Raw genomic sequence first — 144179 nt, 5'->3', positions numbered from 1 at the left:
TGTAAATCAACTATAATTTAAAAATTTTTAAATTAAAGGCAACAACAAAGAGAACAGCCTAGTTTTCAGGTTAATCTGGGTATTATTTTCAGGACACTTTGGAGAGAGTCTTTGCATGCTCTGTTGGGAGCTTGTCTCTGCCAGTGTTTATTTCTTGTACTGATGCAATTCAGAGGTGATTAGTGAAAAAGATGCTGAAAGGGAATAACGAGTAGACAGGTGTCATATTCTTTGCACTCTCATTCAGAGCCTACACAGCCAATCCCTTGGTGGCAAATTCGGCACTATGTGGGTGGCTGCCTGACTTCAAATGCTCAGCTGCTCAGGCTCCCCGGGCACTGACAGACTGCCTCCCCAGTTCAGAGCCCCCAGATGATGAGGCTCTGACCCTTTAAACAAAAAGCCTGAGAGCCATATGGTGACTCTGAAAAGTGCTATCTGAAGATACAAGAACTTTATGAAGAACATTTGCATGCCATCTCAGCACACGGGGTTGATTCGGTCTATTGCTTTTGTTGGGAGAATCCGCCTTCCAGTCTGTATCTTTTAATAGAAATATAGCTGCGGACTAATAGAAGTTTATAGCTAGGAGGATCTTATAAACCATCTAGCCCAAACATCTCAGATGACTAACAAGATAACATGTGGGAAACACTTTGTAAACTGAAAAATTCTTTCTAGAAGGAATGTATTTTATTTTGGAGATGGGGAAACCAATGACAAGGAAATTAATGACTTATCTGCTATAACTTAGGATGATCGATAATGGCCTAATTAATTTCAGCATTTTCCTACAAAGTTTTAGCTGCGAAGTTCATTTAAAGTTTAAAGTTAGATCATGGGTTCTGTGACTTCTATTTGAATGTATATTTTGGATGAGGAATTCAGGACTTTTTGGTGCAGATAGTCTATCTTACAAGTAATACATGAAACTTCAAACAAAGAAGTTGCCAACCACAGCCTGAAGGCTTCTGTAAAGATGACCTCACAATCTAACCTAATGGAAGGAAGTGCAAGTGAGGAGTGAATATTATCTCCTTTTCACTGGACAGAAGAAACCCTACATCAAGTTGTGTTCCTTGGGGAGAAACAGAAGTGATATAAACTGTCGTGTGTGATTTTTTGTTTTGTATCACTTGCTACAGACATTTTATTTTTATTTTATTTTATAGTTGTACAATGTTGTGTGTGATTTTAACACCAGAAGCTTCCCCATGCCTTTGTGTAGGGGTGTCCACAATTCACAAAACATAAAGGCATAGGAGGCTGCCCAGAGGGGGACCTCCAGATTTCCGAGTCTGTCTCCGAGGATCCCTAAACTAACAGAGGCACGGTGGTACCGAGAAGCAAGTTCCAGCTCCTGTTTGCACACAGCATCGCACAGAGGGCACAGGAGAGAGACAGAACTGCCAGCCAGGCTCAGACCCGGTTGATCTCAGTCCAGGCACTGGATGCCACGGTGGCCTGGAAGCCAGGTGCTTTTACCTCTACACGTTGAGTCCATCAGCGACGCTCTCAGGTTTGAAGAAGTGGGGGTGAAACAACAGTTCATTTACTTCTGGATGCTCCCCAGCATCCAACTTTCACATTCCCAGGAAGCAGCTCGAGGAGGTCTGGCTAACAGGGGCATTTGCTGGCATCACAGTCACTGCTGAGATCTCTGCTGAGCCCATCATCCTGTTCCTCCTCCTCTTGTATGACCTGAATGCCCCCCAGCCCTCTGCAAGGACCCCAGGATTCCCTGGTCCAAGCGTGCTCCAGTTCCTCCATTAAAACCCTCTCCCATCTCTGCCACAGTACCTCTCAGGGGCTCAGAATATGTTAAAGAAGAATCCGGGTACTGATGCATGAAAAGAGGAGTTGAGAAATTCAGGGAGGAAAAAGGAAGTGTAGCAGAGTTGCTTCACTTATAGTAAAGCATTTAATCTATTTTCAGCTTTGAGAAATAGATTAAATGCCTTATTACAATTTGGCTCTTTTTTTTTTTTTTTTTGGCTTCTCCACAGTTTTATCCTTGGGTACCAGCCATGTGGGAAAAAATGGGTATGAATTTGGAGTGATTTTCAAGTTATTAACAAAATGTGACATGTAAGATGATCTTTAACAGTGAGATTGAAATACAAGGCACTCTGGTGACTCCCCAAGCCCAGAAGATGCCTGATGTCCACTCTTTTGGATTTCAGTACTCAGCTACTCAGCCCCTTTGCATTTTTCTTTATTTATTTATTGGCTGCGCCCACTGCATGTGGAAGTTCCCTGGCCAGGGATTGAACCCAGGCCACAGCAGCCACTCAAGCCACTGCAGTGACAGCACTGGATCCTTAACCCGATACACAGCGCTCAGCCCCTTTGATTTATTTTCTTTTACAAAGTGGTGATGCTGGGGACGGGGATGTATAAGATCACTTACTCAGGAGCCCTGTCAAAGCTACTGACGACAAGTGTCAGCACACGGACCACCCCCACCTTCCTGGTGAGACCCTGCCTCCTCTTCGCAGCCCAAACTCTAGCAACCCCAGGCATCCAGGGGCAGAACTGGAACTGGCTTTATTTCTCAACTCCACCTGCAAGATGGGGGGTGGAGGGGTGAGATGGGGGGTGCAGATTTCCACCCACCCTGACTCCCAAGATTCTCTTCCATTTCCATCACTGAGGGAGAAGAATGTGTTTAATTCTTCCAATATATTAGGAAATTTAAAACAGCTATCTACTTTTATAGCTTAGACTTTGTCCTGATTTACCTTCTAAGCTAATAAGGATGAAAACTGGTTGTAATACTGAGCACAAACATGACTAGAGAGAGACTATCTCAGCGTGGTGCTTAGGATAAACATACATTCACGTACTGTTTATTATACTTCAAAAAATTTTTTTTAAAGTTTAGTTCAGGGAAAATTTTTCTAGCTGTATTTAGAGAGTGACCTGAGATGTGGGAAAGTTGTCTATTGCTTATGTTATTTTTTTCACCCACTTTTGAATTCTTTGAGGCTACATTTCCCCTGAGTTAAGCAGAGATTGCCACCCACCTTGGCTCTTCCTGCCTCGGCCCTGACAGAACCTCTTTGTTGTTTTATCTAATCAGATTCAGAGGCCCTGCTATGGTTGGCTCACTTGGATTTTTCAAGGAGGTTATATTTCTTATTTCCCAGGCTTCAGAAGAACTAAAAATAACTGGGTGAAAATCTGAAAGGCAAAGCTGTCCTATCTGCCAGCATTAGAAGGAGATAGGATCAGGCTTCACCAGAAAAGAGCATATCTCTGTCCTTCTGTGATGATTAAAGCAAACTTGTGACATACCAGTTTGGTAGCTGAACTTCTGGTTTGTTTGATGCTCATATTGAATAGACTTATATTTTTCTTATTTGCCCATTAATAATAGCCATGTGAACACCTAAGTTTCCGTGTAAAATGAAACTGCCTTTAAGTCATGTATGGCCTTCATCTTTCTATATCTAATATTTTAAACACAAATAATACAAACATTATCGAGATTGAAGTATAGAATGATATAGGAAGAATGTAAAGGATGAAAAAGGCTAAGAGAAGGAATTTCTTGATATCAAGACTGTATTACACTGCAAGCACAAGAGGTTTTGCTGAATAAATGCCTTCTTCAAAGCATCTTGTAATGCTATGCAATTGAGTCTAGTACTGAGACCTCTGCAGGTAGGAATACTCAGGGGTTGGAAAATTCATTTGCAAATTTCTGTCACCCTGTAAATTCTGTATACATTATATTATTTCATGACAGGAAAAGAAAATTAGTAAATAAATTTAAAATAGTACAAATAGGTACAGGTTTACAATGGAATATTACTCAGCCATAAAAAAGAATGAAATAATGCCATTTGCAGTGACATGAATGGACCCAGAAATTATCATACTAAGTGAAGTTAGGCAGTGAAAGACAAACTTCATATAATATCACTTACATATGGTATCTTAAAGGATACAAATGAACTTATTTGCAGCATAGAAATGGACTCACAGACTTGGAAAAACTTATGGTTACCAAAAGGCACAGGTCGGGGAGGGGAGGGATGGACTCGAGGTTGGGATTGACATATATACACTGAGGTATATGGAACAATTGGTCAACAGGGACCTGCTTTATAGCACAGAGAACTCTGCCCAATATTCTGTGATAATCTATGTGGGAAAATAATCTGAAAGAGAATGGATGGGTGTACATGTATAACTGAATCACTTTGTTGTACAGCAGACATTATCACAACATTGTAAATCAACTATACTTCAATAAAACTTTAAAAAATGAAAAAAAAAAAAAAAAACCAGCACCAATAGAAGGTGTTCTATCTGAATGGCCACTGTCACCCATTGTCTACATCTAGCCACTTTCCACACTGTCGTCTCATGCTGATTCTCTTATTCTTCGGTGTCAAATCTCATCCAGAAACCTGAATAGTGTGTGGCCCTAAGACTCATTAGGAAGGATTTGCTAATCAAGAAAAAGCAGTCCTCTTTTCATGAGGTTTTACTGGCAGAAACATCCACCTCTGTGTTTTCAAAAGACGGATTATGCCCATGAAATATGGGTGAGGGAACATCTGTCATACATGAAAGATAAAATATATCTGGCTTTGCCTTTTCATGTGTTATTTTTTAGGGTCATAAAAAATTAAGAGACTAAGTCAGGGGAAAAAGTTCAAAAAAGGAGTTTGTACCATTAACTTTGCTAGGGCGTAAGAGGAGGTATAGAATTTCAGTTCTGAACTTACAAATATGTGAAACTAGAGATTATGAAAATAAATATTTAGCCATATTCCTAGTTGTCTTTTTTGTAAAGGTTAACAGTTTCATACTGAATGAAAAGCAAACCAACAGTGGTGAATTAAGAACTCTGTTCAGAAGGCTTCCTTTGTCATGTTCACAGCGATAATCCTGCCTTACAAAACTAAGCAAGAAAAAAAGTTAGACTCTCCAAGATAACACTGAAAAGTGACATTGTTTTTGGAGAGCATTTACATGCAATGTGGATAAATCGTTCCTCTTAAGTAGAACGCGTGACTATATAGAACATTTAAATGTAAATTAGTTCAGTCATGAGATTTGCCAAATTGTTCATATATCTGAGCTAAGCCACAATTGATGAGTCAGAATAATAAAACTGACTTAAGTGGGGGCTAGGGCAGTGATGAGTAGGACCATGAGCATATGAGAACAGGAAGGGGATCATTCCCAGTGTCTTTTGAGTTTTCCCTACTGGGTCACAAAAATAGTTGGCAGACAGTTTGGGTTCACTGTGTGGTTTTTTGCAAAATTTTTTTCTACTTCTATTTTTAAGCTCTGTTCACGGCAAGAATATCTCTCCCCTATTCACAGCTCTTCTTTGGAGCTTCTCAGTCACTGGTGCTCACAGAGCATTTGTTGAATAAACGAATAAAGGAATGAATGTGTGAACAGCCTGGGTAGAGGCGGTCTCAGTCTGGATGATAGATTTAAAAGGGGAAATGTGAGAAAAAAACACAAGCTTTTGTGTTAGGATGGGTGATGACACTGTCCTTTCCCTCTCACGCTAAAGTAATTTTCCAATCTAAAACTTTGCAGACAAAAAAAATAGAACAGTTAAGCCATTATCTGTGAATTGGAAGCCTTTTGTTACTAGTATTCCATGTAAAGTTTTGTTGAAGAGGAAGAGAAGATGAGTGGATTTACAGAAGCCAGAAATCTCTAAGAAACTCTGTCCAGTATAAAGTGACCAAAAGACGAGAACATGGTACAAAAAGGCCACAAGCAGTCGACAAAATACTATTTTACAAAAATGAAAATGGTCAATATCTGCATTATTTTGCCTTATACAGTAGCTGTGGTGCTTATTTTCAGCCCCAAAACTTGTTTTGCTGCAAAATGCTTTTTAAACCGTAACAGTTCGTTCCAACTCTGTAAGGTGTTGGGAGGCAATAGACACAAAAATTTTGCCCAGTACTTCCTTGTGTCCAGCCCTGCTCACAGATTGTTACGGGAATATCTTGACCATATTTGTGCATTTCAAGTCACTTCAAAATGGGATCTTGCACACACAAAGATTTTAAAAATACTTTCTCTCCATAATGATTAGACACAGCTTCCCATACATATTAAATGACTTCACATACTCCACATCTCTCACCTCTGTGTATAAGCACCCGTCTCTTCTATAATGCATAGGTGCACACATATAGAAGAAGTTGATTTTGAATGAAAGAGTCAAAGAGAACAAAGTGGAATCCCACTTCAATGGGCATATGATAAGTACGTCCATGTTAAATATCTAGGAAAATAGATTAGATCCATTTCTCTTAATTATTTGCCAAGCACCTACCAGAACCAAGTGTATGACCAGCACTATCTTTATTTTAACAGTCATGGGAAGTTACTATTATTGTTATTCCCAAGGAGGCTCCAGGAGATGAAGTAACTTAAAACCCAAGCCATGCAACACTAGATGGAATAAATAAGATATTGGCCTTGTTCAAGTGACAAAGCCATTGTTCTTTCCAAAACAGTCCGGTGGTGTATAAGCTGTTTCATGTGCAGCAGGGCATTTTTGTCTGGATGTTGATGGTTTAGATACCCTCACCCCTCCCTATCATGCATTCATACATATGCATATGCACACAAGCACACCTTGACAGACACATCTCTTTGACTTCATTTATTTGCCTTCATTTTTTTATCAGGGTGAGAGGCAATAAAAGAAGTGATAGAGGTATGAAAGAAGTATGATATCTCTTCCCATCTGGACTAGTAGATTTATTTAAAAGGCATTCACTCTAGGCAGATGGAACTGTTCAAATGTGCTTTGAGCTGTGGAGAAAGGTATTTCAGAGCAGGGGAGAAAAGGTTCTTATGCTTACCTGTGTTGGCACCCAACACTGTTCTGGGACTCAGGTTAGGGAGCTTTGAGACAGTGCCCTTCGTGTGGACATTGGTGTTTTCCTGGCAGCAGCGGCAGCATGCAGCTCCCCCCATGTCACACTGCAAGCATCTACCAGAGGCAACAGGAGCCAGGGCAGCAAAAGAGAAACAGGAATTGGGGGACACTTTGCAGGGAGGCTGTGGATCTATGCTTACAGACCCACATATGTATTCATACAGCTGTCTGTTACACCTGAGCCTTAGGATTCTGAGGAGGTGCCTCAAGGGCCATCCTGGGAACTGAGGAGGAGACCCGTCGGGTGGGCCTCCTGGCCTCTATGCCTATTTCATCCAGAGCCCACTTTCCAATGTTTTATAAATTGGGGTTCCATGCAATATGTCACTTGGAAAAAATATTCTGCTGCTTTAAAAATGAAAGTTACAGGAATTCCCATTGTGGCTCAGTGATAAGGAATCTAACTAGTATCCTTGAGGATGCAGGTTTGATCCTCGGCCTCACTTCAGTGGGCTAAGAATTGGGTATTGTTGTGAGCTGTGGTGTAGGCTACAGACAAGGTTTGGATCCGGTGTTGCTACGGCTGTGGCATAGGCTGGCAGCTACAGCTCTGATTCAACGCCTAGCCTGGAACTTCCATGTGCTGCACATGTGGCCCTAAAAAGCAATAAATAAATTTTAAAAAAATGTAACTTACAAATCTAAACAATAGTACCTCTCTTTTTTCCAAATAAAATTGTTTGATTACCCTTCCACAATTATACAATAGAATGACAAGCAAAGAACACAAGAAGGTTTTTTTGTTTGTTTGTTTGTCTTTTGTCTTTTTTAGGGCCACACCCACGGCATATGGAGGTTCCCAGGCTAGGGGTCCAGTAGGAGCTATAGCTGCCAGCCTACGCCAGAGCCACAGCAACGTCAGATCCAAGCCACATCTGTGACCTACACCACAGCTCACAGCAACGAGGGATCCTTAACCCACTGAGTGAGGCCAGGGATCCAACCCGCAACCTCATGGTTCCTAGTCAGATTTGTTTCCACTGTGCCATGACAGGAACTCCTACAAGAAGTTTTAAATTAGCTTTGAGAGTAGTTGCTGATGATACTCCTGAGGATATTTTATTTAGCCAGCTATTTACTTATCTATAAACCTCAAAGATGCTTCATCTACTCTGAACACCTACAAATCTTCCATATTTTTCCATCCCTCACTTCTCAAATTCAGTTGTGCATATATACCTGCCCTTAAATTAAATCATTCAATGTATCCAAACTTCATACGTAGCCAATGGCCCCAGTACCCATGCATCCATCCATTCATCTAAGATAGAAGCCTCAAAGCCATCATCAGCTTCTCCCTCTACCCCACTCCATGAATCAGCAAACCAATATGTATAGCTTCTGGAAAAATCTCTCAGTTCTACTTTCCCTCTCCCTTCTTCACTACCCCTTTCTTTTAAAGCCCTTATTATTTCTCACTTGATCATCATAAAAGTCTTCTACCTGGACTCTTTATCTCCATCCTCCCTACCCACCTCAACATAGACAACAGAACAATCTTTTTAACCCACAAATATGATCATCATCCCACTATTTTAAAGTCTTCAGGGTGAACAAAATATTTAGCATGGCATATGTGATCCTTCACACTCGACTTTAACTTTCCCAACTGAAACCTAAATGGGGTCATTTTGTTGCAAGAATTATGGCAAATAAAACAGGAAAGTAATTTAGGACAGGATATATTGAGTAGCTCACAAAAGTTTTCGAAGGGTTGAAGAATCAGATTCAGAAAAGACAAGAGAAGTTAAGCAGACTACACAACCAAGAGATTTGAAATTGCCATTCCTGGCACTACACAACAATGGTCCTGTGCTCTGAACCACCACTGCAGCTCTCTCTGGACACGGTCTCTCTGGAATACTTGGTGTGCCATTGGCCCCACAGCCACTTCCTCTGAGAACTGCAACATCACTGATGCTGTTGACACTGGGAGGGTTCTCCACTCAATGTGTTTTTCTGCTTCCCTTGCTCCATCCAACTGGCAGAGCCTAAGTTAGAGAGCCATTCCTTGTCCAAAAAGGGGAAGGTGGTAAGGGATGTAAAAATAAGAGGCAGACTTTTCAGCTTCCTAGGGAGAAGCTGGTCATAAAAAGTGGAGTTCGATGCTAGATGCCAGAAAATCGACAGAAGTACAATCAATCTATGCTTCAGCTATTTCAGCTGTGCAACATTCTCCAAAGGAGACATGTTCCCTTTTCATCTTTAAAAATGCTGTTCTCAATGTTTGAGAAGATAGTTCCCTGTTTTCTAATAAGGGAGCACCCATCTACTCTGATCCTCTGTGAAGCACTGGCTGGTGCCTTCAGGCAGATTTGGTGCTTTTTTGCCTGTGGTCATCACACTTTATTGGAGTACTTCTCACAGGGTGTTGTAATTATAATATCATTTCACATCCCATCTTAACAGTGAGTTCCTCTTGGCAGGGAATATGTCTTTATCTCTGTGCTCTCAAGGCCAGGCATTGTTCCTGGGACAAAATATATTCTCAGTAAAGTTTGTTGAATAATTTTTGTGGCTCCCCCAGGAAGAATGTGTTGGCGTCTATGGATAATCTCTAAAAGACGCTGGCCTCTACTACCAACAAGAGAGGCACCATCTTCCTCTTGCCCATGAACTGACGGTTCCCAGAACTTTACAAAACAATTACAAGCTGGAAGGCACTCCTGACAGGAACATTGTCCGTCAGCTTCATAATCAGCACCTCTCAACTCCACTCTCAGTTCTAACATTCATTATGTTGTGGTTTTTGGCATGAAACTAAGATTGCATCTGTACCAAAGCTTATGTTCAGTTGTTTTATTGCCTAAACCAGTTATAAGTTGGGTAGTATAGCAACTGTGAAGAGTTTTCCATTATTTTATAGAGGAAGGTTAAAGCAATTTCAAAAGTAATCAAATTCTGTTGGGTAATACTCATACATACCACAATTTATATTGTCTTCCCTGTGTTATGAAGACAGTAAAGAACTGATTGTCTCTACCTAGGGTTCAGATTGCAAATGAGATAAAATTCTTTAAACTCTTCAATGTTGCAGAGTGTGTCAGTATAACAATATAGAATTTGATAAATGTCAGCATATACTATAGCTATTAAACTTCTAAAGACAATTTCATACTAAGTAGTGCATTTTTTGGAGTTCCTGTTTTGGAACCAGACATAGTGTCTGTGAGGATGCAAGTTTGATTCCTAGCCCCACTCAGTGGGCAAAGGATCTGGAGTTGCTGCAAGCTGTGTCATAAGTCACAGATGCAGCTTGGATCTGGGGTTGCTGTGACTGTGGTGTAGGCTGGCAGCTGCAGCTCTGATTCAACCCCTGGACTAGGAGCTTCCAAGTGCTGCAGGTGCAACCCTAAAAAGAAAAAAAGAAAAAAAAAAAAAGGGAGTTCCTGTCGTGGCGCAGTGGTTAAAGAATCTGACTGGGAACCATGAGGTTGCGGGTTTGATCTCTGGCCTTGCTCAGTTGGTTAAGGATCCGGCATTGCCATGAGCTGTGGTGTAGGTCGCAGATGTGACTCGGATCCCAGGTTGCTGTGGCTCTGGCGTAGGCTGGCGGCTACAGCTCTGATTGGACCCCTAGCCCAGGAACCTCCGTGTGGGAAGGCCCAAGACAACGCAAAAAGACAAAAAAAAAAAAAAAAAAAAAAAAATTTAAACTTTTTGATCAAGAACATAAATAGAAGAGAACATATTCTTTATACAATTAATATTATCTGAAAAGTAACAAAAGCATTTGTGAATAATGTTCACTTATTTTAGAGATGAGATATTCTACTTGATATTCACTTAGATATTGGCCTAAGAGTAACATTAATCCTCAGCAAACACCACTGTCAGTCAACAGCTGGATGCCTCTTGGAGGCACAGAGGACTATTGATCTTCAGGCATCTGAGAGATAGTGGTCAAAAAACATGGTAATGGAGTTCCCACAGTGGCACAGTGGGTTGAAGGATCTGGTGTTGCTGCAGCTGCAGTGTAGGTTGCAGTTGTGGCTCAGATTCCATCCCTGGCCTGAGAACTTCATGTGTCACATGAGCTGCCATTAAAGAAACCCTCAAAACATGGTAATTATTCTATCAACATGCACCAAGCTTGTTAAAAGGAAATCAAACTGAAATAGCTAACTGGAAGAAGAAATGATACTATAGTTGAAAAAGGAAAATAGTGTAAGGAATAAGTATACATGAACTCAGGTGCAAATGTAATTATTCTCTTGTTGCAAGACTCAGTGAGATGTGGTTTTTACACATATAAACTTATTTTTTCATTTCACAGTGTATGGCTTTTATCAGTGTGCCCAGGAAGCTGTGGCACTCCAGCAATCCTCAGACATTTGTTTTGAAAAAATTTCTTTTTTTATATATGATTTTATTTTTTTGTATCCTAAGTCCTTTTATTTTTTTTAATTACTCAATGAATTCTATTACATTTATAGTCGTAAAACGATCCTCACAACCCAATTTTATAGCATTTCCATCCCAATCCCCCAGCACATTCCCCCTCCACCCCCAGTCTGTCTCATTTGGACCCATTTGGAACCATAAGTTTTTCAAAGTCTGTGAGTCAGTATCTATTCTGCAAAGAAGTTCATTGTGCCCTTTTTTTAGATTCCACATGTAAGGGATAGTATATGATATTGGTGCCTCACTGTCTGACTAACTTCACTTAGCATGATTTCTAGTTCTATCCATATTACTGCAAATACCATTATTTCTTTCCTTTAAATGGCTGAGTAATATTCCATTGTGTATATGTACCACATCTTCTTTATCCACTCCTCTGTCAATGGACATTTAGGTTGCTTCCTTGTCTTGGCTATTTTATATAGTGCTGCAATGAACATTGGAGTACATGTATCTTTCAAGTCATGGTTTTCTCTGGATAGATGCGCAGGAGTGGGATTGCTGGATCAAATGGTAGTTCTATTTTTAGTCTTCCGAGGAATCTCCATACTGTTTTCCACAATGGTTGCACCACTTACAGTCCCACCAACAGTGTACTAGGGTTCCCTTTTTTCCACACCCTCTCCAGCATTTATTGTTTGTAGACTTTTTGATGATGGCCATTCTGACTGATGTAAGGTGGTGCCTCATAGTAGTTTTGATTTGCATTTCTCTAATAATCAGTGATGTTGAACATCTTTTCATGTGTTTTGGGGCCATCTGTATGTCTTCTTTGGAGAACTGTCTGTTTAGATCTTCTGCCCATTTTTTGATGGGGTTGTTTGTGTTTCGATAAAATTTCTTGACCTAGGTTTTTGAGAACCTTTTCATTCCGCATAGTCTAACTTAGGTTCTATCAAAATATGTTGGGCCAGTGTAGGTGTGAGCAGTATTTTATGAAACTATTAATGTGTATTGTTTGCCCCTCCTTATTTATGTCTCTAAATTAGAATCTTTAGAAGAATTAAAATATTAGGGAATTTTCTTCACCCTGGGCCCACCGCCTTTAGTTCAGTTCTCTAAGAAATTGAATAATAATCAAATAGCCTTAAAAGGAAATGTTTAGATTCACCATGACCTAGATAAAGAAATAGCAATGGAAGGAGGAAGTTTTATTATGTTTCAACCCACATATCCACCATTCCTAGTTTAGTATTTATTTATTTTATAATTAGATCATTATTACTTTGGACCACTTCCACAATGTGGAGATCCTTATTACAAATATTTAATAACTTTATCTTCCTTTAAACTATAAATATCCTTAAAAGTTTACTGATTATTCAGTCTCCTGTGGATTTTTTTAAAATATAAATCTCTCACATTAGGAACTGCCTGTGGAAGAGCCATAAACATATGAAATGCAACCATATTTGCAATAACTTCTCAGAAAATAAAAGCTCCCATTGCTTTTTCTAATTATAAATGTAGTTTTAAATAGAAATTAAACAGAGAGCTTTAATTTTGTCTCTGATAATTTATTTCCTTCCCCCAACATCTCAATTAAAACGTTTAAAAAATGTTAGCAAGAGTAGTGCATACTTGCATGTTTCATATTTTACTTTGTACTTTTTCTTTTTTCAAATTTAAAAAAAGAATGCACTTTCAGTGCAGATAAGTAGAAAAATATAATAAAGTATCAAGAAAATTTATCAAATATGGCCCCCAGCTCAGATAATTTTCATGTTTGACCCATGAAGTTTTTTTGGCTGCACCCATGGCATGTGGAAGTTCCTGGGCCAAGAAGTGAACCTGTACCACAGCACTGAGATCTATGCCTTTTTTTGTCTGAGATTGTATGTATATTAGCAAAATTCAAATTATAAATTATAAATTTAATATTTGAAATGCAATCATATTTTGAGGTTTCAGTCCTTAAAAAATAGAGAACTTTTCAAAATTAAAAACAAAAACAAAAACAGAAACAGAAACAAAAGTAGCCTCTTGCTCTTGAAGAGTTGCCAGGGATGAAAATGTGAAGCAAATTCAGCTTAGCGATATATCCTGGTTGTTTTATCCAGACTTTAAAAGACTGTTGATCTGAGCCAAAAATATGCAATTCTTTTCTAATGTCAGATGCTATCTTCTCAGTAGGTTGCCCCTAGTTGGTTTTCATTCCATTGCCTGCCATCTTCTGCCAGCCCTGCCTCCCTACCTCTGTGATGCACTGGGCAGTGGTTCTGCTGTCTAAGGCTGCAAGTTCTTAGACTATCCAGCTTTATCCTTCATGACAGTAGACATCTTGGCCGTTTGTCTGCCATATTCCTGGGTGTTTGGGTTCAAATAAAGTATATTTGTGATGGTGACATTTCCAAGTTGTATACAAGGTCTACCTCCACAGTTAAAATCTTAGCTGGCATGCTCATGAGATGCCTTCTCCCTAATCAGCCTTTTCTGAGATTTACACAAAAAGTATGTTTTGGTTAATATGTGACTTTATTTCTTCTTTACTTTTTGCAGTGTCCGTGCTAACATATTTTTAAAGAAAAAAACCTCAATTTCAAGTAAGATTAACTCAAATGTATGCCTTTTAAAATAGTATCTGGAAATATAGAGGTTGTAATCCCATGAGTTTTATTCTTTTTTCAAGAAAAATAAAGCATTAATGCCTCTCTTCCTAGTGGGGAAAAAAGATGGGGAGCATAAATCCTGCATCTTTACCTATGTATTAGAAAATAGCTTTTCAGACTAGGTGAACAGCCTAAATGTGTTTACTTTTATAAGAGTAAGGAAATAAAACTGCTGAAGAAAGTTGCTTTAACTGGTCGCCTTAGTTTATAAGAAAACTGTGGTCGAAATAGCAAGGCTTCTTCAGATTTCCCCCGACATTAGGGTGGGTACCTTATCCCAAAGGTTGTCATCAATGGCCATCCTCATTCTAAGGATGCTGAGCAACCCTATTATGGCCAGTAAACAATTAGTCAAGATTTCTATTTATCCCTTTTAAAGGTTTTCAGAATTAAGACACAAAATGAAATAATTTTCCCATTGATTCAATATTTATCCAGATTAAAAGAAGCAACTTATTCATCCATTTACTAGACCCTGGGAGGGTGGAGAACATGTGGGTTGACTCTGCACAACTGCTGACCTGATAGAAAAGATCGTACAGTTCCCAGGTCCCTCATTGTGCTACCTCCTAGACTTTCAGTTTTCATTGCTACCTCTGATATTAGAGAAAATAATAGTGGGTCACACATTTATACTGTAATTGTAATTATCCCTACCTAGAAATAATGTGTTTGCCCATGCTCAGGCCAAAGGACAGTTTCTCTACCTAATACTCAGGCGTGGGCTAGAAGGTGGGAGGGGGCAGCATTACCCCCATACATATGACAATCATTTTAGAAATGTTTTAAGTTATAACTAAACCATCGTATAATGAAATGTAACCAAGAGACAATAAAGAGAAAAAAATGCAACAACTAGCTCTTGAACACCTACTTGGGCAAAAACGTGGCTATGATCCAAGAATGGACAACACAACACCCACCCTCAAAGAATGTATGACCTGGTAGGAGAAAGAGCAGGTACTCAATATAAGTAAATAAGTATTTTAAAACATAAAGAAGATAACTTCTCTACTAGAAATATAAGCAAAGAGGAAGTTTTGTTTCAAACTTGAGGTATCAGAAGGTCACTGAAGGCTTGGGTGTGAGCATGAAACAAAGCTGAATTGGATGTTCTTTTGACCCTTATGTAGCTTTCCCAAAATTTAATGAATTCCTTTAATAAGGCAATGGTATTATAGAACTGATGGTACTCTCAATATCCTCGGTTCTCAAATGTGGAATAAGGCAGATGGTAGAGTATTTAGGATTTTCCTTCCTTTGGTTTTCACTATGAGAACCAGTTCATTGCTCATTGAAACCTCCTGCAGGGGGGCAAGCAAGGTAAGAGATGGAGATGAAATTCATTTTGGAACTTGTTAGAAGCATTGGTGAAAGGTTTGGTAGAATTGTAGAAATGGTCTCTTTATACTTTCTTTTTCTCTCGAAGAAACCTTGTTTTCCTTCAATGAGATTTATATGGTGACTAGAAAGTGGTACGTGTGCTTTGACTTTCTGGATAAAGGAGTTCTTCAAAGAAGGACTTCAAGAAAAAAAAATCAAAAATTTCTCCCATTTCATATCAAATAGTAATTTATACTTTCACCTTAAGATTGATTACAGAACCCAAACACACAAATAAACTATCTCTCAACTAACAGAATACATCAATATTCATACAAGTAGCAGAATCTATTTTCATGTTAAAATTGATGGACCCTAAATTTAATAATTCGGCAAGTGTTAACAGCAAAAAAAAAAAAAAACCCAAACGAAAATTTTTGAAAACCCAAGAATGACTTTAGAATAGTTATTAGCATCAAGAAAAGGGCATGAATTAAAATAAATTCTGTGGTTAAAATTTTTAAAGCTCCAGATTCTAACTGGCCTTGGCTGACCACCCCACATCCATGTTCATTGTATGTAAAGAGAAAAATTTCAGATAAAAGCTGGCTGCACATATAAGCAATGTGGAGGCTTCCAGAACTATAAAACCACTGGAAGATCTGAGATTAAACCCAGTAAGATAGAACTGATTCCAAAAAGAGGACAGAAGTGAGGGAAAGAACAATTGCATGGACAATAGCGAAGGCTAAGTTTTGGCTGTTTAAAAAAACAGTCCACAAAAACGAATTCCTCGGTCAGTAACAGGCTTATGTTTTTATTACTTTTTAAAGTTTTTTGATAGTTGTGATGCCCCTGGGGCTTCAAGAGACAAATGAAAAATCTAGTGTCTTTTTATATCCTAGATTGGAAAGACAGAACAAATACAAATGGTGATAATAACGGGTATCCAGTCATTGTTTACCATGTACACCATTTGACGGTTTCACAAAACACAACACAACAGCTAACATGCAGTGAACATTATGATGTCCAGTCACTGACGCAAAGTTTTACATGTTCTAACTCATGTATTCCTCCTAACACTATGGTATATAGATCCTACTGTTGAACTTTTTGGATCCATGAAGAATTTGGGATGGATGGTGTCACATTTTAATCTAAATTTCTTGTGTAAGTCAAATATAATTTTTCTCCACTAGGATTTTGATTGTGCACCATCAACTCATGTGCCACAGTATTTTTTTTAAATAGTGATAAAATACACATAATAAAATTGAACATATTAACCATTTTAAGTGTACAGTTCAGTAGCGTTAAGTACATGTACATTGTACGATTTTCAGAACTCTTTTCAAATCTTGCAAAACGGAAATCTCATACTCGTTAAATAATCCACAAACTCACCATTCTACTTTCTGTCTCTGAATTTGTTTACACTAGATACCTTAGAGAAGTGGATTTATACAGTATTTGTCTGTCTGTGACTTCCTTATTTCATGTTTCATAGCATTTGCAAAAACATGTAAACCTATGATAATGCAAAAATATTAACAATCATTTTATAAGGAGGTTTTTATAATTATTATTAATCCCTCAAAAGGGCAATGACAATGGATGACTTGTGTGTTTTTATAACCCAAATGAAAATTATTTAACATTGTTTTTTTGCATTTCAAATTATTTACCTAGAGCAAGAAAGGTTTTAAATCAACACATGCTACCTATGACAGACAAAATACATAGACAGTAGATATTTAAAATAAAATGTATTGACAATAAGATATTTGATACATTGTGCATTGTCAGTTTCCCAGATTAAAGTTTGAGATACACTTAACTGTGCTTTCTGAAGTAGATGCTATGTGCAATAAGAAATGTATTCCTAAACAATTCCATTTTAATTTTATTTATTTACTTTTTCTTTCAATAAGCGGGATATTTTTGTCAGTTATAAACTCCAAAAACCCAGATGAGATTAAATATATATTCTCAGGACAGGAATCATCAACAGTCTGTATTTTAAATTTCATTCTTAAGCTAAAAATTGGGAGCACCAAAGGCAAATAAGAGCCTCATGTTTTTATGATCTATTGGATAATTTTATCATTAAAAATTATTTTTCTTCCTTTACAAATGACCTTAGGTAGATTGCGGTTTTTCCCTCTGTTAAAAGCCTCCTAAGAGTGTTGCAGTTCAGATTTAAACTTTTTTCTGACAAAGCTCAAATTTTTTGTTCAACATTGTTCTTTCATGACCTCTGATGGTGAAAATGTAAACTGACATTATAAATACAACAGAAATAATACCAGAAATTCCATTTACCTTGTTATTGAAGATCCTTTCTCTTCTTTTCATATTTACTTACTTTGAGAATGTAATGGTATCAATTATTCAACAACGTAGAAGAAATGTTGGACAATTTCATACTACTTCAAAGCATAATAAAGCCCTCTTACAGTCTATAAATTCCCAAATGTATGTGTGCATTTTACATAAAAGAAAGAACATTTTAATGATATAACAACTTACTACCATGACTCCTAGCTCTCAAAAGGAAGTTGAATAAAGTTTAGATAAATTGAAACAATTATTTTAATTTACAAAGCCATCACTCTTCCTAAATCTCCATACATATTATTAAGACAGCATAATTGCGTATTAATTCCTGAATTATTTGGATTTATTTATTACTTCAGCTTAATAAGATTACTGTCTCAACCTGAGCTCCTCCTGAACAGGCTTCCCCCACAGGTCATTTATCTCGGAATATGGCCCCAGAGATCATAAATAATGAGCAGGAGAGTAAAAACAGGAAAGGAAAAGCTGAAATAAGGATGCATTATCAAAATGACTAAAGCCAACCTGTGCTGGAACCTATAGGCCTTCTAAGAAGCCTCAATGAAATCCATGAAATAAAAAAAGTATTTTTCTATGAGCTTCCATCCCCCATGAATTTAGTGACCCTTGCACTTTGACTACCACATAACCACTTGTAGATTGCACATGTGTGGCAGTTCAATGGGCATTCCACACCTGCACCTCTTGTTGGAAAATGTCCAGGGAAGGAAGTGAGAAGCTCACACCTTGGCCAGAGATGAAGCACTCTCCAGTTGCACCTGTGGGAATCTGGTCAAAGTCTATGAGAACTGGCCATAGAAACAGTGTCTTCAGTAGAAGGTGGGGCCAAGAGGACTTTAAGTGATGCCCAAAGTGGTCACAGATGGATGGACTAGAACCTTTGCACAACTCAGATCCACTCTTACTCTCCATTGACTCCAGTCTGTCACTGAGTCTCCTGCAAGGGGCTGGCCAGACACAATTTTTGCAAAAGCATTTGTGGAACTAGCTACAGCCCTGCTGCCACAGCTGGTCCCAAAACCTTGGTAATAGTCATCATCTCTCTTCTCCACTACAGATTCTAAATTTCTCTCACACTTCACCAGCATCTCAGTTGATCTAAGGTTGCTTGCCTGATAGAATGACCCAGACCTTCTTCCTGTAGGTTTGGTTTGCTTTGCCCTCATCAGGGCATAGTTGCTGTAACTGCTGATTCACTACATCACCTGGCACAAAACACCAAACATTAGTCAAGCTCATGGATAGTCCTCCCTGTGTCCATCATATGGCAGTGCTCCAGGCTCTTTATGTTAATAAGGGCAGGTTAATCTTGCAAATATTAATTCCCTTTTGCTTGATGACCCAGGAATGAGGAGCCCAAATTGATTAGGTAATAGTCAAATTCTGTGGAACTCTTTTACTTAGTGCTCTGGTAGTCCTGATGAATGGCCATAAAGGCCCTTTGGGAAGGATAGGGAGAAAGTTTATTACTATTCTTATGGCATTACAGAGTTCCTCCTTAAGGGCACTTACCCTCCCTTTGAGTCCATGGTAGCTGGATCTGTTGAAATTCATTAAATCCAGAAATGGGGTGATGGATCTGGATTTTCCATTGTAATAGCCAATATTAGTATTCTGCTCACTAGATCTCTCCCCCCACCCCATTTTGTTCACACACATGCGTGCACGCATACACACACACACACACACACACACACACACACATCGAGTAATCAAATCACCCAATCAGCTGTCCATTTATCTCATCCCTCAAAATACGATGATTTATCAGCTCTTGGCACAGATTCCTGCAGGTCAGGACAACCTGATTGCTCCTACAGCCTTCCATTGCCAAAACTCACCCTCTGTCCACCAGTGCCGAATAGAAACATGAAGACAGAATTTTGGATGAAGGTGAATAAAACAGCTTTTATTGCTTTGCCGGGCAAGGGAGGCCACAGCAAGCTAATGCCTCAAAAACTGTGCCCTCCCTTGGAGAAGAATGTTGGGAGTTTTATAGTTTAAAAGCAGAAAAACAAGATTTCAGATAAAAATCAGGATCAGGGCAAACATGCACTATTCTTTTGGTGGGGGGATCTTAGTCATTAAAGCTGGCATCAGGAGATCTCAGCGTGGTCCTTGTGGTGGTCCTCTGGGTTATACCATCTTGACTTTTTCCACAATAACAATCTTACTAAAATGTCATATTGATCAGAGATTCGAACAAACTGGAAAAGTTTCTGAAAAACATCAGGCATAATCTTTAACTCACAGGCAATTTTGCTCAGGGTGCATAATCTTTAGCTCACAGGTGATTATGTTTAGGGTGCAATCAAACGAAGGAGAAACATAAGGAAAGGGCTCCAAGCTATTAATTTTAAACTCTGCATTCCCACCCTTCCCCAATCAGCAACTGTCTGAACTTGCCCTTCCAAATTTAGGGAAGGCCTTGAGGCTGAATGAGGCCCATTTCCTAAAAATAAGAAATGGGGGACACATAAAGGCTTTTGTGCCCAGGAGCCCTATAGGGACGTCCTTGGTTTCACTTCTGCCCATTTCAGTTATTATTACCATCTTACCTTTGATAGTTTTGTATTGTTATATGGGCACCGCCACTGAGAAATCTCGTAATTCCAATGATACTAGGGAGACAAGTTCTATGGCGAACAGACATCACCAAGTTTTTTTTACAGATGCTGACATCTCCCTCACCAATGAGTTCCTTATTGCCTTACTGAAGGGAATATCCTATGAGTTCTCATGGGGAGCAAAGTCAGGTGCTAGCTTCTAGATATCACATAAAAAATCAAATCTAACATTCCCATATCTGTGAGCCTTCTGACATCTTCCTTAATACTATGCCAAAGCAATTTCGGCATCTCATTTTCCTACTGGCCATTACGACATACAGACTTCCAGGAAACATCCCATCAGCAGATTAGGACAAACTCAGATTGTTCTCACTAGCATTTTGAGCCCCAAGGCATGAGTGAATGTTCCTATGTCAATAAATTCTTCCTTATGCAGCCTAATTTTATCCTCCCTACCAGTTCAACTCTTTCCCAATGCACTCCTACAGGTGTTCCCCTCATTCCTTTTAGTGTATATACCGTGGGACCTGAACTTTACGTAAACCATTTCCTCCCGGATCAGGGATTGTTCTTCTCTCCCCCAGTGTCTGAGACCTGATCTGAGCCACTGGCATGAAGATGATGATTGGTGGTGGGGTTTGGATCCTGAAGAGGACAAGTGTTATCTTGTGAGTTGCCTTCCTCATATGAGGGTCTCTAATTCTTTTCAGGCTCTCAGGCAATAGGAGGATGCTCTCCTTTAGCAAGGAGAACAGGACAGCTTCTGCCAGTGTAGGGAGTTCAGGGAAACTTGGGAGTTTAATATTCCCAGATTCATTGACCCAAATATCCATATTCCCAGTTTAAGGATTTCAGTTTTCAACCAGGGCCCTAACTCAGGACACCCAAAAAGGCAATGCCTTCAGTCTCCTTTGCACCTATGCTGCAAGAAATGATGTTCTCCTCAAATGCTGGTAGAGGCCCTTGACATTTGCAATGTGCCTTGAGTTGTTTTGGGCTGACTGGAGCCAGCCATTTTCTTTATTGCAAAAAAATAAAATCCAGCCATCTCCATATCCTTACAATTACCACTGCTACCATATCATTCAAGTATAACAGTAAATACATGAGTCAGCCCTTCACTTTCCACCTGTACCTCTGTCCGATCAACCTCATATGAGAATTGCAGTAGCTATTTGCCACTGGTAACACCACCCCATTTTCCATGACCAGTGGGTCATCATTGCCATGTGATTATTCCATTACTAAGTTCCTAAATCCCATCCTAGCACTCTGTTGTCCAGGGCTAATCTTGATCTAGTATCTTTCCTAATGTTTCCTTGAAGCAGAACATGAGATAGAGCTCTGCATGACCATAATTTATTCAGGAATGGGCTGCCAAGTAGCAGGAGAGATGAATGAGAAGAATGACATAGAAAAGGATGGAAATCTAATACAAAAATGTGCCCTCAAGTTGGTCACTGGACCCCAGAGGATGTTCTGATTAGTCTTATGAAATGAGTATCAATACTGTTCAGGAGCCAAGACATGGAAACAACCCAAATGTCCATCGACAGATGATTGGATTCGGAAGATGTGGTATATATACACAATGGAATACTACTCAGCCATAAAAAAGAATGACATAATGCCATTTGCAGCAACATGGATGGAGCTAGAAAATCTCATCCTGAGTGAAATGAGCCAGAAAGACAAAGACAAATACCATATGATATCACTTATAACTGGAATCTAATATCCAGCACAAATGAACGTCTCCTCAGAAAAGAAAATCATGGACTTGGAGAAGAGACTTGTGGCTGCCTGATAGGAGAGGGAGGGAGTGGGAGGGATCGGGAGCTTGGGCTTATCAGACACAACTTAGAATAGATTTACAAGGAGATCCTGCTGAATAGCATTGAGAACTTTGTCTAGATACTCATGTTGCAACAGAAGAAAGGGTGGGGGGGAAAATGTAATTGTAATGTATACATGTAATTGTAAATTACATAAAATGTAATTGTAATGTATAACCTGACCCCCTTGCTGTACAGTGGGAAAATAAAAAAAATAAATAAATAAAATAAATATCTAAAAAAAAAAAAATACTGTTCAGGGTCAATAGGGTGAATCATTTGTTCATCAGCTCCAACCCCCACTGATAAAGGATGGGTCTGTGAGATTATGTTCCCCACACTGGACTGTCAATCTGCAAGTATTGAGCACTGAATAGTTTCCCTCAAGGATCAGAGAACCCCATGGATCGGAAAGCAAGAGGTTCACACTGGAGGCTCCAGTTAGACACAGAGTTGAGTTGCACATGTGTATGGCTAATCAAAGCCTGAGTGGAAACAGTTCCCAGCAGCTGTGGCTAGAGTATAAAGTGAGGCCAAGAAGATTTGAGGCTAATGCATATTTGTGAATTAATGTAAAAGAGGCCTAATTTGTAAGAAGTTTCCTAGTAGGGATGGGTGGGAAAGCAACCCAGTGAACTATAGAGTTGGAATTTATCATTATCCCATACCTACACCAAACAAAGGTAAAACATTTTGAAATTTACTCATATACATTACCTATATGTCACTGAACGAGAGCTAAAAAATACAGAGAGAGATTGAGGGCTGAGAGAAGTGGTTGTGATTTAGCAGCCTATATTCTCACCATTTGATATAGCATATGTAAATCAGCTTTCCATGAGCCATGTGGAGAGTCCAGAAAGTAGCTGGGCTTGAGCCAATTTCTAATATTCTCCCAAAGAAGTGTCCTGGGTAAGGACACTCCAGCAGTAAGAAATGGTTCAACAGGGGGTGTGAGGCATAGGTTGCTTATGATGGAAGCTTCAGAAAGGAGTGATAGAAAAATTGAGCCAGAACTGGATTCTCTCCCTTAGGGGGTCCTCTGAAGAATCCACACTTTCATTCCACAAGCATAAACATCTGGATATCTGACCCAAGGAGGGCAATGGAACCAGACTTCTGGCTACCTAGCTAGCCAGAAAGCAGACACAACCAATAAGAAAAAGACTGTGACCTCACCCAAAGAAGAAAAGAGACATCTTCCCTTCACCCCATCCCTCTATCCCTCTAGACCTTAAGAGGGAGAAATTTTGTATAAAAAGTGGATCAGTCCCCCCTTCATTTCAAGCCTTTCCAAATACAAAAATACTGTGAATTACTTATGAAAGTTCAGTTTGAAACTGTTTTGACAAGATTTAATAATTAGAAATTGCTAAAAAGTTATAGAAGCTAAAATTTGTCTAAGATGATAAGAAAGGAAAACAGAAGTATTATAGTGGGGAGGGGCCCTCCCAGAACAAAGGGAAGGCAACATACAACACCCCGTCTATGCCTGCATGTGCAACTCTGTGGCAGTAGGACATAATCACTATCCATGTGCACAAGTGCAACTATGTAACACGAACTCTCTCATCAGAATTTACAGAATGTATGTTACCATATAAGGGGGACAAAGGCACCAAAGTGCAGCAGGAAACCTAAAGGGGGTATATAAAGCAATGCCCACTGCATTTGGGGCTCAGCTTTTGGATATAAATCCACTGAGCCAGTGCTGGCACAAATAAATGCTACTTCCTGGTAAAATGCCTCCGTGTCCCATCTCTCTGTATGTAAGTCTTGTAACAGTATTCAACACAGCATTGTTAAAAGGAGTGATCATTAAAAATAAAACAACTTCATGTTTATACTCCAAAGAGTTTAGGTGTCTCAGAATACTGGCTGTAGTCCAGCCTGTTGGGTGATTTTCTTGAGTTATGGTCAAAGGCTCCTGGGTGTTTTATTAGGTAGACATGCTCCAAGGACATCAGAGCAAAGCAATTGAAAATATAACTGACCCTTGAAGAACAGTGAGGCATTGGAGGTGCCCAGCTCCCCTCCCCAAGCCAAAACTCCTCGTGTAAATTTCAAGCTCTCTGTCCAAAATTCTACATCTGTGAATTTAACCAAGCTCAAATCCTTTGCTACTGTAGCAGGAACTTATTGGAAAAAAAAAAATCGATTTTTCATTCTGTGTTGTTCACAGGTCAACTATACTGGCAAATGATTTGTAAGATTGAGAGAATGGAAGTTGGATAAGCAAGTGAAAACAAGAATTCTGAAAACCACTGTTAGGCAAGTTACTTAACTTCTGTGCCTCAATTTTCTCATCTGTAAAATGGGGATAACACGGAGACAGACGCTTGTGCTTCTTTTCACATGGCTTCCTTCTCACTGAAAAGGGCCTGTCTCCTCTTTATCAACTCTTGCTGTCTTTTACTCTTCCTTTAAGTGATTTTGTAGGAGAAAATGTCCCAATAAAAATGTAGAAAGGAGAGACCCCGGCCATGATGACTAAGCAAAGTCTAGCCAACTGCCCCAACCACCCCTCCCCCACGTATCTGCTTCTGTAAATTTGTTTCCGCATCTACTACCTTGCCTGACGTCACTCTGGTCCAACTAGCCAAGCTTGGACCTGGAAAAAGTAGCCCATAAAAGCCTTGTGAAACCCTTCTTCCGGGCTCAGACTCGAGATCGATAGCCACGTAATAAACCTGAGTTCTCCACTATCTGAGTGCTCACTTGGTTTCTCGCCGGGTAAAAGAGCTGATCCACTGCAGCCACAGAGCTTCTGGAGCTAGTACGCTACAGCCACACGGCTGTCACCAGAGCTGATACGCTGCAGCGCAGGTCTGCTGGGTAGCTGCCGTAACATTTCAGGTTTCAGTTTACCCTTCATCTCCTCTAGGAAGCTTTTTCCATCTTCCCGGGGATTGAGGTGTTTTACAATACTCTACTTCTCCTACAAGAGCTGTGGTCATACAAAATCGCAACTGTCCAATCACTTGTCTGCTACATTAGACCAAAGACTCTTTCAGGGCAGGGATTATCTTAATCCACTTAGCACATATTAGAAACAAAAATATAAATTGAACTGAATTGCCTTGTAGATTGTAAGGATTAAATGAAATGCATGTGCAGTTCCTATCAACTTCAATGCTCAGTAAATACTAGCTTTAAAAATCTCTATTATTATTCAAATCTTCATCACAGGGTACAGCTCCTGACGTGTACACAATTGTATCTCTATAAACACTTGCTGAATGAAAGGTTCAGGCTGGACATGATGAGGTCCTTAACTATGTCTGCCAGCAGCAATGCTTTTGAGAAATAAAATATTGCCTGCCATATCAGTAAACAAAAAGACGTCAAGGTCTTGTCGAGTGCAGCTACCTCCAAGGGTGAGCTGGGGAGCCCTGAGGGAACTCAGGAAAGAAACAAAGAATACCTGCCATCTAGCAGCCATCAGACTGCAGCCACTCCCAAGGGTGAGCCCTGAGGAAACTCAGGCTGTGAAAACACAGGATATTGGCCCAAGATAGCTGTGGTGCATATCAAAGGAATGATTTCAGTGAACCCAGAACTTACATCTTCGCATACATAGAAAAATGCTAAATTCCTTAAGATAGCTGTTTTCTGTTATTAGCAGTAATCTTTTGTTCCTACTATCTGCCCTTTATTGCAAAACTCTTATAAATCCCAGCTCCTCACCTCACCTCCTTGTGAAACCAAGCATGGCCCTGTGGGGCTCCTGGGCACAAAAGCCTTTCTGTGTCCTCTATTTCTTATTTTTAGGAAATGGGTCTCATTCAGCCTCCAGGCCCTTCCCTGAGTCCCAAGAAGTTCAAACAGTTGCTAATCAGGGAAGGGAGGGGATGAAAAGACAATGGAGGAACTCTCAAGCAACTATACTGCAAACTTGGGGCAGGGTCCTGGTTCCCCCTCAAAGAACACACCTAAGATGTAGGCATCTTGTACACCTGAAAGAAAAGTTTATATTCCTCATGCTCCTTTAGGTAATGAACAGCTTAAAACTGAAGTTTGGAGCCCTTTCCTTGTGCTTCTCCCTCACTTGATTAGGCACCCTGAATACAGTCACCTCTGAGCTAAGATTCTAGCATCTGATGTTTTTCAGGAACTTCTCTAGTTTGTTCTAGTTGCTCATCAGTATAACCCTTTTCATGAGCATTGCTATTCTAGAGAAAATCAAGATGCTATAACCTAGAAGACCACCACCAGGATCATTCTGAGCTCTCCTGACACTAGCTTTGACGATTCCCTCAAAGAAACAAGAATGCATCTTTGCCCAACCCTGATTCTTCCCTGAAATTTTGTTTCTCTCTGTTTAGACTATTAAACGGCCGCAACTGTTCTTCAAGGGAGGGCACAATCTTTAAGGCATTAGCCTGCTATGGCCTCCTTTGCCTGGCAAAGCAATAAAAGCTTTTTTTTTTGTCCTCCTTCACCCCAATCTCTGTCTCCCCCTGCTTTTATTAGGCACCAATGGACAGTGGCTGAGTTTCCCCAACACTTGGAGCAGTTTTCCCAGGGTTACTTGAGATGCTGCCTCCTGGGATTAAGTCCTCAGTTTTGTCCACCAAATAAAACGAAACTCTCAACTTTCAGGTGTACATATTTTTTTTAGTCAATACTTTCAGCTGCTATCCATTTTACTTTAAATATCCTAAATGGGGTCCTGTCAAACTCTAACGGATGTTGTGTTTTTATTTTTATTTTTTCAGAGGAAGAAATAGCAAAAATAAAAAATTCAAGAAAGTAATTGTAAGAGGCCACTATAGAATGGAGGTGGAGGTGGGGGTTGGAGGGGTAGTGGGAAACGACAGAAATGCTCCAATATGGGTTAGGGCTTGGGGGTTTGTGGGCTTAAGGTGTTTCTGTGTATTTTCCAAGTCTTGTCCACTAGATGGTGGAACAGAGTCCCTAGGCTGACAACAGAGTTCTTCCGCAAAGCTTAGAGTGTCCCAACGCCCACACAGAGCTTTGCACGCAAAGGAAATCACTCAATAAGTTAAATTTTTTCTAGGCTTTCGCTTGGAGAGCAGAAAGCTGAAACTACAGGAGAGGGGAAGATTAGGAAGAGGGGAAGAGAAGTGATGAGAAATGCGGAACTACAAGGACCAAGGGAGTTAAACTACATTTCCCAGGAAGCTACGGGTGGGTCAGCCACACTCATCACGCCTGTTCCGGCTCTCGTGACCCCGTCGTGCATCCACTAACCAAGGAGCGCAGAGAGGGCCCAGGAGTCTCTAGCGCTGCAGCAGCGACGACTCCTAACCCGCCAGATTATTCGGCCGAGCCACGGCCACTCCAACCTGCGCTGGCCCAGAGGAAAACACACTAACAGCTCTCAGTTGGCGCCGCAAGCCACGTGACACGTTTGGGTCATGTGACCCTGAAACCTGGCGGCTGAAGTCTGTTACCCCGGCAACTGCTGGGCCCCGGTCGACCTCCGGAAAAGCGCGGAATTCAGAGGCGAAGGTAGGTGAGGCGTGAATGCTACCTTCCAGCTCGGCTGAGTAGGGCCAAGACTGTGCTCAGACCTGCTTCTCAGGGTTTTAGTTTCGGGTCACTCCCCTTCTCCGCCCTGGCTCCCTTGCAGGTGCGTCTTTGTCTTCCCGCTGACTCTGGAACCCGCGCTTCCCGGGGCCGGGGCCGGGGCCCCTTTGGGTGGGATCCGCCTTTAACCCAGAATCTGGGGCCAAGACCTTAACCAGCTCCACTCTGAACTGAACAGAAATGCAAATTAGAGGGAGGGGCTGTTATTGTGCAGGTTGGGCAAAGTATTGTCCAGGTCTACGTAGACCGCCTCTGCCAAAGGAAGCCGAATTTTAGCTGCCTCTAGGAGTTACAACCCAGAAGCTGGCGCAGATCCGAAGTTTGAGTCTTTAGGGAGACGGGGGAGTTAGCGTTGCAAGTCACCGTTTCATAGTTTAATTGACTTTCCCTTCCTCAAAATAACATAACTTGTTTTAATTTGAATACTCCTTTAGCTTTGTTTTATGTGGAGTCAATCTACCTTTTTTTGGGGGGGGGGGCCGCACCTGCGGCATATGTAAGTTCCCTGCCAGGAATGGAATCTCAGCTGCAGCTGGGGCAACTTCGGATCCTTAACTCACTGTGCTGGGGGCGGGAGGGGTAAGGTGGGGGCGGGAGGGGTAAGTGGGGGAGGGGCGCGGTGGGTGGGTAATGGAACCCACTCCTCAGCAGCCACCCTTACCCTTACCCGCTGCAGAGACAAAACTGGATCTTTACCTCCCTGTGCCACAGCGGAACTCTAGGTAGATTCGAAATCTTAATAAGTCAATCCAGAAATATGTATCTGGAAACGTCCCCATATAAGCAAACAGTCTGTTTTACAACTTTTAGTATGAATTGATAGCTAGCTGAATGGTAAGGCAGCACAAACTCTGTCCTGGGCTTTGCAAAAGAGAAGCAGGTCTTTGGGACTTGTTAATTTACACTTTTTAACAGACACACTAATGTGCAAAGATTTAATGTTTTGGAGGCTATTCTAACAATTGGTTGTTAAGAATGAAAATGTAGGTTTGAATCCTAAGTACAAGGCAAACTGTGAAAGCTGATTTTCCACGTCGTTTTATTAATGAACTGGAAATCACTGTACAGCTTCTTAATCAATATCTGTGTATATATGCTAGAGAAATGTCTGAAGTTCAAGTCTGGCTGTTTTTATGATGTGATATGGATTTTCTTAAAGGATATTTATGATCTCTTGCCATTTAGTGTTTCCAACATTGTACATACTTTGGAATGTTTACTTTGGGAAGTGAAAATTATTGATAATGGCCCACTCTTCCAAAGAAGAGCTAGATGAAGAGTTTGAACAGTTCATGAAAGAGGTAAGTGTAAATTTTTTAAAGTTGTTTTTCGGATTTGTCATAAGAAACTTGTTCTTCAGTGCTTTCACCTCTAAGACACAATCAGTCTATCACCAAGCTCTGTCATCTCTCTCCAGAATGTATTTATCATCCCTCTAGTTCTCTCCCTGCTCACTGCCACCCTCCTAGTCTAGGGCACCATCATGTAACGTAGGCTCCTGCAGCAGTTCCCAAGCATAGTCCCAGCATTCTTTTGCCACACTGCAGTGAGCATGGTCTGTCGCAAAATCAGACTCTGTTCCTCTTCAATGTAGAACACTCTGTTGGCCTCCGATCACATAAAGAATAGAATCCAAATTCCTTACTGTGGTTTACAAAGCCCCCGGTGATTTTGCTCATGTCCACCTCCCTAATTTTATACCACTCTTCCGCCTTATGCATGAAGTAGTGGCATTTTTTTCTCCTGCAGATATGCAAAGCTCATTTCATATTAAGAGCTTTGTTCTACCTGTTCTCTTCTTAAAAATTACTATCCGTGGAGTTCCCGCTGAGGCACAGTGGACTAAGAACCTGGCTGCAGCAGCTGGGGTCACTGGAGAGGTGCAGGTTCAATCCCTGTCCCAGCACAGTAGGTTAAAAAGGGTCCAGCATTACCACAACTACAGCATAGGTCTTAGCTGCAGCTCACATTCAATTCCTGGCCCCAGGGAACTTCCATATGCCTCATGTTCAGCCATTTAAAATAAAAAAAAAAAAAAAATTACTACCTGAGAGGTTTTTTTTCCTGCTGATCCAGTAAAAAAGTAACCATCAAGTCCCTTCTTAGTATAACATGTACTTAAATCTCCGTGTAGCTCTTAGAACCATTCATTATTTTACTTGTTAAGCTCTATTATCTACGGCCCATTATAAGAACGAACGTCTGTGACATGACAGTTGTACTTTTTAATTGTTGTCGATATACAGTGTAATATTAGTTTCAGGTGTACATCATAGTGATTCTACATTTTTATAGATTATACTCCATTTAAAGTTATAATAAAATGCTGGCTATATTCCCTGTGCTGTACAATATATCCTTGTAGCCTTTTTCTGCTTTGTTATATTCATTCGTTTTATTTTTTGGATTCCACATACCTGTTATATTAATGTTAGTCATTCTCTATCTGACTTAATTTCACTAAGCGCAATACCCTCCAGGTCCATCCATGTTGCAAATGGCAAAGTTTCATTCTTTTTATGGTTAGGTAATATTTCATCATGTGTGTGTTTATGTGTGAGTGTGCCCTATCTTCTTTATCCATTCATCTGTTGATGGACCTTTGGGTGGCTTCTATACCTTAACTGTTGTAAATAATGCTGCTTTGAACATTGGGGTGTATGTATCTTTTCAAATTAGTGTTTTTGTTTTCTTAGGATGTTTCCCAGAAGTGGAATTGATGGATCATGTAATAGTTCTGTTTTTAGTTGGTTTTTGTTTGTTTGTTAGTTTTTTGAGGAACCTCCATACTGTTTTTCATTACTGCTCCATCAGTTTACATTCCCACTATAAGTGTACAAGTGTTCCCTTTTCTCCAAATCCTCGCTAGCATTTGTTACTTATAGCTATGTTGACAGAAGTGAGGTGATATCTCTGAGGTTTTGATTTGCATTTCCCTGATGATTAGCAGTATTGAGCATCTCTTCATGGCCATTTTTCTTTGGAAAAATGTCTTTTCAGGTCTTTCCATTTTTTAATCAGTTTGGGTTTTTGAGGGGGAGGTTGATACTGGGTTGTATCACCTGTTTCTGTATTTGGGTATTAATCCTTTGTCGGTCAGGTAATTTGCAAATATTTTCTCCCGTTTCCATAGATTATCTTTTCATTTTGTTGATAGTTACCTTCACTGGGCAAAAGCTTTTAAGTTTGATTAGGTCTCATTTGTTTATTTTTCCTTTTGTTTCCTTTATCTTAGGAGATAGATGCAAAAAATATTGCTCCAGTTTACATTAGTGTTCTGCCTATGTTTTCTTCTAGGAGTTGTATGGTTTCAGGTCTTACATTTAGGTCTTTAATCCATTTTGAGTTTATTTTTGTATGTGGTATGAGAAAAATGTTCTAATTTCATTTTTTTAAAGACTAATTTTTTTTTATTTTATTTTTATTTTTGGCCACGCCTGCAGCATGTGGAAATTCTGGAATCAGGGATCGAACCTAAGCCACAGCAATGACGATGCCAGATCCTTAATCCACTGAGCCACCAGGGAACTCCCCAATTTTATTCTAATACATATAGCTGTCCAGTTTTCCTTGCACCACTTATTGAAGAGATTGTCTTTTCTCCATTGTATATTCTTGCTTCCTTTGTTGTGGACTAACTGACCATAAGTGCATGGGTTTATTTCTGGGCTTTCTTTTGTTCTGTGGATGTGTGAGTCAATACCATGCTGGGTCAATACCACACTGTTGTAATTGTTGTAGCTTTCCAGTATAGTCTGAAATCAGGGAGCCTAATATGTTCAGTTTTGCTCTTTTTTCTCAAGATTGCTTTGGCTATTCAGGGTCTTTTGTGGTTTTGTAAAACTTTTAGGATTATTTCATCTAGTTCTGTGAAAAAATGTCATGGATATTTTGATAGAGATTGCATTAAATCTGTAGATTGTTTTGGATAGTGTGGGTATTTTAGCAGTATTAATTCTTCCAATCAGTGAACATAGGGTGTGTTTTCATCATATTGTCTTCAGTTTCCTTCATCAATGTTTTATAGTTTTCAGGCTATAAGTCTTCATCTCCTTGGTTAAGTTTATTCCTAGGTATTTTATTCTTATGCAGTTTTATTTTCTTTCTTTTTTCTTTCTTTTTTTTTTTTTTTGCTTTTTAGGGCTCCACCCACAGCATATGGAAGGTTTCCAGGCTAGGGGTTGAATCAGAGCTGCAGCTGCCACCCTACACCACAGCCACAGCCACACGGGATCCAAGCCACGTGTGCCACCTACACCACAGCTCTTGGCAATGCCAGATCCTTAATCTGCTGAGCGAGGCCAGGGATCAAACCTGCATCCTCATGGATCCTAGTCAGGTTCGTTAACCACTGAGCCATGAAGGGAACTCCCTCTTGTGCAGTTTTAAACAGGATTGTTTTCTTTATCTTTCTTATAGTTCATTATTAGTTTATAGAAAAGCAACAGATTTTTCTGTATTAATCTTGCATCCTGCAACTTTACTTAATCCATTGATTAATTTTAAGAGTTTTTTGGTGAAAACTATAGGGGTATTTTAATGTAGTATCATGTCACATGCAAATACTGACAGTTTTACTTCTCTTTCAATTTGGATGCCTTTTATTTCTTGTCTGATTGCAGTGGCTAGGACTTCCAGTATCATGTGAAATAGAAGTGGTGAGAGTGGGCATTCTTATCTCATTCCTGATTTTAGAGGAAAAGCTTTTAGCTTTTCATCAGTGAGTATGATATTAACTGTGGGTTTGTAGTAAGTAGCTTTTACTATGTTGAGATAAGAGTTGGGGTGCCAATTTTGATGAGAGTTTTTATCGTGAATGGAGGTTGAATTTTGTCAAATGCTTTTTCTGCATCTATTGAGATGATCATGTGGTTTGTTAATGTGGTTTATCACATTGAATGACTTGAAAATATTGAACCATCCTTGTATCCCTGGGGTAAATTCCATTTGATTATGGTGTATGATCCTTTTTATATATTGTTGAATTAAGTTTGACAGTATTTTGTTGATTTTTGCATCTATATTCATCAGAGATACTGGCCTGCAATTTTCTTTTTTTGTAATGTTTTTGTCTGGTTTGAATTTGGTTGGAATGAATTTGGGCATGTTCCCTCCTCTTCAGTTTCTGGATAGTTTGAGAAGAATTGGTATTAGCTCTGGCAAAGTTCCCTAGTGAAGCTGTCCTGTCCTGGGATTCTGTCTGCTTGGAATTTTTGGTTACTAATTAAGGTACACTACTACTGAAGGTCTGTTCAAATTGTCTGTTTCTTCCTGATTCACTCTTGGAAGATTGTATACTTCTAGAAATTTATCCATTTCTTAGGTTGTCCAGTTTGTTGGCATATAACTCGTATTCTCTTATGATTTTGTTTCATTGTTCTCTTTCATTTCCTATTTTGTTTATTTGGGTTCTCTTTTTCTGGATGAGTTTGGCTAGAGGCTTATCAATTTTATTTGTCTTCAAAAAACCAGCTCTTGGTTTCATTGATATTTTCCATTGTTTTTGGGGGTGTTCTCTATTTATTTCCTCTGTGATATTTATTACTGCCTTCCTTCTATTGACTTTGGCCTTTGTTCTTTTTATTTCTTCAGGTGGTGGATTAGGTTGTTTGAGATTTTTCTTGTTTTTTTGAGGTAGGGCTGTATCTCTGTAAATTTACCTCTTAGAATTGTTTTTCCTCTAGCCTGTAATTTTGGAAAGTTAAGTTTTCATTTTTGTTTGTCTTGAGATATTTTTTGTTTTCCTCTCTGATTTCTTCTTTGACCCATTTTTTTTGGGGGGGGTTGGTTTTTTTGGACCCATTGGTTTTTTAGTAGCATATTATTTAGTCTCCACATATTTTTGTTTCCCACTTTTTTCCTGCAATTGATTTTTGGTTTTATACTGTTGTGATCAGAAGAAAAAAAAATGCTTGATATAATTTTTGTCCTCTTAAATTTGTGAGACTTGTTATATGGCCTCACATGTGATCTATCCTGGAGAATGTTCCATTTGCACTTAAAAAGAATGTGTATTCTGTTGTTTTTGGATGGGATATGGGATAAGTTGTAGATATCTATTAAGTCCAGTTGGTCTAGTTTGTCATCTAAGGCCACTATTTCCTATTAATATATTTTGTGATTAAAGTATAGTTGATTTACAGTGTAGTACCAATTTCTGCTGTATAGCAAAGTGATTCAGTCATACATATATATATTTTCCCTGTGCTATGCAGTAGGTCATTGCTGCCTATACATTCTAAATTTAATAGTTTATATCTACTAACACCCAACTCCCTGTCCATCACATACCTTCCCCGACTTGACAACCCCAGGTCTATTCTCTATGTCTATGAGTCTGTTTCTGTTTTATAGATGGGTTCATTGTGCTATATTTTAGATTCCATATATAAATGATATCATATGGTATTTGTCTTTTTCCTTCTGATTTAATTCAGTTAGTATGATAATCTCTAGTTGCATCCATGTTGTTGCAAATAGCATTATTTCATTTTTTATGGCTGAGCAGTGTTCCATTGTGTATATACCATCTTAACCTGCTCATCTTTCAGTGGACGTTTAGGTTGTTTTCATGTCTTGGCTATTGTGAATAGTGTTTCTATGAACATAGGGGTGTGCATATATCTTTTTGAATTATGCTTTTCTCTGGATATATGCCCAGAAGTGGGATTGCTGGATCATATGCTAATTTTGTTTTTAGTTTTCAGAGGAGCCTCCATACTGTTTTCCATAGTGATTGCACAAATTTACATTCCCACCAACAGTGTAGGAGAGTTCCCTTTTCTCCACACCCTCTCCAGCATTTGTTATTTATAGACTTATTAATGATGGTAAGAGCACTCTTTCCTTATTGACTTTCTGTATGGATGATCTGTCCATTGATTTAAGTGGGGTGTTAATTTCCCTGTTATTATTGTATTATTGTCAATTTCTCCATTTGTGTGTGTAAATATTTGCTTTATATATTTAGGTGCTCCTATATTAGGTGCATATATTTTAAGAAATATCCTCTTCTTGTTTTGATTCCTTTATCATTATATAATGCTCTATTTGTCTTCTATTGTAGACTTTATTTTAAAGTCTATTTTGTCTCACATCGTTACTGCTACCCCAACTTTCTTGTTTCCATTTGCATGGAATAACTTCTTTCAACCTCTCACTTTCAATCTGTGTATGTCTTTATCTCTGAAGTGAGTCTCTTGTAAGGAGCATATAAATGGGTCTTGGTTTTTTTGTCTAATTAGCCACTCTGCCTTTTGATTGAAGCAATTCTTTTTTTTGCCACACCCACAGCATGGAAAAGTTCCCAAGCCAGGGACTGAACCTATACCACAGCAGTTACAGTGCTCCTAAGTAACTCCTTTTTGTTTTTTCCCTTGTGATTTGATGCTTTTTCTTTTTTCTTTCTTTCTTTTTTTTTTTTAGGGCTGCACCTGCAGTATATGGAGGTTCCCAGGCTATGGGTCATATCGGAGCTACAGCTTTCAACTTATGCCACAGCAATGCCAGATCTGAGCCACATCTTCAGCCTATACCACAGCTCATGGCAACACTGGATCCCAGGCCAGAGATTGAACCCACATCCTCTTGGAAACTAATTAGATTCATTTCTGCTGTGCCACAATAGGAACTCCAGGTGCATTTTTTTTTAAGTATGTTTGTCTTCCTTTCTGTCTGGTTTTTCTGTAGACTTTTGATTTGTGGTTACCATGGGGTTCATATATGTATACCTATAATTACATCTACTTGTTTTACACTGGTAGTCATTTAAGTTCAAACACATTCTAAAAGATCTATGTTTTTTCCCCTCCTCGTCAACATTTTGTGTTTTTGTGTTATGTCATCCATACATCTTCATGTTTACTCCTTCACTGTTTATTGTAATTATAGTTAATTTTATGGGGTTTTTTTGTCTTTCAGTCTTAGTACTAGCTTATTTAAATGGTTGCTCCACAGTCTTTGCTATATATTTGCCTTTCCTTGTGGATTTTTTTCCTTTCCTACAGATTCTTCCTGTTGTAGCTTTTTCCACTAAGAAGACCCTTTAACGCTTTTAGAATCAGTTTTAGTATTGATGAAATCTTTTAGTCTTTGCTTGTCTGAAAAGTTCTTCATCTTTCCTTCAATTCTGAATGATAATCTTGCTGGATAGAGTATCCTAGGTTGTAGCTTTTTCCCTTTTCAGCACTTTAATTGTATCTTGCCACTTCCTCTAGTCTGTAGAGTTTCTACAGAAAAATCAGCTGATAACCTTATGGGGGTTTCCTTAAATGTTATACTTTCTTTTGCTCTTGCTGCTTTTAGAATTCTCTAACTTTTACCATTTTAATTATGATATGTCCTCATATGGGTCTGTTTGGGTTCATTTTGTTTGGGACTCTTCGTGCCCTCCCATACCTTGGTATCTGTTTATTTCAGGTTTGGGTAGTTTTCAGCCATAAATTCATCAAATACATTTTTGACCTCCCCTTTCTCTGAATGTTGCTGTACTTGACATTGTCTCAGAAATCCCTCAACCTTTTTTTAAAAATTTGTTTTTCTTTTTCCTGTCTGATTGGGTGATTTTCATTATTCTATCTTCCAGATCATTTATATGTTCTTTTGTAGCACCTAGTCTCTGTTAATTCCTTCTAGCTTTTCTTTTTCTTTTCTTTTTTTTTAATGGCTGTACTTGTGGCATATTGAAGTTCCTAGGCCAGGAATTCAGTCCAAGTCACAGCTGCAACCTATGCTGGATCCTTTAATCCACTGTGCCACAGCAGGAACTCCCCTTCTATTGTATTTTTTATTTCAGTTATTGTATTCGTCAGTTCTGACTGGTTCTTTTTTTTTTTTTTTTTGTATTTTCTAGTTTATTGTTAAAATTCTCAGTGTATTCATCTGTTCTTTTTTTCTAATTTAGTTGGTATTCTTATTACTAATGCTTTGAACTCTTTATCTGGTAAATTATTTTCCTCTATTTCATTAGTTTTTTTTTTTCTTGGTCTTTCATTTGAACATTTGAGAACATTCCTATCTTAATTTGTTTAGCTTTCTCTAGCTCTATTAAATTAGGCGATACAGTTACCTGTGCCCATTTTGAAGGAGTGGCCCTTTGTGAGAGTGTCCCTGTTCAGTCTGGGTGTCCAGTGGCTTTGATGGGAGAGCTGGATCCCATTTGGGCAGGAGTCCTGTCTTTCCCTAGGGTGTACTAGCAGCTATCACCCCCGTGGGAGGTGGGGCTGGTGATGGATGGGTGACGCCATAGCCATTTGTGATCCAGTACTTATCTGCTCAGTGGTCAACATCCTATTGGAGGCAGGGTTCAGGTCCCAAGTTGCTGGAGCAGAAGCCCTAAGAGTCAGGTCCCAGCTGGTTCTTTTCCCTCTATTGTGAGCTTTCGCCTCTCCCAGAATTGGCACCTTTGCCCCAGAGGGGAGCAGTGCTGGAGTAGGAAGGGCCAGAGTAGGTTCCTAGTGTGGCCCAGGGCATGCATTGGGTGGTCCTAGCATTGGTCAGAGGTCCAGACTGCTCCCTATATGTTGCCCCTGTGACTGCCAGTATCTGCTCTTGCCCTGTTCAGGGGCTGTGCTGGGTCTGAGACAGCTCCACCCCCCTACTGCGCCACAATTTCCTCAGCCACAGCAGCCTTCCCCTTGGGTGGAGCTGTGTTGGAGAGGGCTGAAGTGGGGCTTTGGCTTGGGCTGGACCAGTCACGGAAACCAGCCAGGATCCCAGGCAGTTCAGTCTCTTTCCTTTACCTTGTTGGGGAGTAAGCAAGCATGTACACACTCTTCACAAGCAGAGTCCTGCTGTTGGCCAGTGCAGTTTTCTAGCCAGCTAAAGAGACTCATCTTCCCAGTGTCAGACTACAGAACTGGGGCTCCTGATAGGTGTTTCAAACCACCCACTCCTCGGGGTGGATCTTCAAGTCTTAATCCCCCTCCTTTTCTGTTTCTCCTCTGTCAGGCACAAGACCTGACCTCATTGTTTTTCTTCCCTCCCTACCCAATTCCATGTGGATCTCTCCTACCACTTTGATCATATAAGAGCTTTTCTGCCAGACTTCAGTTTGTTTTCAATGAGAATTGCTGCACGTGTAGGTGATTTTTTTGATGTGCTCATGGGGGGAGGTACCTCCATGACCATCTTGATCTTCCTCTGGCTGTGCATTTATTGCTATAGCTGTGGTACCTAATAGGTGCCTAATAAATATTTGCTGATAGAATAAATTAGAGGATCACACCACATCCTGTTATTTCTATAAATGGAGAGGCCTTGTAGAACATTTAGGAGAGTTGCATTTTAAACTATGATACTAAATTCTTGTTCGTTAAGGGAATTTGATTCATGGTGTAGGAGGAAGAACCTCAGTTTCATTGTCTAGCAGGAAAAATAATGCCTACTTTTTAGGATTGTTGTAAGAATTAGAAAAAGCATCTACCAGCTACAGGACGTAATAGACACTCAGAATATGAGTCTTACTTCCCATCGGAAAACATTTTGAAAATCAAATCTATAGGAAGTATGTTCATTTCAAAAGATAAAAAGCAGTACAGGCCAATTGTTTTTCTTCTCATTTATCACCTTTCTAGAAATCTCCACTTCTTTCTGTCTCTATTTTCTCATATTCAACCCCCTCTCATATAAGCTCTTATCTCATGATAGAGCTTTGAGTAAGGCGGTATCTCATTTTTAACAATGAAAAGTACTAGAGTTGTGATGATATCTTGATCATTTTGATAATCTCTTCCACCAGTTTGTTCAAAGATAAGATTTACATATCTTTATTTTTAAGGAGGTTGGTGGGACCAGCTTTTCTTTTTAATAGCTTTATTGAAATATCACATACCATACCATCCATTTAAAGTGCAATCCAGTTGTTTTTAGTATATTCACAGAATAATGCAGCCATCACCACAGGCACTTACAGGACATTTTCATCACCCCAGAGAGAAACCCTGTACCCATCAGTTACTCCCTTCCCCAGCCTTAGGCATCAGTAATTTCCTTTCTGTCTCTAATGATATGCTATTATAGGCACTTCACAGAAATGGAATCATATAATATGTGACATGTTCCATTTACCATAACGTTTTAAAGGCTTATCCATTTTGTGGGATCTCTCAGTACATCATTCCTTTTTTATAGCTGAATAGTATTCCATTGTGTGGATTTACCACATTTTGTTCACCTGCTTATCAGTTGATGTACATTTGAGTTCTTTCCATTTTTGGCAGTTATGAATAATGCTGCTGTGACAATCATGTACAGGTTTTTTTGTGGTTGTGTGTTTTCATTTCTCTTGTGAATATACCTAAGAGTGGAAATGCTAGGTCATATAGTAGCTCTTTGTTTAACCATAAGAGGAACTACCAGACAGTGAAATCAGAGACTGATTGGAAGATGATGCAAATAAAATTCAGATGAAGTGAAGAATATTCTTTCTTCCTTCCTCCTCTCTTCCTGCCTGGTGGTTAGGGAAGATAGTGAGTTCTCTTTGAACATTTAAAATGACATTTTTACAATCACTGAGGTAGAGTCGTTTGGTTGGCAGGTGGAAGCATGTGTGTAGTCATCTCGGAAGTTTGAAAAGTCACACAGCTCACAGTGTCCTAGTTGAGGGACTACATAGGGTATTCAAAAGTGGACAGCTTTAGTCTGAGGAACCAGAGTTTGAATAAGGATAAAAAGGACCAAGGACAGAGTCTTGGGGAGGTCTCATGTCAAAGGGAAAAGGGGGGAGAGATGGAAGAGCAAAGGGGCCAAGAGCTATTAGAATTGGTTAGAGAAGGTCACAGCAACAAAATGTGGCTTGGGGGAAATGGTGCTATGGAATCAAAAGGAGAGGGTTTCGGGAAGTGAAAGTTGGTCACCATGTCAAATACGATGGTGTGATCAGAGAGATGACTGACAGTGGACCTTTAATTGTGGCGGTCAAGAGGCCTTTGGTGCCTGGAAGAGAGCTATTTTGGATGGGAACCAGATTTTATTTTATTTTTATGTATTTATTTCTATTATAGTTGATTTACAGTGTGGTGTCAATTTCTGCTCTATAGCATAGTGACCCATTCATATATATCCATTCTTTTTCTCATACACTATCTTCCATCATGTACTACCCCAAGAGATTTGATATATCCCCTATGATGTAAGGTAGGACCTCACTGCTTATTCATTCTAAATGTAGTAGTTCGCATCTACTAACACCAAACTCCCCATCCATCCCACTTCCTCCCCCAACCCTCCAACAACCACAAGTGTGCTCTCCATGTCCATGATCTGTTCCTGTTTTGTGGATAGAATCGTTTGTACCATATTTTAGATTCTACATATAAGTGATATCATATGGAATTTGTCTTTCTCTTTCTGTCTTTCTTAGTATGAGAATCTCTAATTGCATCCATGTTGCTGCAAATGGCATTATTTTGTTCTTTTTATGGCTGAATAGTATTCTATTTTGTTTATCTACCACATCTTCTTAATCCATTCAATTGTCAATAAACATTTAGGTGGTCGTTTCCATGTCTTGGCTATTTTGAATTAGTGCTGCATTGAACGTAGGGGTGCGATGTATCTTTTTGAACGAAAGTTTTGTCCAAATATATATGCCCAGGAGTGGGATTGATGGGTCATATGGTAGTTGCTTTTTTTTTTTTTTTTTTTTTTTTTTTTTTTGGTCTTTTTAGGACTGGGGTTGAATCAGAGCTGTAGCTGTTGGCCTACGTTGCAGCCAGAGCAAGGCCAGATCAGAGCTGCGTCTCTGACCTGCACCACAGCTCACAGCAACACCAGATCCTTAACCCACTGAGGGAGGCCAGGGATCAAACTTTTGTCCTCATGGATACTAGTCACATTCGTTTCTGCTGAGCCACAATGGGAACTCCTGATCATATGGTAGTTCTATGTTTGGTTTTCTGAGGAACCCCCTTACTATTTTTCATTAGCAGTTGTACCAAGTTACATTCTCACCAACAGTAAAGGAGGGTTCCCTTTTCTCTACACCCTCTCAAGCATTTGTTTTTTGTTGACTTGTTAATGATGGCCACTCTGACCTGTGTGAGGTGGTACCTCATTGTAGTTTTGATTTGCATTTCTCTAGTAATTAGATGTTGAGCATTTTTTTCATGTGCCTACTGGCCAAACATATGTCTTATTTGGAGAAATGTCTCTTTAGGTCTTCTGCCCATTTTTCAACTGGGTTGTTTGTTTTGTTGTTGTTGAGTTGTATTAGCTATTTGTATACTTTGGAGATTAGGCCCTTATCAGTTGTATCATTTGCAAAGATTTTCTCCCATTCTATGAGTTGCCTTTTCATTTTTTTAATGATTTCCTTTGCTGTGCAAAAGCTTTTGAGTTTAATTAGGTCCCATTGGTTTTTGTTTTTATTTTCATTATTCTAGGAGGTGGATCAAACAGGATATTGCTGTGATTTATGAAAAACAGTGTTCTGCCTATTTTCTTCCAGGGGTTTTACGGTATCTGGTCTTACATTTGGGTCTTTAATCCGTTTTGATCCATTAGGTCTTTAATCCATTTTATTTTTGTATATGGTGTTGGAAAATGTTCTGATTTCATTCTTTTTTTTTTTTTTTTTTTCTGGCTTTTTTTTTGGTGGGGGGTGGTTTAGGACTACACCCATGACCTATGGAGGTTCCTAGGCTAGGAGTCAAATTGGAGCTGTAGCCACAACCACAGCAGTGTGGGATCTGAGCCATGTCTGTGACCTACACCACAGCTCACGGCAATGCCGGAACCTTAACCCACTGATTGAGGCCAGGGATTGAACCCATAAGCTCGTGGTTACTAGTCAGGTTCGTTTCTGCTGCGCCACAAGGGGAACTCCTAATTTCATTCTTTCACATGAACCTGTGCATTTTTCCCAGCACCACTTATTGAAGAGACTGTCTTCCCTCCACTGTACATTCTTGCCTCCTTTGTCATAGATTAGTTGACCATAGGTGCTTGGGTTTATTTCTGGGCTTTCAGTCCTGTTCCATTGAGCTGTCGTTCTGATTTTATGCCAGTACCATACTGTTTTGATGACTAGCTTTGTGGTATAGTCTGAAGTCAGGGAGCCTGATTCCTCCAGTTCCTTTTTTCTTTTTCAATATTGCTTTGGCTACTGGGGGTCTTTTGTGTTTCCATACAAATTTTAAAATATTTTGTTCCAGTTCTTTGAAGAATGTCATTGGTGATTTGATAAGGGTTGCTTTGAATCTGTAGATTTCCTTTGGTAGTATAGTCATTTTGACAATATTGATTCTTCCAATCCAAGAGCATGGTAGAACTTGGCATTTGTTTATGTCATATTGGATTTCTTTCATCAGTGTCTTGTAGTTTTCAGAGTACAGGTCTTTTGTCTCTTTGGGTAGGTTTATTCCTAGGTATTTTATTCTTTTTGATAAAAGAATGAAATGATGGTAAATGGGATGGTTTCTCTCATTTCTCTTTCAGATCTTTCGCTGTTAGTATATAGAACTGCAATAGATTCCTGTTTGTTAATTTTATATCCTGCAGCTTTACAGAATTCATTGGTGAGCTCTAACAGTTTCCTGGTAGTATGTTAGGATTTTCTAGGTATAGTATCATGTCATCTGCAAATAGTGATAGCTTTACTTCTTCTTTTCCAATTTGGATTCCTTTTATTTTTCTTCTCTGATTGCCATGGCTAGGACTTCCAAAACTATGTTGATTAACAGTGTTGAAAGTGAACATCCTTGTCTTGTTCCTGATCTTAGTGGAAATGCTTCCAGTTTTTCACCATTGAGAATGATGTTAGCTGTGGGTTTGTCATATATGGCTTTTATTATGTTGAGGTAGTTTCCCTCCATGCCCACTTTCTGGAGAGTTTTTATCAGAAATGGGTGTTAAATTTTGTCAGAAGTTTTTTCTGTATCTCTTGAGATGATCACATGGTTTTTATTTTTTAGTTTGTTGAAACAGTGTATGATGCTGACTTGCGGATATTGAAGAAACTTGCATCCCTGGAATGAATCCCATTTGATCATTCTTTCTTTTATGTTACCCAGTTGTGTAAAGTTTTTCTTGCTCTATCAGAATCCTAAGGTCTTTTTTCAGCATTCATCAAATTTTCTGTGTGAAAAATTCTACATGTAGATGGATTTTCAGTGTATTTGTGCGAGTAGGTGAGAAGTGAGTCTCACATCTTACTCCTCTGCCATCTTCTTGCTGCCCCTGGAACCAGATTTTAAAGGGTTGAGCAGGAGTTCCCGTCATGGCTCAGTGGTTAATGAATCCGACTAGTAACCATGAGGTGCGGGTTCAATCCCTGGCCTTGCTCAGTGGGTTAAGTTTCCGGCGTTGCCCTGAGTTGTGGTGTAGGTTGCAGACGCGACTCGGATCCTGCATTGCTGTGGCTCTGGCGTAGGCCGGTGGCTACAGCTCTGATTCGACCCCTATTCTGGGAACCTCCATATGCCACGGGAGCAGCCCGAGAGAGCAAAAAAAAAAGTTGGTTGAGCAGTGAACTTGAGAAGTTGTAGAGTATATGTATATTATACATATACAAATATATATATACACACATATATATGTTAAGTATAAATATATGTATTTACATATTTATATATATATAAAGTGATGGGTAGAATGAAAGGTGTTTATTTTGTTTGTTTTGCTTTGTTGTGGTTTATGTTTGTTTATTTAAAAGTAGAGTTGACTTGAGTGTTTATTCTTTCATTCTGTGACTGTGCCAGGTGCTGTGCTGGGCCCTGGGGATGCAGCAATGAGCTGGTTTATAACCTGGGGCAAGGAGGGTGAGAGAGGAGGGGGGTGAGGATGCAGGGTGACTGGGGGATAACCAAGGAAGTGAGAACCCGGCAAGGTGGGAGTGAGCCCTCTGCAGGTTTCTCCTTGGAGTGGAGGAAAGAATTTCTTTTCTGAGAGGAAAGTAATGTCTTAACAGGCAAGTTTAGTGGTGGGGTGAGGGGATGAAGGGTGGTTTTTGGCCGAAAGTCTTCATTTTCTCAGTAAAGAGAAAGGCCAAATTGTTGGCTGAGAGTAAGGGAGGTAAGTTGGAGGTTAGAGTGGGGATTTAGGATTCTAGTAACATTTGGACCTGAAGAGTAGAAGAGGACAAATAAGTTTGTTAAAGTTTGTTAATCACTGTGATAAATGGTAATTTCTCTGGTAAACTTCTGACACTCAGTTCTTCCCAATCGTAGAATTTTATGTTCTTCTGGAGTGATACTAGGTGATTTTGTTCAATAATTGTTTATTCTTGATCAAGCTTTCTTTATTTCTTTGTTGTTATTGATGTTTTTCTCCTTGGTTAGTCTTCTTGTTTAATTCTATCTATAAAATCAATCAATGTTCAGAGATTTCTTTTTTTAGGGCCACACCCATGGCATATGGAAGTTCCTAGGCTAGGGGTCAAATTAGAGCTGCAGCTGCCAGCCTACACCACAGCCACAGCAACACAGGATCTGAGCCACATCTATGACCTACACCACAGCTCACGGCAATGCCAGATCCTTAACCTACTGAGCAAGGCCAGGGATTGAACCCACATCCTCAGGGATGCTAGTCAGGTTCATTACTGAGCCACAGTGGGAACCCCCAGAGATATATTCTTGATGTTTATCTTATTTTGGCTACATATGTCTTGAAATATGAATTTATATGTTATTGCTGAGAATATTTCTGTGCTAGCGGAACTGTGAAAGAACTAAGGGAAACATTTTTAGTGATAAATCTGGGATTCTTAAATTTAAAATTCAGTAGCTTATATCTGATTCAGCTTTCAGATGATTCTTTTGAAAATTCAAACAAAACGCCTAGAAAACCTAAAGAAGTGCAGAAGAAAGATACAGTGCCATGGTGGATAACTGAAGATGAATTTGATGATGGTGGTAAATATTGCTGATTTTTAATTTTTAAATTATTTGACCACAAGGGGGCAGTTGAGATTTAATTCTGAATTTTTTCTTACTCTACTATAAGGAAAGTAATACTAACAGTGTGAACTTTTGAGGTTTGAATTGATTTTCATTTTACTTAACCATATTTTATATTTCTTATATAATTGAGAATCTGTGGTTCTACATTTATCAGATTGCTTTACTTTGTGATAACATTAACTCAAATTACGATGGTGAATAATTCAGATGTATTTACATATTATCATGTTTAATGGTACACTGATTTAAGGTGATTTACTAAAATATTCTCACAAAAATATTAATATCTTTGCATTGGAAAGGTTTTAACAAGTCTAGAGATTTTGGTATCCCTTTCTGTTAAATAACAGTAGAAAAAAAATAATGTTTTGTCTTAATGATAACTCATTATCAATCCTGTCTAGCACATGTGTATACCTTTCCCAGAACTATTCCTGGTCACGTCTTTACAAATGGGAAATTGCTCTCTTGAACATTTTCTTTAGTTTACCTACTATAATATGAACATTACTATATCAGTAAGAGGACCCCCAGACTATCTCTATTAAGTACCTGTATTTGCCCTATTTGTGGATCAGTAAGCACCATGTAATGAACTGATTTCTATCTCTTCTTTTTACTTGTACTCCCTGACCCTCAACAGTAAATAATAAATATTTAACAAGCAAATGTTATAGTAAATTTGATAGTCACTTCTTTGTTTTTCTTAACACTGTACAATAAGTAGTTGTCTAATTGAAAACCTGTTTTTTTCGTAAATCCATAAACCACGCACAGTGCCAAAGTTTGCATAGGAAGAATTCCTTTTTAGAATCTTTCCCCCTATTGTGCTTGAAAACAATGTTATATGACTAAGTGCTATTGAAATAGTTGCCAAAGATTTAAGACTTAATTAGCGTTAAAATATCTTTCCTAGAAAGTAATGAATGAGAGGTGGAATATGCAAACTCACCCTAAAGGAAAAGGGGATAGGTTCCAAACCAACACTTACATAATATAACCTGACTAAAGATACTAAAATATTTTTAAAAGAATGTATCAATCAGAGTGGATTTGATTAGTAAAAGATGCAAATGATACTTAAGAAGGAAACTTTGACAATGTCCATTAAAACACAAGGGAGAAGTTTTTCTGCCCAGGGGTATAACCTAGTCCCTGGTTCAATCACAGGCATTATTGAGATCATGTTATGTTCTGAGTACTAAGCACTGGTATGCAAAGATAAAATATGATTTCTGCCATTGAAGTGTAGATGCTTCTAAGGGAGAATTGAACACCCATTTTTGAGGAGAGAAGTGCATTCCCAATCTGAGATGCCATTAAACATCAACATGGAGCTATTTCACATTTCTTTCAGTTGCCATAAGGATAAAATATTCTGCCTGAAAGGTGAAACGATCTAATTTTCTTACTGGTTATTCTTGTCTTTATAAATAACTAAGTCTGATCTTGGTTTCTGTTGTATTAGTCAGAAGGTTAGGGGCTGTGACTCAGAGCCCTGGCCCAGCTTCAGAACTGGGGTTAGACCCTGGGCAGACGCCATGTTGGCACCCCGACCTTGGGTGGTGTTTTCACGTGAGGTACCTGCAGAAATGTCTCCTGGTTTTCTCCAGCTGTGTGGAAGTTATGAGCTCCATTAAGACCATTATTCACACAGAGCTGTAAGATAATTTGGACTAATTAGAGAATCGAAGTTAGAATTTATAACTTCTTAATAAGGCTTCCTTCTAAGCAAATTGTTATTTTTCTAATCTTTATATCTCACAATGTAGTTATTTACTTTTTGCATATATCGGTTTTTTAAAACATACTGTTAGAGTTAAAGAGAGTTTGATACTGTTTAACTTTTCCAGTGTTTTCTAGTGTTTTTAGAATGAAGAACAAAATCTTAACCCCTGACCTGTGAAGATGAGTGTGGTCTGACCATTGACTCCTGCCCTGGATTATTTCCTCCCAGACCACCCTCCCTCTCTAGCCCCAGTCACTGGGTTTTTTGCGTCTTCAAAAAGAACATGGTGGTTCAATCCCTGGCCTCACTGAGTGGGTTAAGGATCTGGTGTTGCCATGAGCTGTGGTGTAGGTCACAGACACAGCTCAGATAGGTGTTACTGTGGTGTAGGCTGACGGCTGCAGCTCTGATTCGACCCCTTGTCTGGGAACCACGGGTTCCGGACATGAATGAATGAATGAATGAATGAATGGATCCGGACATGGACATGAACCAGGGGTTCCGGACATGAATGAATGAATGAATGAATGGATCCGGACATGGACATGAACCACGGGTTCCGGACATGAATGAATGAATGAATGAATGGATCCAGACATGGACATGAACCACGGTTCCGGACATGAATGAATGAATGAATGAATGAACGAACGAACGAACGAACGAACGAACATGGCCTATCTCTGCCTTGGACCTTCTTGTTCCCCAGCCTGGGGTTGTCTCCCTTCTTTCCTTCACATAAAGCAGAAGATACTCTTTAAAGTAGCATCGATATACAATATTAAATAATTAAATACTTGTGCTTCAAAATAATTTTTAAAAATCTTGTCTCATTATGCATATTTTTGAAATATTCCATTTAATAAAGTGCACTGCTATCAAATAGAATTGTAATTTTGCTTTTGTACATTTTTGGTCTGATGGATTTTTATTTAATAGACCAGATTTATTTTGTGTCTACTGTCTACTGGTATACTAGTATAAAACTATAACTAGTATAAACTAGTATAACAGTAGTACTATATTGGTGCAGTGGTCAAAACACTTGTTTTTAAATATCCATGTTATACCCATTAAATATCTATAAATATCCAACTATATTAAATCTCCTCCCTAGGACTGCTGGGAACAAATGTAAGCTATTTGAAAACAAAGAAGACCCCTCAGCCTGTTATGGAAATTGAAGAGGAGTCTGCTGAAAGGATTCAGTTTCTTAAAAGCAGTGGAACCTCTGTCCTAAGTATTGACAGCTTAGAAGCCAATGGTAAGAAATGTGAGGGGTATGATTGGACAGTTTATTATTCTTGTAATCAGAATTTGTAGAAATATTAATTCATAACTATCTTGGAGCCTCCTTTCCTGAAGTATGTAAACAGATTTAGTATCTTGGAGGAGCCTTATATCCTTCTGTATTATTATGAATATAAAGCTATATTTGGTGAGTAAAACAAAATATGTAAAGTAAAATATGTTTTAAATTTTTTTAAGTTTTATATAATGCCAATAAATACATCATTGACATGAATTTTGCCAACATTTTTTATGTTAATAGACTATTTGTGCTTTCCATTTAGAGATGGTTTCAGAGCTCAATCATAGTGTTCTTGGATTGGGATTGGACACATTAGAAGAACAAGAGGAAAAAGAGCAGTTTTTTGCCAGGCTTGAGAAAGGCTTAACATCTTCCATTGATTATTCAAGATTAAATAAGGAATTGGATTCCAGTGACTCCATACATTTTAAAGCTTTACATAGGTAATGTAAATATAATATAAACTAATCATTAAATGACTTTTGTGTCTTTATTTTTGAAAGGCTGGTATATGCATGGGCTTAAATGGGTAAATATTATACTGGCAAAAGTTAAACCTTATCTTTAATTCTGTTTCCTGTTAATTATTTTGGTCAGGGGTGGGTGTGTGTGTGTGTAGAATGAGCATATGTGTATGGCCTTTGCGATATGTATTTGATTCTCCAGATATCTGAAATTGCACATAAGAGATGCTTTTGAGACTAATAACACATTCAAATAGACATAACTAGGAAGATAATTTATTAAGCGACTGTCTACAGATAACAAATTAGAGAAGCCAAGTAGCTATCATAAACTCAGGGAAAATAGAAGCAGAAAGGGAAGGAGGAACCAAGGAGCCAAGACAGATTTGGTTCCTGCCCTACTGTTGTGTTTGTTTGACCCTCATGATTACCAGGAAACCTCATTTATGCTGGAAATCCTGTGACTTGAGCTGGTGCTCTGTAAATGCAGTAGACCTTTGGCATTCTCAAGGCTTTTGTGAAACCTGATGTCTTTAATTGCTTCAGTTTCAGTTTTATATCTAGGTTTTAAAATTATGAATGGAAGTCAGATTACAATGTTAAGATTGTAAGAACACCAAACTGTAATTAAATTAAGGGTCGGGAGAATGCTAGCCTCTGCTCATTAGAGTGTCTGATCTCCTCAAGATGCCGAGTTTCTTAGAGAGAGTGGACAGAGCGGTGACTGTCGTGGACAGTGTGTGGTGTGAGATTTGCACCCTACTTGCAAGCTAACGGTGTGTCAGCCTGCCAGATTTATGGATGCTGACAATAGACAAGATTCCAAGAAACAAAAGGACTCATTTCTCATCATAAAAGCAGAACTCGAGTGTCATGTTTATTTGCCTCGGGTTCCCCAGGGCAACCCAGAGGGTCCATGATGGCTGACTGCCCATGTAGTGGGTTGCTTTACAGAAGATGATCACTGAGCTTGGGGAATCCATTGCTTGTACAAGTGGAAACAAGCTGGCTTTGGGGGCAGAAGCATTACCTCATACTCAGGGATTGCTCATATCACTGCAGACAACCCTAAGAAACGGCTGAGGAAGGAGAGGTCTGGGCCATGGGTTCTCTGCCTTGCCAGCAAGAACACACAAGGACACTCAGGGCCCAGGGTGAATGCCTGTCCTAACAGTGACAACACAGATTAAACATACCCAGGCTTGTTTGACACAGTTTTTGCCTCTTTGGAATACTTCTTAACTTTTTCTTTTAATAGTCTTAACTAATCTTTCCACTCTAGAACAGACTGGTCAGAGTGCAACATAGTACAGAATATGCAACATTAGGTGTTTGCTGTTGTTACGGTTTCTTGGATCTGCTAATAATCTCACTGGAGACAAGAGTAGGTAGACTGAAAAAGGTAGGACTGACTCCTTGGTTTGAAAGAAGGCAGTGTATCAGTTAGTATACCCAATATCAATAAAACTAGCTCAGGCTCTGTTGCCACCTTGCTGAGTGTTTACTGGTTTAAGGCTGTCCTTCAGCTTCCATTTCAGGGTGAAATTTCTTATCAGCATATAAATGCTGACTGGCAGCTTTTCTGCCCTCCCCTAGACTTTACTGGTTCTCAGAGCTTGTGGTCAGTTCCTATCTTTAGCATAGAAAGAGTCTCTGGATGCTGTGACATATAATTGCACACATTTATGTATAAAATTATGTATATTTGTATTAAAAGTTAAGAAATACAGCATTTTCCCCTTTGTATTACTTTGGCAGCTACTATTAGTGTTAGGCTTTGAAGATACTTTATTTTCAAAACATTTCCCTCATAGCTTCCAAATTTTTAACTTTTGCTAGAACAGGAGAACTTGAGAAGAAATATGTAATGTTAGAGATTTTTAAAAAATATACACAAAAATTGCATGGAAATGTATGATTAACATGGTAAATCCTTTTCTAGTAATCAAGCTCTCATGGAACTAACCGAAGATATGCATGGGAGTGAAACAAAACATGAAGAATTAGCAGGTAATGTCACTGGTTTTAAAATTTACACTATTTGAAAAGATAATATGAGCTTTTAATAATAACATTGATATGAGAAAAATAATTAAAACAAAAATCATATTATCTTGGAAAGAGCTTGAACAGGTAGAGTGAGTTGCCTACATTAGAATTTGAGCTGCTAAGAAATGGTTGTAAGTGCAGTACTGCCTCATTTTTTTAGAAGTGGGTGGTTAACCCACTGGGATGACAGAAAAAGGACTTTTATGCTAGGGCAGGGGTATCTATGAAGCCAAGAGAAATACTTCTAAAGCATGGTGAGAGAGGTGTATCTTTTTCTATCTTTTGACTTTTAATGTGTCTTTTTATATTTAAAATGGTTTTTCTTATGGGTAGAATATAGCTGGGTTTTGCTACTTTATCCAATCTGACAATCTCTGACCTTTAAATGAAATGTTTTTACCCTTTGCAAAAATGTATTCAGTGATATGGTTATTTACTGTTTTGAATTTTTTTTTTTTTTTTTGAGTCTTTCCAACTCTCTCTCTTCTTTTTTTAATGGCCAAATCCCTGGAACGTGGAAGTTCCCAGATCAGGGACTGAAGGATTGAATCCAAGCCACGGCTGTGACAAGCCAAATCCTTTAACCCACTGTGCTGGGCCAAGTATTGAACCTGTGCCTCCACAGCAACCTGAGCCACTGCAGTTGGATTCTTAACCCACTGCACCACAGTCAGGAACTCCCCATCTTTTTTGTTATTGCTTTGTCCTGCATTTTATTGGTTTCATCATTTATAGGTTCCATCATATCCCTTCTTTTGGCTTGTTGTATCTCTGCATCCCTGGAAAAGGCAGACAAAAAAACGAAATGAAAAAAAAATTTTTTTGGTCTTTTTTTTTTTTTTTGCCTTTTCTAGGGCTGCTCCTGCGGCATATGGAGGTTCTCCGGCTAGGGATCTAATCGGAGCTGTAGCCACCGGCCTACACCACAGCCACAGCAACGTGGGATCCAAGCCTTGTCTGAGACCTACACCACAGCTCAAGGCAACACCAGATCCTTAACCCACTGAGCAAGGCCAGGGATCAAACCCACAACCTCATGGTTCCTAGTCGGATTTGTTAACCACTGCGCCACGACGGGAACTCCAGAAATGAAATTTTTTTTAATTAAGGTTATGATTAACATATAGAACATTATATTAGTTTCAGGTGTACAACATGATTCAATATCTGTATACATTGTGAAATGATCCCATGTTGTCTATTTAATATGTCACTTTACATAATTACCCCCCAATTTTTTTCTCATAATGAGAGCTTTTAATGGTTCTATTCTCTTAGCAACTTTCAAATAGTTGCTATCTAGTACTATTTTGAATTTCTATCAAATATTTTTCTTCAGCATGAAGAAGCTTCTTATAGTACAGACCTAGGAAGAATAAATTCTCTCAGCTTTCATTTGTCTGAAAATACATTTTTCTTGTTTTTGAAGAACAGTTTTGCTTATATCATTCAAAAGTATATCAAAATTCTAGGTAGTTTTTTTCCTTTGAGCGCTTTAATGATTTCATTCTTTTGTCCTCTGACATCATTTCTCATGAGAAGTCAATGGTAATTCCTATTATTGTGAATTTGTATATATTGTGTCTTTTTTCCCCTCTTGTTTTCAAAATTTTCTCTCTAGGCAATTTGATTAGGCTGTATCTTGGTGTGCTTTTCTTGCATTTGTCCTGTTTGGAGCTGGTGGAGCATCAATTGATTTATGAACATCAACATCGAAAAATGTTTTTATCATTAATTCTTCAAATATCATTTTTGCCACCCTTGCTTTCTGATTCTAATTACAGATGTGTCAGCAGGTCAGATTTTGTCCCACAGGTCACTCAGACTATTTCATTTTTTAAAGCTTTTTTTCCCTCTCTGCTTCAGTTCTGTTGCTGTGTCTTCAAGTTCACTGATCCTTTTTCTTTTCTTCAATCTTTTAATTCATTGAATGATTTCTTTTTTTTCTTTTACTCTAGAAGTTTCTTTTGGATCTCTTGTCTGTCTCTTCAAGTATGTTTCCTTGTATTCTTTGTTTTCAAGTCCTCAACACTGAGTGTATTTTGCCAATCCCAGTATTTGTTTATTTCTGGGTCTCTTTCTCTTAACTGCTTCTTCTCCTAGTTGTGGTTACTTCTTTCTCCTGGTAATTCTAGTAATTTTTTTTTGGGGGGGGGTCTTTTTGCCTTTCCAGGGCTGCTCCTGCAGCATATGAAGGTTCCCAGGCTAGGGGTCTGATCAGAGCTGTAGCTGCCAGCCTACAGCCAGAGCCAGAGCAACTGGGAATCTGAGCCGCGTCTGTGACCTACACCACAGCTCACGGCAACGCCAGATCCTTAACCACTGAGCAAGGCCAGGGATCGAACCTGACACCTCATAGTTCCTAGTCGGATTCGTTAACCATTGAGCCACGACGGGAACTCCTCTAGTAATTTTTTAATTGAGTGTTTAATATATTGTAGGTTTTTACATTGTTCAGTGTCTTAGTTTTCTTCTTTTGAAAAGTGCTGAGCTTTGTTCTGACAGGAGTCGATTCCCTCAAGGCTTTTGTTCTGCTTTGTTAAGGGACATCTAGAGTAGCCTTACTTACTCTAGTAGAGTTTGACACCACTACTGAGCACAAAGAACCCTTTTGAGATTTTCACTGAACTCCCCTACTGAACAATGAGGATTTTTTTCCACTCAAGCGAGGTTAGAGCTTCAGAGTCTCCTTACCCTGTGCTAACTTTGGGAATTGTCCAGCCGTCAGCTTCCCAGTCATTCTTTGCCCAAGCCACATATAAATGACTTCGTATTCAGGAAGGAAGGACTCCAGGGGGCCCCATGCAGATTACTAGTGCTCTGTTTCTTCATAGGCACCTCCTCTCTTTATCACTGCCCTGCAGCTTCGAGTCACCTCATCTTTTCTGTCCTCCTATCTCTGTCTCCTTAGCACAGTGAGACCATCGTGATCTCACCCTCCCCACTCAGCACTCCAGGATGTACGTACATACCTTCTAGTAAGTGGAGGGCTCAGCTCACTTGTTTGTCTTTTCTTAGGAGTCATATTTTGTGCCGCCAGTTGTCCAGTGTCTGGAAAGAGTTGTTTCATACATCTTGTCCATTTGTCTCATTATTTACAAAGTCCTTAAAATCCAAGATGGTAGAGAAAAAGCCCTCCTAGAGTCCATCATTTAAATTAAAATTTGCGCCATATTTTCCAACAGAAAATAAAAAATGTATCTAAGGAGTTCCCGTTGTAGCACAGTGGTTAATGAATCCAACTAGGAACCATGAGGTTGTGGGTTCGACTGGCCTTGCTCAGTGGGTTAAGGATCTGGCGTTGCTGTGAGCTGTGGTGTAGGTTGCAAATACGGCTTGGATCCCGCCTTGCTGTGGCTCTGGCGTAGGTCAGTGGCTACAGCTCCGATTAGACCCTATGTATTTTTTAGATTTTTACATTGAGTGTTGTTAACTTATTTTCTATTTATGCAAATAATATTTTCAAAGTTACAAGGTAGTGGAATATAATAATAAAAATATGTAACATTGAATATGTAACATCTTCCTGCCAAAAAGATGAGAAAAATAAAAATTAATACTTTCATTGTTTTCCAAACTGTGAGATGAGCTGGATATTGTTATCTCTGATATTTCTCATTTGAAAATCACCTTCTCAATTGGGTTTTATTTTTTTCATTTTTGTATAAATAATTTCCCTTGGTGTTTCTTTCCAAAATCTCTGATATGCTATTTTCCTTCCTTCTGTTTCTTGTCTGTCTCATTTTTCTCTGTGTCTACCAATGTTATTTCTCAATGAAATGAAGAAGAAAAAAAAAAACTGTTATCATCCTCACTTGATGGATGGGAAGATGAGGCATTGTGGGTTTGTGACCTGCTGATGGGTCTACAGCTCAAAGTAGTAGAACCAGGGATTGAATCCAAGTCTTCTGGGTCCTGGTCATGCTCTAAGCACTATGCTGCACTCCCTTGAACTGTGTTTATACTGCTGCTTTGCAGTGACACAAATACTACATCCCCTTGTATTGACTTCAGATAGTTCCCCAGTCCCAGGTAGTCGTCTAAGTTCATTGTTACACCCTCCTGTATCTCCTGCCTCCTTGTTTACCATCTTTACTTAAGCAAGACTAATCACTGAAGTGTTTAAAATTCAGTGAGTCCCACTCAACTATTAGAATCTAAATCATCTGATATTGGTCGTAGCACCTAGGATTTGTCTAATACCAAGTAATTTCTTGGTAACTGTTTTGTGAATTTTATTAAGTCTGCTGATACTTAGAAAATCCTCGGCAGTCGTCTTTCTCATATGAAAGAGAAACAAAGGCGAGCTTTTCAGCTTCAGAATATAGATGTTGATGTAGTTAACCACCTAACCTAGCATATCTACCTAAGTCACAATACCTGGGCTTTTCTACCCTTGTGTTCCTTATGAACTAAAATGGAGATGTTTCTGTACGTAGATCTCACTAGAAGCATTTCTGTTTGACTTACTCGTTTTTCATACTTCAGTTGTTAATGATACTCAAGTTGTCTGCTCCATTCTAAGAGAAGAGTGAAGAACAGCCATTCCAGAAGCAAACTCTCTCATACCTCGTGCAGTCTGTCTCCCACCAGGCCATGCATCCTGTCTCTGAATCTGATCTAATCTTTTAAATGCAAATAAGATTTTGAATGATCATTTCCACTCTGAAAAGGCCATTACTACTCTGCAGCCCATGAATCTCAGGCAGTCCTTTAATTTAAGGACCATAAATAACAAATTAAACATTGATAAAGAGATTCAGGCCCCATAGTCCTTGCCTGCTTTCGCCAAGTGTAATCTGATGGCCTCAAGTTAACATGGACATGCCTTTCCCTTCTGCATCCAAGCCATTGAGATATAATTTGGGACTTTAGCTGAAGAGTGGAGGCTGTAGAAGGCTAGTATTTACCTGAGGGAGGGATCAGAGATAGACCTTTCATAAATACTACCTAAAGATCACAGTAGAGATAACCATAAAAACCAGAATAAATCAACTTAAATAAGCAGAGTGTCAGGGTTTCATAAAAGTGCAATTTGAGATTTCCATCCTAAAAAAAATAAGTAAAATAATAAAAGTTTGTATTAAAGATATAAAGCCTTTGGAACAGCTCTAGAAAGATTTAGTTGGTTAATATTACAAAATATTAAAAATATAAAACACATAACTATTTGAAAGTACAAAAAAAAACCCCTAAGTCTTATGAATTAAATTCTTATTAAATCTTTGCCCCAAATAGTATGTTCTTTTTCTTCCTTTTTTCTTTTGTCTTTTTGTTATTTCTTGGGCCACTCCTGTGGCATGTGGAGATTCCCAGGCTAGGGGTCAAATCGGGGCTGTAGCCACCGGCCTACGCCAGAGCCACAGCAACGCAGGATCCGAGCCACGTCTGCAACCTGTACCACAGCTCAGGGCAACGCCGGATCGTCAACCCACTGAGCAAGGGCAGGGACCCAACCCGCAACCTCATGGTTCCTAGTCAGATTCGTTAACCACTGCGCCACAACAGGAACTCCCAAATAGTATGTTCTTAAAGGTGTCTTTATGTTAACATTTAAATAAATTGTTCTTATGCAGATTTCTTTTGGAAATACAGTCTTTTCCTGGAATTTGACTTTTCACAGTATGATCCATGTATTCTTAAAACTGTTTTCTTCAGAAAATTACAGTGACGATTTTGAAGATGAAGAGGATGTTGATGCACCTTTGACCCCTAAGGAAGAGACTTATTCCAAAGAAAATCCCAAATCAGAAAAAATATGTGTACCCAAGCAGGTATATATCAATTGATGTTTGACCATTTGGAAACTTCTTTCATCACCTTAGCTGACTGTTGCTGTATAAAGAGCATGAGATACAGATTTCTTTATAGTCTTGCTCATTGTTGTAAACTTTTAGATCTCTTAATACTGAGACATTTTCTTAACCCAGGATGTCAATTTAAATCTTATTAAAATACATGGCATTGGATGATTTTTTTGAAAGATTTCTTTTGGGAAGTTCCCTTAAGCTTTAGAAAACTTCATTAAAATCTCTAATTTTTAAACAAGTATATTAAATTATGCTTCTCTTTGGTAGGTCTTGTTCCTGTGATGTGCAATACATACCCCAGCTCAGTATTTAGGATAATAGTGACGTGGCTATCTGAAACTTATTGGACTGAGATTGTCGATTAGTCAGTGTTGTTGGACTCCAGTTCTGTCATTTCTCAATTCTTCCCAAGAACTGGCTACCAAGATTGGCTAAGGGTACTGTTCCATATTGCCTCCCAGAAGAGCTTACCCTTGAAGCTACCTAATAGGAACCAATAGGACAGTTACTGTGTGTTATGTTGGTCTTGATCTGGATACAGTTTGTTTTGGGACCATGTGTTAGAACTAGATGTTTTGAACATATATGAAACCATAGACTCTAAATAAAAGCAAGAATCACTTTCTGAGTATTAAGAAATACTCTTAATTTTTAAAATTTATTTTGTCCTAGGTTGTCTTATGTCAGTCAGTTGTGGGAGAAAAGAATATGACCTTAGAAATACATGAAGATTAATATGATCTGATGATTCTGTTTAGAAACTTGATGGTATCAATCCGAGGTATCAATCTGGAATATGGCAATTACAATGTTTTGTGTTATAATAATTTCCGTTAGAAAATTAAGTAGGTCAGTAGAAGGCACAGTAGTTTGGTAAATTAAGAAAATATAACCTGTTTAAAATGTGCCCACCTAAGTGTGGAAGCCTAGGAGAGAGCTGACTGTTAAGGGTCAAAACAGGAAGGATGTAAAGCTCTGCTGTTATTGGTCCTGCCCTCTGCCTATCTAGGTAGCGAATATAGGTGACACAATTAGAAAACTTACTCCAAGGGAACCTATAATTTTGAAAAATTTCAACTATCTTGCCATTTGATGCCTGCCTTTTTGAAGATTTTGTCTCAAAATGTAGATGAAACAATGGGTACAAGTTATATTTGATCATTGATTTTGAGCAGTAGGGAAAAATGGTGACATTATAATAGCAAGAGTTGCACGTGAATTAGCCACACGTCTTGCAGTTCAAAAAATAAGAGAATTTCTGAGCAAGGTCGATGAACACATGTCATCTGGGTACTTTAAACAAGGCTTATAAAGGCCTGAATTAATTGCTGGTAATCACCAAGGTTCTGAAGAGACTTCTAGAAGTTCTCTCACAGCTCCATTCTCTAGTCTAGTGAGAGTGATGAAAGAAACCTAGAAAGCACATTTCTTGATCTTCGAAGTAAAGCACTGGCTTTCATTTTTTTTTTTTTTTAAAGCCGCACCTGCGGCATATGAAAGTTCTCAGGCTAGGGGGTCAAAGCAGAGCTGCAACTGCCAGCCTTTACCAGCCACAGCAACACAGGATCCAAGCCATCTCTGCAAGCTACACCATAGCTCACAGCAGCTTGGGATCCTTAACCCACTGAGCAAGGCCAGGGATCAAACCTTCATCCTCGTGAACACTAGTCAGATTTGTTTCTGCTGCACCACAACGGGAACTCCCCCAATTTTTTTATTATTTGCATTGCAGTTATTTCATATAACTTTGGTTTCAAATCATATAGTTTATTTTTTTTAATTTAGGAAGAAGAGAAGACTGGCATGCTGGCTAATGGTAAGTATTATATATGTTCATAAATTTTCATTGGTAAAAAATTGATCTGTTCAGAACTATATCTTAATTACAAATAAATTACTATCGCTTTGTTTTCAAATATTTACTGATGAATTAAGTTTACAGAATTTTTTTCAGTAGTATGTTCCTTATGCCTACCTTAAATTTTTCTTGTATTTAAGAATATTTCATTTTTTAAAAGCCCAGGACCAGATGCCTTTATAGGTAAATTCTACAAAATATTCAAAGATGAATTGATATCAGTCCTCATTAAACATTTCCAAAAAATAGGGAATTCTTCTAAACTCATTTTACAAGGCCAACATCACCCTGATACCAAAACCAGACAAATACTCCTCAAGGGAAGAAAACTACAGAAAAGCAATTCTATTAATTGCTTAGCAATACTGTTTATTTCAAAAAGAATGAACTACTTAGAAATAAATTTCATCAGAGGTAAATTACATTTAAAAAACTCCTAAAACATTGATGAAAGAAATTGAAGAACATGCAAATAAACGGAAGACTTTTTGTGCTCATGGATTCAAGAATTAATACCTTTAAAATATCTGTACTACCCAAGATGATCTATAGATTCATTGCAATCTCTACCAAATCCCAATAGCATTTTTCACAGCAATCTTAAAATCTGTATAGAACCGCAAAAGACCTCACATAGCCAAAGCAAGCTTGAGAAAGAGCAAAGCATGGAAGGATCACACCCCCTGATTTCAAATGATTACAGAGCTGTAGTAACCAAAACTGTGTAGCACTGGCATGAAACAGACATATAAAACCATGAAACAACATAGCCCAGAAATAAATCCATGAGTCTGTGGTCACCTGATCTTCAATAAGGGCACTAAAAATACACAGCAAGGAAAGGTATTCATTTGCTTCTATACATCATGTTCAGAAAACCAGGCATCCACATGCGGAAGAAGGAAATTGGACTCTTATCTCACACTACATACAAAACTCAATGCAGAGACTTAAATATACTACCAGAAACTGCAAAACTACTAGAAGAAAGCATAAGAAAAAAGCTTCTTGATGTTGCACTGGGCAATGATGTTTTGATGTGACCCCAAGAGCACAGGCAACAAAAGCAGAAATAGACAAATGCAATTGCAGCAAACTCAGAAAGCTTCTGCATAGCAAAGGGAAAAACAGAGTGGAAGGGCAGCTATAAAGTGGGAGGAAATATTTGTTAATTTGTATCTGGTTTACTATTAATTTACATTAATATTCTATATAATGTAATACTCAAAATATATGAGAAACTCATGCAACTCAATAACAAACAAAAAATTAAAAGTGAACAAAGAACCAAATAGACATTTCTCAAAAGACGACATACAAGTGGGCAAACAGGTATGTGAAAAGATGCTTAATTTCACTAATCATCAGGGAAATTCAGATCAAAACTACAATATCACCTCACACCTGTTAGAATGACTGTTATTCGAAAAAGGAAAGATGGTAAGATTTGGCGAGGATATGGAGAAAAGGAAACTCTTGTACCCTGTTGGTAGGGATATAAGTTGGTGCAGCCACTATGGAAAACAGTATGGAAGGTCCTGAAAAAAATTAAAAGTGAAACTGCCTTATTATTCAGAATCCTACTTCTGGATATATGTCTCTCCAAGAGAGATCTGTACTCCCATGTTTATTGCAACATTTTTCACAATAGCCAAGATACAAATATAACCTAAATGTCTATCAATATTTGAAAGGATAAAGAAAAATGTAGTATATATAATATTACACATGAGCATGCATATACAATGTATTATTTTGCTTTAAAAAAAGAAGGAAGTCCTGTTGTTTGTGACATGGATGAATGCAGAGAGCATTATGTTGAGTGAAATAAGCCAGGCAGAGAAAGACAAATGCTACATGATCTTGCTTATGTGCCAGACGCCTAGAAACACAGTAGAATGATGGTTACCAAGGGCTGGGTTGGGGGACATGGGAGGATGTTGGTTAGGGGGTACCAAGTTTTAATGATGCAAGGTAAGTTATGGAGCTCTAATGCACAGCGAGTTGATTATAGTTAATAGTTTTGTATACTTAAAACTTGCTGAGAGTGGAGATCTTAAGTGTTTTCACCACATACACAAAAAAGGGTAAATGGCTATGTTAATTAGCTTGATTGTGATGATTTTTTTTTCACAGTGTATATACATTTGTCAAATCAACAGGTTGTACTTCTTAAATATGTACAATTTTTAATTGGCAAATATACCTCAAAAAACTGGGAAAAAAAGAATGTTTCTTTTTTGCTCTTTTTCTCAGGCCCTTTGCCTGCCACATATAAATATACATTAGATCTGTATATATGTATAAATATGTATTGATATAAGCCTACTCTAGTATATAAGAAAATCAAGCTTTAGATATATGATTATATATTTATATACAAGTATTTATCTTTGTTTTTATATAGATTGCATATGATTTAAATATTTTATTAATAGAACCATACCAACCTCTCTATATTCCTAATGATTTTTCTTTTATGTTATTTCAGTGGTGCTGCTTGATTCATTGGAATCTGTTACAGAGGTCAACTTTGATGAACAGAACAGGGCAACAACCAAGCCAGAGGTCCTCCCAGATATGAATGATAATGAAATGACAGGAACAGGTAAAAGTGAAAAACTGGCTATTCTCTAAGTGTGTAATATTATATGACTAATTGACCTCATTTTTAGAGAAATATATGTATATGTATAATATATGTATCAATATGTAATATATAATATACTATATTAACAATAAAATTTTACATTTTTTAAATTGAAGTATAGTTGATAATGTTATGTTACTTTCAGATTACAACAAAGTGATTCAGTATGTGTGTGTGTGTATCATTTGCAGGTTCTTTTCCACTCTAGGTTATTACAAGATATTGAGGAGTTCCCATTGTGGTACAGCGGAAGTGAATCTGATCAGGAACCATGAGGTTGCAGGTTCGATCCCTGGTCTTGCTTAGTGGGTTAAGGGTCCCTGTTGCTGTGAGCTGTGGTGTAGGTTGCCGTCACGGCTCGGATCTGGTGTTGCTGTGGCTCTGGCGTGGGCCAGCAGCTGTAGCTCCAATTCCACCCCTAGCCTGGGAATCTCCATATGCCGTGGGTACGGCCCTAAAAAGCAAAAAAAAAAAAAAGAAGATATTGAATATACTTCCTTGTGCTATATAGTAGGTCTGTTTTTACCTATTTTATATGTAGTAGTGTATATCTGTTAATCTTAGACTCCTAATTCTTTCTACCCCCTTTTCCCTTTGGTAACTAAAGTTTATTTTGCATGTTTGTGAGTCTATTTTGTAAATAAGTTCATTTTAATCATTTGTTTGTATTCTGTATATAAGTGATGTCTTTGACTTAGTTTACTTATTACGGCAATATCTAGGTCCTTCCATGTTGTTGCAAATGGCATTATTTTATTCTTTTTATGGCTGAGTAACATTCGATTCTGTGTATGTACCACATTTTGTTTTCTTTTCTTTCCTTTCTTTTTTTTTTTTGTCTTTTTGACATTTCTTGGGCCACTCCCGCGCCATATGGAGGTTCCCAGGCTAGGGGTCTAATCAGAGCTGCAGCCACCAGCCCACGCCAGAGCCACAGCAATGCAGGATCCGAGCCGCGTCTGCAACCTACACCACAGCTCACGGCAATGCCGAATCATTAACCCACTGAGCTAGGGCAGGGACCGAACCCGCAACCTCATGGTTCCTAGTCGGATTTGTTAACCACTGCGCCACGACGGGAACTCCTCTTTCCTTTTTTTTAAAATACCACATCTTTATCCATTCCTCTGCTGATGGACACTTAGGTTGCTGAGTGTCTTGGCTATTGTTAAGTAGTGCTGCTATGAACATTAGGGTGCATTAGAGTTTTCATCTTTTTTGAATATATGCCCAGAAGCAGAATTGCTGGATCATATGGTAACTTTATTTTGAGTTTTTTGAGGAACCTCCATACTGTTCTCCATAATGGCTATACCAGTTTACATTCTCACCAGCAGTGTAGGAGGGTTCCTTTTTCTCCACACCTTCTCTAGCATTTATTTTTTGTAGACTTTTTGGTGATGGCCATTCTGACTTGGGCAAGGTAATACCTCATTGTAGTTCTGATTTGCATTTTTCTAATAATTAGCGATGTTGAGCATCTTTTCATGTGTCTATTGGCCATCTGTATGTCGTCTTTAGAGAAATGTCTGTTTAGATCTTATGCCCATTTTTTGGTTGGGTTGTTTGTTTGATATGGAGCTATTTGTGCTGTTTGTATATTTTGGAAATTAAGATCTTGTTGGTTGCATCATCTGCAAATGTTTTCTCCCATTTCATACACTGTCTATTCTTTTTGTTTATGGTTTCCTTTGTTGTGCCAAAGATTATGAATTTAATTACGTCCCATTTGTTTACTTTTGCTTTTATTTCCATTAACTCTAGAAGATGGATCCAAGAAAATTTTGTTGCAATTTATGTCAGAGAGTGTGCTGCCTATGTTTTCCTCTAGTAGGTTTTTGGGGGTTTTTTGCCCCCACCCCTCCATGGCATATGGAAGTTCCAGGGCCAGGGCTTAAATATGAGCCAGAGCTGTGACCTACACCATAGCTGCAGCTGTGGCAATGTCAGATCCTTAACCCACTGTGCCAGGCCAGGGATTGAACCAGCACCTCCACAGAGACAAGCCAGATCATTAATCCACTGCTCTACAGTGGGATCTCTGGGAGTTTTATAGTATCCAGTCTTACATTTAAGTCTTTAATCCATCTTGAGTTTATTTCTGTAAATGGTGTTAGAGAATGTTCTGATTTCATTCTTTGACATGTGGTTGTCCAGTTTTCCCAGTACCATTTATTGAAAAGATGGTCTTTTCTCCATTGTATATCTTGCCTCCTTTGTCAAAGACTAACTAACCACATCTGTTTGGGTTTATTTCTGGGTTCTCTATTCAGTTCCACTGATCCATATGTTTGTTTTTGTGCCAGTACCACACTGTTTTGATTACTGTAGCTTTATAGTATTGTCTGAAGTCTTGAGAGGGTTAGTCCTCCAGCTTTGTTCTTTTTCCTAGAATTGCTTTGGCAATTCTGGGTCTTTTGTGCTTCAGTATAAATTTTAGGATCATTTGTTCTACTTCTGTGAAAAATAGCATGGGTAATTTGATAGAGGGTCACATTAAATCTGTAGATTGCTTTGGGTAGTATGTCATTTTAAGAGTATCAGTTTTTCTAATGCAAGAGCGTGGGATATCTTTCCATTTCTTTGAATCATCTTCAGTGTCCTTTATCAATGTTTTATAGTTCTCAGTGTACAAGTACTTTATGTCCTTGGTCAGGTTTATTCCTAGGTTTGGGGCAGGGGTTGCTTTTTCCTACACAGAGGGAATTATGGAAAAGCACAGGACTAAAATCTTAATTCTCCTACACAGCAAATTTAACTAAATACTCTGGGTGTGGGCACACAGAATATTAGTTAATATTCATCTACAGTGCTATATTTTATATCAGCAACATTAATTCTTTATTAATAAGTATTTTATTTACTTATTTATTTTGCTTTTTAGGGCCTCACCCATGGCATATGGAAGTTTCCAGGCTAGGGATCGATTTGGAGCTGTAGCTACCAGCCTACACCATAGCCACAGCAACGTGCGATCTGAGCCGCATCTGCAGCCTGCGCCGCAGCTCATGGCAGTACTGGATCCTTAACCTACTGATCGGGGCCAAGGATCAAACCCACTTTTTTTTTTTATTTCCTTTTACTTTTTATTAAAGTATAATATACTTGTAAAAAATTCATGTGTCATCATAGTGCAGCATGATAAATTTTTAACAGCACATCTAATAACCAGATCAAAAAACAAAACATGATCAAAACCACAGTCCACTCAGATCTCTTATTTCTTGTCACTTCCATTGCAATAGTACTGCTATCTTGTTTCATCCACTTCCATTTTAAAATGTAAACATAAAAGGTAAAAATTTCAGTAGGGGTGACCACTGTGGTGCAATGGGTTAAGAATCCAACTGTAGCAGCTCAGGTTCTGTGGAGGCTCAGGTTTGAGCCCCGGCCTTATGCCGTGGGTTAAAGGATCCAGTGTTGCCACAGCTGCAGTTTAGATTCAATCCCTGGCCTGGGAACTTCCATATGTCATGGGTGTGGCATAAAAAAAATTACAACAGAACTTTTCTGTCAAGACTTGTTATTCATTTAGTAGTTATTATCCAGTTGGGTATTCCTCCATGATGAACACATGTGCTGAGCACATGTTCCTAGTTGTATGCTGTTTATTTAAGTACATTCACACATGTGCTGTGATAATCTACTTGCACTGTTTTCAGTATACAGGTCTGATTTCTTTTAAAAAACCAATGTCAAGCTTTAGCTTTTCTAATCAGTGATACTTCCTAGGAGATTCCTTTATGTCCAGGATGGTCAGATATGCATGAAAACAAAGCTAGAGGCAAAAGTTATCACTCTACCAGTCTTCAAAATATTATAGCTACGCAAGGGGCACATTTGATTGTGCAGATTAATTTCTGTTACAGTTTTTATGTTTTAAAATGAAATTCCAACCAAACGTCTGTGCAACCCATGATTTTCTTTAAAAACTATGGTTTTGTAAAACTCAGTATGAAAAATAAGTAAATAAAAAGAAATTTAAAAAAATAAAACAGTATGGAAACCATTGCTGTAGATTATAAGAAAAACTCAGAAATTTTTTTTTAAAATGTATTGCTGAAAGCAAAAATTTTGTTATGATGATCTGGGATGTTACATAAGGCTAAATTTTTTGGGTCTTATTTCTTAAAGAATGTTCTTAATTCTGAAATAATTTGCATCAATTACTGGAAGAGTGTAGAGTATGATCTTATTGTCTCATAGCCTTGGATTCATATTTCCAGCCTTGCCAGTTAGTGGCAGGGTGACATTTGACAATCAATGCCTCTAAGCCTGTGCTTTCTTTAAGAGAAGATCATGTGATAATCAACTGAGAATGTATAATACCTGGTATACTGTTAAGATTCAACAAGCTATGGCAAGGCAACTCTGTTGTTCTCATCATCATTATTTATATCAACACTTTGTTAATACTACAAATTATAATAAAAAACCTGAAAGCATACAGTATAAACACCTATTGGCTGTTGGGGGTATTGAATTTATCTAGTGTTTAAAAAAAAACACTTAAAAATCTTGAAATCATCATCTGAACATATAAAATGCTTGAAAAAAAAAAACATATGAACCTGGAATTATTTTCATTATCAGTTGTTTTAATGACTCAAATTAGGACAAAAGTACCTTTCCCCTGCTCTTTTCTGACCAGCCTGTAATACCGCTCTATCTTCCATTTCTAACTTTCAGGTCATTTGCTTTTCTTCCAGTTTGCTCTGCTCTTGCTTTAAGGCAGAACCTCTTCTTTCCAACACCTCACACCTGTTAAATCGGGTATGAGCATGCAGTACTGTATGCTATTTACCACTGAGGTCATTTCTTGTATACATACTCAGCAGATACTTAAGTGCCTTGGTATTTCTGTAGAGGAGAAAAAAAAAAATACCTTGTGCCTTTTTTCTTTCTTAAAAAAAGGCACAAGGTATTTTTGTAAAATTAATTCTCTCTCTCAGCCATGCTACTCTGAGTGTGACAGATGGTTTAGGAAAAAAATTAAGCTTATCTTAGCAGGGAAGATCTTTTTCCTCAAGTCCTACTGAATATCCTTGCCACTTAACTGTTTTTGTTTGTTTTGTGTTTTTGTTAAAGTATAGTTGATTTAAAGCATTCTTAGACAATCCTGTGTAGCACTTGGTGACCTCTTATGATTAAAGTTGAAAATACTCCCTCAGAATTTTATCCTATGCAGCTTACAGATTATATAGAGGAGGAAGAGGCGGTATACTTGGTTTTATCTTTAGGCATTAATTAGTCATGAGTATCAAGCAGAAAGGAGACTGGTCATCCTATTTCTATTTTTTTCCATTCTCCTATAGTGTTTTTATTCTTTGATTTCAAAATTCCAGTATTGGTAAGGAAAGTTACAAAATGAATAAGAAAATATTCATAAGAATCTTAGATCATTATTGTCTTTAGGTCCTTCAGATTCTTTTTACAAGGGTTTATTTATCTGTTGGTGAGCAGAGGAGGCTGTTAGTAGGGAAGGAAGAGTGAACAGTTCCATGAGGCTTTCTCTTTTGGATAACTGGGTGCAAAATCATGCCATAGCCAATACAGCATACTGCTGGTAGAACAGATTTTGTTGGGGAGTAGAATAATCCACTCAAGGATGTATTATATGTGATTTACTTACAGAACAGCCTAAATGTCTGCTAGGAAGTTTAATATTCAGAAAGGAGATAAGGACAAAAGACTCAGATTTGGGAATCATGTTCTATGGGCACTTGATGAGCTAAGGGTCTTGCTGAAATTATCCAGCCCCTCCCCCACCCCCCCAAAAAAAACCAGAGAAGTTTTTAACAAAGGGCTAAACCTAGATAGAGCTCTGAGATGAGCCATTTACCATAAAAGATGGAGGAGCAGCCATCACAGAGGTAGGAAGAACAAGAAGGTGCTTTTTGGAAGAAACAGTCTTTAGGAGAGGGGCAGTGTCAGATGTCTCACAGGCCGAAGACAGTTTAAAAGGCTGAAGAAAAATGCTGCGTTTGGCTACTAGGAAATTACTTTTTCTTATAACACCTTTAGCAGGATGTTAGAACACATATTGGATTGAAGACTTAGGGGATTGAATTTCAGTTGAAGAAATGCAATGTGTGAGATGCTTGGTGGCCCAGGAAGGCAGAGAGAAAGGGAGGATGGAGAGGAGAGGCAACATCCTTGACATGTTGTGTCAGTCTGAGAAATTTGGAAATGGTTGTATCCATTGCAGAGAGGTTGGCTAAGGATGGTAGGAAGAGATGATGACTAGTGGAGTGAGAGTGTACAGTTAGCTTGTCAGGACACATCTCCACCTATTGAGAAGAGTTCCTGAGCCCCCTGTGCTTCCTGCTGGTAGACTAACCATCTATCACCAAGGTCTGTATTTCTGTCTTCATCATGTCGGTATTTCCCAGAGCCTTGTTCACCATTCCTAACAAATTCAGAGACGATATTAATGGTTTATATTTCTTATGTGTTTGTGTGATGGTGCTAGAGGTAACATTTATTTCAACAGGTGTTTCTTATGGACAAAGCAATAGTGACATTGAAGCTCTGCATCAGGCTTACTGTCATATAGCCCATTCTTTGGGAGATGCAGATGAACAAAGAACTGAGAGTAATGCAGTGGGAAGTATCAAAAGCTCGGCAAAAGGGCATCAAGAAAATGAAGAGTCTTCTAAAAACATCTCTACTACGGAATCTGGTAAAAGCGGATTCATTTGAGATCCTCTCTGAACAGTTTCCAGTATGGTGTAATTTAAATACAAGTTGCTGTAGTGATTATTTCTCAGTATATGAATTTAAAGGGTTTGTGTAAATGAAATCTGGGAATAACTGGCTTAACTATAAAGTTAAAACTGCATATAGGATAAAATTTTAGTTCCTTTTCTGACAGGCTTTGACCAAACTAAGAAATCCCTTGACTATTTTCACATTTTTTTACTTTTCCACGAACATATACGAAAATTATTTTTTAAGTAGAGAATAGTATTTTGTGATTGGCTAAATACATAATTATTAATGTGTGTATATGTATTTGATGGGGATATATATATATTGAATATATGTATGTATACATATATATATAGACAGAGGTAATATATGTAGATATATGTATTTCAAATATAAATATAGACAGAGGTGTATATATATAGACAGAGGTAATATATGTAGATATATATATATTTCAAATATAAATATCAAAGAAGATTTCCTAAGTACTAATAAGCTTACAGTGGGAAAGTGGGGTTATTATATGTGCTGTTGTATTAACTATGTCAATCAGAGAAAATGTAATTTTGGTGGTATTAGACATTAAATTAAGCAACTTACATAATATTTTTGGTTTCTGTTTTAACTTTTCTCTCCTCTCAGATCTGCCCACCGTAGAAGAGCTGATGAAACCTATCAGAATAGATTCCTTTGGAGTCAGCGATTTTGATTTACAACCTGTCAGGTATGATTTTTTTTTTTTTTTTTTTTTTAGAAAGGATTATGCAGGTTGTTTGTTTATTGTTTTGTTACTGGAAATTTTTAGAATCCTTTGTTCTGCATAACCAATCCTAGCAAATGATTAACAGGTAGCTGATACAAGTTTACCTGTGAGTCCCTCCTGTTTTCTTTTCATATTAGTTCTTATTCAGTTTATCAAAAGTCTTCTAGTGCCAAAATTAAAAATACTGAAAAAATTGCTGCCATTAGGTAAGTAGTCTTAAAGCTTTTCACTGAACAATAAAATCCCTTCAGCTTTATTTTTATTTATTTTTTTTTTCCACTGTATATCATGGGGACCAAGTTACACATACATGTATACATACTTTTTCCTCCCATTGTTGTGTTGCGATGTCAGTATCTAGACATAGTTCTCAATGCTACACAGCAGGATCTCATTGTAAATTAGCTCAGGGACAGTTGATTCAAACACTGTGAGGGAACATGGATTTTATTCTCTTTGTGAGTCATCCATTCGCTTTTTTATAAACCAGTTAGTTTTGCACTTAGTCACAAACCAGTGATCATCTCACAGGGTGAGTTCTTTGGTCACAAGAGAAACGGGTTTGATGAGAATGCTCCAGCTCTGATACATTTTAATGACAGGGCATGGAATCTGGCTGTTCTTTACTAACTCAGAGTAGCATATCACAGTAACCTTGTCTTAAGTCAGCTTCACACTTGGTGTCGCACTTAGGAGTGTCCTATCCGTCATCTCCTGAGGGCCTCATAATAAGTAGGTCAGCATCTTTATCCCCATCATTCAATTGATGAAACAGAGGTAAACTTAGTGATGGAGGCCTCACAGGAACCCGCTGAAGATGACAATGATGACAGCTAATATTTTTATCACATGCTTACTATGGGCCAGGTTCTGTGCAAAGTTCTTTACATATTAGATTTTAGATAATCTTAGAGCAACTCTGTGAGGTCTAGTCATACCTATTTCGTAGATAAGAAACTGCAGCTTAAAGAGATTAAATAAATTTTTCAAGATCAGATGGCTGTAACCCAGGAACACATACAGGTTGTCAGGTCTTTGATCTCCTTGAAATAGTTCTGTGAAAAGCCTGTCATCCATTTACGTATTCATTTGTTCACTTGTGTTTTGAACAGACAAGTTTTTGAACCCTTCCTTGAACCCCATCTTCATCATGTAAATCCACTTGCAGTGATTTCTTGGCCTCATTTCTGCGTTTGTGCTTGTTCAGAGAAAATGATACAGTATGGCTTACACTAAACCCATCCACCTGAACACAAAGTCTAGTGTTCTTCCACTGATCTGCAGTGCTAGTTAGTATTTTTAAAAAGCGTTGTGTTCACTTATAATTTCTATTTGGGGCTATGCTAGTGTTACTGAAAAGACTTCTTACATATCTATGTTTTTGTTGGCATAGATGGCACCATCTTAGTAATGTGAATTCTAAATATGGATTTTTTGCATTTGTGTTTAAAAGCCAAAAACAAGTATATTTACATTAAAGGCGTAACAATAATTATAGAAATGGCAGTAGTATAAATGTTAGAACACATATCAAATATTTTTTCTGCAAACTGTAGGATAAGTAATCCTAGGTACTGTAACAAATAATCCTTGAAATTTATTTATTGCTTACATGATAATTCTGTGTCTCCAATTCGGCCTTAAAAGGACCAAAAAAAAAAAAAAAAAGAAAGAAAGAAAAGAACTGCTATATTTTCTAATGATTCATAATTTCTAACAGTTGTTAGGAAGCCAGTCTACCTTACATGAAAAAGGTAGCTTCTTTAACTTTCTTTTTTTTAAAACTCCTTCTTTGCTTTATTTCATATAAGGTACTCAACAACACTTAGAGGTACGTTCTATCATTTTTTCCACTTACCACATAATAAAACTGAGGTCAGAAAGGTGAAGTGAATTAACCATGGGCTCTCAGACAGAAGCAGAATCCATGTTTGAGCTCATAGCTGTCTGGGTTTAACACTGCTCTGTGCACTCTACCATACCACCTCCTTGATCCTTGGAACTAAATGGCAAATGGAACATGGAGCTCTTTCTCTCTGGAAATAATTTGGAATAGTCTGGATCCTTTAACCCACTGCACGGGGCCAGGAATCGAACCAGCACCTCCACAGAGACCTGAGCCACTGCGGTTGGATCCTTAACCCATTGTACCCAGTGGGAACTCCTTGTATGCTTTTTGACCATTTGTGTTTCCTCACCTCCAAATTGCATGCTTAGCGTGTATGTGTGTGTGTTCAGATCTTTTTCTACTAGGTTGCTTGCACGTGGTGACCACGGTGGTGTTTTCTACTTTGTTTCTCTAAGTTCTTTGTATATTCTGCACACCAAATCTTTTTAGTTTTCAGATAACTTTGCCCCATTTTCAGTTTGTCTCCACTCATTATGGCATCTTACTGACAGGCTGATTCTAAAATGAAAATGCAAGGGGCTTGAATAGCTAAGTAACTTCTCAAAAAGCATGACAAGATGGAGGGACTTGCCCCATCAGATAGTAAGACAATTTGATGTTACAAAAGGTTAGACGAATAGACCAGTGGAAAAGAACAGAGGGCCCGGCTACCCAGAGGTATCCTACACACAATATCTGATAGATGACAGGACGGCATTGCAGAATAATTCAGTAATTTCAGCAGTGGGACAATTTACTATGTGTATGGGAAAAATAAAACCAGATGCCTTCATCATACAAAAATCTATTTTGGATGGATTGAAGATTTAAATGTAAAAAGAAAGGAAAAGTTTAAAACTTTTAGAGAAAGTTTAGGAACTTACGAGTAAGGAAATTGTTCTTAAATATAAAACAAAAATGAAAGCCTTAAAGAGGAATTTCTATACATTTAAACTTTCTTTTAATTTTATTTTATAAATTACAAAATTAAATGATCTTACTGACCTATGATTAAGTACTTTGAAAATGTCAATATCCATAGTTTTGGAGCTCCCAAGATATTCTGGTATCTAACCACATTTACAATATTTTAAAAATCTAATGGTTTGAAATGTTACATTGCATTTAAGTTTTAAACCGTAGAAATTATTTTATTGCAAAATCCTAGTGATTTTCTTCCTTCCTTTTCTTTCTCTCTCTCTGTCTCTCTCTCTCTTTTTTTTTTTAATGGCCGCACTTGAGGCATATGGAAGTTCCCAGACTAAGGGTCAAATCAGCTGTGGCTGTGACCTACACCACAGCTGCAACAATGCCAAATCCTTTAACCCACTGTGCCAGACCAAGTATCTGACCTGTGCCTTTGCAGCAACCTGAGCCACTGCAGTTGGATTCTTCACCCACTGTACCACAGTGGGAACTCTGATTTCCTTGTCTTACTTTAAAATTTTCCTATGCTTTGATGAAATTTATGCCTTTAATATTCATATTTTATACCTTATTAACATAAATTTTGGTTGCTTCTTTGGCTTCTTCTAGAAATGTATAAAATGTTTTTCCTGCCTCCAAAGTATGTTGACCTGATAAGATAATATGGATAAAAGACATGTTACAGAAAAGCCATTTAGAAATTCTTTTTTTATTTTTCTTACGCAAAAGCAATCTCAGTCTTGTTTGGTTTGGCTTTCCTTTGAAGTAGATGTCGGAGTCAACCATGAAGTCCCTTAAATTATACTGCATTAAAATTCTTATATGAAATTTAAAACAATTATGTGATACTATGAGTAATATTTGGTTAACCAGAATTTTAAATAATAAACATTAATGACCCAATTTGATTAGTCATAAATATTAAATATATAATAAAATTGTAAATTACATATTATAATATATAATAAATTAATATATTAATGTTAAATATATTTAGTAGTATAGATATTAATAGTATGAATATATCTTATATACATTAGTAACACTGATATTTGAGTCGTAAAATGTTCATCTCTGTGTCCTGTATTGTTTTATAGCTATAAGAAATTGACTGAGAATAAAGAAACTGAATTTATTAGCCCTTTACCCCTGAAGATGGGCCCACATGTTACATCTCAAGAACCACAAAACGTGAGCCAGTTTTTGGACAAAAATGAAGAAAATGTAGTTTTACAAATGGCCACAGATGAAGGTATAGGAAACAACGGTGCAAGAGTAAATACTGTGGAAGAACAAATAGATAAAATGTATCTTGATATCTTGAAGAAAAAAATATCTGTTGCTCCTTCGTTATTACCTCAGGATGACAAAATAAACAAAGTAAGTATTTATCATTTAAACTGTTTGGACATATTTTTAAATAAAGTTATATAACTACAGTTGATAAGTATGCCCTTCTTAAGCTAGTGGGATTGATAACATACTGACTTCCACATAGAACCTGGGTGTTTGTGAGCAGCATCTATTCTAACACCCTGTAGTCCCCAAATTTAAAAATACCACCTTAGGAGTTCCCGTCGTGGCACAGTGGTTAACGAATCCGACTAGGAACCATGAGGTTGCGGGTTCGATCCCTGCCCTTGCTCAGTGGGTTAACAGTCCGGCGTTGCCATGAGCTGTGGCGTAGGTTGCAGACGCGGCTTGGATCCCACATTGCTGTGGCTCTTGTGTAGGCCGGTGGCTACAGCTCCGATTCAACCCCTAGCCTGGGAACCTCCATATGCCACAGGAGCAGCCCAAGAAATAGCAAAAAGACAAAAACAAACAAACAAAAACAAAAATACCACCTTAGAATTAGCTTTCTTTTAGAAGCCATTCTTTACATTTTTCATTTTTTTTTTTTAGTAAATATAGTCCAGAATTTGAGTAGCATAAGAAAATAAAGTATATTCATCATTCTAGTGCTTTTCATTCAATCTTTCCAGTAGTCTATTCTGCAGAAGGAGGTAAGTTGGCATTTCATATACATACTGTTAGCAGCTGTTGGAAAACCTATTTTTCACTGTTCCTTTTTTCTGTCCTTGATTTATTCTGTTTACACAGTCTCCATGATTCCAATATTATATGTTTATTTTACAGTTTTGAGTTGTGTGTTTACCATAAACTATCTCCAGTTCCTTATGGCATAAGGCACGGTACTAATAAATTTTGTCTTGCAAAATGTGGAGGAAAAAGAAGATAAGATTTTCTGTTATTTCAAAACATGTTCTTCTCTATTCTCTTCCATATTCGTTCTAGTAATTACTTGTCTTGCTTTCTAGCAAGCTTATTTTGTTTTATTATTTTGCTTTGTTTTACTCCTAACTTCAAAGACATGTTTCAAAATACCAAAATTTGATGACTTAGAGAACTTTACTGTAGTGATTTGCCTTCTCTACGAACTATGTTCTTTTGTAATCACTATGCATTGGTTAAATCTTAATTTACATCTGTAGTTGAACTTTATAGAAGTGCTGAAGAGTTTGTACTTGTGCACAGACTTCTCAATCTCAGGTCAGTTCTGGAGAAGAAGGGGCTGTAATTGGTAGACAGCTGCCATACAAGAAGGCCAGAAGTGCACCTCCTTTATTTAAAAGAAAACCACAGAGTGGATTATATGCATCAGTTCGGAGCTCAGGCTACGGCAAACCCAGTTCACCATGCAAGACATTTTCTAACCTTGAAAAGAAAACCTCAAAGGACATTATGAAAAGCAAAAACTTGAGATCCATTCCTACCTCAAATCAAGCTAGGAAAAAAGGTAACCATAGACTTTTCATAAGAGAATTCTCTACACATAGTATATTATTTTCTTTTCCTTGTTCTTTATTTTCCCTGTTTCCTTCTCTCCTATGGACTTCCCATATACATTTTAAAAAATTAATGATCGGGGGAGTTCCCGTCGTGGTGCAGTGGTTAACGAATCCGACTAGGAACCATGAGGTTGCGGGTTCGGTCCCTGCCCTTGCTCAGTGGGTTAATGATCAGGTGTTGCTGTGAGCTGTGGTGTAGGTTGCAGACACGGCTCAGATCCCGCGTTGCTGTGGCTCTGGCGTAGGCAGTGGCTACAGCTCCGTTTCGACCCCTAGCCTGGGAACCTCCATATGGCGCAGGAGAAGCCCAAGAAATGGCAAAAAGACAAAAAAAAAAAAAAAATTAATGATCGGGTAATGCATTCCATTTCTGAAAGATTAATTCAGTTGAGTTCAGGAGGTTTTCCATCATTAGATCTAGGTTATCCTGAAAGAGCCCTAGAAAGTGTGAGAGGTGAATATAAGATGGGAGAGTCAAACCCCTCCTCATCCATAATGTTTGCAGAGAAGAGCTGTCAATTCAGAATGCAAATGGCAATGTACAGATGAAGGCTGATACAGAGAGAAGTATATGTTCAGTATAGACTTGAAGAGTCAGATGTTTTATACGTCATAGAGTGCATACTTATATCTGCCACAGTACCTCTCATGTTATTTCCTAATGTAGTCATTTCTGTTGGCAGTAGGAAAAGGGTAATTTTCCACTTAGAAGCCCATGCAGCTAGTAAAGAAATATAAATGTTCAAGACAGGCAAAAATTTATGTTGCCTTTAGACTTCAGTGGAGAAGGGAAAGCAATAGAGCAAGAATCTTTGTGATTAAATTGAATAGATGGGAGTTACCATGGTGGCACAGCTGAAACAAATCCAACTAGGAACCATGAGGTTGCAGGTTCGATCCCTGGCCTCACTCAGTGGGTTAAGGATCCAGCGTTGCCGTGAGCCATGGCGTAGGTCACAGACACGGCTCGGATCTGGCATTGATGTGGCTCTGGCGTAGGCCGGCAGCTATACATCCGATTAGACACCTAGTCTGGGAACCTCCATATGCCGTGGGTGCGGCCCTATAAAAAGACCAAAGATGAAAAAAAAAATTTAATAGATGACCAATTTCATCACTGTTACCTGGTGTTAGTTGTCAGAGGAGAACCAACCTCACTGGAAAATACCCTTCCAGCTTCAAGTGACTCCCTTCCCTTCCCCCCAGATATCCATTCCAAGACCACTTGGACTATGTTTAAAACTTGTTGGCATTAAAGACTCACTTCTCCGTCTATATTGGTGTGTATTCCCTATAGCAACAGGTTGGCTATTCTGGAGAGACAGGAGTAGGATTCTGCCGGCTTAACACAAGCATCCTTTCCTCTTGTTCTTAACATCAGGACCCCTATCCCGTCCCCTAAGAAGTCTCTTGTGTTCTCTTATTTCCTTTTACTTTTCTGTAGAACATCTGCTTGTATGATGTCATGTGTACATTGTCACTAATAATGAATGGCCCATTGGATCTATGCTTAATGTTAAGAAAAACATTTGAAGCATTTCCAAAATTTTAGAATCAGCAAGAAGAATGTGAAAATTTTTCATTAATGGTTTAGAAGTATTCATTCTGAACTTTTGGGAACAAGAAGATGAAATTCTGTTTTTAATATTATTTACTTGATTGTATTTATTTTAGGTAAATTAACCTCTAACATTTTTAAGTATATCCAGATCCATTCATATAACATACGTTTTTTGAGCACCGACCTTGGTCCAGGCACTGTTAGAGGCCTTTTAGATACATTGGAAGACAATAGGCAAAGATACCTTTCCTCTCCCATTGTGTGGAACTTTCATCTGATGAGGAGATACTGACTTTTAACAATAACCATAAGAAATAAGTAAATGTTATATGCTAAGGAAAAATTTAAAGTAGAGTAGGCCTTGTTAAGAGAGAACCATTTGAACAAAGACATGGAAGAGGCAAAGGAATTGTCTGTGTGGATATCTTGGGGCAGCATATTCCAGAAAAATGAATCAGCCAGTGCAAAATCCTGGAGCAGGCAAGAATAGCTGGCATGTTCAATGAGCAAGCATGGGAGCCCGTATAGCCGGAGCAGAGTGGGTAGAGGGTAGGAGAAGATGAGATCAGAAAGTCACAGGACAGACACATAGAGGCTTTTCTAGGGCATTTTAAAGACTAAAGCTTTCACTCTTAGTGTGGAAAGGTGAGCTGCTGCAAAGTTTTAAGCATGGGAGTGACTTCATCTGACTTATCCTTTAGACAGAATTCTCTGATGTGTTATAGACCATCCACATACAAGTGTATTCACATGCCATAGAGGGCATAGGAAGAAGCACAGAGACCAGTTAGGAAGTGATATTAGAAACCCAGGCTAAGAGTGATGAGGCTCAAACCAGTGTATCCTCAAAGAAGCCATTGCATACAGGTATATTTAGAAAATAGGATCGAAAGTCTAGAGGATTGGCTTGGGGTTGTGAGAGAGGAGTCACGGATGATGGCAGAGTTTTGGGCTCAAATAGCTAGAAGAATGAAGTTACTTTCCATGGGATAGGGAAGGCTGAGGTAGTGTAGATTTAGAGGTGGAGAGAAGACCAGGAGTTCAGTTATTGGGGATGGTTTTGAGATGTCTGTTCTACATGTAAGTGGAGAAGACAAGGAGGCAGTTAGATATGTGTCTAGAGTTAAGAGGAAAGTGTGGACTGTAGCTATCAGATATTCTTAAAGATGAATTTTTTGAAGCCATGGTGTTTTTTTTTTTTTAGTTGAAGTATAGTTGATTTACAGTATTGTGTTAATTTCAGTATATAACATAATGAATTGGGTTTTTTGCAGATTATATCCCATTATAGGTTATTATAAGATATTGGGTATAATTTCCTTTGTTTTATATATAATATAAATGATAATTATATATAATATAAATGATAATTATATATATATAAAACAAAGGAAATTATACCCAATATCTTATAATAACCTATAATGGAATATTATATATTTGTGTGTTTGTGTGTATATATCCCAAACCCTTGTTGCTTAGCTATTACATATATGGTAGTTTTTATCTGTGAATCCTATACACCTAATTTGTTCCCTGCCCCCTTGATAACCACAAGTTTGTTTTCTATACCTTTTTCTGTCTTGTATATACATTCACTTTTATTTTTTAGATTCTATATAGAAGCGATAGATAGTATTTGTCTTTCTCTAGCTTATTTCACTAAGCATAACATTCTCTTGAGATTGACTAAGGTTATCAAAAGAGCATATCTAGAGACAAAAAGCAAACCAGAGCCTGAGTTCCAGGCATGCTAACCTTAGGATGTCAGGAGCAAGAGGAGTAACCTGCAAAGAAGGCAGAGTAAGGTTGGAGGAAACCTGAGTATGTGGGGTCCTGAAAGCAAGTGAAGAAAGTGTATATAGGAGAACAGATCTGCCCTATCAGTTGTTGCTAAGAGGGAAAGAAAGATGGGGACCGACAGCTGGCCTTTAAAAGAGGCCATCCGTATTCGACAGGCAGTTTCCATGGATATGTGTCTGTGAAAGGCAAATTGCATAGGAATATGAGGAGTGGAATTAGATACTTCATGTTATAAACCACCCTGGACAAAAGGGTGTAAAAGCTAGGGGAGAAAAATAGCAGTTGCCGGCATGGAAGTGGAGTCAGGAACAGCCTTTGTTTTGTCTTTAATTGAAGAAAGGAGAGGGGAGAATTATTAGAGCCTTGTCCTTGAGTAGAGGAGCTATAATGGGATCTAGCTCACGCTGGAAGGGTTGGCTTCGGAGAGGACCATGGACAGTTCATTGGTGAGACAGCAGATAGGGTGGGGAAGAGGTGGGTGCAGGTACTGGTAGGTGGGTAGAAACAGTGAGAGAACGGAATGATTTCCTCTGGCTGCTTCCTTTTTCTCCGAGAAGTAAACGGTAATGTGATGAGGTAGACTGAGGGTGGGGCAGGGGTGTTGGAGGAGAGAAGATGTAAAAGAGGAAAATTAGACCACAAAGAGCAGGAAGCATCTACCTGAAGTTAGTGACTGAATATTAGTTGAGACCAGGCAGGGTTTGTGTGTGTGTGCACATGTATATGCACAGCCACATTCTGCTGCACAGTTGCAACAGTTGCAGGTGTTGCATAGTTGTGTAGCTGGATTTATCAAGAAGAGTATTTTTGGCCAAATGAGCACAGTGAATTGAGAGAGGAGCAAGAAGGGGGCTATCAGGGTATGTGGAAGCTAAGTTGAGTCATGAAGGAAAAAAAGACATTGAGGGTATATGTACAGTATGAAACAGGCAGACCCATAAAGTGAGTTCCAGTGGGGCCAAAGGATTGTGGGAATCAGGTACCAAGGGCATGAGATAGAAGGTAGGGTCGATAAAGAGTAAATGCCTAAGACTGAGATTCCAGAGTGAGGGCATTACTGGTAGTAGAAAAAGACCTAGAGAATCATTGGGGGAGAGAGCATCCAGGGCAGAGAGGAGATGTGTACGGGGTTGAAGGGATGTTCTGTGTGAATATGGAAATTACTAAGAGTGAAGGCAGAAGTAATGTCACATTAGGTGGAAAAGAAATGAGAGGATTCTACAGAGGTTGATAGATGAAGGCAGCAGTAGCTTTATGAGTATTTTTCCCTATTTTGAAATTTCATAGTGTTTGTGACTATCAAACCAAAGATAAAACACATCACTAGAACTGAAAGTACAATAATGAACCATGGCGGGCTGTTTTTATCCTGAGCTACTTTTTCTCATTAGACTATCCATTAAGTATGATTTTTTTATCTCTGTCTTTTTATTGGAAAATTGCCTGGAGTGACTTTAGTTGTATTCCAGAGAACTGGAATCCCTTTGGGATGGTTGTTACTTGTCCCAGGTTGGATCTCTGAGACAGAGATAAGTGTTTAAAGACTTCACTTGGGACCAACTTTGGTTACAATGAAAAAGAAGCCCAGTGACGGTCGCTCACACAGTTAAAAGGCTTCTCTTTTCATGTAACCAAGCAGCCAGGACTAGTCAGTTCAGAGCTGGTGCAGCTATGCAAGGAAGCAGACCCCTTCTTTCCTGCTGCAAAATCCTTAGTCAGTGACGTTTGTCTTCTTTGTCACAAGGTGGCTCCACAGCCTCAAGGCCTGTCGGAAGGAGAGCTGAAAGGTAAAATGTCCATCCCAGTTAACTCAGCAGCTTCCTAATCAGAAGTAGTCACTTTTCTGGAAGCCCCATGTTGGAAACTTTTGCTTTCAACTTCCTGGTCAGAACTTTGCTCCTGTGTTCCCCACCCCCCGCCCCCCAGTTGTGTGGAGACCAGGGTGATGGGTGTTTTTAAGTGGCACGATGATATCCCAGGCAGAATTAGATTTCTGTTAATAGGAAGAGGAGATTGGTAGCTAGTCATGTCTGCCATGTGGTGGCTTTCCTTTTTATTCTAAATTAATTTTCTTTGGCTATTCACTGTGGTATTTTTATTTTTAGACTAATAACTTTATTGTCACAAAAGGAATAGTTGCTTATTATTTAAATCAAAAATAGAGAAGAGTAAAAAGAAAGCAATAATTTAACCAGAAACAACTGTCACACTGGGTGAGCCCCATTCCATGCTTCTCAAATGTGTGTTCTTGTTCAGACAGAAGGAAGTGAGGGTGAAAGCGGGAAGGACAGAGAAGGGCAGGCATGTGGACCCATGGACAAAACATTTTATAATCATGGATTGCACTTTAGTTCTTCTTAAAATAAAATATTAGATTTAGTTTTACTTAAATCTATAAGAAGAAGAAGAAACTTCATCCTAAGAAATAGTACATCCCCAAAGCTCCCTTTCAGAAAGCAGATTATGAAAACCTCTGAAAGGCTGCCACAACCTTGTTGTTTTTAACTACACATTTCTATTTTATACGTTAACAGTTTTCTTTTCCGTGAAATCTGAGATAGGAAAACCCCCACTTGCATGCTTCTGACCCATTTTTGCAGTCTTCCTCATTCAAGATGTATTTATTATATCTTCTCTAGCAAATGTAATTCCCTTCAGGTTTGAATGTGGACCTTGGTTCTAGTTATTACAGAGCCAGAGTGCTTTTCACCAGTCCCTTAGAACATCGCTTCTCCATTCTGGAATTATTTTGATTGGGTTCTTATTCAACTGAATTTTCTCAATCCATTGTATTTTTTCAAGAAGGGTTACAAATTCTGCAGTGTTTTCATGTTTGAATTTTATATTCAAGCAAGTTCTCTTCCATGTATAAAAGGGAACGATACCATCTATCTACTATTACTGCAAATAATTATTGAGAGAAACCACAATTAAGATCTCAGGGGAAGGAAGAATTCCAGTACAAGAGCATTGGCTAACTGCAGCTAGAGCATGAACTACCTTCCACACTCTTGGCTGACATGTCCTAGGGAGAATCACTGTGCTAGCAGATCACGCACCATTCTCTGGCCATGTTAATGGATCTCCAGTGACCTGGAAGGATTGATGCCTGCTTTTACAATGACTCAAACAGCTCCTTTATGAATGCTTTAAGAAATTTCTCCAGAAAAGCTTCTATATCGAACAGTCCAATTAACTACTCTATAAGGGAATACCCCCATATGCCTGCAAAGATGACAAGGAAATCTTGGGGTGAGGTGCTACTGGGAACTTGTTTCTCCTTTGACTTTTCTATATTTCCAAATCTTTGATAACCATGTATTTCACCTTAATGAAAATGTAACCTTTGCATTTAAAAAGTTAGCATCTTCGGAGTTCCCTTCATGGCACAGCAGAAACGAATCCGACTAGGAACCATGAGGTTGCAGGTTCGATCCCTGGCTTCGCTCAGTGGGTTAAGGATCTGGTGTTGCCATGAGCTGTGGTGTAGGACTCGGATGCTGCATTGCTATGGCTGTGGTATAGACTGGCAGCTGTAAGTCTGATTGGAACCCCTAGCCTGGGAACCTCCATATGCCGCAGGCACGGTCCTGAAAAGACAAAAGATGAAAAGTTAGCGTCTTGAAGAAATTATGTTAACTATATAAATTTGGAATTCTTCATTTACCTCTAAGGCAGTCAGATAAATGTTTACTGAGGATTCAGTTCAGAATCTGTAGTATTTGAAGCTTTAAGATCTCTTCTAGCTATTTCCCTTAATTTTTTTTTTATTATTAACTGAATAATGCATAGACCTTAGAATATGTCCACTGCTTTGGGATTTGAAAGGTACTTTAAAAGCTGAAAATTTGACTAGAGTACGCATTTGTCACATTTTTTTCTAATTTATCATATATTTTCAGGGTATTATAGCCATATTATCATTTTTTAATCAAATTTAAACTAGTTGTTATAGTCTCCATGTAATTTATATTATTCCAGTGATACTGTATCTTAATATACTATATCTTGATATACAAAATGTGCTTCGAAAGCACACTTAATCTGATGAAAATGCATTGTAAAGTTATTGTATGCTCTTTGATCATTTAGATATTTTTGTTATTGCTGTGAACATTTAAAAGATTAATTTTTTTAGAAGTTGTAATGGAGTTCCCATTGTGGCGCAGTGGTTAATGAATCCGAGTAGGAACCATGAGGTCCCTGCCCTTGCTCAGTGGGTTAACGATCCGGCGTTGCAGTGAGCTGTGGTATAGGTTGCAGACGCGGCTCGAATCCCGTGTTGCTGTGGCTCTGGCACAGGCTGGCAGCTACAGCTCCGATTAGACCCCTAGCCTGGGAACGGCCCAAGAAATGGCAAAAAGACAAAAAAAAAAAAAAAAAAAAAGAAGTTGTAAAACCTGAAATCCCAGGCTGCAGGCTGCATTCTCCTCTCTTTTATTTAGCTCTGTTAGCCTTCTGTGTCAAATTGAGGAGAATGTTGATCATGGCCAGGAGTTCTGAGTTGAGTGAAACATCTGCATTGCAGTATTTGTTAGGCATCAGACTATTGAGATCCTCATTTAACTTCATATTCTGATTGTATTAGTACTTTCTGTTACATAATTGTTGAATACACACTCAAGTTAAGTTTGTATTTGTGGTGCTTTTACCCATTGTTTACATTATTTAGAAATCTTATCTGGAACAAAACTCATCAAGTCTGCAGTTTTGGGTAAACCATCTCCCCAAATTGAAAGTTGTCTGGCTCCTCCTGAGAAATCTGAAGGCCCCACAGAATCTGATTGCTGTGTTCAGTTTCAGAATGTAGGTATTGAAGTTCAAAATAATATTCATAAAGTTTTTTAATGTTCTATAATTATATATTGAAACTAAATTATGAATAATGAAATATATGAAATCTCTTTTGCATTGGGTAGCATTCACTCTTATTGAACATATATTGATCTTGTATAGTAGAATATTATTAACCATGTAATTTTTGCATGTTTGTGGTGGTGGTGGTGTTGTTGTTTTTCCTAACCATCTGTGTTTGAATCTAATATGTAACTCTGTATAATTAAAAGGATTCTTCAGGATATCATGGTGGGAACAAAGAGACAGAACTGATTATGTTTAGAAGAGTTCAGGAAGCAGAGGAAAAGTGGAGGGGTGCACAAGCCCTAATTGAGCAAATTAAGGTTACATTCTCAGAAAAAGAGAGAGAACTGGAAAATAAAATGGAGGAACTAAAGAGACAACAGGAAAAGGAACTCTTCAGGTTGAATCAAGACAATTATATTCTTCAAGCCAAGGTACTAAACAGATATATCATCCTATTTTTCCTTTTATGTATTAAAAAAGAACTTGTACCCCCACTGAGAGCATTGTCATCCTCTATCCTGGAGCTGTTTTACTTGATGTATTTGCTGTGTAAAACATGAGCATGGCTCCCCAGAGTGCCTCCTTACAGAAGAGCCTAAATCAAACCCTGGAGAGAAAATCAAAGTTTAAATTGGTTCATTTTGACAGTTTCCTTGTTAGCAGTCCTTTTTGAATACAAATCCCTTGGTTCACTGTGACCTTCAAGGTAGGCAAGAGTTTCAGAGACAATGCTATAGAAGGTCTAGATTCAGAAAGTGACACTCTATAGCGTTTGAGTTATTTCCATCATCAGAACCATCAGCACAAAACATCGCTGTAAGGCTTTAACTGTAGTTGATGTTATATTGATTCCAGTGTGGTTATTATATACAGTGTTAGGTCTGTGCACCTTGAATTTTCTTTTATTCTTCCTCATGCCTCGCTTCATCGTTTCTTTGCCCAAATAAAACAATTTCTGCTTTTTCTCAAAGTTAAGTAGCTTTGAAGAAGCAAACAAAAAGCAAAGGTGGTTGCATTTTGGAGAAATAACTGATCCTGTCACTGAAGAAAAATTGAAGCAAATCCAAAAAGAAATACAAGAACAAGAGACCCTTCTTCAGGGATATCAGCAGGTATGGCTCCCCAGCACATAGTGAGCTTGTTGTGAGATTCTTGATTATAAAAAATAAGTCATTTTGAAATATTTCTGTGTCCATTTAACAGGTAGTGGGAATACGGACAATATGAGGAAGCAATAGTTTACCTAGTGTGCATATCTCTTATGGACAGAATTAAAGTGGTTAAGAAGATGGGTTCTGGATTCAAAAACTTTGGCTTTAGGAGTTCCCGTCGTGGCTCAGTGGTTAACGAATCTGACTAAGAATCATGAGGTTGCGGGTTTGATCCATGGCCTTGCTCAGTAGGTTAAGGATCCAGTGTTGCCGTGAGCTGTGGTGTAGGTTGCAGATGAGGCTCGGATCCTGCATTGCTGTGGCTCTGGCGTAGACCAGCAGCTACAGTTCTGATTGGACCCCTAGCCTGGGAACCTCCATATGCCATGGGAGTGGCCCTAGAAAAGGCAAAAAGACCAAAAACACAAACAAACAAACAAAAAAAACTTTGGTTTTAGACTTTGATGCATGCTGTGCAGCCTTAGGCAAATCACTTCCCCTCTCTCAGTCAGTTTCCTCATCTGTGAAATGGGAATGAGGATAATAGTACCTATCCCATAAGATGGTTGCGAAATTAAAATAAAACAGTGCAGACCAACCTCTTAGTGCCTTCCATACAGTAACCAGTTAATGCATGTTGCCTATTACTAATTTTAAGAGCCATATTTCCTTAGAAACTGTCCTATTTTTCTTTAGTTTTCTATAATTTTTTTCAGTAGGTAACATTGGCTAGTTTTGATATTACATACAGAAATATGAATCTGACATCAATTGCTGGTATCCTGAGAGCGAAAAAATTTGAAATAAATGGGGGAAAATGCATGTGTCCTTGGAAGCCATAAATTTGTTCTGTGTGATGATGGAACCCTGGTGATGTTGACCTGACAGTCAGCCAGGACACGTAGGGCGAGCTCCAGCCTGAGATTGTTTTAGGTTCTTCCCCACATCCTCCCCTGCCCTTTTTTTTTTTACTTCCCTCCCTTTCTCCTATCTCATTACCTTTTTCTCTTTTGACAATAGCCTAACCGTCCAGCCTACCAATAACAAGCATTTTCATTCTGAGGACATCCAGAGAAAGTATTACCACATCAAAGATTACAGTTTTTGCTGTAAATGAAACAGTTCTGATTTTGCAGGTCACCCTGCCCTGAAGTTAGCGAGGACCTTTCAAACCCTTTGCCTGCTGTTCTGAGCTTGCTATATAGAGCATGGGTTTAAAGAGGATTTCACAGAGCTATGAGTATGCCAATCACCCACTCCCACAAAGATAACAGAAAATTTTTGTGTCTATGTATGTATGTATTTTCCTGATTTCATTAATTCTGCAGATAATTAAGCATAGACTCTCTGTCAGGCACTATGCCAGACATGGTGAGATGGTTCCTAGTTTTCATTAGATCCTCAAAGGTTTTTGCTTTTCATCAGATTCTTGATTTTAAAGAGGTTAATGAGCCAGAGCAACTAACCACAGATGGGTTCTTTCTTTCTGATCCCTCTGCTTTTGTCTCTCTTTAATTCAAGTTCCTGTTCTGGGTCTAATATCTGCTCTGCCTCATCCTGATATTCCAGAAACACCCAGTTCTCTAACTCCATGCTCACAGAAAGTTCCAGAAACAAGCATGAATACCCTCTGTGGCTACATCCAGTTACTTCACCACAGAAAGACAAGCCAAAAACAGAAAAAAAGAGGGTGCAAACAGTCCCACTGGTCTTTCCATCCCTGGCATACGAAGTCAGGATGTTATTCCTGCAGCCACTCACTCGTTCACTCCTGTGAAATGCAGTACATTATACCGACAGGCTGTTAAACTTTGAGGATTTTTGCAGCTTTTTTTTAAACTAAGGATTTTGAGCAGTTTGGAAAGAATTGTTTTTAGATAACAAGTTTTCTTCTGAGACAATCCAAAGTGTTTGAAAGAGATTCTGCTTGTGTAAAAACTGAGGGAATTTAAAAAAAAAAAAACTTAAAAAATGTTTCAAGGATGTCCCTTTTATAGGCATATATACTTATGTAAGTACTACTGAACTTTTAACCAAAATGTAATTTTCTGTTTATAAAAAGGAAAATGAAAAATTATATAATCAAGTGAAAGAGCTCCAAGAACAAAACAAGAAAAATAAGGAGCAAATGTTCAAGGAAAACCAGAGTTTATTCAGCGAGTTAGCTTCCTTAAAGTAAGTCCTTTCCGAATTCTTACAACCAGATCTGCTAAGACTATTTCTAAGAAGTTTATTGTTACATTAATAATACATTTAGTTATACTTAATTTTTTTAATTGTACAGTTTTATAACTTTTATATTTTTAATATTCAATGGATTTTCTTTTGGTGTTAGATGACTAGTACATACTTTGGTATTTTCAGCATATTCATGTTTGAGTTAGACATCAGTTTCAGGAAATTGAATATTTCTCCTAAGCCTAAATATTTAGGCAGTAAATCTCTGTAATAGTGCTTTTAGTAATAATAGTAAAAAAATATATATAGTATTATTTAGTGTCTTAAGTCAGATTCATACAGTAGAGCCTGGGGTGGGCATCCTCGTGGAGGTGATTTCCTGGAAGATAACTCTCAGGAGAGGGGGAGCATGAGAAGCGAGAGGTGGGAGGTGAGTAAGAATGTGGTTTCAGCTCAGAGAACAGATTGCACTGCAGAGCTGGTCCCCACTTGAGGCAAGTGGGAGGCAGCCTTTTGTACCCTGTAAGCCAGCCAGTCACTGGCAGAGGTGTGCTTCCAGAAACTGGGTGGGGTATCCTCTGGGCCAGGGGGCAAGGGCTGCTGTTTGGCCAGCACATTTCTCCAGCGACGAGAACCTATGAGTTGTTAAAACCCACACTCACCAGGGCGGGCTGATGGCGCACCAGCACCTACTTATGAATCAGTCATACTTCAGACTGTAAGGTCTTTGGGATGTTACTACATCCATCTCTAGCATACCAAGTGAAAAAGCCAAACCAACAAACACGGGCAAGCCAGGGTATTGTCTTTTAGGGAGTAGCTGCCTCTATGCATTTCACCTCAGCACCTAAAAACTCAAGTAGAACAGTGTTAGAAGAAACTTCTTTGGCTGCAAATGTCATGTATGTTATCTAATTACATACTTCTTCCATTTTTTGGTAAGATAACTCAGGGCATAAGAGGCAGGACTTCTGTTGGCACACACTGATCTTTCATGAAGAATAGAACAAGGCACATCTTGTAGCGGACAAAGCTTGAAAATATACGAGTTAGCAAATGAGGGCACTTTATGTAAATTGGAGGGACACCCCTTTATCCTGGTAAGTGTGACCCCAAGCCAAGGCTGATAAGCTGCACAGTTCTGATGCATGAAGGTATTTGCGTCTACTTTCTTCCTAGATGCATCAGTAAGGTATTTTAAAATTTCACATCTTATATTGGCTTTCAAAAGAGAAGATCTATTCCAGGATCCAAACCTAAAGATCAAAGTGAATTTTCACAATGAAATAAACGGTACCTTTAGTACATCAGGGTTAGATGATCATACCTGAATTTCTAAACTCTTTGTATAATGTCTCTGGGGGAAAAAAAAAAAAAAAACAGAAAAATTGATCCCAAAGTACCAGTAGTAGACTATCTGGTTTTATTTGTTAGTTTCCATGGGTATGATTGGCAATTTGTATTTCTCAGAAAGGAGTCTAGAATGATGTGATGGGAAATGCCATAAGGCTTCCTGGGATGTTGGGTTTTTTTTAATCTCTGAGAATTGGCAGGAAATATTTTTATATTACAAATAAACCAGTACTCTTAGGGTTTCAATTCTTTTAGATGATACATAAACATTTCCTTTAAAGTGTACTCCTCCTTTAGTATCATAGTATTTTATTTAGATTAAATGAACTTTTTATCTTAAATGACTCACTAGTTCAAACATGCAAAAAGTTTTTAATGTTTAAGAATTGAATTTCTGGGAAAGTTCCCTGGTGGTTGAGTGGTTATGATTTTGGGCTTTTACTGCTGCAGCTCAGGTTCAATCTCTGGTCTGGAAACTAAGATCCCACATCAAGTGGCAGCACCTTGTGGTTTAAAAAAGAAAAAAATCGAGTGTTTTGTATCAAAAGGAGTACTTTGTAATACAAAAATATTCTTTTATTTTGAAAATAAATCAGAGAACAGATGCACAAAAATCGTTTCCTGTCTCACGTAGTGGAAGATTCGGAGCCCGCCAGAAACCAGAATTTTACAGACCTGTTAGCAGAACTACGGGTGGCACAGGTAAGCTGCATAAGGATTTCAACTGTTAGCGATAGTAGAGATTGTCATAATAATTCCCACATGTGTAAAAAAGGGTCTGTTTTGGTAATTTATGAATAAAATCTGTTCATAGATTTCATACCAACTAAATATCTAAGATTAGCACTGGGATACATGACCTTAATATAGAGGAAACAATGTAATTCTGGTTTTAGGTGGTATTCTCTTTATAATCCAGCCTCTCATTGGGCATTTATCACGTGGAGCCGTATTGGAGGCATAATCTTATTTAGGGCATGTATACCTTACTTCAAACAAATTCCTCCCTGGAAATGTACAGCTAAAATAGGAAAGTAATTTGAAGACAATTGTCGGCCTTAAAAAGTTAGTTTTCCCTGTCTTCTTAAGTAGACTGTACCCTTCTAGGGGGCAGAGGCTGTATCTTTAGCTATTTGTATCTAGCGTGTCTAACACAAAGCTGAAATGCAATAGCTGCTTCATAACTTTTTTCTTTCATTTTATTGAAATGAATTATAAAGAATATGGCCTAGAATTTTCTGAAGTGGTATTTATCAATGGGAGAAGCTTGGGAATTTAGAGTAGCTTAATTCTCTTTTAAGCAGGACAGTTTTATGCATCGCATGATTATCATTGCTGTCCCCAGGAACTGTGCTCACAGCAGTCACTGTAGCCTCAGAACCACTGCTGCATTTCCAAACATCTCCTGTGCGAGGGCGAGGGTTAGCTGTCCTCACTCCTGCCCATTAAGAACCCCTGGAACACTCCACTAAAAAGCCCTTCCTTCCAGTCTATTTGAATGAATATGAAAATCAGAAAATTTCCAATTACATACCACTTTTTAATTAGAAATTTATTATATAAACTTAAGTTACATAGAAATTTAAACATGCCAGGGTGTAATAATTGATGTCTTACAGATTTTTGTAGTAGATAAAACACAGCTACAAATATGAATCGATTAGAGAATGTTCTTGGCGTTCCCATTGTGTCTCAGCAGTAATGAACCTAACTAGTACCCATGAGGATGCAGGTTTGATGCCTGGACTTGCTCAGTGGGTTAAGGATCCGGCATTGCTGTGAGCTGTGATGTAGGTTACAGACGCAGCTCAGATCTAGCATTTCTGTGGCTGTGGTGTAGGCCGGCAGCTGTAGCTCCAATTCGACCCCCTAGCTTAGGAATCTCCATGTGCTGTGGGTGTGGCCCTAAAAAGACTAAAAGAAAAAGAAAATAGAGAACTTTCTTAAGATATGTGTATATAGAGAATGAAGAGATTGTCAGGCAGGTGAGTAGAAAGAAGGGATAAATGATCGGACGCCCTCACTTGTCAGTAGGCCTGAAAAATTACAAGTTAGGAAAGATTAATATTGCTCTATTTTATGAAAGCTTGGGAAAACATGGTGAGGTTTCAAGCATAGCATTAGCTTCATTTGAAGGCTGTTATTAATGACCTTTTAAAAGTGCTGTTTTGAACACACTTTTCTGACAAATAGGAAACTAAACTGCCACTGAAATCACCAGAAAAATGCTGGCTAAAATATAATAAACATATTTTAAATGCATACCACAGCTCTCAAGAAAGTAAGGGGAATTTCTAAGGGTGAATAATGAACAAGCATTCAAACCTAGCAGTAAGCATTGCTCCTAGGCTGCCAGTTCAGTAACCATGGGCCCTGAGCTTTAACAGCTGAGTGGAGATGGGATCCCAGGACTTCAAAGGGCCATATCCTTCAGTAAAACCGTGGACTAGGAAAAAATCCACCCACCTCCAGAAGGGACTGAAATGTTGAGTTGTTCTGTCCCATCTTGGTGTGTAGATACGTAGGGAAGGTGTCCTCTGCTCAGTGCTCCACTGATTGTTTAGTATGAATGTCAGCCCTTCTGCCTTCATTTGTGTTTTAATATTTGAATTGACACTACCTGCAAGGGTTGGTCGTGCTCAAACTTCGAAAAAAAAGTAAAAACTGTGGATCTAAGTCAATGATCACCTCTAGTGTATATAGAAGAAACAGATGCAAGACAACTCTTTTTTTTTTTTTTTTTTTTTTTTTTTGTCTTTTTGTCTTTTGTTGTTGTTGTTGTTGCTATCTCTTGGGCCGCTTCCGCGGCATATGGAGGTTCCCAGGCTAGGGATTGGATCGGAGCTGTAGCCACCGGCCTACGCCAGTGCCACAGCAACGCGGGATCCGAGCCGCGTCTGCGACCTACACCACAACTCACGGCAACGCCGGACCGTTAACCCACTGAGCAAGGGCAGGGACCGAACCCGCGACCTCATGGTTCCTAGTCGGATTCGTTAACCACTGCGCCACGACGGGAACTCCTTTTTTTTTTTTTTTTTTTTGATGCAAAACAACTCTTAAGGGTATCTGACATTAACCCAACTCCACGCAGTATTCCTGCAGATAAAATTCTGCTGGCAGTACACTCACAATGCAGAATTACAAAACCCAGAGAAACAACCACTCCCCCATGAGTAGACATGGGGTGGCTTAATAAACAGCAGGATTAGAATCCCAATAGAATAACTGAGTAGACTATAAAATAGACTTGAAATGATTAAATATACAGAATAAGTGAGAAATTCAGTGTGAGGAAAGAATAAAACAGACGAGGCACATTCAGAGGAAAATAAACAGAGCTCTGGAAATACTCCTGAAAATTAAAAAAATAAGCAGAAAAGTTAGATAATAGTATACAACTAAGAGAAAATGGTAAACTAGATGATAGATCTAGGAACTTATACTGAAACAGAAAAATAGAGAAATGGAAAGTAGAAACATGAGATGCTATAGTTTAAATATTTTTCGAAGGTAATGGCTAAGAATTTTTTAGGAATTATCCAAGAGATGACCTCTCAAATTTAGGAAGCACAGTGAGTGCTTTTTTAACTTTTATGATGTGCCAAGTTCTTTTTTTTTTTTTTTTTTTTACTTTCATTTGTGATACAAGGATGAACAAAATAAAATTCCACATTCAAGTAAATATATATACCATGTCAGGTGGTGATGAGTGTGTGAGAAGAAAACGCAACACCCCTGGGTGCCAGGATGGATATTTCTGTTTAGAAAGCATGGTCAGGGAAGGCCTTTCTGGGGCCTCACTTGAGCAGAAATCTTGATCAAGTGAAGGAGCAAGCCACCTTGCCATGTGGGAGCAGAGCTGTAGGCACAGGAAGCAGTAAGGCAGTCACCTGGGGGTAGGAACTTGCTGAGTAGGTTCAGAGAATAGCCAGGAGGTCTTTGCAGCTGGCCTGGAGCATGAGGGTGAAGATTTGCAGGAGATATGTCATTGAAGTGGGCAGGGCTGGGTTATGCGACACTGAAGTCATCTTGGCAAGGACTTCAGGTTTCCCCTAGGAGGGGTGGGAGCCTCCAGAGAGTTCCAGGCAGAGGAGTTATATTTACTGACTCTTGAAAACAACTCCTCTGACTACAGTGAGAAGCGACTTGGTTCTGAGGGTGGGAGGGGCAGAGTAGTTAGGAGGTTGTAATAAGAAGAAATGAGAACATGAGATTGGAAGGGCTTTGAGACTGTGCTGAGTGAGATGATTAGAACCATTTTAGTGGGCTTTGGGGAGCTCCTAATCATTTGGAAGGGATCGGTGGTAAAACCAGAGCTAAAATTTAGGAAAAAATAATTAGCAGTATTTACAATGAATTGGGTGAAAGAAAGACTATGCCACAGGCTGTTGTGGTTGGAAATAATTTGCTTTCATATTTATATGAATATCAAGAAAGAAAAAAACAGTTTATTGGAGGACATTAAAAGACTGAAGCAGGACAAACAAGCTCTTGAAGTAGACTTGGAAAAAATGAAGAAAGAGAGAGACCAAGCCAAAGACCAGATTGCTTATGCCACAGGTAAGGACTGAGCTCAGTCTTTTTTCTCCTAACTGTTCTCATCTTGAGTTTAAGTAATGCAATCGGGTAGTATAATCAAAATGCTATTCTTTGAAGTGTATTGTAATTTTGGAAACTTTTCTCTCTTTTTTTGTCTTTTCTAGGGCCGCACTCATGGCATATGGAGGTTCCCAGGCTAGAGGTCTCATTGGAGGTATAGCTGCAGGCCTACCTACACCAGAGCCACAGCAACACCAGATCTGAGCCGTGTCTGCAACCTACACCACAGCTCACAGCAACACCAGATCCTTAACCCACTGAGCAAGGCCAGGGATCGAACCCGCAACCTCATGGTTCCTAGTCACATTCATTCACCATTGCGGGAACTCCCCAGAAACTTTTTAAGAAAGTTATTAATAGGTATGTGCATTTGATTGGTTTTAGCAGCAATAATTGCAAGATTAGAAAAAATCAGGGATTATTCTGAATTCATGGCATTGTGTGTTTAGTTGTTTATAGTCATCCCAGCTAGACTGTGACCTTCCAGAGCATGGCTTCTCTTTTTAGCCCCGGGCCTGAAATGTAAACGCTCAAGTGTTTACTAATGAACAAATAATACTACACTGTGTTTGTAGAAAACACAGGGATGGATATGGTGTACCCCACCAGGGAAAGCAAAGAAGAGTAAGATAAGAATGCAGATACTAAAAAAACTAGAAATAACCATGAGGGTGCTAATAATAAGGGTTGCAGAGAGGAGTGGCATTTGAGCTGGGTCCTGACAGATGGAGAGATTCAGAAGTAAATGGAGAGAGGCCGCTTAGGTGTGTTTCATGAGCATGTTATTGGATACACCTGTGGATTGGAGCCCAGGCTGGCAGAACCCAGGACTAGAAAGGTGAATCAGAGGAGCCAAAGTAAGGATCTTTCCTCTGTGATATCTCGGTCTTCAGTGTAAGATGTGCACAATAAAATCCACTTCCTTGTTTTTAAGAAATTACTTTCCTTGTCTGTAAAACAGAATAACAGCAATAGTTCCCATCATAATGGTTGTTGTGTTAAATAAAGTCATTCATGGTAAGAACTCTCTAGTGTTTGCCGTTGTTCCTTTTTGATATAATTATAGAAATTCTTCATTTTTACTGTCTTTTGAACCCAGCACTTATTTTCATAGGAACAACTTTACTTTGATAATGAAAGTCCATGGGAAAACAATTGATATATCAAAAATTTCTATTTACCAACTTTGCTACAAGTTTGAGGATTCGGACTGGGAACACAACCATCATCTTCCTTACTAAAACACTAAACTAGATGCAATCTTGCATACCCCAGTTGTTTTTTGCCTCTGATTTTTTTTTTCATAAAACTTTCATTAGACAGGCATTGGTTTTCATTTAGAATCTTTTAGTTTACTTCCATAATTTGAAAAATTACAATCATGTTATTGAGTTACTTTATCTTATAGGTGAAAAATTATATGAAATAAAAATTTTAGAAGAAACACATAAACAAGAAATCAGTCGCCTGCAAAAAAGATTACAGTGGTATGCTGAAAATCAGGAACTTCTGGATAAAGATGCATTTCGGCTTAAAGAAGCAAATGAAGAAATCGAGAAACTGAAACTTGAGGTACTAGATCATTTCAGAATGTATTTCTATAGATGAACCCTATTATCATCAGCACCCCCACATAGCCTTGTAAGGGTCATTGAATAAATACTCTAAATTCTGTTAATTAAAATGGCCTATTTGCCTTTGGTTTGTGTTTATTTGGTAGTTTATTTTTTTATTTAACTTTTTTTTTCAATTTTATGGCCACATCCGAGGCATGTGGAAGTTCCCAGGCCAGGGATTGAACCCATGCTTTTGCAGCAACCTGAGCCACTGAAGTTAGATTCTTAACCCACTGCACCAAAGTGGAAGCTCCTGGATAGTCTATTTATTTATTTATTTATTTATTTATTTATTTATTTATTTATCATTTTTGGCCACCTTGCAGTATATGTAGCTCCCAGGCCAGGGATCAGATCCAAGCCTCAACTGTGACCTAAGCTACAGCTGCAGCAATGTCAGATCTTCAACTCATTGTTCTGGGCTGGGGATTGAATCCGTGTCCCAGCATGCCCAAGATGCTGCCAACCCCATTGCACCACAGCAGGAGCTCCCAGGGTAATCTATTTTAAATTAGACTGAGAATCCAGTCTGCTCTCTTTATCCATGAGATCCTTATCAGCAGATTTAACCAACTGTAGTTAGAAAATATTGGGGGGAAGAAAAAAAAACAGTTCAAAAAGCAGAACTTGAATTTGCGGTGCCTAGCAACTATTTACACAGCATTTACATTGTATTAGATATTATAAGTAATTTAGAAATGGTTTAAGGTTTATGAGAGTATGTCTGTAGGTTATATGTAAATACTACACCATCTTATACAGGGGGCTTGAGCACCCCTGGATTTTGGTATCTGCCAGGGTCCTGGAACCAGTGCTTTATGGTTACTAAGGGACAGGGCAACTGTAAATCCAAGCTTCTTATCACAGCCTTTGAAGACCGCATATGGTCTGATCCCTGCCTGTGTCTCCAGCCCCATCTGTTCTACACTCCTCCGAGTCACTCTCCAACCACACCAGTTCCCTCTGGTTCTTGAACGTGCCAAGTTCATTCCATGGTTGCCTTGGCGTAGCGTGCTCTGGCCTCGGTCTCTCTCCTCATTCGAATCTCAGCTCAGATTTCTATGCCCCAGAAAGATCCTTCTGACCTCTTAAAAATGGCTACCAGTCTGCCTTCCTCTGACTCTTTCTTCTCATTCCTTCACTTTATGTTCTTCATAGCACTTGCCAGCCTCAGAAGTTATTTTATTTACTTTTTGATTTACTTTATTAGCTTATCAACTGTCTCCTTCCATTAGGGCATAAGCACCATGAAAGCAGCACCCTGGCTTGTCTTGTTTGCCCTCCGTTTCTTCAACGCAGTACCCTTTTTGGGATTTAACAAGTGAATGAATGTACTGCCATTATGCTTCCCTCCTGGGGTTTCTCTGCTCTGTTTTAAATGTGCTTCTTAACATGGTCTTTACTTATTGACAGGTTGAGAAGCTAAAAGCTGAATCTGGAAATCCATCTATTCAGCAGAAGATACGTTTAAAAGAAAAAGCAGCTGATGCCAAAAAAATTCAGGATCTAGAACGACAAGTACGTGTTCAGGGTAAATGTTCATTAAAGTATTTTACATAACAGTGCATTTTTGTTTTCTCTTTTGTTTCAGAAGTTCCTACAAGATGTAGTCAACCTGGAAATTTTTTTTAATTCATTTTAATATAGAACTGCCTCTAAACCTACTTAGTGTACAGTATTTAAAGGAACATTAATAAAAGGAGTAAACATTTTGTGTACTCTACAGCTTTATGCATAAAGAACTTTTTAGGGTAATATGTCTCATGAGATGGTAGACCTGTTGATGAAAGGTTATTTATATCCCAACTCTTTGACATCCAGGAAGAATAACAGAGCCTTGGCACTCCTGATGTAGAGCTAGGATCCCTTCTCCTGAGGAAGGGTGGGTAAAAGGGGAGGCAGGAAAGAGATCCTCCAACTGGGGACATGTTAGGAGCACTTGGGAAGTCATGCAAAACACCCCAGAAACAGGACAGCCAGCCGTCCAGAGAGCTGGCTATAATTTTGAGCTCTATTTAGGCCTAAAAATTCTCATTTCATAATCAGTGTGGCCGGGAGACTTTTTTTAAAAAACCATATCCATATGGTGACACTTAATAGGATAAAGTTGGGTTTTTTTTGGTTTTTTTGTTTGTTTTTTTCATTTAAAGAGTTATAGACTGGAATGTTAATTAACATTTTCCTTATGTTTTAAAAACCTTCTGTACTGTAGAGTTTGTATTCATAACTAAATATTAAGACAAAATTAGAATTTCCAGGCCTATTGATAAGGTAACATGATTCTGTAGTCACGACACTTAAATGTTCAGCTATTATTCCGTCACAGACCTAAAACTGTGAGGTCATCACTAGGCTGAGTATGATCCCAGTTTTACGAGAAGAAAGAGAACTCAGCAAAAAATTAATAACTTTTTTATTTTTACAGGACCTATTATATTAAAAGGTAGGATTTAGTAATTGGTTTAGGAAAGGAAGAAGACAGAGGTGGTTTGAAGAACTAGAAATAATTTCAAATAACTGTAATCCAGGATTGCTTGGCTCTTTTTTTTTCTTTCCCAGTGCTTAAGACTTAGATTAGCCCAAGTAGAAGAAGCTACTTGGATTCATGAGAGAGAACAGACCAAAGGAACTACTTTTCCACTAGTTGACTTTATTTTAAGATAATAATGTAGAACTGAATGTATAAGAGTAAAACAGTAAAGCCTGCTTAAAAACAAAATTAAGACCTGAAATGGTGTGAACCATATTGACTGGAAATATAATGTTTTAGGCAAGTAACATCCCTCTTTTACTAATGCTTTCATTAAAAATTATATTTATCATCTGAGATTATATCTTTCTAAAACAGTATTCATTAATATTTTGCATGGTTTGCTACATGGACATTTCAGGTCTTACTCTGTTCCCATGAACAGAACATTTCTATCCTAATGATTTTAAATCTTGATAAATATTTCCTCATCAAGATATATCATAGTAGACTCAGAATCATTTCAAGCCATATTCTGAAGTAGGTTAATTTTAGAATAAAACATGTTTTTTTCCTAAATGCACTTAAGCAAAAGCAGGAAAATATGCACGTTATAGTGAAAATTTCAGATTATGTGCAGTCATTCAGCACCTTCATTTAATGGGATATTCCATAGTTTAATTTCCAGTGAGTTTTTTTTTTTTTTTTAAAAAGAAGAAGCATTGTATGATAGAGTTACACTAGTATAAATTACCAAAGAATAATATTATAAAATAAAATTAGCAGTTTCCATTGTGGCTCAGCAGTTTACAAACTGAGGATATGGGTTCGATCCTTAGCCCTGCTTAGTAGGTTAAGGATCTGGTGTTCCCATGAGCTGTGGTGTAGGTCACAGATGTGGCTCAGATCCCAAGTTGCAGCTCCGATTCAACCCCTAGTCTGGGAACTTCCATATGCCACTCGTATGGCCCAAAAAAGAAAAAGCAAGAAAAGAATTTAGAATCATGATGTGTTTTTCAGAGGCATCTTAACCATAATACCTTTCAACAAAAGCAGGCATGCACACATATGAACATATAATATCAAGCTCTAATTTCTCTGGACCCAAGTGCAGTTCATTCTTACAGAAGGATTGTGTAATACATTATTGTTTAATAGGCTAAATGAAAAGTTTCTGTGAAGACTTCATTAAATACAAACTAGTCCTATTTGCTTCTTAATTGAGAGAAGTCATTTTAAAGTAGATGAAACTGCTTGGAGGAGGGTTGGGGAAGGAAAGAGATTGTTGAAGGTCAGGGCAGGTGCTTAGGAAGCTGTACACTCATTACAAAAATTTTGCACACGCATATGCATGTAAGTAATGTTTCAATCAATAGATAGTATAAACACTATTATCTGAGGGGATCTGTGGGAAAAAAAGAAAGAACTTTGTCTTCAAAAAGGTCACTTATTACTAGTGTGATAGGAAAACCCAAGAGCTATTTCAAATAAATATAAGAGGATTTCCATAAAATAAGCAGTATTAAATTAGACATCATACTATAGTGTTTTTTAATCAGATAATCTAGGATATAAAATTTGAAGTTAATTTGTGCTGCTGTGCATTTGATTGTCTTGAGATGCGATATAAATGTCTCCTTGAGATCTGGACATGATTAATAGAGCCTAATCCAAATTTATACATTAAACTGCTTAATTTAATATATCTGTGACCTACATGCATACGAAAATATCTTAATAGGTTAAGGAAATGGAAGGAATTCTCAAGAGACGATACCCCAATTCTTTACCTGCTTTAATATTGGCTGCATCAGCAGCTGGTGATACAGTGGAGAGAAATACAGTGGAATTTATGGAAAAAAGGATAAAAAAACTGGAAGCTGATCTGGAGGGCAAAGATGAAGAAGCAAAGAAAAGCCTCCGTACCATGGAGCAGCAGTTTCAGAAAATGAAGGTAAGCGCCAGGTAGCCATAGAGATGGGGCTCAGAGGGGTACCATAGCGGCTGGGGGCTTCTTAGATCTCATTTTAACAAATAGCTCTGGACATCTTTTCCCATAGAACCTTACCATGAGTGTCAGTAGCTGGGAAAACAAAACAAAAACCTAGATCCCTCCTGTCTTTCTGTCCTCCAGAACTTGTTATTTCAAACATGGAATAATTAAGTACAGGGTAGTCTTTACATAAGCCCCTCTCAATGATACTAGCATCAGTGGAAATTAAGTCATGAAAAGGCACAGTAAAATACCTCTAAAAAATATAATATCATGGTTGAAAGTGTTTTTCTGAAATTTACTCAAACAATGGAGAGGGAATGAAACAGAAGAATATGTTTCTGGGGTTAAAGCAGGGGGCCAGGCAGTGTCTGCTAAAAATGTCTGTCAGTCTGAGTTTCTGTCCTTCATCAGGAATGAAGCAGAAAATACAAGTGCAGGTATGACCACATGAGAAACAGGACATGACCTTTTACTTTTTTATGATCATTTGCTTTTGAAAAGTTGTTGAGCACACAATCTTTGCAGTAATTCAAGCTACAGGCTTTCATAGACATTTCAGTTCATCCTGTGTAATCTTTCCAGTCACCTGTGAGAAATAGATATTTTGACCCTTTTTGACAGATGAGGGAATGAGAGGTTCACAGTTGAACTTCTTACCTAAGGTTTTGCTGGTGAGCGACAGCGAAGCCTCCAAACCAATGTGTTGCTGCTTCTAGCAGATGTCAGTCCCTGTGGATACCTACCCTCCAAGAAGCAACAGTGTAGAATATTAAGATTCCAGAGACAGTAAATGGTTGAAAACCTGGAAATACGTCTCCTGCTGTCTCGGATCATATTAAGGAGCATAGGTTTCTTTTGCTCGACCCTCTTTTTCAAGTCTCTCAGCCCCTTACCCAGCTCACTTTCTCTCTCACTGACCTGAATTCTAAGTTATGCTCCTCCTTGAGCCACCCAGTTGCAGCCACCCTTAACTTACTCACCCTCTGCTCCTGTTTACCCCTCTCCTCCACTCCTCTGCTCACACAGCCTCATGCTTCTGAAGGAGCCCACAGTCGTGAGAGGTGTGTAGATGCCCAGTCTCAGGAGTTGCCTCAGTTCTGCCGGCAAGTCTCCTCCCATCCCCTCAGCACTCCCTCCAAACTATCCTTTCTGTTCCTCTTGCTCCCACTCGTACTCCATCCTACTTTTAGCAGACTCCACCCTACTCCCACCCCATCCCCATTCCAGCCACATACAGGAGACGGTAGCACAGCAGAAAAGGTGGCCTTGGAGTTCCCATTGTGGCGCAGTGGTTAACGAATCCCACTAGGAACCCTGAGATTGCGGGTTCGATCCCTGGCCTTGCTCAGTGGGTTAAGGATCTGATGTTGCTGTGAGCTGTGGTGTAGGCCGGAGGCTACAGCTCTGATTAGACCCCTAGCCTGGGAACCTCCATATGCTGTGAGAAGTGGCCCTAGAAAAGGCAAAAAGACAAAAAAAAAAAAAAAAAGAAAAAAAGAAAAAGAAAAGGTGGCCTTTATGGCCAGACTGCCCTTCAGTTTAGGCCCAGTTTCACCATTACCACTTCATGACTTTCCTCTAATTACCTTCCCTGGGCCTCAGTCTCCTCATATGTAAAAGAGAGATAATAACTGACTTACTGCCAGTTATGCCACTTTTTCTCCTAAATTCTTTCTGTTCCTCTTAAATCCATGTCACTCTACTACTATCATTAATTTTAAAATGGCCTGGGAGGTCCTGTTGGGGCTCAGTGGTAACGAGCCCAACTAGTATCCATGAGGGTGCAGGTTCGATCCCTGGCCTCCCTGAGCACGTTAAGGATCCAGCATTGCTCTGAGCTGTGGGGTAGGTTGTAGACGTGGCTCTGATGTAGCATTGCTGTGGCTATGGTGCAGGCGGACAGCTGCAGCTCCAATTCTGTCCCTACCCTGGGAACTTACATATGCCACAGATGTAGCCCTAAAAAGACAAAAACAAAAAACAAACAAACAAACAAACAAAACAGAAGGAAGGAGAGGAAAAAAGGAAAATGGCCTTACTGTCATAAGCTCCTGACTAGTCTGCATATATCTATTTTAGCCCCTCCTTCCTCTCCAGCATTTCCTCATACCATGCTTTTCTTTTTTTTTTTTTTTTTTGCAGTTTCTCTTTCCTTTATTTTTTTTTAACTGAGTGAATTTTACTACATTTATAGTTGTACAACGATCATCACAAGCCAGTTTTATAGCATTTCTATCCCAAACCCCCAGCCCATCCCCTCTTACCCCCAACCTGTCACCTTTGGAAACCATAAGTTTTTCAAAGTCTGTGAGTCAGTATCTGTTCTGCAAAGAAGTTCATTGTGCCCTTTTTTTAGATTCCACATGTAAGGGATAGCATATGATATTGGTGCCTCACTGTCTAACTGACTTCACTTAGCATGATAATTTCTAGGTCCATCCATGTTTCTGCAAATGCCATTATTTCTTTCCTTGTTATGGCTGAGTAATATTCAACTGTGTATATGTACCACATCTTCTTTATCCACTCCTCTGTCAATGGACATTTAGGTTGCTTCCTTGTCTTGGCTATTTTATATAGTGCCGCAGTGAACATTGGAGTTCATGTATCTTTTCAAGTCATGGTTTTCTTTGGATAGATGCCCAGGAGTGGATTGCTGGAACCATGCTTCTCTCCAGTCATACTGAACTGTTTTCCCTACTTGCCTCATTTCTTACAGCCACAAAAATGTGTATGCTTTGTGCCTCTGACCAGTATGCTCTGTCCATCTCTTCCACAGTGAAGGCGTTCCTGTCTTTCAGTTCTCAACTCAAGCATTACTTCCCCAGAGAAACCTGCCCTGGCCTCCCTGGTAGACAGGAACCTGTGCAGGCACCCTAGCCTGTGCACCTCTCCTTCCTCCACGTTTACAGCCATTTTGATGGATCATTGATGACCTCTCTCTCCATCTAGCTTCTGGACTTAATGATGGCTGGGACTGTTCTGTTTGTACTCACTGTTTCCCTGTTTATTCCATCATTCAGCAAGGTGCCTGGCACAGAGTAAATGCTCGATAAATATTTTAATCTAATTAATAGGCTATGGAGAGGACTGAGGCAGAGTATGTGTAAAGCCCTGGTCCCGTGCCTGGAGTGTAGCAAACAATAAATAATTATCGTAATTACAATTATTATTAACATTCCACTGACCAAATAAAAGAATGAATTCCAACCCCTCCCCATTTTAACTTTCAGTCTACCTCCCTTTTTCCTTTTTCTAATCCATACTCCATCCCATTGCTGCCTCTGCTCACTTCCTGCCACTTCCTCCTTTCATTTCTGATGGCCAGTACACACCAAGCACCCATCTGCCTTTGCATGTTCTCTTCCTACTTTTAAAATGTCCTTGCTTCCATTTACCCCCAAACTTACACTCAACCATGAAAACTGACCTTGAATGTGCTCTCTCTATGTAGTCTTCCCTCAGGCCTCCAGACACAATCGGTTCTTAGGCCCATTACTGTGGTTATCATAGGACATTGAAACTTTATGTCACTCTCATCCCTAGGCTATGAACTTTTTGAAGTCAAGAACTGAGTTTATCTCTAGGATCTGGCACAGAACCTGGCATGCAGTTGTAGTTCAGTAAATATTCATTGACTGAACAAGTCATCATGCTCCCTCCACTGAGTAGACTTTAGGTTTTTTGTTAATAAAGCTCTAGTGTGCAAATTCTAAGCTGACTTACTCCCATGCGTTTTCTAAATCGATGTAAGAAAGTTGAAAATGTGCTGTTTCTCACAGGTATTAGTAACCCCAACTGCTTTCTATGTTTATCCTTAGGGAGTGTAGTTTGCAGAGAGGTAGGTACACAATAATAGGTTTGCTTGTGAGGTTTAAAATAAGTTTTGGTGTATAAAAATGTGTAATGTCACGAAGCAATGTAAAATTATGAAATTAAGTAACATATTGAGACTACGTAATGGTATGACCTTCAGAGATTAGACTTCAGCGCATTTGCCTGATTCAAGGCACATGGAGTTGGAGGCATCAGAATATGTGAGGGATGCCTGAGTGAGGAGGAGGCAGGACTTGGGGGAATGCAGGGCTCTGGTAACTAATGGAATGAGCTGTGGTTTGGCGTTAAATGAATTCTTTTCCACAGATCCAGTATGAACAGAGACTTGAGGAGCAGGAGCAGCTGCTTGCCTGCAGATTAAAGGAGGCAGCCCAGAACCAACACGACAGCCCCTCCAGGGTGAAAGCACTAGAAAAGGAACTGGAGGAGGTTAAGGAAAGTCACCAAAGCACCGTGAGAAACCTTGAAGCCGAAATAGATGTTCTTAAACACCAGAACGCGGAGTTGGAACTCAAGAAAAATGATAAAGATGATAAAGACTTCCAGTCTATAGAATTCCAGGTGGAACAGGCTCATTCAAAAGCTAAACTGGTCAGGCTCAATGAGGAGCTGGCTGCAAAGGGGAGAGAGATACAGGACCTTTCCAAAACTGTGGAGAGGCTTCAGAAGGAGAGGAGAAAGATGCTCTCACATCAGCACTGCAAGGCTGGAGAGGAAATCACCACCAAAAGGCTGAAGAGAGATGGTCTGCACCCAGGTAAAGGAGACGCGAACTCCGTCCCTGGATCCCTGGAGGGCAGGCTTTACCAACCACGTGCTTTTACTGATGCCCATGTTTCAGAGGTTTTACAAGAAAACTGCAGATTGAAAAATGAACTGGAGAGATTAACTGTGGAGAGGAATGAGCTGAAGATGAAATCTGAAGTAGCAGTGAACCAATTTGAAAATTCCATGAAAAGGTAAAAATGTGTATTTGTCAGTATGCAGGGACATAAAAAGATAAAGAAATTAAATATTATAAGATGTATATTTCCCCGGGATAATTAGTTTGACCGTTTATTAAATTCGTAACCAAATTTTAAGAAACTGTATTATATACTAAGCATAGATCAGTTTCAGAGTTGGATCCTCTACCTGTTGGGAGCCCAGATTCTAATGAACTTGAGTCTCCAGTGTGGCCCAGTCCTTGAGCTGACCAGGCTTGTCTTTCTGCATGTATCCAAATGGCATAAAGAAGCTGACCCATGGGGCCTTCCTGCAAGTGCATATCATCATTTATGATTGCCTTGAGCAGATGGCTGGCAGAAAACAGCTCTTATTAAAACTAGTTGACATTCTAAGAGGAAAAGGTCCTCTTTTCCAAAATAACTTTGTATTGATCTTGTAATCACCTCTATTCATGCCTTTAGAACTGCTGTACTCATTTACCCTTTCCTTCTCAGAATCTCCAGGCACCCTCTCCAGTCTCTTTCCTGAGCCTTCTTACATCTACCATTGGCTTTTTGATTTGGTCAAACCAAGTCCTAGTCTTTCTGCCTTCCAGTACCAGTTTTCCACAAGTAGCCTCTCCTTTTATTTCCCTGGACTTCATCCAAGCATGTCTGTCATCCTCACTCTTTTGAACCTGGTCTCCTGACAATGGCCTTTCACAATCAGTGGAGTTTTCTCCAACCTCATTTTCCATGACATTGTCCACTACACTGCCTTTCCTGAAGGGGTGTCCTCCCTTATCCTCCATGACTTAGTAGCTCTGGCTAAAGCTCCTTTTCTGCTCCTTTTAACTGGCTCCTCACTCCTTTTTTCATTCTTCCTCCTCAAAAAAACTTGGCTTTCTTCCAAAATTCACTTTTTGGCTTTCTGTCCATCTGTTCTTTCTCCTTTGCTAAACTCATCCATTCCTATGGCTTCTATAAACCATGACTCCTAGATTTATTATTCAAGGCTTATTCTCTTCCCTGAGCTCAGATGTTCAATCTGAAAATTTATTGGATTGTGCCTCTTAGAATCAGTAGCATCTCTAATTTTCTTTTTTACTGTAGACTAGCTCCATCTCCCACCTTCCCTATCTCTGTACATGAAGGCCAGCTTTATGGCCTTCATTCCTTGGGTTCACTGCCTATGGGATGCTTCCTTATAAATATTTATTTTGCTTTTTTCCTTCTTGTAGTGTGGCCTCCCTGGTTTACTAGGCAAGTTTTCCCACCCTGATCTCTGATTTCGGTTTCTCCCTCAGTCATCTTACTTAAAAAACCATTAATATTCTGCAAGTCCTCCTGGATCTGAGCCTTTCTACCCTCCGGTGACTCCCAGCTTCCCAAAGTATTGAGACTGAATTTCTCTACCTGACGTCTCAGGTCCCAGAGTCATTCAAATACTACTGTCAGAGCAGTATTATTTGGAATTCCCTGGCAGCACAGCGGGTTAAGGATCCAGCATTGTTACTGCTGTGGGTCTCTCTGGTCAGTTCTGTGGCCCAGGAACTTCCAAATGCTGCAGACTCAACCACAAAAAAAAAAAAAAAAAAAGAGAGGGAGGGTGGTATTACTCACCTTTTCCTCACTGCCTTTTACTCAGTCATGTTTGATTTTCTAGGAAAAATAGCTAGAGCTTCCTAGAAATGTCCTGCTCCCACCTCCAACTCCGGTGTCACTTATGTACCAAGAAAGTACTAATCATACACCACCTTATAGCTCCTTGAAAACTGATGTAAGATTATACTTCTTTTGCAACCTATAAGCAATAATAGATTTGATTATCAGGTTTAAAATAAGGTTTAGGGTATGCAAAAGCATGTAGTTTAATGTTAGTGAAGCAACCTATTAATTAAAAGTTATATAACATATTAAAACTATATAATGTTATCCCCTTCAGAGACAAGGATTTCAGTACATTTGACTGACTTAAGGAACCCAGAGTTGGAAGCATCAGAATATGTAATGAGTGCCTGAATGCAGGAAGAGGTAGGACCTGGAGAGTTCAGGGCTTCTACCAGAGAATGGACATAGGGAGCACCTAACAAATGCTTCGTGGGTGATGGGCAGCCACATCTCATTGAGTCATCACGGCAACCATATCTTTTCCATATCAGGTCTTGTTCCCTTAGTCATGAGTATGATAGTAGTCATGAAACTATTTGGAAAGAATCACATTCTTTCTTAGAAATAATTTAATGTTCAGGTTTTTCCTGTAAGTTTTCATCTATATAATGTATAATTTTTTTTTTTTTTTGGTCTTTTTTTGTTGTTGTTCTTGTTGTTGTTGCTATTTCTTGGGCCGCTCCCGCGGCATATGGAGGTTCCCAGGCTAGGGGTTGAATCGGAGCTGTAGCCACCGGCCTACGCCAGAGCCACAGCAACGCGGGATCCGAGCCGCATCTGCAGCCTTCACCACAGCTCACGGCAACGCCGGATCGTTAACCCACTGAGCAAGGCCAGGGACCGAACCCGCAACCTCATGGTTCCTAGTCGGATTCGTTAACCACTGAGCCACAACGGGAACTCCAATAATGTATAATTTTTTAGCTCTGGACCTGAGAAGTGAAAGTAACCTTTCCTAGGCCCAGATTTAGGCTGCTTTTTACTACAGTTATATCATAGGTACTTTTCCTAGGACCCTGATTCCACTGTTTCCATGAAGAAGTATTCTTAGAGTCAAATAAGCAGCTGATGTGTTTGTAGTTTGGGAATTGCCATATTAAGAAGTATCAACAGTGATTTGCTAACTATCTGCTTTCAGTAAAATTGTGTTATATTTTAATAATTTTTCCAATAAGAGAGGAAATGTTTCTCTATTAGAAATGTATCAGCTTTTTAGTCATAACTACACCATTTACTGAACAGCTGCTGAATGCATACATTTTGTCACAGAGATAGAGGAGTAGCCTCTCACACTTAGTGGTCCAGATTAATTCGGTTCAGACTACCCTTTGTCCTGAGAATGCCCATAAGGATCATTTCATTCTTACAGCACGCAGCTAGCCCTGGAGTCCTGTGCATGGCCCAAACACTGGCGAGTGTTTCCTAGAGATGAAGCATTGGAGATTCTAAAGAATTTGGGCAATAAATCTGTTTATCTTAAAAGATAAGATGGAAAAGTCTTTGCTTTAAATCCAAAAAGAATATTTAGAACCTTTGCTTCTCTGAGAAAGTGCCCCAGAATGGGGTCTTGGGGAGGGCGTGGTCCAGCTCTGCAGGGGTCAAACCCCCAGCTCTGCAACTCACTGATCTGGGACCCTAGATAGATCTCTCTTTCTTAAACTGATGTTTGCCTTTGTAATATTGAGTAACTAAGAGTGATCTTGTGGAGTGGTTGTAAGAACTTATAGGCAATAATGTATAAAGTGCAATAGATATTAGTGCCCTCTCTCCCTTTGCTTTCTAAATTCCCAGGCTTGTGCTTGAGTTAGAGGTGAAAGAGCTGCTTTTATGTGTGGTTTTTTTTCTTTTGCTCTAAAGGTTCAAGGAAGATACTGCAGCACATATCGCATCTCTCAAAGCATCTCATCAGAGGGAAGTAGAGAAACTCCTTTGCCAAAATGCAGTAGAAAATGCTTCTTCCAAAGTAGCCGAACTAAATCGTAAAGTAGCAACTCAAGAGGTAGGTAACTTGAGTAAACTTTGGCTGCAATGTGATTTTTTTTTTTTCAGAACCTTTGCCAAAATATTTGGAAATATTTTAATTTGACTTCTTAGAGTTGGTGGTAGAAATGAGAAATTATTGCTGCTTTGATTTTTTTTTTTTAATAGAAGATGACCCCATTGTCATATATGGGTTTAACAATTCTACTTTACAGTTATACCTCTAAACAAGTGTGTGTGCAGTTTTGTCCTTATATTTCTCAAATAACTCTTCCCCTAAGTAGGTTGTAATAGGTGGTTGAGGGGTACCTCTAGTGTAATTGGGACCTTAGCCCTTGAACCTGAATGTTTAAGCATCTCCCTCCACCCCAAGTCCTGCTTGACAAGTAATTATTCTAGTCACTCTTTCCCCATCCCCTGTTATTCATGAAACAAGTAATGATTCTTAGTCTACAGACAATCAGATTCTGAGGATAAGTAATGAACAGAGACATGTACACAACTCTAGCCAGTATGAAGCATAGTCTTCTGAGGATCACAACTGGTGTGGTGACAGCTCAACTACGTTTCCTCAAGTGTGTCTTCCTCCTTGGATAGTATATGTGTTACTTGGTGTATTGATGAATATCTCCTGTGTGGCCCATCTGTGGTATTTGCAAGTTTAAAAAAAAAAAAAAGCATTAAAATAGAACTTGCAACTTCCTTTCAAATGGTGTATCCAAGAAAAAAGAAAAGAAAGCAAATATAATAAAATGTTAGCAATTGGTAATTCAGTTTAAAGACTGTATATGAATGTTCATTATGCTCTTCATCTTTTTTGTGGGTTTTAATTTTAAAAAACAAACTGAGGGGGAGTTCCCGTCGTGGCGCAGTGGTTAACGAATCCGACTAGGAACCATGAGGTTGTGGGTTCGGTCCCTGCCCTTGCTCAGTGGGTTGACGATCCGGCGTTGCCGTGAGCTGTGGTGTAGGTTGCAGACGCGGCTCGGATCCCGCGTTGCTGTGGCTCTGGCGTAGGCCGGTGGCTACAGCTCCGATTCGACCCCTAGCCTGGGAACCTCCATATGCCGCAGGAGTGGCCCAAGAAATAGCAACAACAACAACAACAAAAGACAAAAGACAAAAGACAAAAAAAAACAACAAAAAAAACAAACTGAGGAACAGACACTTCAAGAAATAATTATGTTGGGAGTTCCCACTGAGGCTTAGTGAGTTAAGAGCCCAACATAGTCTCCGTGAGGATGTGGGCTCAATCCCTGGCCTTGCTCAGTGGGTTGAGGATCCCACATTGCTGTGGCTGTGGCTTAGGCCGGCAGCTGTAGATCTGATTCAGCCCCTAGTCCGGGAACTACCCTATGCCATAGTTGTGGCCGGAAAAAGAAGAAATAATTATCTTATTAACACCTCTCCCATCTGTAATTATTAAATAGCATCTTAAACAAAAAACATCAATTTGAGTATGGACAGGATGTGAGGTATTGTGAAGTCATTGTCAGTTTTCTCAGGTGTAAAAATGTTATTGTGGTTTTGTGAGAAAAACGCTCCTATTACAAGGAGATGCATGTTGAAGTATTTGATGTATCAAAGGGTAAGGTGTAATGAGGTCTTTAACTTCAGATAGCTCAGAAACAAAGAACTTTGACTGTTTCAATACCAGAGTAAGAAGGATTTAAAGTGTTTTCAGAAGTAACCATTATACAGTCTTACAGATTGCTTCTCTAGTTTTTTTCCCCTCAAAGGAATGGGTGTGTAAACATTCTATCAAGTGATCAAATCAAAAGGAGAGGTCTACGAGGGATGGGGAACGGTAGTGTCATTATGCCGTAGGGCCGTAAATGGTATTTTCCTAGAGATTGTAAGTTGGCAAGTAAATGAAGTCAGCATGGTCTGATTGTAAAAACAGTGAGATAAATCATTAGGTAGAAGAGAGATGAATTTTTTTCTAAGATTTTGCAGTTTCTTGATGGAAGTATTTATATTTACTTCCAATTTCTTTGTCTAAAAATATGAGATTTCACAGATTTTAGACTTTATCTTTGTTTAGTCAATAGCTCTTTAATAAAAACTCTCAATTACAAAATAGGAATATCGGTCACTTTCTTCAAAATGTTTTAGACTTTTAAGTGGTATTTTTCAGGCCTTGACAAGAAAGAGATATAAAGAAGCCAAGTAGTTACATAGTTATTCATTTATAATATGTGTGGTATTAGGTATTAAATGTTGAAAGAAACAAAATAATGGATTTACTTAATGTTGAATTTATTCAGTGAACTTTATTTCTGTGGCAATTGATTTTTATGTTAGAGTTGGGCAATTTTAAAATATTAGCATCCTTTTTATTTTTTTAATACAAATAAAAGTCATTAGTTCACTTTCTTAACTTTTTCAAATAACTTTCAAGGAAAAGCTTTATTAATTTCTGTACTTCTAACATAACCTCCTAGGTACTTCTAAAACATTTCGAAAATCAAGTTAACGAACTGCAGGGTAAACAAGAGTCTCTTGTAGTTTCTCAAGTTCGAGAAGAAATCCTGCAGAGAGAGGTAAGTAACCAAAATACTGGGCTAATAGAAGCTTTTCTCAGCCATTTCAATCATATACATATTTCTGTAAAAATTCTTTAACTTAAATGCATAGAAATAACCCAGAAATATCTATCACATCAGGGGAATATTTGTGGAAGCCTGCTTTCTCCAGATAAGCTCAAATATTTATTAAGTTATTTGTATGTTTGTCTTTGTTTCCTGGGCAGTGGGGAAATGGGATGGGGTTGGTATGGTTGTTTTGTTTGATTTGATTTTTTTCAGGAGGTAAAACTCGGTGGTTAAGGGCATTTCTGTATTAAGAACTAAGACTATTTAATTTGGTTAACGGATAGGTAAAAAACAGTGGTGCTGGCTAACCAAGAAGAATGTCATTACAGGAAGTAAATTTTTCTGGAAACTCGCCATTTTTATTAACTCTGAGATCCTTTTTTGATTCCAAAATACATGAAAAACCAGATAAGATGTACGTTCTATTCTTTGAAGCATATACATCGTTTTTTATTATTCAAGGATTTATCATGATACAAACAAAACATAAAACTAAATTGCATTACAAAAAGATTAACATAAAAGTACTCCACAATTATGTAACTGTCCATTTTAAAAATCTTGTTCTAGTTAAAAGACTATCATTCATGGGAGTTCCTGTTGTGGCGCGGTGGAAACAAATCCGACTAGGAACCATGAGGTTATGGATTTGATCCCTGGCCTCGCTCAGTGGGTTAAGGATCTGGCGTTGCCATGAACTGTGGTGTAGGTCGCAGACGAGCCTCAGATCTGCTGTGGCTGTGGTGTAGGCCAGCAGCTACAACTCAGATTAGACCCCTAGTCTGGGAACCTCCATATGCCATGGGTACGGCCCTTAAAAAAAAGACAAAAAGACTATCATTCAGCATTATGCATTCTTTTCGGTGTTTAGTGGAACATAAACTCTGTTGTATAAGCACTAAATTTACAGAATCTGAAGAAAGTATGCGTTTCTGTTTGCAAGGTAAAGAGCAGTGTCAGTTTGGGTCAAATTACAGTATTAGTTTGAGAGTAGCTAAGTATTTTGAAAATAGGAAACTGTGACACATGATTTTCAAGCCAATTTACTGGAAAACTAAACAAAGCATTCCATCTCTTGAATAACGCTAATCTGTCTTTTGATATGGATCATATTTATAATAGCTGCTTTAAGGGCTAATGGAGTCCTACCCCCATTACCCTCTGAAGGCCCTCTCTGATGCCCTGTGTGTTATGAGACATTCCCTCTCAGGCAGGTGGTAATGTAAACCATTTCCAGCCTGTATGAGCTCCAGGAATCATTCAGAATATTTCCATTGGCTTCAGAACTGCCTCCGGACAACAAACTAGGTAATCATGGAGCTCATCTTTTGTTTGTTTCCTTTCTGTCATGTCAGCACTATTAGCCACTATTTGAAAATAGTTGTTTCCTGTACTATCTGCTATTTCTGGTTGTTGAGGAAATCCCTGTCTTTCCACCATGGCTGCAAGTGAAAGTACACTGTACATTTTTAAACAGTGGTGAATTCTCTTTTGTTTGTTGACTACTTATTTTTAAAGTAATTTTATAGAGCCGTATGGAAACTGAGTGATTTCAAATTTTTCACCATAGTTCAAGTCAGTTATTAGAGCTTTTTAGTTCTTTGGTGATGTCGTACTTACCTGATTTGGGGTGGGGAGGAATCCTTGGTTCCTGCATTGATATCTGTGCATTTGAGTAAGTGGTATCCTTTTGCAGACTTTGCAGGTTTGCTTTGGCAAAGACAGTTAGCTCTTTACCAGTCATCTCAGTTTGGGTTTCTGGATATCTCTGTTGGTCAGGTCCTGGGGCAGGTAGGGCTTGCTTTCAGGATCTGCTTTTGGTTACGGCCACTGCCAAAGCTCTGAAGTTGGGGAAAGAGGGCTGCTGCTGGCTGATTACATACAGTTGGACAGGATTTCTGGTGTGGTTCCTTGCCGAAGTGAGGCTGTTTTGTAGCCAGTATCCAGAGTACCAAGCATGGCCTCTGATCACTGTGTGACTCTTAGTGTTTACTTGTACCTACATTTTATAATAGAAGTGTCAAATAGTAATAATAATACTTACTGTTTATTAGGTGTTTACTATATACTAGGCACTGTGTTAAGTGTTCTGGGTGGTTCTCACAATAGCCCAAAAGAACAGGTACTATTATTTCCATTTTACACATGAAGAAATTGATGCTAAGAAAAATGAAATAACTTATTTAAGATTACCAAGTGATATGTAGAAGTGCCAGCATTAGGACCCAGGGCCTCTGGTCTTAGGTCCCAGGCTCTTAATTACTTTTTTTTTTAGAACCAATTTCCTATCATTGGACATTCAGGTTGTTGCCAGTTTTTTCTATAGTATTCAAATAGCAGGAAACTTTTTTTTTAATAAAATGTGACTGGGGGTGCTACTTTATTGAATTATAGTTGATTTACAATGTTGTGATAATTTCTGCTGTAAAACAAAGCTATTCAGTTATACATATACACATATGTGTTCCTTTAAAAATTCTTTTCCCACATAGGTTATCACTGAATATTGCGTAGAGATCCCTGTGCTATACATCAGGTCCCTGTTGGCCAGTCATTCTGTATACCACAGTGTACATCTACCAATCCTACAATCCTACCCCCAGTCCAAACCCCCCACACACACACCTATCCCCTTTGGTAACCATAAGCTTGTTTTCAAAGTCTATGAGTCTGTTTTTATTCTGCAAATAAGTTTGTTTGTATCCTCTTTATAGATTCCACATATAAGTGATATCCCATGATGTTGTGCTTCACTAACTTCACTTCTCCAGGTCCATCCAGGTTGCTGCAGATGGCATTATTTCATTCTTTTTATGGTTGAGTAATATTCCATTGTATAATGTGCCATATCTTCTTTATCCATTCTTCTGTTGATGGACATTTAGGTTGCTTCCATGTCTTGGCTATTATCGTAAAATGCTGCAGTGAACATTGGGTGCATGTATCTTTTTGAATTATGGTTATCTCCAGACAGATGGGGTTGCTGGATCATAAGATAGTTCTAAATTTAGTTTTCTGAGGAACCTCCCTGCTGTTTTCCATAGTGGTTGTATCAATTTACATTCCCACCAACAATGTAAAAGGGTTCCCTTTTCTTCACACCCTCTTCAACATTTATTATATGTAGTCTTTTTGATGATGGCCATTCTGGCTGGCATAAGGTGGTACCTCATAGTTTTGATTTGCATTTCTCCAATCATTCTGTGAGTGGGGTGTTAACGTCCCCCTCTGTTGTGTTATTGTAGATTTTTCCTTTTATGACTGTTAGCATTTGCATTATATATTGAAGTGCTCCTATTTGGAGTGGTGCATATATCTTTATAATTGTTACAGCTTCTTAGATTGATCCTTTGATCATTATGCAATGTCCTTCTTTGTTACTTATAACCATTTTTAAAGTGTTTTGTCTGGAGTTCCCGTCGTGGCGCAGTGGTTAATGAATCCGACTAGGAACCATGAGGTTGCGGGTTCGGTCCCTGCCTTTGCTCAGTGGGTTGACAATCCGGAGTTGCCGTGAGCTGTAGTGTAGGTTGCAGACGCGGCACGGATCCCACGTTGCTGTGGCTCTGGTGTAGGCCGGTGGCTACAGCTCCGATTCGACCCCTAGCCTGGGAACCTCCATATGCCGCGGGAGCGGCCCAAGAAATAGCAAAAAGACAAAAAAATTAAAAAAAATTAAAAAAATAAAGTGTTTTGTCTGATATGAAGTATTGCTACTCCAGCTTTTTTTTTTTTTTTTTTGATTCCCATTTCCATAGAACATTTTCTTCCATCCTCTCACTTTCAGTTTGTATGTTTCCCTAGAACTGAATTGGGTTTCTTGTAGACCGCATATATATTATTGGTCTTGTTTTTGTATCCATTCAGCCAGTTACATGATATATAGGTCTTATTTTTGTATCCATTCAACCAGCATTTGGTTGCAGCATTTAGTCCATTAACATTTAAGGTATTTATTGATATATATGTTATTATTGCCATTTTGTTAATTGTTTTGGGTTGGTGTTTGTTCGTTTTTGCATTTTTAGGGCCACACCCATGGCATATGGAAGCTCCCAGGTTAGGGGTCAAATGGGAGCTACAGCTGCCAGCCTATGCCACAGCAACACAGGATCTGAGCTGCGTCTGAGACCTACACCACAGCTCATGGCCATGCTGGATCCTTAACCCTCCAAACAAGGCCAGGGATCAAACCTGCATCCTCATGGATATTAGTCAGGTTCGTTACCACTGAGCCACAATGGGAACTCCATTTCTTGGTGTTTTTATTCCCTTATTTTGTTCTTTTCTCTTGCGGTTTGATGACTGTCTTTACTGTTGTGTTTGGATTGCTTTTTCTTATTTGTGTGTGTATCTATTGTAGATTTTTGGTTTGCGGTTACCATGAGGTTTTTGATAAAGGAGTGTGTGTGTGTGTGTGTATAAGATTGTTTTAGGTTGCTGGTCTCTTAATTGCAAATGCATTTCTAGTATGCTGTATTTGTAGCCTCCTCTTCTCACAATTGCTGGTTTTGATATCGTATTTGTGCATGATTTCCTACCTTTACTATGTGTTTACCTTTACCAGTGAGCCTTCTTATTTGTAATTTTCTTGTTGTGACCCTTTGGGGTTTTTTTGTTTTGTTTTGTTTTTCCCCATTTAGAGAAGTTCCTTTAGTATTTATTTATTGTAAAGCTGGTTTGGTTGTCCTGAATTCTCTTAGCTTTTGCTTGAATGTAAAGCTTCTGATTTCTCCAAATCTGAATGAGAGCCTTGATGGATAGATTACTCTTGATTGTAGGTTTTTTGCTTTCATTACTTTAAGTACAGCATGCCACTCCCTTCTGGCCTGCAGAGTTTCTGCTGAAGAACAGCTGATATAACTTTATTGGGGCTTCTCTTGTATGTTATTTGCTACTTTTCCCTAGCTACTTTCAATATTTTCTCTTTGTCTTATTTTTGCTGAGTTTGATTAACATGTGTCTCAGTGTGTTCCTCCTTGAGTTTATTCTATATGGTATTCATTGTGCTTCTCAGATTTGAATGAATGATTCCTTTTCCATGTTAGGGAAGTTTTTGGCTGTTATCACTTGGAATATTTTCTCCTGCTCTTTCTCTTCTCATTCTGGCACCCCTCTAATGTGAGTGTTGGTGTGTTTAATGTTGTCCTAGAGTTCTTAGATTGTCCTCATTTTTTTCATTCTTTTTTTTTTTCCCATACCACATCAGTGATTTCCACCTTGTTTATTTTGTTGTTCTGCCTCCTGTATTCTTCTGTTGGTTCCTTCTAGTGAATTTTTCATTTCAGTTATTATGTTGTTCATCTCTGCTTGTTTATTGTTTAACTTCTATTTCTTTGTTAAGCGTTTCTTCTAATTTATTGATCTTTGCCTCTAGTTTTTTTTTCCCCAAATCTTGGATCATCCTTACTATCATTACTCTAAAGTCTTTTTCATGTAGGTTGCTTATATCCACATCAGTTAGCCATTCTTTTGGGTTTTTGTCTGTTCCTTCATCTGGCTCAAGTTTCTCTATTGTTTTACTTTGTCTAGCTTTCTGTGTGGTCTCCTTTTTGCAGGCTACAGGATTGCAACCTCTCTTGCTTCTTATGGCTGCCCCCTTGTGGGTGAAGTTGATACAGGGGCTTGTGGCCAACTTCCTGATGGGAGGTACTGGTGCCTACCCCCTGGTAGGAAGACCTGTGTCTTGTCCCTCTCTTGCTTTTTCTCTGGATGTGATTAGCGTCATCTGTGTGACTGGGAGTACTGTAGGCAGCTTGTTTGCTGATAGGTGGGGCTACATTACCACCCTGTTTGTTGTCTAACCTGGAGCTTCTCAGCCCTGATGGTTGGGGCCATGTTTTTCAAAAATGATGTCCTCCAGGGAGCTCATGCTGATAATTATTCCCTAGGATCTCTGCTTCCAATGTCCTTCCCCCACAATGAACCACAACCAACCCTTGCTTTCCTAGGAGTCCTTCCAAGACTCACAGGTAGATTGTGAGTCCCTGTTTTCCCTGGGACCCAGTGCTCATGAAACCCTGTGTGTGCCCTTCAAGAGCAGTGTCTGTTTCCCTGAGTCCATGGTAGACCTCCTGTACTCAAGTCCTGCTGGCCTTTAACACCAAATACTCCAGGGGCCCCTCCTCCAATTGCCAGACCCCCCCCAAACTGGGGAACCTGACATGGGGTTTGGAAACTCTCGCTCCTGTGAGAGAGCCTCTGTGATGTAGTTATTTTCTAGTCTATAGGTTGCCCACCTGGCTGGTATAGGATTGCTTATATCACAGAAGCACAGCTCCTACCATCACAATGTGGCTTCTTTGTCTTTAGGTGTAGGATATCTTTTTTTGGTAGCTTCCATTCTATCTTGTTGATGGTTCATTGTTCAGCAGTTAGTTGTAATTTTAGTGTTTTCATGAGAAGTGGTGAGCTCAAGTCCTTCTAATCTGCCATCTTGTCTCTGAATCATCAGGAAACATTTTGATCATACATCTTTGCTTATGTATCCAGTTGCTTCCAGTGGATAAATTCACTGAAATATAAAGATTTTTTTCCAAAGTAAAGACAATTATCTCTCTCAAAGGTGCTTTTAAATAGAGTATAAATGAAGGGAGGTTATCACTCTATACTTTGTCTAGAACCAAATAACTGAATTTATGTAACTTATAAATGGATGTTTCATCTTTGAAAGATGACTCAATTTATTCACAGATAATCATTAAATGCCTCTCTGCTAGACATGGCTCTAGGTGCTAAGAATACTGAAGAGAACAAAGACAAAAGCCTGCTGTCATGGAGCTTACATTTTATTTGGGAAATCAGACTATAAACAAATGTAAATTTTGACGAATAAGATTAACTGAGACAACATCTATAAAGTACTTAGCATAGCACCTAGCACATGATAAAGGAAGAATAGCAGTAAGTTACAGCATTAAGATTTAATTCAAACACGGCTGCCTCAGGTTAAGAGTCCTTCAAACCCACCTCTGCTTCAGGTTGCATGTCCCTCTTTTATCACCTCACTGCTTCTTGGGCATCTCTCCATCATAGCACATGCTGTTAGAATTCTCATTCACTCAGCTGCTTCTTCCCTGAGACCAGAACTTCCCAGCTGGTATACCCAGAATGGTTTACTTGTGGTCACAAGATGGTGATGGCTACAAAAGTTGTCTCATGACAAACTCTTGTCATTTTTCAATCATTGAAAAGTTGAAATGCTCTGACCACTGCATGTGTGATGATGCCTCCAACAACTTTCTTAGTTCAAGAATTATTCGTTTTGGGGGGGAGGTGGTTTTGTTTTGTTTTAACAATCATTGTTTTGACATATAAGATTTTTATGTTCAGCACCCATCACAAAGCATGGTATATAAGGCATCTCCTTGACCTTTCAGCAAATCATCCTAATTAAGGTCTGCTTATGTCTTTCATCACTGGTGATATCAAAGATGTCCCATATTTAAAATACATAAATTTGCCTCTGATTTAATTTGCTTATATTTTCACATTTTTAAACTAACCTCAAAGTATATGAGTTCTTTTTTTTTTTTTTTAGCATTATCAATGTTATTAGGTACTGAGTGTTTCCATGTAAATCGTGATTGAATTTGCTAATTTTATCCTAAGGCACAGCCAGCACAGAAAGAGTTCAGTATGTCCTTACTGTTTTATATGCATCCATTTACATATGCAATGGATTATTACAGGTTTTAAAGTAATAAGAATCAGGAAAGAATTACAAATAGAATTATAGGGAATTGAAGAGTTCCCGATGTGGCTCCTTGAGCTAAGAACCCAACTAGTATCCATGAGGATGCAGGTTCAGTCCCTTGCCTCACTCGGTGGGTTTAAGGATCCAGCATTGCTGCAAGCTGTGGTGTAGGTCGCAGATGCAGTTTGGATCCTGCATTGCTATCGCTGTGGCATAGGCCAGCATTTGCTGCTCCAGTTCAACCCCTAGCCCAGGAGCTTCCATATGCCACAGGTGTGACCCTAAAAAGGAGAGAAAAAAAGAAAAGAATTATAGGAACTTGGCAAAAAAGAATTCATATTTGAACTCTTTGTGTCGGATGCTCTAGTGTGTTGGGTGCTTTGACTGTATTGTTTAATCCTAAAAGTAATTACCTATTAACAAAACACTTTGTAGCAAGGCTGAATCCATCCAAGAAGGTGCCCAACTTCATTTTGAGCACTGCAACCAGCCTGGCATATGTGGAAGGGAGAAAGTAATCCATTCATCTGGAACCTTTTGGAATGTGAGTCATTTCGGAGCAAGGATGAACCTTTACTTTCTGGATCTAGGGAATGACAGCTGTTATTTTAACAACTCCAGATACCTTTGCTGTTGACAAGAAGCCTCTTATCTAGAGAAATTTTATACGAAGAATATGTAGTGAATGTTCTTACTTTTTTATGCTACCTATTAAAATGAATTATTTTCTTATTATCATAATTTTCCATTTATTTCACATCTCAATGTTAGATTACAAAACTCTTGGAGGAATTGAGAGAAGCCAAAGAAAACCATACACCAGAAATGAAACATTTTATGGTCTTAGAAAAGAAAATTAAACAGATGGAAATGAGACATGAACAAAGAGAGCAGGAGCTTCAACAGGTAAAGTAGTAAATAAATCACACTTATATATTTGTACAGTTCTTTGCATTTAAGTACCTCCAGTTTGCTGTAATTTTGTCATCCCTAGCAAATTACTTCTTAAGTGTTTCCAGTGTATATTGATTTTATTAATAATACATATATAGCTTTTCATTGTAAAGGTGTGGCTTTTAATGGAAATTAAGACTAATTCTCAAATACCTAAAGATCGGTTTGCCTTTTATCTAGAGAAATGGAGAAATAATTTTGTATTATGCTCTTAATTACTGATGGATACGTAAAAGACATTTTACTCTGGGAACAAGGCTCTTGGGAATGATGTTTCATATTTAAGTCATTTCAATAAATATTTGTAAGAAACAAGCTTATATTAAAATGTTTAAAATATATGCCTAGCACTAGTAACATTAGGATTATACATGTAACTACAAACAGATAAATTAATAGAAATTAAAAGTGGCAGAAAGACTTGCTTGATATGTTTCTAGGCACTAGCTTTGGTCCTGATATTGAACAGTATATTAGTCTGCTTGGGCTGTCACAACAAAATATCATAAATTGTGTGGCTTAAAAAACAAATTAATTTTCTCAGATCTGGAGGCCAAAAGTTTATGATCAAGTTTCCAGCTGATTCAGCTTCTGATGAGAGCTCTTTTCTGGCTTGCAAATGACCTTTCCTCCATGTGGGCTTTGTGGGGTGGTGAAGGGGGAGTAGAAAAAGAGCTCTCTGATGCCTCTTCTTATAAGGATACAAATCCAGTCTGACCAGGGCACTACCTTTATGACTTCTCTTAACGTCAGTTAGTTCCTTAATCCAAATATAGCCATACTGTGTACTAGGACCTTAACATGCAAATGAGAGGTGGGGAACACACAGTGTAAATTTGTATACTATTTAAAAAACAATAGCTACCACATACTTGAAAGCTTTATGGTTACCTGAGTTCCACAGAGAAACCCGAGCTCTATTTAATCACATCAGGATTCTAGCTCTTTTTCATTATAGAAACTACAAAATGTGAAATGGAGAACTAAGAGATTAATGCAGTTGATTTCTCATTCTTACTCTTAGACTTTTATTTGCAGACTTCTCTTAAAAACTTACATTGTAATCTAAGAAACCATCAGCCAAAGTAGAAATAATGTGTCCCCATTTTAGCAGAGCCTGCCCATGTTGTATAATGCCTGTTCTAAAGAAATAGATGGAAGTTTTTGATGAATATGTTTAACATTAGCTTCCTTACTTGTTATAGGCACATATTATAGCCTTATGACAAATACTTTATAGTCTTGTTATAAACAAATGTGATTATATATTATTTCAACATGGTTTATAAAATGTGTTATATTTGCTTTAAAAAATGGCTTTTAGGACATCCTTGATTTGTAGAGAAGGTGATAGATTTCAGTTTCATATACAGCATGGTAAAATGCTAAATTAGGATGGCAAAATAAATGATTTCTGACTTCCGTCCCCCTCCAAAGAAGACCAGCTAGCAACTATCCATACACAGAACACAACTGTGAAAAATCCCAGAATACAGATGTGAGGTTGAAGCACCCACTTAGACCACAGAGACAAGGAAGGACCTTGGAAGGAACAAACTCTGACAGCATTTCCCCTCCCTAGACCGGCACAGCACTGCACAGGGAGAGGCTCTCTGGAGCCTTCCTGGGAGGAAGAGAGAAACCAGTATCAACATCCACCTCACCAACCCTTGTGGGTAGGTAGTTCCTAGGAGACCCACTCAGGTCTTGCCTCATAGGTAATTCAGGGATAATCTGTAGGAGATCAGATGGTGACAGAAAAGGGGGACAGGACAGGATTTACAGCAATCAGCTCTTGGCTCTTGGTAGACCAAGATCCTCCTCAAAGTCATGCCCAGGTATTAATACCAACCAGTGGCTGTGCCCATCTGCAGAACCAAGATGCTGACCCAGTATGACCAAGGAACTTGGTGCACAGCTCTCTGATTCAGGACTCTAAACAACAACCCTTATTACCCTTGGAGCCAGTTCTGCCAGGGAAGCTCATTTGTATCCCCGCCTACTGAGTACATCTTCCAGCTCTTCCAACCAGGAAACCTAACTAGATACCCAGAAGCCATGTAGCCCATCTTAAAGCCTCATTTACAGTGGCACTCGAGCCCAGACAGCAGCACTGCCTATTTGCAGAGCTAAGCCACTGGCTTAGGAGCCCTGTCTGACCTGGGAAGTAGTCACAATTTTGCCTGATTCAGGTCCTCCAAAAAAGAGTCGTTCCCATCTTGGACCCATTCTGCTACCCTGCTAATTCATAGCACTATCTACTGCTAAGTATAGTACCTAGTTGAACCTTACTATAAAGCCTGACCAGAAATCTGGGCAACTGCAGAGCTTACCTTATAGCCACACATGGACAGGAAACCAAGCCACGAGTCCTATCCACTTGTTCCAGCCAGTGACCTCAAAGCTCAGGCAGTGTCCTCACCCACACAGAGACCCTAATAGCAAACTCTACCTGCCTAAGGACAATGCCACCTGACCTGTCCAAAATCCCAGCCGAGCTAATGGACAATGGACTGCCTCTGCCAAGGCAAACCTGTAAAGTCTAGAAAAGGTGTCCACTTTCTCTAATGCTATCAACACAACAGTGATCACAAAAAATCAGTTTAACATCACACAACCAAAGGAAACCAGTTAAGCTCCAGTAACTGCTCGTAACAAAATAGAGATCTGTGGACTGTCCTGAGAATTCATAGAAGTTAAGTGAACTGTAGAAATACACAGAAAGAACACCAAACAAAATTAGAAAGACAAACATGAGCAAAACAAGTTAAAGAAATATAAATCATCAAAAGAAAAAAGAATCCTAAAGAATATGGCAGACTGATGAATTCATTAGATTGCTTCAACAGCATACTCGACCATACAGAAGAAATCAGTGAGTTAGAAGATAGGTCATTTGAAATTATCCAATCAGAGAAACCAAAAGAAGAATGAAAAATCACTTTTGTGGGATTTATGGGACACCATCAGAAGAAATAATATCATCCTTATGGAAATCCCAGAAGGAGAAATCAAGGAAAAAGGGGCAGAAAGTATATATAAAGCAGTAATGGCTAAAACTCCTAGGGAAAGATACAGACATTCATATTCATGAAACCCAAAGGACTCTAAATAGATTGAACCCCCAAAAAAAGGCTATACCGAAACATTATAATTAAATTGTAAAAAGTCAAAGACAAGTTACAGTTCAAGAAGGCAATATAAGAAGATCCTGAACTTACCTCCTGCTATGGACACACTAAATCTACAGCATATGGAACAGTTTCCTCAGAACAGAAACTAGCTGAACAAGAAACAAAACCCACATCGATGTAAGTAGGAAAGGATGAGACACAGTCTAACCATAAACCTCACCCTCAATCAATAGCAAACTAAAAACCCCAACCTTCTCCTTGAAGGAAAAAAAGGATTTGAGCTCCCAAGACCTTCAACATTGAAAGCCAGTGGTTCTTGTGTCCACAAAGCTATAGCAAATTGAGAAGTAGCTTTTAAAGGGCTTTCACACACATACTCACCTCAGGGCCCAGTGCAGGAGCAGCTGGCTGAAAAGCACACAGACTGTCTATGAAAGAGGCTTATTTGCCTATCTTGAAACATGTAGAGGTCTGCTGAAATATTCTTTGGGAATGGAGGCCCAAGAAGCCATGTTTGCACTCTCCTTTCTTACCTCACAATAGCTTGCCAGAATCTCCCAAAAAAAGATCTTTTGGCACCCTATTTTTATACCTGCCTTCAGGGGACACCTCTAGGTTGCCTGGCTGTCATGGCCAGTGAGGCTTATGCTTCTGGTCCCAAGGGATTTTATATATATATATATATATATATATACACACATATACATATATATATATACACACACACACATATATATATTTTATATATATTTATATATATATTTTATATATTTTTTATATATTTTTATATATATACACATATATATGTATATATATATACATATATATATATATATATATATATATATATGCCTGCAGTATTTTCAAAACTGCTGCCCAAGAGTCTGGCTTCCAATCAACCTGAATATAGGTGCTGACCTAGGTCTTCCCCTTTGGTATGTTGAAAAGTCTTGATGCACCAACAACTACTGAAGCCACTAAAAATAAAATGGACTGTGTAGACAATCACAAAAGTTTCCAAAAGAACCAAGAACTAGGGAAAAATTGAACAGTAGGTTCATCTCTTTCACAAGACCCTCCTTCAAAACTGGAAGAGGTGACTGTCTTATCTAATGCATAGAAACCAACTTAAAGAGTCAAGGAAAATGAAGGAGCAGAGAAATATGTTCCAAAGGAAAGAACAATACAAAACATCAGAAAAAGACCTTCATGAAATGGAGATTTGTGATTTACCTGATAAAGTGGTTAAAATAACATGTATAAAGATGGTCCCTGAGCTCTGGAGAAGAATGGATGAACAAAGTGGGAGTTTCTACAAAATGATATAAATTAAAGAAAATACCAAATATAAATCACAGAGCTGAAGAATACAATTACTGAAAAATACAAACAGAGGTGTTCAGCAGCAGACTAGATGTAGCAGAAGAAAGGATCGGTGAATTCAGACACAGGGCAGTGAAAATCACCCAATCAGAGCAACAAAAAGAAAACATGAGAAAAAAAGTGAAATAGATCAATAGATCAACATTTGCATTATAGGGTTCCCAGTAAGAGAAAAGAGAGAGGAACCGAAAACTGTTTGAAGAAATAATGGCTAAAAACTTCCATAACCTGGAGAAGGAAACAAAATCCAGGATGCTTAAGATAAACCCAAAGAGACCTACAAAAAGACACATTATAATTGTCAAAAGCTGAGGACAAGGAGAGAATCTTAAAGAGCATGTGAAAAACAACTTGTAATATACAGGAACCCCCATAAGACTATCGCCAGATTTTTCCGCAGAAACTTTACAGGCCAGAAGGGAGTGGTATGACATAGTCAAAGTGCTGAAAGAATAAACCTTCCAAGCAAAAATAGCATATCCAGACTTGATGGAGAGAGTTTTCCAGACAAGAAAAAGCTAAAAAATTTAAGTACCACTAGACCAAACTTGTAAGAATGTTAAAAGGACATCTTTAAGCTTGAAACAAAAGGGCATTAATTAGTAACAAGACAACATATGAAAGAGTATCACTAGCAAAGGTAAATATATAGTAATATTCAGAATAATGTTGTAAGGGTGGTAGGTTAGTCACTTATAAAGCTAGTGTGAAGGGTAGAATGCAAAATGTAACTACAATAGTTTTTTTTTTAATTTTTTAATTTAATTTTATTTTATTTTTTTTTGTCTTTTTGCTATTTCTTTGGGCCGCTTCCACGGCATATGGAGGTTCCCAGACTAGGGGTCAAATCGGAGCTGTAGCCCCCAGCCTACGCCAGAGCCACAGCAACGCAGGATCCGAGCCGCGTCTGCAACCTACACCACAGCTCACGGCAATGCTGGATCCTTAACCCTCTGAGCAAGGGCAGGGACCGAACCCTCAACCTCATGGTTCCTAGTCGGATTCGTTAACCACTGCGCCACGACGGGAACTCCTACAATAGTTTCTTAAAAGACAGACAAGATAAGTTACAAACTGTGGAAGATCAGATCAAGATGGCAGAGGAGTAGGATGTGGAACTCACCTCCCACAAATACATTTTTTAAAAAAAATCTATATAGAACACTTCTTACAGGATATCTATTGAATGCTGACCGAAGAACTCAGACTTAGAAAAGGGCCAAAAGCTTCAACACGACTGAGTAGGACAAAAGGAGAGAAGAGAGAAAAAGAAATCAGCTCAGAACGAGCAGCCCTGGGAGGAAGCTGTGAAAGAAGGAAGGTTTCTGCACACTAGGAAGCTCCTTGACTGGTGGGGATATCAGCCAGAGCAAAAGGGGAACTTCAAAGACCTGGAGAAAAGCACAGCAGCTGGTCTGAGAAGGGCAAAGTGGGGAAAGAGCTGCACAGATTAGTGAGTGTCACTGCCCAGTGCACCCCAGCCTGAGACACTGACACACTCATCTGCTGGGACAGGTGGGGTCTGGGTGCTGAAGCTCAGGCTTCAGAGATCAGACCCAGGGAGAGGACTAAGGTTGGCTGCATAGAAACAACCTGAGGGGCTAGGTGTGGTATGCCACAGCCAAAGGAATGCGGGAGGAGGCCTGGGCCCAGCAGAAAAGTAGGGCGCCATTGCTGGGGAGTGCAATAGAAGGGGGTAGAACTGCCATAAGAATTTATTTTTCCATGAGTGTGAGCTCTCAGGCAGAAGGGCACCACTTGCGTGGGCTACGGGGGCAGGCACAAGCTGTAGCAGCCATCTCAGACTTCAGAGGTGGGTGCAGCCCCCTGCCACTGCCAAGGGTCCTACAACCAGGCATCAGCCACTGCTGCCTTCCTGGGAGTGTGCATGGCCCACCACTGCTGAGGGCCCCACAACCAGGCATCACCTGCCACACCCAAGGGGCTTGTGCCTGGGTACGACTCATTGCCCCCACTTTCCTGGGGCTCATCTCTATTGTTGAGGGCCCTGCAACCAGGTGCTTCCCATATAATGGTTATTTATAACACATACACAGCCAGTATAATACTCAACAGAGAAAAGCTAAAAGCCTTCCTACTAAAATCTCAAACAAGATAAGTAGGCCCACTCTCATCACTTTTATTCAACATAGTACTGGAAGTCATAGTCACAGCAGTCAGGTGAGAAAAAGAAATGAAAGGTATTCAAATTGGAAGGGAAAAGTAAAATTGTCACTGTGTGCAGATGACATGATACTATATATAGAAAATTCTAAGGACTCCACACAAAAACTACCAGATCTGATAAATGAATTGAGCAAAGTAGCAGGATACAAGATTAACATTTAGATAGCAGTTGCATTTCTGTGTACTAACGGTGGGAATGCAGAAAGCAGAAAGGGAATGTAAAAAAGAAGATAATCCTTTAAAATCTCACACACACACACACACAGAGAAAAAACCTGGGAATAAACCTGACCAAGGAGGTGAAAGATGATCCAAAACATGTGAAGATATCCCATGCTCTTGGATTGGAAGAATTAATACTGTTAAAATATCAATGCCACCCACAGCAATTTACAGATTTAATGTGATCCCTTTCAAATTAATATATGTAAATTGTAACATCAATAACCTAAAATTGGAGTTTCTGCTGTGGCACAATAGGTTGTTTGTTTCTTTGTCATTTTAGGGCCACACTCACGGCATATGGAAGTTCCCAGGCAAAGGGTCGAAACAGCTGTAGCTGCCAGCCGATGCCACAGCCACAGCTACACTAGATCAAGCTCATGACAACGCCAGATCCTTAACCCACTGAGTAAGGCCAGGGATCAAACCTGGATCCTCATGGATACTAGTCAGGTTTGTTACTGCTGAGCCATGATGAGAACTCCTGTATTTTTTTTTTAGATTCCACATAGAAATGATATCGATTGTGTCTTTCTCTGCTTTATTTCACTTCACTTAATATAATAGGTCTGCCATTGAAGTTAAGTTTTTAGCAACTTAAAATAGGATGTTATAAATGTATAACATCTTATGTAAGCCTCATGGTAACTATAAAGGAATAACCTTTAATAGTTATACACAAGATTATGCTGAAGGGTCAGTCTCCCAAAGCAATAGAAATTAGAGCAAAAATAAACCCATGGGACCTCATCAAACTGAAAAGCTTTTGCACAGCAAAGGAAACCAAAAAGAAAACAAAAAGACAACTTACAGAATGGGAGAAAATAGTTTCAAATGATGCAACTGACAAGGGCTTAATCTCTAGAATATACAAGCAACTTATACAACTCAACAGCAAAAAAACCAATCAATCAATGGAAAAATGGGCAAAAGACCTGAATAGACATTTCTCCAAGGAAGATATACAGATGGCCAACAAACACATGAAAAAATGCTCAACATCGCTGATTATAAGAGAAATGCAAATCAAAACTACCATGAGATACCACCTCACACCAGTCAGAATGGCCAGCATTAATAAATCCACAAATAACAAGTGCTGGAGGGGCTGTGGAGAAAAGGGAACCCTCCTGCACTGCTGGTGGGAATGTAAACTGGTACAGCCACTATGGAGAACAGTTTGGAGATACCTTAGAAATCTATACATAGAACTTCCATATGACCCTGCAATCCCACTCTTGGGCATCTATCCGGACAAAGCTCTACTTAAAAGAGACACATGCACCCGCATGTTCATTGCAGCCCTATTCACAATAGCCAGGACATGGAAACAATCCAAATGTCCATCGACAGATGATTGGATTCGGAAGAGGTGGTATATATACACAATGGAATACTACTCAGCCATAAAAAAGGATGACATAATGCCATTTGCAGCAACATGGATGGAACTAGAGAATCTCATACTGAGTGAAATGAGCCAGAAAGACAAAGACAAATACCATATGATATCACTTATAACTGGAATCTAATATCCAGCACAAATGAACATCTCCTCAGAAAAGAAAATCATGGACTTGGAGAAGAGACTTGTGGTTGCCTGATGGGAGGGGGAGGGAGTGGGAGGGATCGGGAGCTTGGGCTTATCAGACACAACCTAGAATAGATTTACAAGGAGATCCTGCTGAATAGCATTGAGAACTATGTCTAGATACTCATGTCGCAACAGAAGAAAGGGTGGGGGAAAAAACTGTAACTGCAATGTATACATCTAAGGATGACCTGACCCCCTTGCTGTACAGTGGGAAAATAAAAAAAAAAAAAAACCAAAAAAAAAAAAAAAGATTATGCTGAAGGAGTCAAAGCATAACACAAAAAAATCATCAATTCACAAAAGAATGGAAATGTTAAAAAGCAAGGATCTCCAAAACAGTCAGAAAACCACAAAATGGCAATAGTAAGTTCTTATCTATCATTAATTACTTCAAATATAAATGGATTAAATTCTCCATTCAAAATGATAGAATTGCTAGATGGACAAAAAGTAGTATTCAAACAATATGCTACCTACAAGAGACTCACTTTATTAAGAGCATACATAGACTGAGAGTAAAGGGATGGGAAAAGATTTTAAGCAAATGGTGACCAAAAGAAAGCATGAATAGCTATAGTTACATCAGACAAAATAAACTTTAAGCTAAAAATTACTGAAAGAAACAGAGAAGATAATTATGTAATGATAAAGCACTCAATCCATCCTTAAGATATACCACATAAATATTTATGTATCCAACATCAGAGCAACTAAATATATAAAACACCAACAACTAAAAGGAGAGGTATAAAAAGCAACACCATAATAGTTGGGGACTTTAGCACCTCATCCCAACAGTGGAAGGAAACAATAGGATTGGAATAATACTGCAGAAAGAATGATCTAATAGATATATACATTACATTCCTGCTAACATTCCCACTAACAGCAGCAGTATATTCTTATCAAGTACACAAGAAACATTTCCTAGGGTAGATCATATGTTAGGCCACAAAAGAAGGTGACAAACCTCAGAAAATTGAAATCATAGCAAGTATTTTATCTGATCAAATATCTTTTCTTATCAAAATGATAACTAAAAATCATCAGGAGGAAAACTGGAAGTTTGACAAGTACATAGAACTTACACAACACATTCCTAATAACCAAAGACCAAAGACTTGAAAGGAAAATAGAAAAGTGTCTTGAGATAAATGAAACTTGAAATGCAACATACCAAAACTAATAAAATACAACAAAAGCATTTCTAAGAGGGAAAGTTATAGTGATAAATGTATATATCAAGAAAAAAGAAAAGATTTAAAAACCTAACTTTATGCCTCAGGGAAGTAAAAGAAGAACAACAAACTAAGCCCAAAGTTAACAGAAGGAAGGAAATAAAGATGAGAGCAGAAATAAATGAAAAGAATAGGGAAATGTTAACAAAAAAAAGAGTTGATTCTTTAAAATGATAAATAAAATTAACAAATCTTTAGCTAGACTAACCAAGAAAAAAAAAGAGGAGTTAAAATTATAAATGAAAGGAGAGACATTGTAACTGATATCGCAGAAGTGCAGCAGATCATAGGAGACTACTGTGAACAACTAAATGCCTACAAACTGAACAACTTAGAGGAAATTGATAAATTGCTGAAAGCATACAACTTACCAAGACTGAATCATAGAAAATCTTGAAAAGATCATACTAGTAAGGAGACCATCAGTAATCAAATACTCCCAACAAAGAAAATTCCAGGAACAGATGGCTCCACTGTTGAATTCTATCAGATTTTTAAAGAATTAATACCAGTCCTTCTCAAACTCTTCCAGAAAGTAAAAGAGGGAACACTCTCAAACTCATTTTACAAGGCCAGCATTACCCTGATACCAAAGCCAGAAAAAACTTCAAGAAAACTATAGACCTCTTTCTCTGATGAATATAGGTGCAAAGTTCTTAAACATACATAAAATATATATATATAGTAGCAAATCAAATTCAACAGCACATTAAAATGATCACACACCATTATCAAGTGGGATTCATCCCTGGGATGCAGGGATGACACAGCATGTGCAAATCAATAAATGTGATACATCACATTAACTGAGTGAAAGTAAAACTTATTTGATCACCTCAATAGACGTAGAAAGAGCATTTATCAAAATAGAACAGTCATTCATGATAAAAATGCTCAGCAAATTAGGAATAAAAGGAATGTACCATAACATAAAAAAATGCTCTGTATAACAAGACTACAGGAGTTCCTATTGTGGCTCAGTGGATTAAGGACCCAGGATAGTCTCATCTCTGAAGATAGAGTTCAAACCCTGGCCTTACTGGTGTGTTAAGGAGCCAGTGTTGCCTTAAGCTGTGGCATATGTTGCAGATGTGGCTCAGATCTCGTGGTTATGGCACAGGCCTCAGCTGCAGCTCTGATTTGACCCCTAGTCCAGGAAATTCCATATGCTGCAGGTGCAGCTGGCTATAAATACATATATACATGTGTAAAACAAGACTATAGCTAACATCATATTCAGTGGTGAGAGGTTGGAACCTTTTCTGCTAAGACAGGAATAAGACAGGGGTGCTCATTCTCACAGCTCCTATTCAGCATAGTACTAGAAGCCTTAGCCAGAACAATCAGGCAAGACAAAGAAAGGCATCAGAACTGGAAAGAAGTGAAATTGTCTCATTTGTGAATAACATGATTTTATAGAGAAAATTCTAAAGACTCCAAAAAACTGGTTAGTCAGTGAATTCAATAAAGTTGCATGATACCCAAATCAGTATACAAAAACCAGTAATTATTATATATGCTAACAACAGATGATCTAAAAAATAAAACTATCCTTTGTACATCAGAAACATTAGAATACTTGGAAATAAATTTATCTAAGGAGGTAAAAAGGTCTGTACACTGAAAACTATAAGACACTGATGAAAGAAATGAGATACAAATAGAAAGACATTCAATGTTCATAGATTACAAGAATTAATATTGTTGAAATGTCCAAAGCCATCTATAGATTCAACACGATCCCCTGTCAAGATTCTAAGTGTTGGCTGTATCACACAGGCCTACAAGTTTTGTACTTTCCCAGCTTCAAGACCAAAGAGAAAATCCAAATTCAGCAACAGAAACATGAATGGTTTAATACATGGGAGAACTTACAGGTCTGAAGCAAGGTCCTGGAGCAACACCCCACTGTGTGCTGCAGACTGCAAGCAGGCCATGATGGCAGTCCTCACTCCTGGGGAGAAAAGAGGTTACCAGTTATGGGGGAATTGACATCAGGTTAGCTCATCAGTTACCAGGGAAACCAGCAGAGGAGTACACCCCTCACCACCCTTTAGATAAGCTATCATGGTGGAGATGTTCTGATCTAAAAGTTAAAAGAATCACTAGCTGGGGTCTGGGGCAAGTCTGTAGGAAGGTCAGTCATGTGAGTGTAGATGAAGTAGGCAGTGGTTGAGCAGGGGATGTACAGAGAACAGCCATCTTGAGTGGCCTGACCATACACAATGGCATTTTTTACAATTTTGGAAAAGTCATCTGGAACCACAAAAAATTATGAATAGTCAAAGCAGTCCTAAGAAAGAACGAAACTGGAAGCATCTCACTTCCTACTTTTAAACTATATTACAAAGCTATAGTAACCAAAGCAGTATGATCCTGGTATTAACAACAGACACATAGACCAATGGAACAGATCAAGAGCCCAGAAATAAATCCATGCATACATATTTGGTAAGATAGCCAAGAATACTCAGTGGAGAAAAGACAGGGTTCTCTATGAATGGTTCCATGAAAATTGGATATTCACATGCAGAAGACTGAAACTAGACCCCTAATACCACTCACAAAAATTTACTCTAAATTGATTAAAGACCTAAATATAAGACTTGAAACCATAAAACTCCTAGAAGAAAATATAAAGAAAATGCTCCTTGACATGTGTCTTGACATAGATCCTTTCTGGCTATGATACCTAAAGCATAAACAACAAAATAAAATACAAATGGGACAAAGGAGTTCCCATCATGGCTCAGCAGTAACAAACCCGACTAGTTTCCTTGAGGACAAGAGCTTGTTCCCTGGCTTCGGTCAGTGGGTTAAGGATCTGGTGTTGCCTTGAGCTGCAGTGTAGGTTGCAGACATGGCTCAGATCCTGCATTGCTGTTACTATGGTGTAGGCCAGCAGCTGCAGCTCCAATTCGACCCCTAGCCTGGGAACTTCTATATGCTATGGGTGCAGCCCTAAAAAGACAAAAAAAAAAAAAAAAAAGGTACATCAAACTGACATAACATCTGCACAACCAAAGAAATCAACATAATGAAAAGGTAACCTGTGAAATGGGAGAAAATATTTAGAAACCACATATCTGATAAGGGTTGATATCCAAAACATACAAGGGACTCATACAACTCAGCAGCAAAAAAAAAAAAACAACAAACCCACAAACCTTAATTGGGCAAAGGACCTGAATACACAGTATTCCAAAGAAGATATTTAAGTAGCCAACAGCTAAATGAAAATGCGCTCAAAAACACCAGTCAATAGGGAAATGCAAATCAAACCCACAATGAGCTATCATCAAAAAGATAAAAATAACAAGTATCCTTTAGAACATGGAGAAAAAGGAACCCTGTGCACTGTTGGTGGGAACATACACTGGTGCAGCCCATGTTCAGTGCAGCATTATTTACATCAGCCAATACATGGAAAATAACATAAGTGTCCATCAGTGGATGAATGAATAAAGAAAATGTGATGTATATACATACAATGGAGTGGTATTTAGCTGCAAAAAGGGAAATTCTGCCACTTGCAGCAATATGGATGGGCCTTGAGGGTTTCATGCTGTCACACAGAGAAATACAAATACTCTATGATCTTAGGTGTGGACTCTAAGAAACCAAACAGATACAAAGATCAGATTGGCAGTTGCCAGGGGCAGGGTGGTGTTGTGAGGGAATTAGGTGAAGGTGGTCAAAAGGTTAAAATTTCCAGTACAAGATGAGTAAGTTCTGGGGATGTAATGTACAGCGTGATGACTATAGTTAATACTATATGTGTATATTTGAAAGTTGCTAAGAAAGTAAATCTTTAAGATTTTTATTTTTTCTATTATAGTTGATTTACAGTGTTCTATCAATTTCTGCTGTACAGCAAAGTGACCCAGTCATACACATATATATTATATACATTCTTTTTCTCATATTATCCTCCATCATGTTCCATCACAACATGACTATATATAGTTTCCTGTGCTATACAGCAGGATCTCACTGCTTATCCACTCCAAATGCAATAGTTTACATCTACTAACCCCAAACTCCCAGTCCATCCCACTTCTTCCCTCTCCCCATTGGCAACCACGAGTCTGTTCTCCAAGTCCATGGGTTTATTCCTTTTCTGTAGATAGGTTCATTTGTGCCATATATTAGATTCCAGATGTAAGTGATATCATACGATATTTGTTTTTCTCTTTCTGACTGACTTCACTCAGTATGAGAGTCTTTAGTTCTGTCCAGGTTGCTGCAAATGGCATTGTGGCTGAGTAGTATTCCATTGTGTAGATACACCACATCTTCTGAATCCATTCATCTGTCGATGGACATTTAGGTTGTTTCCATGTCTTGGCTATTGTGAATAGTGCTGCTATGAGCACATGGGTGTATATGTCTTTTTAAAGGAAAGTTTTGTCCATATATATGCCCAAGAGTGGGATTGCTAGGTCATATAGTAGTTAAACTGTATTTAGTTTTCTGAGGTATTTCCATACTGTTTTCCATAGTGGTTGTACCAATTTACATTCCCACCAACAGTGTAAGAGGTTCCCTTTTCTCCATACCCTCTCCAGTGTTTATTTGTTGACTTAATGGTGGCCATTCTGACAGGTGTAAGGTGATACCTCACTGTAGTTTTGATTTGCATTTCTCTAATAATCAGTGATGTTGAGCATTTTTTCATGTGCCTGTTGGCCATCTGTATATCTTCTTTGGAGAAATGTCTATTCAGGTCTTCTGCCCATTTTTAATTGGTTGTCAGTTGCATTGTTTGAAACTATTTTCTCCCATTCCGTAAGTTGTCTTTTTGTTTTTTATTTTTTTATGGTTTCCTTTGCTGTGCAAAAGCTTGTCAGTTTGATTAGGTCCCATTGGTTTATTTTTGCCTTTATTTCTGTTGCCTTGGGAGACTGACCTGAGAAAACATTTGTAAGGGTGATGTTAGAGAATGTTTTGCCTGTGTTATCTTCTAGGAGTTTGATGGTGTCTTGTCTTATGTTTAAGTCTTTAAGCCATTTTGAGTTTATTTTTGTGCATGGTATGAGGGTATTCTAGTTTCATTGATTTACAGGCAGGTGTCCATTTTTCCCAGCACCACTTGCTGAAGAGACTTTTTCTCATATTATTGGTTCCTTTGTCAAAGATTAATTGACCATAGGCGTCTGGGTTTATTTTTGGATTCTCTATTCCATTCCATTGGTCTGTATGTCTATTTTTGTACCAGTACCACACCATCTTGATTGCTATAGATTTGTAGTATTGTCTGAAGTCTGAGAGAATTATTCCTCCTGCTTGTTTTTTTCCCTCAGGATTGCTTTGGCAATCCTGGGTCATTTATGGTTCCACATAAATTTTTTTATTGTTTGTTCTAGTTCTGTGAAAAATGTCATAGGTAATTTAATAGGGACCACATTGAATCTGTAGATTGTTTTGGGTATTATGGCCATTTTAACTATTTAATTCCTCTAATCCAGGAGCATGAAATGTCTTTCCATTTCTTTGATTCCTCTTTAATTTCCTTGATGAATGTTTTACAGTTCTCAGCATGTAAGTCTTTCACCTCCTTGGTTAGGTTTGTTCCTAGGTATTTTAATTTTTTGGACTGTGATTTTAAAAGGTATTATATTTTTATATTCCTTTTCTAATATTTCATTGTTAGTATACAGAAATGCAACCAATTTCTGAATGTTAGTCTTATATTCCTGCTACTTTGTTGAATTCATTAATCAGTTCAAGTAGTTTTCGTGTGGAGTTCTTAGGATTTTCTATATATAGTATCATGTCATCTGCATAGAGTGACATTTTTACCTCTTCTCTTCCAATTCGAATACCTTTTAATTCTTTTGTTTCTCTGATTGCTGTGGTTAGGACTTCCAATACTATGTGAAATAAAAGTGATGAGAGTGGGCATCCTTGTCTTGTTTCAGATTTTAGCTTTCAGCTTTTCTCTGTTAAGTATTATATTAGCTGTGGGTTTGTCGTAAATGACTTTTATTATGTTAAGGTATGTTCCCTCTATACCCACTTTGATAAGAGTTTTTATTATGAATGGATACTGGATTTTGTAAAATGCTTTTTCTGCATCTGTTGAGATAATCATGTGGTTTTTGATTTTTCTTTTGTTAATAAGGCAACAGAGATCCTAAGTGACACAATAGAATACATAGACTTAATCCACATTTTCAGTACATTACATCTACAAAAATAAGAATATATATTCTTTTCAAGTGCCCAGGGAACATTCTCAAGGATTGACCACATATTGTGGCACAAAACTCACCTCAACAGATTTAAGAGAATAGAAGTTATTTCAAGTATCTTCTCTGACAACAGTGGCGTCAAAGTAGAAATCAACCATAGGAAAAGAAATGAGTACATGGAGACTAAACACATGCTATTAAAAAACCAATGGGTCAACAAGAAAATCAGAAAATTTTTAAAAACCTCAGGACAAGTGATAATGAAAATACAACCATTCAAAATCTATGGGATGCTACAAAAGCAGTTCTTAGAGGGAAGTTTATTGCAATACAGTCTTCCTCAGAAAAGAAGAAAAAAATCTCAAATCAACAATTTAACCTACCACCTAAAAAGAATTAGAAAAAGAAGTACAGACAAAACCTAAAGAAGGAAGTCATAAAGATCAGAAAGGAAATCAATAAAATAGAGATTCAAAAAATAATAGAAAAAGAAAATCAAAACCAACAGCCAGTTCTTTGAAAAGGTAAACAAAATTGACAACCCCTGGCCAGACTCAACAAGAAGAGGAGAGAAAAAACCCAAGTAAACAAAATAAGAAATGAAAAAAGAGAAATCTCAATGTATCCTGCAGAAGTACAAAAAAAGCGTTTTAAGAGAATACTGCGAACAGTCATATGCCAACAAGTTTGACAACCTAGAAGAAATGGATAACTTTCTAGAGACTTAGAGCCCACCAAAACTGAATCAAGAAGAAATAGATCAATTCAACAGACTGATTGCTAGAAGTGAAATTGAATGTGTAATAAAAGCATTCCCTACAAGCAAGAGTCCAGGACCAGATGGCTTCACAGACAAATTCTACCAAACATACAAAGAACTTAAACCCATCCTTCTTAAACTTTTCCAAAAGGCTGAAGAAGAAGGAACATTCCCAAAGACATTCTCTGAAGCTACCATCACCCTAATACCAAAACCAGACAAGAATACTGCCAAAAATGAAAATTACAGGCCAATATCTGATAAATATAGACACAAAAAATCTCAACAAAATTTAGCCAACCAAATCCAACAACATATAAAAAAGATCATACACCACGACCAAGTGAGATTTATCCAAAGTTCATAAGGATGGCTCAACATGCTCAACATATGCGAATCAATCAGTGTCATACACCACATTAACATAAGGTAAATGTTAAGTTTTCATCACAAGGAAAAAAATTTTGAAACTTAGGAGGTGACAAATGTTAACTTATTGTAATCATTTCACAGCATTTACATGTACCATTACCTTGTATGCTTAAACTTATACAATTTATATCAATTATGTCTGAATATAATTTTTAAAGTATTAAATGCCAAATATAAATATATAATAATCATCCAGAGTTTTCAAATACAATGTTTAAAACTTAAAATTGAAAATTAATACAGCATTTTGTATCCCTCTTAAGCACCTGTTTATAGAATATTTTTGAAATTTTTTAGAATTATGAAATTACTCTGTATCCAGGCAGAATTATAAATTTATAAATTTATAAATTTATTTCAGAGCTTCAACATGTATAATGTTTAGAAAACATTATTGGTTTTTTGCCCTAACTAGTTGTTTTTGTATGTCTAGTTTTCTATGGTTTGTAATGCCAGTGACTAACAGTTCCCTTATGGTAAGGTATTTTGAAATTATAAGAAAGTTTAAGTTACTGAACAAGGTACAATCATTTCTCAGTTGAAAAAAATTGATCCACATAAGCAAGACAGTCTAGTGTGTTAGTTAAGAGCAGGGGCTCTGTAGCTAGCCTGCCTGGGTGTGAATCCTGATTCTGCCTCCAACAGGTTCTATGTGAATCTTGGGCTAATTATTTTCTTTTCTTTTTTATTCTTTTTAGGGCTGCACCTGTGGTATATGGACGTTCCCAGGCTAGAGGTCAAATCAGAGCTACAGCTGCTGGCCTGCACCACAGCCACAGCAATTGGGATCCAAGACACGTCTGTGACCTACACCACAGCTCACGTCATTGCCGAATCCTTAACCCACTGAGCGAGGTCAGGGATCAAACCCACATCCTCATGCATGCTAGTGGGATTCATAATCTGCTGACCTTCAACAGGAACGCCAGCAAATTATTTTCTTACTTATTTGCCCTGCTATATCCCTACCTGTTAAAATGGGATGAATATATAGAATGTATTTCCTAGTGTGTTGGCAGGATTAAATGCTAACATATATAAAATGCTTAAAACCAAGCCTGGTACCTGATAGGTGTGTGTGCTTTTACTAATTCTTACAGTTATAGTGACACGTGTTGCATTAAACCTGTCTTTTTTTTTTTTTTTTTTTTTTTTGTCTTTTTTGTTGTTGTTGTTGTTATTGTTGCTATTTCTTGGGCCGCTCCCGCGGCATATGGACGTTCCCAGGCTAGGGGTTGAATCGGAGCTGTAGCCACCGGCCTACGCCAGAGCCACAGCAACGCGGGATCCGAGCCGCGTCTGCAACCTACACCACAGCTCACGGCAACGCCGGATCCTTAACCCACTGAGCAAGGGCAGGGATCGAACCCGCAACCTCATGGTTCCTAGTCGGATTCGTTAACCACTGCGCCACGACGGGAACTCCTAAACCTGTCTTGATTGCATCTCAAGTACTGTTCTTAAGAACAGCATTGGGATGTTTGAATTCACTCTCCAGAATTAGAAATTTGATGCCTTTTAAATGGTACCCTTTTCTTCCCCTCCCCCCCCCCCGGCAAAAAAAAAAAAAGAAAAAGACTTTAAACTCCTTTACTCTTTATCGTAATTACATACTAAAGTTCCCACTTATTTTCACTTGCGAGCCTGTTTGGTGAGTCCATCACCAACCCTGACATATTTAGATAACCGGTTTTCCATAGTCTACATTGTCCCATCTGAGCTCTCAGATTGTTGATATTCTGCACCCCCACTATGAACCCTAACAATAATGAGGCATTTTTTTAAATTTGCAGATAATACAGCAAACACACCAGGTAGTAGAAACCAAGCAAAACAAAGAGATTGAGAAATGGAAAAGACTTGCACAGTTGAAGAATCGTGAGCTGGACAAGTTCCGCACAGAGTTGGACTCGATATTGGATGTTCTCCGGGAGCTGCACCGGCAGGGGGTGGTCGTGCCGGCTGCTTTTGCAGATGAAGTGAATGCACCCGAGTATTACTAGAAACCCCCATGTCATGTGACCTCACAGAAAGGCCTGATAATGGATGGTGTCCCTGTCACAAGGAGGCTTTTGAAAAAGCGTTCCATTATGTTGCCAGAATGAGGACAACACAAAAGCACCATTTCAAAATAAATTATTCTTTTAGCAATGAGGGGGAAGAAAAGCAGCGTTAATGGTGTATTTCACCAAAAATCATTAACTCATCACATTTTAAATAATTTATGAACAAGTCCCTTTATGTCAGATGGTTAGAACTAGTGAAACTTATTGCAAAAGGTCTCACTTATATGTTAAATGTGGAAAGAAAACAAAATTGCGCATACTTTGCCATTATTGATTGAGTGTGTGTTCTTAATTCTTGGTTCCAGAAAAACAGCTTCTCTTTCTCAGAAACACAGGGAGGAATGTGAGCACGGTGGCTTGGACATTCTCATCAACAGTCACCTAAGTAGTGGCACTTTCGTGATCATTTTGATGAGAATTGTAACTTCTGTACAAGTAGTGTTTTCTCAGGTTTGTACTCCTACCTCTAGGTGCCTCATTTTGCATCTGATAAAAGGTGCAAAATATACTTCTCAATAGGGGGATTTGATTTATTGTTTTAATTTTTTATGCTATGAATCTTATTAAATGCCAGTCCTTGTTTTGTAACTCTTAAGATTATAAAAAATAGAATATTTTTACTTTCTCTATCCAAAACGTAATGTATGTTCACTATAAAAAATTAAAAGTATGCATAAAAGTAGCCAGATTATTCTTTTATTTTACAATTCAATTTCCAAAAGCAGAGAGCGGGCTAGGAGATACTGATAAAATTCATAGCTACTTTGTTTTCGAATGTTCTAGCCCATTTGCTATCCAATAGAAGAATAATGTGAACCACATGTAATTTTAAATTTTCTTGTAACTACATTTTAAAATATTTTTTAAATGAAATTCTGGTAATTTATGTAATACACTTAAAGTAACACTATAAAAATTGGATTTTTACATTCTTTTTTTCATACCAATTCTCCAAAAGCTGGTAAGTTTTCCATTTATAGCACATCTCAGTTTGGACCAGCCACATTCTAAGTGCTCAATTACTACATGCCAGTTGAGTACAGTTCTGGAATAATCATTACAAAGTGCAAAAGGACAGGTGAAATAGATCTTGGTGAAATTGTAGATAGCAAATGTAAAATGTAGAAATAAAATGTAAGGAATATAATGTCTTAATGTTCAACATTTTTTTAATGTCCTTTTCCTAAGAGGGTAGAAAGCATTAATTATAGTTTGCTGTTTTTTATGTGAAAGAATTTTAAGTTATAAACTATTTTGGTTATTTGAGTGTGCTTTTGTGTATTTTTTACTTGCAAACCTATTAATTTATAACTACACCCTTCTCTCCCTTGGTTCTTTTGACCATCCGTGGGCTGTTCATTCTAAGTGTAAACATGGCTGATTCTGAAACACAAGAAGTGGAGACAAATAGATGATCCAAGTACACCCTATTTTGATGAGCAGTCCATATTCTATTTTGGAATAAACAGTGCACGTGGCACAACTTCAATTTTATTTACAGAGTAAAGGTCCACAAGTGCTATCAGAGTGTTAGTTACGACTAGAAACCTCAGGGACCACATCCCACCCCTTAGTTATTACACTAAGGGTCTAGGGTGAGAACGTACACACATTCAGGCTATCTTGAAAAGGAATGTTTTCATTAAGATTTAAACTCCGGGAGTTCCCGTCGTGGCGCAGTGGTTAACGAATCCAACTAGGAACCATGAGGTTGCGGGTTCGGTCCCTGCCCTTGCTCAGTGGGTTAAGGATCCGGCGTTGCCGTGAGCTGTGGTGTAGGTTGCAGACGCGGCTCGGATCCCGCGTTGCTGTGGCTCTGGCGTAGGCCGGGGGCTACAGCTCCGATTCGACCCCTAGCCTGGGAACCTCCATATGCCGCGGGAGCGGCCCAAGAAATAGCAACAACAACAACAAAAGACAAAAAAGACCAAAAAAAAAAAAAGATTTAAACTCCAGAAATTATCAGTCCTCTTCTACCAGTCCCTCCCCTGCCCCTGCCACCACCTCAGTGTCATAAGACACCTGCATAAGGACCTCTCATCAGGAGCCTTGTGAAGATACATATTTATTCTCACACCACTGCTTTTGTGCAGAGAGATTTCTGATCAGATCTAAGATTTATGAGCCCATAGCATTCTATAACTAGTATCTACCCATCAATCCTCAGAATGCCAGGCTTTAGTATTAAGGTCCCGTTCCATATGGCAAGCATCCTAAATTTGTGACTAAATCATAAGATGGAAACATATTCCTCTTTTCCACTCAAACCTCCTAAGGGCTCTAATTGGGTAGGCCTGAAATCTGCAGGCCTCTGTATAACAGGGGTAATCGTACTCAGAACTAGGCACTTTGTAATTACATAACTATTCAATGGGCCATCCTATTTTGAAGAGCTCCTTAGCAATGAATGGTGGAAAGAAGTTTGAAAGTTCCTGATGATTCTACTTTAATATTGAAACCCATTACTTTTAGCTTTTAGTTTCTAGCCAAGAGTCTTAATGAAAAGCACATGTATTCCTTCTCAGCACCTGTCCAGCTTGGTAAGGGATTAGCTCCTAGCCCTAATTAACCTATTTCCTCCCCCTCTAAACCACAGTAGGTCTATTTTTCTCTCCAGGTTTGCTGAAAGCTTCCATCAACATCACCTGAATAATGCAAATAGGAGGAAACATCATTTCTCACCAACACCTACTTTATAGGATTGTTGTAAGAAATCAGTTTGAAGGGCAGTATTCATCAAAGGAAATCTCTAGGTGGGGGAGAGGCACCAAGATCCATTAACAGACTAAGAGGAGCTGTTAGTAAATTCAGTAGCAAGAGAACAGACTTCGTGGAGAAGCAGCCAAAAGGCAGGGGGCGGAGGCGGGCAGGGCAGTAATTGTTGCAGGCATGCATCTTTGGAGCCCAAAAGTAAAGAGGCAAGAACACAGCAGGAGTCTGACCAGTGGAGCTAGTCTCAGTATTAAGTGAACCCCTGCTGGTTGCCTGCTGATGTTCCCCACCTTAGGGTATTGATGTTACAGTGAGAAAGCCCTGATGCAAAGGACAGATAATAGAATTGCACATGTTCTGTGTAGCTCCTTGGGAAAAGGTCTGAAACTGATTTGGGGGAAAGATTTGAGGTGGGCAAAACAAGTCATTAGAGGACTGTTTATAAAAGGGTTAAATTCAACTTGCTCATTGAAGAAGACTGAGTGAAATGAAACTTGGTGGGGGGGGGGTTCCTCCCACCAGTTCTGGGCAGTATAAATAAAATAGTTGCATGCCTACTGGTTTTGCTCTTTATCACAGCCACGTAATACGGAACCCCAATGAGCTAGGCAGGCACTCACTCCCTTCATAGCATTCTTGTCCTTCACACCTACTAGGGGCTTAGTAATTTGTCACCTTCTGGTGTCCTTTGACCAGCATCTACATATAACCCTCTGCTCCCTCCAGTCCCCCAATATCATATCTACTCCCATAGGGCAACCACCACCAGCAGCAGGGGAACTTGGAATTTGCATTGCAACATTTCCTCTCTCAATACCAGTCCCTGTGTCAGAATCACCCACTATTCTCATAAAAGTCAATGTGTTTGAAATCAGATCCTTACTGTTCTCCCTGAAATCAGCTGCCCATTCCCCTCAGCATCCTCACTCAGCCGGTTCCAAATTCTGAGGCGTTCCAATGGCTGTCTTCTCACTGTATCCTCGTGTGGCGGAGAGAAGAGAAACACATGCTCTCGGGACTCTCATAAGGCCACTAATCCCATTCATGAGGGCTCCACCCTCAAGACCTCATTTAATTCTAATTAACTCCCTAATTGCCTACTGCTATCACACTGGGGAATAGGGTTTTCACATGTAAATTTTGAGGGGATACAAATGTTCATACATCAACTAACTCTCTCCAACATGGGGTCATCAAACCTGTAGCCAATTTCTTCAAAATCACGTGTATCTCTATCTGTCCTTCTCCCTTCCCATGTCCACCATCACTGAAGCCCTGTCACCACTTTACTCCTTGTTTTTCTGGTAGAGGTTTAATTGATTCCTCTACTCCAATGTTCTCATTCCACACAGTCTGCTGAACAGCCCTGCTACATAGTTCTCCCTAAAACTCTGATAGAGCATCCACCTTCCTGCTCCACCCTGTTGTTCTTTAGGTGTAAATGTCAAAATCCTTATCCCAGCCTTCCTCTTTACATCCAGACCTCTAATCTCTCTTTTTTTTTTTTTTTCCCAGGGGTCAGATTGGAGCTGTAGCCACTGGCCTACACCAAAGCAATGCCAGAACTAAGCCACATCTGCAGCTTACACCACAACTCATAGCAACGCCAGATACTTAACCACCTGAGTGAGACCAGGGATCGAACCTGCATCCTCATGGATGCTAGTCAGATTCATTTCTGCTGACAGCAGGAACTCCAGACATCTAATCTCTTACGTGAACCCTTCCTATATTAGTTTTCTCTTACTATTGCAACAAATTTTCACAAACTTAATGGCTTAAACCAGCAGAGATTTATCACCTTACAGTTCCAGAGGTCAAGGGTCCAACACAGTTCTCATTGGCACAAAAATCAAGGTTATCAGCAAGGCGCATTCCTTCTGGAGGCTCCAGGAGGGAAGGTTTCCTTGCCTTTGCCAGTTTCCAGAGGCCCCCCACTTCCTCCGTCTTCCTGACCAAGAACCTTACATCTCTCTGATCATCCCTCCCTCTCACTCTAAACAGCTGGGAAATGTTCTCTGCTTTAAGGACCCATGTGATTAGATTGGGCCCACCTGGATAACCCAGGCCACTCTCCCCATTGCCTCACCTCAGGATCCTCTTTTCCCACCACGTAGCTATCCTGTGGCTGTGATACTCACTTTGGGAAATATTTCCTCTTTTGAGCAACATAAGGATCAGGATACTTATGAATGGATATTGTTTTTGTTTTTGTTTTTCTTCCTTTGTCTTTCCACATTCATTATATCTAGTGAGATTATATGAGTTGTGTTTATTTGCAGACAAGCCCTAATCTTTAATAAACTATCATGTGTTTAAGAGGCTTGTAGACAATTTGTTGGAAGATAGACATCTTCCCAGACTTTTGTGCCAAATATCTGTAGTCCCTTTTACTAGGTACAGTAGCATTTTCACAGGTGGCTGCCTGGTGGGGGAGGGAGAGACTTTATTCTGCCTACCACACTCTGCTCATTCACACCACGGTGCTGATCTTCTAATTGAGACATCTGTGCTCCTGCCTTTGCTCACTTCCTCCTCCTTTCCATTTAACCATCTTGTTCCACCACTCCCTTTTATTCTCCTCATTAGGATTTCCTGATCACATTCTTCTCCACAAGGAACATGTATTCCGCATGGAATGTCTGATCTGTTCTCATTGTATAAGCACCCACCCGTATACGCACATTCCCTACCCATCTCTTTATTTCCCTAGACCTTCTAGCGGAATCAATTCCAAATTGATGATGATATTGACAATGATGACAGAGGCCTCTCAAGGACTCTTAATAAAGTCAGTCATTGCAAAGCTGCTACAGAAACAGGCTTAAAGGTAAATAACTGCTATACTGTTTAATGGAATCAACAGTTAACTGTTTTTTTTTTAATTTTATATCATTGTATTTAAGATTTGAATGTGAATTTTCTTTAGCCACTAACCAAGATTTGACTTCAGGAAAAAAGTCTAAGAGGATTTCTATCTTCCAATAAATTGTCTACTAGCCTTTTAAATAAATGTGATCTTTAAAAAAGATTAGTGTTGGGCTGCAATTAAACAGGATTCATATAATTGCACCAGATACAATGTATGTGGAAAGATGAAGGAAGAAAAAATGAAAAGTCATTCATAAGTATCTTGAACCTTACATTGCTCATAGGACAAAACATTACCCAAGAGGAGTGTCACAGCCACATAATGCCAGAGTGTGATGGGAGAGCTTGCTTTCCCCCATCATATAGTTAGGCTGCCAATTTCTTAGGTGCTAAAACAATGTCCTCAGTGTATTTGTTCTGAATAGATAGGGAACCATTTAGGCGCTACAAAAAACAAGCTTAAACATGTTCCACTGCTGCTAGAGCTCTGGGATGAATGTCCCCATAAGAAGGACCTAATTATAGTTTATACAAAAACTCTTCCTGAGAAGAGTAGGGCAGAATGAAAGTTCCCCCAGTGGAGGGCTAAAGTAGGGCTGGAGGGAACCATTGAAAATACAGTAGGTCTGAGCTGAGGTACTACTGTCCTGGCAGCTAAAGAAATCATTGATATCTTTAAGGATGTGACATTCTTGGAGTTCCCGCCGTGGCGCAGTGGTTAATGAATCCGACTAAGAACGATGAGGTTGCAGGTTCAATTCCTGGCCTTGCTCAGTGGGTTAAGGATCCGGCTTTGCCGTGAGCTGTGGTGTGGGTTGCAGATGTGGCTCAAATCCCGCATTGTTGTGGCTCTGGCGTAGGCCGGCGGCTACAGCTCCCATTGGACCCCTAGCCTGGGAACTTCCATATGCTGCAGGAGCAGCCCAAGAAATGGCAAAAAGACCAAAAAAAAAAAAAAAAAACAACGGATGTGACATTCTCCTCAAAGTTCCATGAAGTAGGGAGTATGTGAACAAGTAGCTTGTGAAGACACAGCTGCATCACAAGTCAATTACAATATGTTTGGATATTTGGAAAATAATGATCCCATTGTCCTTTGAAAGCACAGTGGTGGCAATGGAAATAATAAAGACTGAGCCATATCGGAGATAACAAACAATAGCATAAACAATTCTAAATCTGTTGGATTTCTGACAAGATGACGGAAATGAGTTATATGTCTTGTGCAAATATCTAAATTCAGGGCTCACTCTTGCGAAAGTATAAAACTAGTTTTTTTTCAGCAGACAGAGAGCACCAAGTCAAGATTCCTGATCTTCAGAGGTTTGCTATATGGCAGGCAAAATTAGACAAGTACATATAACCAAATACAAACAAATGCAATAAAAAGAATTATGATGTGTGAATGGAGCACAGAAGAAAGAGAAGTTCCTTTCACCTGGGATCTGGAGAGCCTTTTTTGGAAAAGGTGTCTTTGGAGATGGCCAAAGAAATGGATGGGAATTTTTCCAAAACAGTTCATAAGGAAGGGAATCTAAACACTGGTTCTAAAATCATATGAAAATGCAAAGGACCCTAAATACCCAAAACAACTTTAAATAAGAACAAAGTTGTAGAGCTTTCGCTATCCAGTTTTAAGCCATTTCGAAGCTACAGTAAGATTAGAAGTATGGTGTTGGTGTAATACAGGCAAAAAGAATAAGGAACAGAATAGAATGTTCAGAACTAAACCAACACATTTATGGACAACTGATTTTCAATAAAGGTGTAAGTTCACTGGGGGAAAGGATCAACAAATAGTACTGGAACAATTAGATGTCCATATGCAAAAAAATGAACTTTGACCCATACCTCACACCATACACAAAAATTAACTCAAAATAGATCATACTAACATCAAAGATCACGGATCACAGATTGCCATAATGAATTAAAAAAATGAAAAAGTTTAAAATATTGCATAAATTGCCAAATTGAGACATAGAGACATGAAATGAGCAAATTCTGTTGGAAAAAAATAGTGTCCAATAGACTGGCTTGATACACGGTTTGCCACAAAACTTCAATTTGTAAAAAACACAATCTCTGTGAAGCATGATAAAACAAGGTATGCCTGTAAGAAAAGAAAATGCAAACCAATATCTAGTGATGGAAAGCAGTCCAATGGCTTTTGAGGGGAAGGGGGGATGAGGGATTACAAAAGACAGGAGAAAACTTTTGTGGGTGATGGGTAGCTTCATTATCTTGATTGTGGTTGATGCTTTCTTAGGGATATAAACATGTGTGTGTGTGTGTGTGTGTGTACATATATAATACATTAAATCATACACTTTAAATATGTAAAAATTATTAAATTTTACAAAATGTATTAAATTGTACACTTTATTGATCTTCTCTTTGGCTGTGGTGAGCAGAGGCTTGCTGTGAGATCTCAGTTCCTAGACCAGGGATTGAACCCAGAGCACAGTGGTAAAAGCACAAAGTCCTAACCACTAGACCACCAGGAAACTCCCTAAATTGTACACTTTAAATATGTAAAAATTACCTTGTCAAGTAGACTTCGAACAAAAAATAAGCAATTCAGTCCTGACCCGCCTCAACACCTGATTGGAGTGAAATGATAGCCCATCTC

The 144179-nt window shown here is 38.7% G+C and overlaps 1 protein-coding gene across 7 annotated transcripts; it reads left to right on the top strand.

Annotated features, from left to right (window-relative positions):
• On the top strand, nucleotides 27194-137230 carry CEP162 (centrosomal protein 162). 7 transcript variants are annotated; one of them, XM_013992660.2, is made up of 29 exons: nucleotides 27197-27511; nucleotides 28775-28890; nucleotides 44331-44442; nucleotides 47337-47483; nucleotides 47794-47974; nucleotides 49938-50005; nucleotides 55703-55818; nucleotides 57640-57670; nucleotides 60204-60320; nucleotides 66856-67044; nucleotides 67716-67797; nucleotides 71749-72031; nucleotides 73190-73451; nucleotides 81540-81673; nucleotides 81934-82161; nucleotides 82702-82842; nucleotides 84944-85056; nucleotides 87009-87114; nucleotides 90849-90975; nucleotides 92423-92586; nucleotides 94044-94148; nucleotides 96842-97054; nucleotides 101240-101690; nucleotides 101775-101892; nucleotides 105388-105529; nucleotides 107955-108053; nucleotides 116240-116344; nucleotides 116572-116706; nucleotides 135692-137224. In XM_013992660.2, exons 2-29 carry the CDS (start codon nucleotides 28834-28836, stop codon nucleotides 135899-135901), a joined length of 4236 nt encoding a protein of 1411 aa, XP_013848114.1. In that variant the 5' UTR covers nucleotides 27197-27511; nucleotides 28775-28833; the 3' UTR covers nucleotides 135902-137224. The 7 variants fall into 7 exon arrangements, 6 of the variants coding, with proteins under 6 accessions (XP_020945266.1, XP_013848114.1, XP_013848113.1 ...); XM_021089607.1 differs by lacking the exon at nucleotides 135692-137224 and adding an exon at nucleotides 118192-120606 and having other exon boundaries at nucleotides 27194-27511; nucleotides 101240-101892; XM_013992659.2 differs by having other exon boundaries at nucleotides 27199-27511; nucleotides 101240-101892; nucleotides 135692-137230.

The sequence above is a fragment of the Sus scrofa genome, chromosome 1, assembly GCF_000003025.6.
Source record: "Sus scrofa isolate TJ Tabasco breed Duroc chromosome 1, Sscrofa11.1, whole genome shotgun sequence".
In the NCBI taxonomy this organism is placed as follows: Eukaryota; Metazoa; Chordata; class Mammalia; order Artiodactyla; family Suidae; genus Sus; species Sus scrofa.
The sequence above is the reverse complement of the archived record's forward strand: the minus strand, read 5'-3'. Positions and strand labels throughout refer to the sequence as shown.

Excerpts from the sequence above, each read along its gene's own strand:
- CEP162 (XM_013992659.2), top strand. The coding sequence starts at position 28,834 with ATGGCCCACTCTTCCAAAGAAGAGCTAGATGAAGAGTTTGAACAGTTC. Across the intron at positions 101,893-105,387 it reads TTTGAAAATTCCATGAAAAG|GTTCAAGGAAGATACTGCAG; the intron begins GTAAAAATGTGT and ends TTTGCTCTAAAG. Across the intron at positions 116,345-116,571 it reads CATCTGGAACCTTTTGGAAT|ATTACAAAACTCTTGGAGGA; the intron begins GTGAGTCATTTC and ends TCTCAATGTTAG.